Genomic DNA, 144,179 nt, shown 5'->3' with positions numbered 1-144,179 from the left:
CTGCCATGTGATAGTCAAATGTGAGATTATCAGCCTGAATACTCTCACCACAGATTGTGTACTTAGGGGGCTGCTGTTGATGTGGTAATCAGTAGGGGCCATGTTTTTGCTGAATGGTATGATAATACATTTTTTTGTGCTTAACTTAAGGCCATGACTTTGGCACCAGTTATCTGTAATTATGAGTCCCTCTTGCAGTATGGTAACATCATCTGGGGAGTCAGTGACAGCACCCAACTTACAGTCATACACAAACTTGGTCAGCCACAGGCCCTCTGTCTTTGCCTGGACCTCTGAGATGTAGATCCCAAAAAACAGGGGTCCCAGGACAGATCCCTGGGGAATACCACTAGTGACAGGTCTGCTGTTGGATGTGGTAGCACCTGTTTTGACCTTGAGGGTCCTATCTCTGAGCCAGTTGTCCACCCATCTGATGAGATGGAGATGAACGCCAAGTTGTGTTAGTTTTTTGATGATGCCCAAGTGAGGGATTGTATCAAAGACATTGGCCAGGTCAAGGTAAGCTATATGTACTGACTTTCCCTCATCCAGGGCCTTGGTGACAGTGTCAAAGAAGTCAACTAGGTTCAATAGGCAAGATCTGCCCCTGACGAATCTGAACTTGGTGGGTTCGAGTGCTTGGAGATTATCTATGTCCTTGTTTATGAGATCCATAATAATAAGTTCCATGGCTTTACAGATCAGACTTGTCAGGCTAATGGGGTAATAGTGCTATTAACTACAAAAATTAGCTCCATAACAACTCAAAGCCTTAATTGTCTGTGCTCAGTGCCAACTGATGCCAGCTATAAAACTGCTGTAGATGATTACAAGAAACATTGACAAAGGGAAAGTTTTAACAACAAAAGTATTCTGAGATATAAGGAAACCGAAAAAGTTGTGATAGGAAATTGTAGTACCAATTCCTTATTTAATAGACCCTCCATATTTAAGGAAATACCTTGGAAGCTGACGTGACCCCAATAATCATCATCTCAACAATATTAAGAAGATGTGTTGATGTAAAGAAATGATGTTAAGGTAATAGAAAACAAGAAATTTTCACAAGCAGATTTATGATGTTCCAGAAAGTTTAAATACATTATCTTAAAAATAGTGAGGAATTTGGACATCTTTGAAATATTTGGAGTGATCTGGAGAAACAATGCAAAAAAGTAAAAAGTGGTAGGGAATACTGAGATAAAAAACATCTCTTAGAATATCTCAGGACTGCTAACAAAACTAGGAGAGCAATATTTTCAATGCCTTCTACAGATCTGTAATATTAAAAAATATATAGAGAAATGTGTAGTAGAAATATACATTTTAGATTTCCAAGACTATTTATGTATTAATTTTGTATTTGTTAACTAGAGCATTGATCCACATGAGCCTATTTCCCTTTCTCAGATTCAGCTCAATAGCATTGTCTGATTACACTTCTCACTCAGAGTCACACAGTGGGTAAATGGAAGCTGTAACATTATGAAATTTGAGAACAGTGGTAAATAAAAGAGCAATATGGGAAAGAGACTCATTGATGAAGCCAAATGAGAAAACTACTTCAGTCAAAATGTTTGACTTAGGGAAAAGTATTACCTGGGAGATTATGAAATGTTCTATGTTAGTGGACAAAAATGGAAATTTATGATATAGCATGTGGTGGTTTATTATCCTGATAAGCATAAATAGTAAACTGAAGCCAAATATTATGGTGACAGTTTGCTGTCAACTGAATTAAGTACAGGACTCGAGACAGTAGAGTTTGGAAATGTGTACATTACTTGAGATGAAAACAAAGGGCAAGCATCTTACAGTTAATTAAATGAATTTGAAAATTTGACTGAAAAACATCCCAAAGTCCTCAGAAAGTGTCAAATTCACTGATCAAAATAGACCACAGCATACCTATAAAAGTATAAAAAGAAAAACTACATTAAAATAAATTAAAATGAACATTGCAGTAAATAAAATAAATGCTGCATGAAGAATATTGAGGTCTGTAACAACGTGATTTAGTTATCGGAGGATCATATGAGGCAAGTTGCAAGCCCATTTTTGCTGTGCCACTACCCACAGTGAGGACTTGCCTCTCATTTTAAGGAGGACTATGTCACTCATGCTAGGGATGAATTTATGAATACCCAACCAGCTGTCCAACTATACAGTTATACTAAATGGTAACAGGGTAAGACAGAAATGATTGGTTGATGCCCCTCACCATTTTAGATAGGGTCAGTAACAGATTACATTATGGTAAAAAAAGGATATGGGGGAAAAGGTGAGTTAATTGTAATAGCAACAGCAAAGAGTGATCAATTTCCCATCTTGTTAAAGTTATAAAGAACATAAAGAGAAAATGTGTTATTTCCTGATTGAGTTGTTAAAGGTAAAAAAACAGAAGACTAGCAGAAAATGAAATTAAATGCTATAGCTTACAAATTGCCAAGAAAGCAAAGATCTTAAAGGCAAGTGCAGGATGTATATATTGATTTGTTCCAATGGTTGCAGAAGGAAATGATGCTAAGAGTTGGGATATATATGGGAAATATTCCTCATAACAAAGAGATGTTAAAAGATATACCCAAGGGTTAAATTATTTGTTTTCAAGAGGAATGTGGTTGAATTAAAAAAACAAAAAAACAAAAGTTGCATCAAGAGATGATTGGCAACCAGAAAATCTAAAGAACTGATGGAAGCACATGAGGTGAGAAGTACTGACAAGCCACAAATACAGAACAAAAAAACTCTGTTTTATAAAATAATAAATTGTAACAGTTAGGAAAAGTGTAAATTATCAAGAGTTTGCGGAAAATGATTGTGAACAACAGAGGACAAATGAACAGCAAGGGAGATAAGTTCATTGACAGGGACTCCTGGGAAACGTACTTCAGTAAGGATGGCTTTGGTTTAGAAATAAACATTCATTTTTCCTTATGGAAATCCCCCGCGTATTATAGACTAACCAATACCTTGGTATAAATTCAGTAGCTGTAATTCAAAGATAGTGTATCAAAGAATGAGAAAGCTCAAATCCCATATAGGATGATCAATAAAATCTTTACATAAGATGTAAAAACCTGGGTCCAAATATGAAATCCATTCATGTCGTCACTGGCTGATCTTGAGATGTGATCTGTCAAGGTTGGAACACTTTTATCACTGGAAGCAGAACCTGGGATGTAGAGACAAACTAGACATTGGAAGGGTTAGGAGGGTGACACCTCTTCCAAAATGAGTTAAGTCTTGTGTTTTTTTTTTTTCAAACATATTATTTACAAATATTATGTCACTTAGATGAGTTTGCAGCAAGGTCAAATTAATCCACGTATAGGTTCAATGGTTTACACTAGGCTAATAAGCACTGGGATCTTTATAAGCCTAGCTGTATAACCCAACCACATTTTGTCCCTGAGTACCTTGGACATCTACATGGTGGGATATGTTAATAAGGAGGTAGCTAAGGGTTATGTGAGGGTTGGGGTATGTTATTTGGGGATTAATTTACTTACTGTTGACCTCTGTCCATCAGAGTCATGGGGGCCAGACCAGGGGTGAATTTGAGATTTGCCATCCAAGGAACAAGGTTTTTTTTAATACGGTTAGGGATGAACTCTGCCTCATGTGGATGGGGAGTTTATTCCATAGTGCAGAGATCCTCTGAGACACATATTGGTCTGTCCATCATGTTCTGTTTATTTTACACACAAAGTTCAGGTCCATGGATCTAGTGTTTCTGGTACTGTTTGTTTGCAGATGTGCAAGGAGTTTCATCAGAGCTGGACTGAAGATGCCTCACATGCCAGGCTTAGATTGCCTCTCAGTAACCTGTGGGTGACTGAATGCAGAGATAGGACCTTAAGATGATCTGTGCAGGATAGGGTATTCATACCCTGCATTATCCTGGTAAGGAACCTTTGAGGGTGTTCAAACTGTTGTGAGTGTCAGCTTAGGTACATGCGAAAGGAGGCATTGTACTCAATTATGAGTCTGATAAGGCTTCTGTAGAAAGGTGCTGTAACTTTTTTGGACCTGGATGCCATACGTTTGCTTTTGAGTTGGACAACACAGAATGCTTTTCTTGCTGTCTTGGATACATGTTGGTTGAAGGCCAGATCACTGTCTACATATGTTCCCAGATCCCTAACTACCAGGTCAGCTCTTAAAGGTGTTTTTTTTACATTTGGAGTAATTATCCTGGGTGAATGATTTACCAAAGGGCACTATAATACATTTATTCATATTGAGTTTTAATCATGGCTTTAGCACCAGTCATTTGCATGTGTTAGACACTCTTGTAGGCTGTCAGTATGATGGGGAAAATTTATGACAGCTCCCAATTTATAACCATCTGCGAACTTGGTGAGCCAGACATCTTTGACACTTCTTGACTATCAAGAAGTAGATGCCAAACAGGAACAGGCCCAACATGGATCCTTGGGGTACTCCACTGGTGACTGGTTTCCTGGTAGAGGTGGTCTCACTAATATTAACTGCAGGGGTCCTATCTGTGAGCCAAACAGCAATCCAGTGAGTTATGTACAGATTTATGTCTAGTTCTAGGAGCTCATGAATAATACCTCAGTGGGGTATTGTATCAAACACCTTGGTCAGGTCAAGGTAGGGGGTGTGCACCATTTTCCCCTCATCCATAGTCTTAGTGACCACTGAGAAGAAGCCTACCAGACTGAGTAGGCAAGACCTTCCCTTAACAAAGCAAAACTGAGCTGGATCCAGTGTTTGTACATTGCCAACATCCTTGTTGATAATTTGCATGATAAGTCACTCCATGGCCTTGCATATTAGACTTGTCAGACTAATAGGTCTATAGTTTCTGGAGTCAGTTGATGATCCACCCTTATGAAGAGAGATGACCATTGCAGACCTACATTCTCCTAGCAGGTAGTTGAAGTGTGCCTCAAATGGTCCTGCTAGGTCAGTGAAGGTTGTGCCATTCACAACCAGTTCTTCATGCTGCTAAGTGTTACCTTTAAGGTTCCTGACATAGTTGAAGAAGGTCTAGCAATTGTCCTTAGCCTGGGAGGCTATCCTGACATTGTAATTGGGCTTGTAGGACTTTATTGGACCTCTTAGTTTCTTGTTTAGTTTAATTAGAGAGCTTTTGTCTATATGAGAGTTCCTTTTTCTGATCTTTGGCCATGACTTTTTTCTTTTCTTATAGACCCTGTTAAGATAAGTATTTCACCAGTGAGGTTTGGCTTTGGTGTTATAGTTGTGAGTACGTCTGATAAGTATGGCAACTTCTATGCAGAATTTACATGTTTGACAAAATATCTCTTAATAGAATGTAGTTTGCTTTAGAATAGTTCCTAACTGTTATGGGTTAGTTGGGTTTTCCATGATGATTTTTATTTCAAAGGAAAATGTATTGTGGTCTGATCTCACCAATGAGCATGTAACACAGGGGAGGGCACAGTACTCTCCCCTGTTGGTGAGTACTAGGTCCAGTATGTTGGATCCTCTGGTTGGAATGTGCACTATCTGGTCCAGAGTGTTTGCATTAATAAAGTTCTGGAAACATTGTGCCCATGAGTTAGGGGCAGTGTACATTTCCCATTCTAAAGAGGCATAATTAAAATCTTCCATGAATAGGGTATTTTATTGGATGGTGAGTGCCTCTATTAGGTATAGGTAAGAGTTGTGAGCTTTGTGGCTTATAGAAGCTGTCCTGTAGCTGGCCACGACATGGTAGGAACGTTGTCTATGGAGACTTGGGTGTGGATGAACTCCAGGGTATCATCCTGTTTAACCAAGCTGGAGTTGTATTTGTTGCTAATATAAATCGAGACACCTCCATCTTTAGCCCTTGTCTGTGTTTCTATTGGCGTAAATGTGTGGAAGGCACTGTAGCCTTGCACTGTCAGAGTACTTTCTGTGGCTTTAAATTAAATCTCTGTAACAGCACACATGTCCACATTCTCCAGAGTGAGGAGAGGTTATATGGGGTGGAGTTTCTTGTTTACATTCCTAGCATTGATCCTTAAGGTGCTTTAAGTTTTTATTTTTTTCTGTGTTGGTAGTGCTGCTGTTTTGCCATTGTCTGAAAAATATTCTAAGGGGTAGATAAAGTTTTAGGCAATATCCGAAAGCCCAGGCAGACAGGTGTTGAACATCCTTTGCTAAGTAACTTGGTCTGTTAGACATGTCCTCTCATGCTGATAGATATTGGCTCCCCCTAGAGTGACACCAGAAACTAAGTCAATTATTAAAATCAATAATTTAATATGCATAATGTGGTATCATCCTTGGTGATGGTAGAATGCTGCTTAATGCCAAGGCACGTCCTTGACTGTTGCACATATTCAGAGAGATCCATTATTTAGCTGGATTACACTGTTCCCCAAGCTGATGTGACATCAGAGGTGGTTATATTTATAAATGCTGTGTAGGAGGCTTGTACCCTGCATGGGTAGGGATAAGTTCTGTCTCCTACTCTAGTATAGTCTTTTTAATTAGTTTTTGTTTAATAGTTTCTCAGAACTTTTCTGTTGATGAAATAAAAGTCAAATCAATCAAACTTAACTGTTTTTTATGCAAGTTGTTTTATTATTGAATTTAATGTGTCCTTTTAGAAAATATGGTAGTAAGTACTTTCACATGTTACAACAACCATGATTAATGAAAAATAAATAAATAAACTGAAACTGACTATAAGTAGGTCACACCCAGATCACACTGATATGCTCGCCCGGTGCAGTTTTTACTGTGACCCATGCCATATTTTCCTCTCCACCTTTTCTAATGGTTTGGTCTGTTGCTTTGATATCTTCTTATATGTGAAGACCTACCTCTGTAGGCATAAATAAGTGTGTGTGTGTGTGTGTGTGTGTGTGTGTGTGTGTGTGTGTGTGTGTGTGTGTGTGTGTGTGTGTGTGTGTGTGTGTGTGTGTGTGTGTGTGTGTGGTACAGAAGAACAACTGTGGCAGGGCTAGCTACCCGGCGGTGTAAATATTGACTCTTCATGATTGTCACTCTTTATATTATTTCCTATAGCTTTTATAGAAGATTATATAGAGTCTTCAAATATGAATACAATGTTGAGCTAAAGAAATAAAAATGTATATATTTTTGAATTAGGTATTAAACTAAACAAAAAATCCATACTTTAGAATATTTAATAAAAATATGATTTTGACTCAAATATTTGGCTTACGATACAAACTAACAGACATTATTTAATATCTAAAATAGGATGTATAACAGATTCTAATAAAAATACTTTCTAAGTCTCATTGAATATTTAATACAATGTAGAAATCATTTAAATAATAATAAAGGGTGGAAATACGTTATATATAAATTAATAAAACCATACATGTCAAATATCAAAAACAATTATTGGGTCCTTTTTGTCAATTAAATAATAATAATATTTCAGATTATGATAAAAAGATGATTTTAAAGTCAATTGGAACTACTTCAACATGTTTAACATAAAAGATATGTCTGTGGAAATGTTTACATAAATGTTTTATTATCCCACATAAAATTTTAATTATGTACAAGAAACAAAATATTATGTGCGGGAGATATAATTCTAGTCTAAAAGCTGATTTGCAACATATGAATTCTGAAGTATTAAAACCTTTCTGGAGGTAATATAAATATATCTATGCAAGCATTATGGTCTGACCATTTTAAGTTAACTAAATCTTTAGTAATTTGTAATGCTCCAATTCCTCAGGTTATTCCTAAATCACAACATCATCTTGTTTGGAATATTTTAGCAATAGCTGGAAAAGTAGTCACAAAAAATTGGAAGAATTCCAATACTCAGTCAATGGTTGAATTTATAAATATTGCAACGACTGTTTGTTATAATGAATTACATGTTATTAAGATGAGAGGTAATAATAATAATAATTCTATGTGAAACAGTTGGTTGAAAGTAGAAAGTCTACTAGAAAAATGTTAATTGAATGTTGATTCTTCTCTTTATCTAAAAATATATAATTTTCTTTATATATGTTAAAATTATTGAATATGGACTGTTGTAAATAGTTATTTTGGGTGAAATTTATATCTTATGTTTCTTTATTGTAATTAAATAACATTTTAAAATTCTAAAATTAAAAATAAAAAAAAAACTAAGCATTTGAGATTTGGAAGACATAGATTGAAAGTTGAATATACAATGCAGTACACAGTGATTGAAACTGTAGACTCATTTAAGGACCTGGGTACATGGGTAGATCCAGCTCTGAATTTTTCTAATCATATCAACCAATTGGTTAATGATAGTTATAGAACTATAGCTTGTGTAAACAGATTTATGAAGTCTAGAAAATCAGAAATGATGAAGTCATTGCTTGTTAGTTACATTAGATCCAAACTTGAGAATGAAATAACAATATGGAAACCCTATAAGAAAATAAGTATGAGTAAACTGGAACAGCGGAAATACACCATGGGTGTCCATGGATGTGAAAATTTAAGTTATTTTGAAAGACTAAAATATCTGAACTTGTACAACATCTCATATAGATATTTAAGATGAGACCAAATTCAAGTACATAGAACATTTAGAGACAACTACCTCTGGGAATGTTTGAAGTTATCAAAAAGTAGTAAATAATCATGAGACAACCTATTCATAAGTTTCTATAGAAATAATTAGTGTATTTACTGGTTCTCTGAGAGAGCAGCTGATGCATGGAATAGACTACCAAATCACATTAAAGCAAGGACTAGCTTAGATATTTTTAAGAATAGCCTAGACATTTATTATAAGACTAACTGTTCTGGTATATTAACAAGCTAGAACAGCATTAATGCCCGTGCTTGACATATTTGTTTGTATGTAATTAAAACCAGCTAAATAAAATGTATAATACAGAAGAAGGATGTGCAAATGATGCTGTGTCTTTTTCAAACATTTTCTTTCAGAGATAATGGTCTGATTGTCTGTGCTCTTGGTTATAACAGTAGTTGTATCCTTTACAGTTTGATATTTCATAAGCTACTAATACACTTCTGAGAAATTTACCATGCAATCATCCTTTTTATAAGAGATGTCTTAGAAATATGTCAGCACATGCTAGATCAGCAAATTTCTGAATCTACCATTGTCTGGCAACCTCTACAGAGAAAGGTCTGGGTAAACAGATTTTTAATAAAAATGTAAGAACATTTACCGACTTCCTAATTATTGAACTTTTTCATATTATTTATAACAGTTGTATGAAAGAGGATTACCCCTCAGATTTAATTTACTCTTTACTTTAGTTTACAGAGGTAATGTTGTAGTCTTTTCCATGTCAATGCATTTATCAATGTCAACCGACTGCAATATCACAAACTGTAATGCCAGATTTAGGAAAGCAGCCAGTACAGGTGGGGAACCAAAGCTCTTGATTACAAATAAATGTATTCTGGAACACTACAGAATATAATTATAGAAATAATTACAAAATATTTTGACTCTCTTTTTAGTATAATGCTACTGGCATAAGGGCATCAGGAGTTCTTTAGGTCACATGTGACTATCAATTGGCAGAGTGGATGCAGTAAATAATAATTTATAACAATTCAGGGTTAGGAACATCTGCATAAGTGCAGTGTATTTATAAAAGCAATACCAACGTTTTTCTGCATTTGCAACAGTTCTACTGGAGAAATGCTGTCATACCTGAACAATATGTAGAATGATTCATCAGACTATAGGTCAATAAAGCATGTCTAAGGATTTATTATTATTCAATACAACAAGCAGTTTCTGTATTTAGGTGTAAACATTTTATTACACTTCTGATTGATAAGAAAAATGCATGTTTCGTTATTAGCAAGTGGTTTCTTATTAATGCTGGATGCATTTACAACATGTAAATGTTGACATAACTAGCTCACACTTTTCCTTCCACTTACAGAAATAGATTTTTTTGATTGATTTACTCTACATGTCATCTTTGACTTTAACATTTAAGCACAAATTGCAAGGCAGCAATGTCTGACTAGGCTCTCCTTAAAACTGTACTTACCTTAAATCAAACAGCATCTTCGCTAACATCTATTACAATTTACAAATGCAATGTTGCAGGATCCCTGAGAGCTTATGCATGGTACTATAGCCTGTTTTGATTATTTATTTATTTTATTTATTGACATTTGTTTACCAGGAAAGTCCACTGGGCCAAAAAAGCCCATTTTCAGTGGAGGCCAGGGGAGAAAAGTTCCGCAAGTAAAGTTAGTATGATGGTATATAAAAACTCAAGACAATTATTAAATACATATTATTATAACAATAACAGAGGTAATTATACAGACACAAAATAGGATGCATGTTAACATATGTATATACAGAGTATTATACAAAGGCATAAGGTAGTAGACAATAATCAGTATTGTACAAAGCACTGTAGAAAGATGAAAGGTAGTGTACAATAATCAATATATGATGGATGAGTACTTGTGATATGTTGAGTTAATATAGTTTGGGCTACACACTTAATAGGAAATAATGATTTTGTTTTTTTTTTTCAAAAATTTTTTTATTAATTATATGAATAGTAAGACAATTAAAAGATTATACATAACAAGAAGGCATAAATGAACATATAACAATTCATCTAGTGATAACAACCTTCATGAGATTTTGATAAGTTATTTAGAAATAAAACATACACCATATGTACACTATATACAAGTTAGGCAACCTGAGAGAAAAAAAAAAATATATTTAACATTAACTATTTAATATGTTTAGAACCTTTTCTAACACAACCTTTCTAATAGCTTTTTTTTTTGGACTTCCACCTAAGTATCTTTGAGCATCAATAAATTTAAAAGCCATTTTCTGGAAAGTAATCCATTTTAATTTAGAACGATCAATCCAATTTTGTATTATATAAAGTTTTAGTAATGAGCAAATAAAAATGATAACATGAATATCAACTTTTGAAAGATGAGTCAATGGAATATGTAGAATAGCAAATTCCCACGTCAACGTGGATTTTTGATATCCCATTTTCTGCAGTCTGACTTTCAAAGATGTCCACAATCTGTGAGAAAAATGACAATACCATAGAATATGAAGGAGGTCTGCTTGGGGATGAGAACAGCATGAACACGAAGGGGACTTATTTTGGTTAAATTTGTTTAATTTGATTGGGGTAAAGTAGGCATCATTATTAATTATTAATTGTGTGTATGCTAATTTTTTAAAAGGGATAAATTCCTTAGTGTGTCTAATAGCCAGGACTTTCTGAGATTCTGACAATTGGGAATTATAATTCAACCAAACATTAGATAAAAGACAGTTGTGGTCCATCATTAAAGAATTAATTAATTTATATGAGTTTGAGAGCATTTTATCAGATGATGAAAGTATTTTGATAATCGTGTTAAGGTTTTTCAATTGTGAGTCTATGGGGACCAGAGATACAAATTTGTTTTTAATTATTGCTCTTAGTTGTGTAAGAATTGGTGAGTAATTCCAGTTTACTTTCAATAACTTATGCCAGTCAGATAAAGGCAAGTCAAGATATTTCAAAACATCTCCTACTTTTAGATTTTTAATTAAAGGATAGTTTGTTAAGTTCAAAAGTTTATTGTCCAATAATATATTTGGGTTTAGATGAATTGGCTGAACATGGTGCGAGATCTTTTCTAGTTTACACATTTTGAGTAAGGTTTGGAAATCTCTAATCTTTTGTTTAAATACTGTAGATATATTTTAATAAATAAACTATCCAGAGAGATAAAGGAATAGCTTCAGGATTTAAATTATTAGAAATGACATAATTATACCATAATTTTATCCATAAAGAGTGATTTGGATAAGAAGTGTTATTGAATTTAGAGATAGTAAGAAGTTTATTGGATGAGACAATCAAATAATCGAGATAAAGATTAGGTAAACCCAAACCTCCCTTGTCCTTCGAAAATGCCAATCTAGAATAGGAAATTCTAACAGATTTAGGGAACCATATGAATTTTGCCAAAGCTTTATTTACAGACTCAAAAAATGTTTTGAAATTATCTGATCAGATGATGAGAATTGGTAAAGAAATTTAGGCAGAATATTCATTTTAATAATGGCCACCCTTGAAAGAAATGAAAGGTTTAGATGCTTCCATCTGTCCATATCAGACAATATAGAGTTCCATAATTTATTAATATTATTTTGAAAGGAAGATTTATTATTGTGTTCTAAATTGATTCCTAAATATTTTATATTATAAGTAAACTGAAAATGATCGTCTGGAAACAAAAAGGATTTGTGTGCTAAATGATTTAAGGGAAAAATATGAGTTTTTGTAGAATTTAAAAGATAGTTGGAAACCAAAGAAAAATAATCAATAGAATTCATTATTTTTCTGTAATCAGATAATGGAGTTTGAAAGTAGATTACTAAATCATCCATAAAAGCAGAGAAATGAATATTAGTATTAAGAATTCTAGGGATGTTATGAAAAGTATTTTGAGTAATAAACAATAGCAAAGGTTCTAAGTAAATGTTGAAAAGAAAAGGGGACAATGGACAACCCTGTCTTGTTCCTTTAGTGATCTTTATTGGAGCAGAAAATTGACCATTAATGTATAGTCTAGTAAACATATTCTTGTATAAAACTTTTAAAAATTTATAAAGAATAAGGGAATATTAAAACATAACATAGTTTGAAATAGAAAGTTCCAACATACTCTGTCAAAGGCATTTGATGCATCTATAATCAAAGCATATATAGGGTTTGGATTTTTCTTAATGAGATGAAGTATAGTCTCTAAAGATAGAGTATTATCCCAAGCATGTCTCTGAGACATAAAACCTGATTGATCTGACGAGATAATTGAGGGTAAAATCCGTTTCAATCTGTTAGCCAGAATAGATGACAGAATCTTAATATCCATGTTAATTAAAGAAATGGGTCTATAATTTACTGGGTCAGATTTATCTTTATTATTTTTTAGAATTAGAATGGTTTTGGATGTGTTCCAATGAATATCTGAGATATCATTAACTCTTATATGATTGTAAACTTTAAATAGAAAGGGAAGAACTACCAATTTGAAAGTTTTGAAAAATTCTGGAGTAAAACCATCAGATCCCGGAGATTTACCCAATTTAAGATTATCTATTGAATCCGAGATTGCTTGTACCGATATAGGGGTAGAAAGTAGTTTTTGCTGATTATCATTAAGTTTAGGGAACTGCAAAGAGTCTAAAAAGAGTTTTGAGTGATTATCTTTAACAGAATTAGAAGAACCTGAATATAACTCAGTGTAAAGAGAGGTGAAAAGTTGAATAATCTCTTCATCAGTATTATATAATCTGTTATTATAAGATAAAGATGTAATATTTGGATTTCTGAAGTTAACTTTAATAATTCTCGCTAACAATTTAGATGGAACCTGGGCCCACTCTGAATATGAAGCAAGTAGCTTTTGTTCAGCTAAGGAGAGGTTATTTTGGTGAAGCAGAATTAAATCTTTCTGACAATCAAAAATTTGTTTTTCTAAAGTAGCATCATAGTTCAGACTAAGATGATTTTCCAACGAAGAAATTCTTGATTTTAAGAATTCCTCTTTCTTAAAGTATTGTTTTTGAAAAAGCAGCTTTACTAATAAATAAACCTCTTAATCTTGCTTTACATGCAGCCCATTGTATGTCATAAGGAATGTCTGATGATTCAAGACCATTCACCATTTCATTTAGGATTTCTGAAGCTTGTTTGCAAATATCTTCATTTGACAATAAATTATTATTTAAGGTCCACTTATTAAACATAGTTTTATTTTTGATATTGGGTTTTATGTTCAATTTTAGTGAAATTCTTGAGTGATCCGAAAAGAATCTGGGTTCTGTAGTAAAGTCCACAATATATTTTGAAATATAATCTGAAATTAGAAAGAAGTCTAATCTGGACCACGAATGATAGCACTTAGAATAATAAGTATATATATCATTCTTGTTTATATTTTTAACAGTGTGGAGGGGGTCTATTAAATTATATTCTGTCATCAAATCATTTAGAGCCAGAGTAGATTGAAGATTATAGGTGACAGTGGAGCGGGAACGATCAATTACAGGGTTTATAACTGCATTCCAGTCACCACCCACTATAATATGATGATTCTTATAGGATGCAAGAATATTGTAAATTTTTAAAATGAACAAATGTTGTGAATTACATGGGCCATATAGATTTAAAATTAATAAGGGTTTGTCCAAACCAGCAATAGAAGCGGTAAATAAGCACCACCTCCCCTCATCATCAAATTTCTCATCAATAATATTCCCAATTAATTTTTGTTTAATGATTATAGCTACACCTCTGGAGTTAGATGAGTCACCTGAAGCTATAATCTTTTGATCCATTTTTTAACTCTTTATTCCAATCAATACGTGAAATATGGGTCTCTTGAATAAAACAAATGTTAGCCTGTGATTTAAAGATCATATGAAATAATAGTGACTTTTTCACTTTATCTTGAATGCCTCTAACATTCCAAGAATCTAAAATTATGTCAACAGGCATATTCTACAAGTATAATCATTATTGATGCTATAAAAGTGAACTCAAGGTGCAAATCCAACACAACATTAAAAAGAAGCAGAAAAAATAAAAGAAAAACAGTCTTTAAGTATTCAAGCAAGTCATCAAATAACATTTGTTGAAAAAAAAAAGAAAAAGTTTTTAAGAACCATGAAATGTATAATAATAACCTTTATCCTAACCCTAGTGCCTACCCACCAATCCCCTGTGATAAAAGAAGAGCAGAAGAACATGAAAAAACATTGTAATTATAGATAATAATAACCTCAAGTTAGAATACAAATTACTCAAAGGAAGCCTAACATAACATAAAGTCCGAGTAATACTACTAAAAATATATACAAAATTAACTAATTTCAAGACGTCCAACATGCTTAATCCCTACTTCTAATACTAATCTAAAGCTCCTATCCTTAAATTGAAATTTATAGTGATTAAATGTATTTCCTCAAGTATTTCAAGAGAAAGAGAAACAAGTAAATAATAAATAAATCACACTCTGCTTAACTAGAACACTCTATCATAAGAAGTAATACAATTAAAACTGAAAGATATGTAAGATAACATATATAAGTATAATAAAACCAACTGGTAACATTATAATATAAGTAAATAAGCATAGCATTACTGAACTAAAGATAATAGTCATGCACTATCTACTGAACCTTCTTTAGTACTTTAGTGATAATTTCATTAATCAACATGACCATTAGTATGATAAAAGCACTAATACCTGTAGAATGAGTATTTAGTTATAGTTCAAATAAAGCAAAAACAACTACCAAGCAACCATATCTCAAAATGAAAAACAATTCAGTCTGGAGATGCATCTATTAACTAGATAATAATAGTACAGGAACTATTCAAAATGAAATATTATAAGCTGTAAGGTTTTAACACTAGTTAATATACATGAATAAAGTATAATTATATTATTAAATAGTAACGTAAACAGCATCATATATATTGGACTGAATGTACAACAATGTGCATACATATAATTTTAAATCTACTTTTGAATATTTTACTAATGACTCTGTTAGGTTATGTAGCCATACTATTCTTCTAAGCCATAGATGTAACATAGCAAAACAGCATGAAAAGACAAGGCTTTTAAAGTAAACATTTTGAACATCTAATTAAAACAGAAACAAGCAAGCTAAATGCAGTAAATCTAAGGGCTTAAATATATATATGTAGATTCAGCTAATCATATTAAAGATAGTTATTTCAAACCTTTCAAATAAGTAAAGGCTTTCTTAAACATAAACTACTAATCATAAATATCACATCCAGCCTCTGAGAAGAGAGAGAGCAGAGAATAGAAAGAACATGAAACTTTCATATGAACAGGTATACTTTGTAACATTTGTCAAATTAAACACTTCAGTATAATATAAAATATTGTATGAAAAATATTCTGAATAGGAAAATATGTTCATTTCTTTACACATCCTTTAGAATTTTAATATATAAAACTAACCTGTTCATTTGTTTCCAGAAACATTTTCACTCTGCTTTATGAAAGTAGCAGCTTGCTTTGAAGTCATGCAGACACACTAAAAGTCACTGAATATATTATGTGACATGAATCTGTTTAAATTTAAAAAGCAACCTTCATTTATGAAGAGAAAACACTTTAAATAATAGCCAGATCTATTAAAAAGTTAGTGCTATTGAATACTTGTTGAAAACAAGCAGACTTGTGTATTTGAAACTGTCCTTCTTTCCTCACAAATGATGACATCACCATCCATCTCAGAGAGACTGTAGTGTGCATGTTCATGCAGAGCATCAGCTGGAACAGTGAGGGAAGATTTTCTTGCTAGAATGTTGAGATGGAATGTTTTTCTCTCCAAAAATCATTTAGCTTACACAGAAGGCTGTAACTCCAAAGCTTGTAGTAAAATTAACATATTATCTATTTACACAGCAAGCATATGTGAGAGAAAGAGAAAAGAGTAAATACAGGAATTTAAATGCTTCTATTAATCCACACAAATCTAACAAGCATATATCCTGTCACTGCACACTGTCACACCAAATCCATCATGTGTAAATTACATGACAAGTTCTTAAGGTAATATAATTATGTCACACCAGAATTACAAATCATGTAACACAAATACTGTCAGATTAAAGAAAAGAAAAGATCAAACCTTATTGTAGTTCTTTAACAGTAGAATATTAAGATACAGTGTCAGGAAGCTTTTTAAATGTTTTAAGAAAAATGTCTTTTGCATCTTTAGGATCTGAACATACAAATCTTTTGTCATTAGCTGTGAAAGACAAGGTATTAGGATATGCCATTCGAAATATAATCCCTCTTTTTATCAAGTCAGCACAATAGGGGGCTAGTTTTTGTCTATTTAATTTGATCTGTGCAGGAAGATCTTGGGAAAATGATAGTTTGTGAGACTTCCATATGAATTGTTTCTTTGTTTTAGCAGTTTCTAGGATCTGGAAAGTGTCTTGAAAGTTTAGTAACTTAGTATAAATTAACCTTGGTGTAGAAGAATCTTGCTTTGTATGCAGTGCTCTGTGTGCTCTCTCTACAATTATAGATTTTGAAGAAGCTTCACAATTTAACAGTGTTTCAAAGATATTTTAGTCACAGATAACAAGTTTTTATTGTCATAAGATTCAGGTAAACCACGAATAATGATGTTATTTCTTCGACTCATGGCTTCCAGATCCAATATTTTAGCTTATAAATCTGAAATAGTTTTATCTCTAGATTTAAAGTCACTTTCCAATAAGTCTGTTTTAACTTCCAAAGCTAAGATTTTATTTTCAATAGTAACAATACTATCGTTTATTTGCTTTAAAGATTTACTAAAGTCAGCAAACTGTTCTGAAAAGTTTTGTATAGCACTTTGGATTGGTTTTAATGCTATTTTTAGTTCTTCTAAAAGGAAATTTGAGCCATTTAAATCTTTATTACTTACATTAATAGTTTCTGTAGGTTGTCTAGATGATTTCAGTCTTTTTGAACCTGAATCTTTTTCAGGAGAGAGCATTGAAGTATATTTGGCCTTTGTAGGCTGAGTCTCCATGGAGTCAGAGTTTGTAGCCATGCCCAGAAATGGAATGCAGTCAACAGGATACCAGGAACCAGGAACAGACTGGAGCAGTAGGAGTCCCAGCAGCAGAGAGACCAAGAATGTTCTGAGGTAAAATAAATCCCAGGATAATAATTCCAGAAGAAAAAATAATCCAAATGCGTAGAAAAAGATTTATAAAATATTTTAGTATAAAAACTTGAGGAAAAAGGTTGATGTAAAGTTGTAAAAAAACCCAAAAGTTAAATAGCTGTGAGGAGCTCAGAGAGTAAGGACTAGACTAGTTGGCGGCCATCTTGGAATTCCGGAAATAATGATTTTGTGAGTTGGTGGTGATAAAGCAGTCATACAGAGGTGTTTACAGGGTCCAGTAGGAACAATAGTGTGAGTCAGTGTGAGTAAATTACACTAAATATGAGATAGAGAGGAATAGTTAGATGGAGAAGAAGTGAAAAAGTAGTGATAAGGAAGAGTGGAAGGGGTGGAGAAAGCAGCGGGGGTGAATATGTCTTAGGGAGTGAGGAATCAGGTTATGGAGGGTTGAGAACTGAGGCAGTTGCATTACCATTGGGTGAAGAGGTGTTGCTGCAGAGATTTTTTAAAGAAGGAAATTTTGCTAGAGGTTCTGATAGATATTGGGAGAAAATTCCACAGCTTAGCGATAGAGAAGGAATAGAGCATGTTACCTGCTGAAAGTTTTGGTTTGTCTACTTGCAAGAGAAGTTGATTTTTGGATCTGAGCAGCCTGTTTGGATGATAGTGGATTAAGATAGAAGAGAGGGCTGGGCAGTCCATGGGTATATAAATAATTCTGTGTGCAGTGAGTAGTTGTAGGTAGGTTAGATAATGTGGAAGTTCAAGCCAGTTAAGCTGTTGTAGGGAGATACAGTGATCATTGGAGTGTTTTGCACTGGTTGTAAATTCGGTGACCTTGTTGCAACAGGATGCAAGATTAGCTTTTAGGTAAGAGTTGATGCTGGTGAGAAGAGGAGCACCATACAGGAGGGAAGGTAAGAGAAAGGTTGAGGCAAGGATACGCTTTGTAGAGAAACTGAGGAAGTGTTTATGTCTGTAGAGGGTGCCCACTTTTTGGTATTTTTTATATTATTGTGGATTTGGAGGTGGAATGTCAGGTTTTCATCTAGAATAACATTGAGTAATTATGTGTGGGAGACAACTTCTGTAGTGCTATTATTTTGAGAGTGAATGATGAAAATCTGTCTTGTTAATAGAGAGATTTTTCTTAAGAGTAAATAGTTATTTAGTTTTGTTTGGGTTTAGGGCTGGATGATTATTGGCCATCCAAGTTTCCATACCAGTAAAGGCATCCTGGGTTAATTGTAGTAGTTCTGTTGTATATTTAGCTGAACAAATAATGATTGAATTGTCTGCATATTGCACAACAGATCCAGTTTTTAGAGTGGAGTGGAAGTAAATAAAAATACTGAAAAGAAGGGGTCCTAAGATGGAGCCCTGTGGAACATCTGTAGGAAACACAAGAAATGGAGAGAAATAATTAAGCCATTTAGTAGATTGTTGTCTATTGTTTAAGTAGTTGGCAAACCAGTTAAGTGCTGGGGTGGAGATACCTAGATTAGAAAGTTTACTGAAGAGAAGAGAGTGGGAAACTGTATCAAAAGCTTTTGAGAGGGAGAGAAAGAGTGAGGATACAATTTTACCATTGTTTCTGGCTTGAGTGACTGTGTCCATAAAGGAAATAAGAGCTGTAGTTGTGCTGTGGTATGGCCTAAACCCATGTTGAGTTTGAGAGAGGAGTTGGTTTTGCAGTAGAGTTAAGAAGTTGATAGTGGATACATTTTTCAAGGATTTTAGAGAGGGGGATAGGCAATAGTGATGGGTCAGAAGTTAGAAATGTCAGTGTTTCTGCCACCTTTGTGGAGAGAAAGTGTATATGCTTGTTCCCAATGATAGGGACATGGGACTCTTGGAGAAATCTGTTGAGAGGTATGGTGATAGGATAGCAATGGCTCTTTCTGACATTTGGAGGTATTTGGGGGGTAGGTTATCTGGGGCAGTGGAGCCAGTTTAAGTTTTAGGAGGAGTTTAGTAAGTTATAGGGGAGAAGGAAGGGGTTAAAGTATCCTGTGAAGGAGATGATAGTGGATGGGAGTTGCCATTGGTGTTATCTTGGGGAAAGGTGGTGGTAAGTTTAGTTATAGTTTCAGTGAAATGTGAGTTGAAGAGAGTTGCTATTTCTCTTGTTTTTTTTTTGTCTGGGAATGGGCAGGGGTTGTTTTTGGTACCAGGATTAATTAGGAATGAGATAGAGTTCCAAACTTTCTTTGGATTTTGTTTGCTGTAGACACTTTGTTTGATTACAGAACTGTCTAAATTCTTGGAGATTGTGGGGATATTTGTACTTTAGCCACTTTTTCCAGATTTTGTCCCTGGTGGTCATAGTTTGCTTGGTAGTTCTGGAGAACCATATGGCGTGCTTGGTTTTTACTCTTTTTTGTCTAAGTGGAGCTAGTCTGTTTAAGGTGTTGAGGAATGTAGAGTTAAAGAGTTCAACAGCCTCAACAAGGAGAAGTATTTTTAGTGGGCTCCTATTGATTTTTCTCAGAATTTCATTGAGAGTTGTAGGACTAAAGTTATTTAGATTTCTTTTTTGTTTGAAATGGTGTTGGGAAGGTATTTGGTTGGTTTTACATAATGTCTAGGCTGGTAGATGGTCACTAATGCAACAAGGAAGCATGCCTGCTGTTGAAAGTTTATTTGGGTCAGAGACTAGTATCCAGTCCAGAATAGTTCCACTGTTTTTATTTTTCTATTAAGTCTAGTTACATCTGTTATTAGCTGTGTGAAACTGAAAAGGTTGATGTTTGATGGTGGGGAGTGACCTGTGAAATCTAGCCAGTTTATGTTTATATTGCCAAGGATAATTGTCTCATTGTTTATAGTGGTAGATATCCAGGCAAAAATATCTTCAAAAAGTAGAATACTGTTGCCTGGGGGGATGTAGATGTCTATGATGTAGAGATACTTGGAATTGTTGAGTTCGAGCAGAGATATACAGTACGTATCTCGGCTGCAGGGAACTAAGGTAATGTAATTTGGTCTTAAAAATATGTATACCAGTAGCTATGATTCAGCAAAATGTTGAGCGTTAATATTCACAACTCAAGCAAGGGAAGTCAAAGCTCATCTACAGCCACTTATTGGTGCATTTTAAGCAAAAAGAAGCAACGTTTAAGTGATAGGGAGAAATTTGTGTTGCCCAAATAAATTGTTGGTGGCTGCAGGTTAAAAGACATGTGCACAAATACATTGCCACTTACAAGGGAAAGGATACAGGAAAGATGCTTGAGACCAAGAAAAAATAGGGAATGGAAGAGTAAAGAAAAGGAAGAGAACTAGCTATGGAAAGAGGCTTGGAGTACCTATGAGATTAACTGAAAGTTACATACCTAGTATATGACCTGCAAATGTGATTGTTACACATGTCATAAAGTAGTCCATATTGGATGAAAAAAAAGTGTTGGATAAATTAGATATTAAAACAAGAAGGATGCTCCATGCTCACCAAATGATCTGTAAAAATCAGTGTATACCAAGATTGTATATTCCCCATTCTGAAGGAGAATAAGCCTCCTTGAAATTGATTACATGTATAGATCTGCAGTCGTGGGACTCCACACATATCTACTGACCTCACAAGGTGAATCAGTCTCCAGAGCCATGGACAAGGGTAAGGTGGTCCACACAGCCTATCTAGACCTTGCCAAGGCCTTTGACACCATCCCCCACTCTGGAATCATAGATAAACTTACTAAGTTGGGCATTAATCCCTATGTCACCCAATGGGTTGCTAAATGGCTTACTGATAGAACCCACACTGTAAAAGTAGCCATCTCCAAATCCAGCTCCAGACAAGTGACAAGTGGAGTACCTCAGGGTTCAGTCCTGGGGCCGCTCTTGTTTGGCATCTACTTCTCTGAAGTACAGGTCAACACTAAGGGACTCTGGCTAACAAAGTTTGCAGATGACTACAAACTGGGAGCCATTATTGAATCCCCAAATTATGTGGATACTCTACAAAAGGGCCTTACAGAAACAGATGCTTGGTGCCAGAGCCATGGGCTCAAGCTCAATGCCAAGAAATGTATTGTTATCCCCTTTGGGAAAAAACATGTATCCATGAATTACCATATAGGTGGCAGTACACTAAACACAGAAAGTGTGATAAGAGACTTAGGGACACAGGTGGACAGTGGTCTCACCTTCGATAACCACATCGCCACAACAGTCAGGAAATCCTTCTATGTGGCACACCTCATCACGAAGGGCTTTTCATCCAGAAAAAAGGAGGTCATTGTCCCACTGTACTCATCCCTCATTAGACCCATTATAGAATACAATGCCCCATTTGGTATGTACCTCTCAAGACATCTGCAACACCTGGAAAGGCCTCAGAAATACCTCACTAAAAGAATCACAGGCCTAAAGCAGATGCCCTATGCTGACCGCCTTAAAAACTCCAGCTATACTCTGTCACATATCGTCTACTTAGAGGCGATCTCTGCTTAACATACAAGGCCATGTCAAACCCAGAGCTGTTGGACATGCTACACTTAAAGAAATCCCAATCCCTCAGAGCTACACGCTCCAGGGATCTAAACCTTGTCATCACAATAAACAAAACATGCTGGAGGGATAGGTTCCTGACCCAGAGACTCGCCAGACTCTGGAATAAATTGCCCATACATGTCAAGCAGAGTGCCTCTTTGGACCTCTTCAAGAGGAACCTTGACGATTGGATGGGAGAAAGGAAATTCACCCCAGGGATCACGTCAGTCGCCCTGCTAGACAGGGGTCCAGGAAAGTAAATAATGTGGGAATAAATAGCCAGGGAATTGTTATGGCTAGGCTTGTATAGGCCCTAGGGCTGATAGCCTAGTACCAAACTATGAACCTATGAACCTATGAACCTATATAGTGGTCCAAAAAAAGAAGACAAAAGTAGCAGTGATTATTGAAATTGCCACACTAAGTGACTACAGTGTCTTGTGTACAGAGAGACACAAAGTCATAAAATAGCAGGATCTGTAGGCAGAAACAAGAGCAATGTGGAAGAATGATACCCAACAGTTCCAACAGTAGTAGGAGCAATGGGTCTTATAAAAAGAATGGACAGTCATATTTAGATATGTTACCAATCCATGTAACCACGTATGAATTGCAGAAGGAGTCATTACTCAGCACATTGCAGGTGCTGTGAAGAGCACTTTTGGCTGACATCAAGGATTGAAACAATACTAATTTCATTAACGTTAATCGTACTTTGACTTAGGAATGGGGTCCACTCCCATCATGGTATTAGAAACCCAAAAGATTTGGAGAAATTAAAAAAAAGATGAAAAAGGAGGAATTTCTACAGATAATAGTTGAGGGAGGTATGACTGATAATGCAGATTATCCTTCTTACGTGGTTGGAATGTGGAATGTGGAGCATGGACAGTTTGTGAAAGTGTGTGGTAGAAGTATAGAGGGAAGTCTGTGCAATGTATTCTGACTGTTATTGGCATTTCAGACTATTCTGGTTGCCTAAAGTAGGTGTGGGATATAGTCTAGGAGAGGAAAAAACTATGTGTTTCATGTTTATGTCAAGATGGCTGAAGTGAAAAATTGAAAAGCATAGAAAAACAGTGGGAGTCAAAAGATTGAAGGGCAACATGAATACTTTGCTAATGTTGTCAGTGAGTAAAAGGCCTTTGATTAAGAAGTACAAAATGGGCCAAATCCAATAATTGTGAATGCAACATTGAACAGGCATGTGTCTGAAGTTTAACCAACATTTACTGAGCATTGCCAGCAGGGTGCATTTTGAGGCTGTAAGTGTTGTCATAAGTGATGGGTAATCAAGAGCTGTGCTTATTAAGGAACTGTTGAGGACATTATAATTTAAACTGGTATAATGAAAATGTATGAGGTGCCTTGGTTATTCTGTAACTCGGGCTACATTATGATGTGCACACGTTTTATTATGAGTCCTTTCACTGTATAAACCAGATAAAAAGATTTAGGAAAAAGTAAACCTTCATCCATAAAACTGAAGTAATATAGTTAGCTCAGTCAGACATGTAGGTATAACATGAGAATAACATGGCATCCTATTGTAATTCTAAGACTTTTAATTACGAGTCCTGAAATTATGAAAAAAAACAGTGAAACTATAGAAGAATATGAAATTATGACAATCACTGTTCTCCTTTAAAGTTATTTTTTGCAGGAGGGCAAGCCCACTCCACTATCCCAGTCAAGGAGATTGTAGCCCCCACATCCCTGTTACTTATACATACTTACTCCTGGATTACTAGACCTCATAGAAAGTACTCTGAAACACAGCAATCTTGGACTTAGTGCACGGACATCCCCATTTTCACATATCCATTCTCACTATTCTAGAACTTATGCTTATGAACTTTGGAATTTAAAATTGCTATCAAATAACATTCAGAAAAACTTTTAAGTAACACATCACTACTTTTGAGTATGTGGAACTTAATGAGTTTTGCTGTAGAAATCACTCTGTAGGATTTATATATATTCTTTCCAGTACTGTGCATTTAAAATATCGATTAACTTTTGACTTTTGTCAATTAACACTTATGCCAAGTACATTATTGAATAAACTAGTTGTTTTAACCACTCATTTTATATAAATACACTGTGTGTAGAAATATAGATCACTTCCACAGAAACTTACACTCCAGTCGTTTTGTATATATTGTTTATACCCTTTCTACCCAGTACTACTATAACTTTGTTTTTCATGGGTCTGTTTGTTCTTCCATAAAACTATAATTGCAGGATACGTAGAGAAAAGGTGTACGGCCTCACTCTGGTGTGCTAACCTTAATCCAAACCCCACTCTTGCCCAAAAAAGTTAGTAAGAATGCTTTCCCTAACAGCAGATTTTTGTATAATGTTCACATTTTTGACTCATGCTTTTCATCTGTTCTTCATAAAATTTGTAGTTTTCTAACAAAGCATTAAGAACTGAAGTCAATAAATAATGATATATTATTGAGTCTGAGACTTCATATTCTCTAGAAAATGCATGCTAATGCAAAACATGTTATTCTAGCAGCTATCTAAGTTTATAAAATCAGTTTTTTAAATTTGTCCCTAATTCGGGGCCTTTGTGCTCCCATTATGTTTGACTTTCTCCAGATTTTTTTACACTAAGAGGAGATACACAGACATACTAGTACCCAAGTATACCAAAACATCTATCCTTTTCCCTAGACCTTAATCTATCTCTAACCTACAAACGCTAGCACATGCACACTCAGTCCAAGTTATGAAACATTTGGTATATTCAAAAGTTTAGATATTAGTACCCATTTCCACTTAACAAATTTTGCATCCCAAACATAATGACTCAGAAAGCAACATTCAGTGTTGCAAGATTTGCTTCTTCCTGTACTCACAAAGTAGTGCATTTAGCCAGTTTTGACAACAGAAATACATTTACAACCTTTGTTCTTGATTAACAGTATGGTACCCACTACGCTAATCTTAACCTAGCCAATGCTTTCACATATTTGTACTGTTCAGCTAAAGTACATACAGTTTTCATACAGCAGAGCATAGTACTGGACCTTCCTTCAAATGGAGCATCTGCAAGTAGGACATCCTTCTCAGCTTGGGGTGAGTTACTCAGTTTCTACTGCTTACTCCCAATCTCCACATCTAGGTCTTCTAGTGTCTGGGATACTAGTTATACCAAAAGAAGAAAACCATTGGAGTAGCACTCAGTGAAAATTAGTGATCATAAAAGAGTGCTAAGGAAACGGGTGAAACACCTAGATGCTTCCTACACAATCTTTAATTGCACCAACAGTATAAAAACAAGTAATATGATCAACTAATGCCAAACATTAAGCATTTTTATCCCTCATAGGAGACTTCATCAAAATGATAGTCAATTACATATCACTTCCTTAAACAAAGTTCCCCACCTAAACGTTTAAAAGACCATTACATCATTAAATTAAGACTAACATTAAAATTAAATTATAATACAATAAATCCAATTTATGTAATTTAAAACAATGGAATTCAAAGTAAAACAATCATTAAACCTAAGCTATTCAAACTTGAGCACTGTAATTATCAGATTAAAAATAATATTTAAGACACTATTAAAGCATGAATTATAAATTATAATTTAGCTGCTCTTAATTTAAAAACCAAATGCATGCATATATTTTCATTTAAACCAACGGGTGTTGCAGCATTTAATCTAAGCTGCCATAACAATTCCCTGTATTTTAAAAAATTCTCCCACTCACCCCCCCCCCCAGATTTTTTTCCTATAATCTCAATAATTCAAAACAAAACCTATTGTATTCCGTATATACACCTGCATGATTAGCAAGGGCATTATTAAAATTCTGCTTAGAAACACAGTAATGGTACTCATATATTCTCTTTCTTAAAGTTCCTTCTGTCTTCCCAATATAAAAGCTGTCACATCCTCAACACTTTGCTAAATATACTAGTCCAGATTGTCCACAATTTCTACCCTTAAAATAAACTTTAGAATGCATCATATTCCCTTAAAATAATAGAACTTTAATTTAAAATAAATGGGCACTGCCTCCAATATCCAATTTTGATGTAGATACGTTCTTTTCTCCCTCTCCATTACTTGTCTTTAGTCCCTCTAATAATGTCTTAAAATTCAGTAAAGTCGAATTAATAAAGATGAGTTCATTACCCAGAATTCTATATATCTCCTCATGTCCCTTAAAGAGCTTCCATTTCTCTGTATTATATTTTTTACATCATTAGAGCATTCATTAAATGCCAATATACAGGCGCTTCCAATTAACCAATATCACAAATATACATTGGAGGTTCTTTCTCCATCCCTATGGATCCTATCCCTAATAGGCATTTCAGTGTTATCTCCCATAAACCTTTAACTTCATTAATGATATCTGCCACACTAATCTTCAGCTAACTCATTTCAATAAACATTAATTCCAATTTATCCATTTTTTCATCCAAATTTTCACCTGTGGTGGTCATTTTTGCCACTCTAATACTCTGACCTTTCACCAAATTTATCTTAAATGAAAAGGGATGGAAACAAGTATAGTGCAAATAGGGAGTTGCTGAATGTGGGTTTTCTATAAATCCTTGGTTTAAAACATGTTTTCGTATGTTCTATATTAACATAATTAAATATAAACAAAATAAATCGAATTGTATAGAATTATGTAAAAAAAATGAACTCATTAATCTTGCCATCCTTTCCATTACATAATATAAATATATCATATAAAAATCTCAAATAAAATTTAATATATAAAAATTTTTGAAAGTAAAAATCTTACTTTTCTCTCATGCTAAAATAACTAAATTAGCACAAATTGGTACATAAGCAGTGCCCTTAGCAACTAATTTCACTTGCTTAAAAAGTTCCCCTTCAAAATAAATAAAATTGTTTTCTAAAACTATGGTGGAAAAATCCAACAAAATTCTAATATTTTCCCCATTTTAAAAAACTCATATTCAATCAATAAATCTTGAAATATAGAAACCCCTTCCTCCGTCGGGATGGAGTTAAAAAGATCCACTGCATCTATAATTAAGAACCCCAAACCAGATTCCCATAATTCGGGGGTTAATCTTCCCAAGAAATCTCATGAATCTTTAAGCGAATGGAATTCTTGAAGGAAAATAGGCTTCAATAACTTATCAATGTATAAAGCAAATGGATGGGTCTTAGAACCATGAGCTGAAACAATAAGCCAATATGGTGGGGCCAAAATATTTTTATGTACCTTAGGGATACCACAAAATGGCTGGAATAATAGGTTTCCCCACTTTTAAAAATTTATAAAGATCTACTGTAATCTTATTATCCAACAAAAGTTCTTCTAATAAGATGTATAGTCTCTGATAAGCTATGTTGACCTCATTCCTTGATACCTGAATTTAAGATTCAGAATTATACAAAATATTAAACATACTACTTATGTAATCAATGGTATCACAAATAACTACCCCCCAAAACCATCTGGTTTCATGACCCTAATAGATATTTCACTAAAGAATCCAACAGTTCATACTTGTCTTTGTTTAAATTATAATGATACCATCTGTTTTTCCTATCAGTTAATTTATATATGTCCTCAGAGCATGCCTTTTCAAAGGCAGCGAAAATTGGATGTGCCAGTGGATAAACACACTCTTTTTTTTCAAAACATTTACTGTTCTATCTCCTTGTAAATTAAAAATTTCATCATTAAAATGATCGGCTAAATTCAATGTTCTAACATATAATTTCAATAATAATAATATATCTGTAAGGTCAATATGCTTCACTGTTATAAACTTCAACCCTTTTTCAAACAAAAAAAATAAATTTGAGTAAGAGCCAGGTGGCTATAATTAAAAATATTAAACCCATTGCAAATTAATATCACCCCCTCAAAATTGTCTTTAATACCATCATTAAATTTTTCCTCTCTCTTTCTTGCCATTGATGAAACTGTTCTTCCCTTTCCCTCTCTTCCCCCACTTCCGCCCTTGGAATAAAATGTGTGGTGATCCTCTGGGAATTCTCCACAGTCACAAGTACTGAACTAAGAATGTATGAACCTGGGAGGATGTCAATTGGAAGCTTATTGAGTGTGCCTTATACTTCTGCCACCTTAATGGTTTTGAAATTGAAAACAAGTTTTAATTTGGTTGTCAACTTGGGTGGAGAGGTGGAACATTGGGGCTGAGGCAGTTAGCTGAATTCTTTCTAGAATTGCTCAGGAGTAAAGGAAACTTGGGGTTTACTGGTAGATATGGAATGTATAAAATTGTCTTTTTCGGCCTTCCCATGATTTGATTACTTTTGCTGTTTAAGGAGAGGTGTTTGGTAGTTTTGAAAATATTGTGCTTTGTGTCTTCTAATGCTCATTTTTGTAAGGTAGCAAAGTATTTTTAAAATGTCTGTTTTCTGGAGTATCAGATGTTTTACATGATTTCCAGATGTTGGCCCGTACTTAAAACATTGTTTTTCTTATAGGTTCATAGGTTCATAAGTTGGTACTAGGCTATTGGCCCTAGGGCCTATACAAGCCTAGCCATAACAATTCCCTGGATATTTCTTCCCACAATATTTATTTCTCTGGACTCCTGTCTAGCAGGGTGACTGACATGATCCCCGGAGTGAATTTCCTATCTCCCATCCAATCATCAAGGTTCCTTTTGAAGAGGGCCAAGGAGGTGCTCTGCTTGACATGTATGGGCAGTCTATTCCAGAGTATGGGGAGTCTCTGGGTCAGGAACCTATCACTCCAACATGTTTTGTTCATTGTGTTGACAAGGTTTAGATCCCTGGAGCGTGTGGCTCTGAGGGATTGGGATTTCTTTAAGTGGAGCATGTCCAACAGCTCAGGGTTTGACATGGCCTTGTATGTTAAGCAGAGATCACCTCTGAGTAGACTATATGCCACAGAGTATAGCTGGAGTTTTTTTAGATGGTCAGCATATGGCATCTGCTTTAGGCCTGTGATTCTTTTAGTGAGGTATTTCTGTGGCCTTTCCAGCTGTTGCAGATGTCTTGTGAGGTACATACCAAATGGGGCATTATACTCTATAATGGGTCTAACGAAGGATGAGTACAGTGGGACAATGACCTCCTTTTTTCTGGATGTAAAGCCCTTAGTGATGAGGTGTGCCACATAGAAGGAATTCCTGACTGTTCTGGCGATGTGGTTATCGAAAGTGAAACCAATGTCCACCTGTGTCCCTAAGTCTCTTATCACACTTTCGATGTTTAGTGTACTGCCACCTATGTGATAATTCATGGGTACATGTTTTTTTCCAAAGGGGATAACTATACATTTCTTGGCATTAAGCTTGAGCCCGTGGCTCTAGCACCAGGCATCTGTTTCTGTAAGGCCCTTTTGTAGAATATCCACATCATTTGGGGATTCAATAATGGCTCCCAGTTTGCAGTCATCTGCAAATTTTGTTAGCCAGAGTCCCTTAATGTTGGTCTGTACTTCAGAGAAGTAGATGCCAAACAAGAGTGGTCCCAGGACTGAACTCTGAGGTACTCCACTTGTCACTTGTCTGGAGCTGAATTTGGAGTCGGCTACTTTTACAGTCTGGGTTCTGTCAGTAAGCCAGTTGGCAACCCATCGAGTGATGTAGGGATTTATGCCCAGCTTAGTAAGTTTATCTTATGATTCCAGAGTGGGGGATGGTGTTGAAGGCCTTGGCAAGGTCCAGATAGGCTGTGTGGACCAACTTACCCTCATCCACAGCTCTGGAGACAGATTTGATGAAGTCAGTCAGATTCAGGAGACAAGATTGGCACTTCACAAACCCAAACTGGGTGGGGTCCAGTGTTTGAAGGTTGCCAATGTCTTTGTTTATAAGTTCCATGATAATGTGTTCCATGCCCTTACAGATCAGGCTTGTCAGACTGATGGGAGGGTAGTTCCTGGGATTCAAGGCGGATCCCCCCTTGTGGAGTGGGATAACTGTAACTGTGTGCCACTCCGTGGGCATGAAGTCTGAGGTGAGGCTATGATTAAATATGACAGTTAGGTGAGGTGTCAGTTCATGTAGTACACAGCCTGGGATGTCATCTGGTCCCATGGATGCTGTATTCTTAGCTTTGGATAGTGCGGTTTCTACCTGTGTGGCTGTGATTACCGGAATTTGGCAATCTTTTGGTATTAAGATAGGCCCTTTAGGGGGTGAGAGGGGGTTGAAGTTGGCACTAAATCAATCTGCCAGGATATTGGCAAAATCCTTGGGATCAGTATATTTAATGCCATTCTGTTGTAGCTCAGAGCAGATCTGAGCATTGCCATTTAGATTCTTGATATAACTATAGAATGCCTTGTGGTTGTCTTTGGAATCTTTGGCAATTTTATTTTTGTAACTAGCTCTTGAGGATTTTATGAGGGATCTCAGCTTCTTACTGAGGCTGGTGTGGGTGTTTTTTGCATCCTGGGATTTTCCTCTTTTCTGCAACAGTTTCTTCCTTCTGTTGTATAGTTTGTTTATAGCAGGGGACCACCAAATTGGCTTCCTTTTTTTGGAGAAAAGTATATTGGTTCTATTTGGGATGTCAAGATTCATGCACAAGTGGATGTGCTCGTACAGTGCCTTAGTGTAGGGTTCTGCAGTCGAACTTTCAGATCCCGTCTGCATGGGTGTCATGAAGTTTGTCACTTCTGACTTCAATAGCATGAAGTTGGCTTTGGAGAAGTTTTTTTTAAGGAGGTTTCCTTACTGGGGGGTGGGGGTGGGATGTGGATGTCATGGGTGATTTGCTTATGGTCAGACCTGACCAATGAGGGTGTGACCACTGGTGTGGAGCATCTATCTCCCATGTTGGTAATGACCAGGTCTAGGATATTGGAGCCCCTGGTGGGACAATGGATTAGTTGATCCAGGGCGTTGGAATTTATGAATTCCAAGAACCGTTGGGAAAAGGAGTTGGTACCTAAGTAGTTTTCCCAGTTAATGACAGGGTAGTTGAAATCATATTAGGATGTTTGGTTGTATCTGAATATTTTTCAGTATGTTTAGAAAGGTGTAGTGAGAATCTTGGGGCATGGTGGGAGATCTGTAGCAAGCTACAATTTGGATTGCAGTCTTACCTAGTGTTAGTTGCACCTAGTTGCTCTAGTTCTTCAGTCAGCCTTCCATTTTGATTTTGTTTCTGGAGGTAACTGGTAACTGTGAAGAGTTTATTTTGTACTGATACTAGCATAATGGTTAGTATATTGGCTGTAATTTCATAATAATTACAGGATAGAATAGGTGTACACTCAGTTTGGAATATATGTTTTCTAAGTCAGAGGCAGATAATGGGACAGCAGTCACTAAATGTGGAAAAGAGAGTAGCTATGTTGGTAATTTTGTTATGACCTAAAAATGAATCATCTGTAGTTTTTTTTTAACTTAGTCTGGTGACATTAGTGATGATTTGCAGGAGTCTAAGTTCAGCACCATGTCTTAAAGCTGTTATTGTTTTTGTCAAGATGTTTTATGTTGAAATCTCCCATTGTTACAACTCACTTGCTCATGTGGACTAATGTAGAGTTTGTGCCAGGAAGTTTTATCTTTTATTTGGGAGATGGGGGTGGAAGGTAAGCTGAGACAATGTTAATGTCCTGCAAAAGCCGCAGTGGTAGTAAGCAGAGCAGTGCAGACCAGACTTTTATCCCATAGCATCAGCAACAATTTCCAGTTTATCCTGTAGGTTTCCCAGACATTCAGTTGTAGGCTAAGAGATTCAACCTCTCTAACATGCTGTGAATTTGCCTAAATTCTCCTGGGAGTAGGTTATATCTGCTAAGCCTCCCAAGGGAAACTCTCAGGAAGCAACTTCACAATGTGCACAACTGAAATGACTCCTGTCCACATGAAGGAGTAGTGACTAGATTGTGTGATCATCAAGGATAGCTAAGTTATTCACTTTGTGACAAAGAGTGAGCTTAGCTATCTTGCAAACAAATTTTATTTTTGTATTTTGCATGTTTGGTATCATCCTTTAAGTCATTAAGCAAAGTTCATGACCATAGGTGAGCATGGAAACATGGACTGACCAATAAACTGAGAGCTTTGTTCAGCTATGAAATTCTTGTTTGACCACTACAACTTAAACTACTGCTAACACTGCCCCCACCTGTTGATCTATCTCTAGATCTTTACTACTACCAAGACTCCCAAAATATTTAAACTGCTCTACTTGAGATGCCTGTTCATAAGTTCATAGGTTCATAGGTAAGTACTAGCCAAATGGTACCCTGGCTTTTGCCACCCAAGAAAATTATTTTCCTGTGCCCCTGTCAAGCAGAGCCACAGAGGTGATCCCCAGGGTGAATTTCCTATCTCCCATCCAATCATCAAGATTTTTCTAAAAGAGTGCTAATGAGGAGGCTTGTTTGATATAGATAGGTAGTTTGTTCCAGAGTATGGGAAGTCTCTGAGACAGGAATCTATCCCTCCAGCATGTTCTGTTTATTGTGGTGACAAGGTTTAGGTCCCTAGAGCGTGTAGCTCTGAGGGATTGGGATTTCTTTACATGGAGCATGTCCAACAGCTCTGGGTTTGACATAGCTTTGTATGTTAGGCAGAGATCGCCTCTGAGTAGGCGATATGCAACAGAGTAAAGCTGGAGTTTTTTAAGACGGTCTGCTTAGGGCATCTGTTTGAGGCCGGTAATCCTCTTTGTGAGGTATTTCTGTGGCCTTTCCAGTTGTTGTAGATGTCTTGTGAGGTACATACCAAAAGGGGCGTTGTACTCTATAATGGGTCTAATGAGTGACAAGTAGAGGGGAATAATGACCTCTTTTTTTCCTGGATGAACAAACCACTCCTCATGGAGAAAACTGTAACTCCAAATTTGCAGGTGCTGACTTTAATCCCAGACAGTTCAAACTTAGCAGTTAGTCACTCAAATGCATTGCAAAGCTCACAGTCAGGACAAGATGACAACATCATCTGGAAACAGCAATGATACAACTCTTTCATCCTTACACTGGATGATCTGCCTAGAGCCATTTCTTGATGTCATGCTCATGAATATCACAAACAGGTGAGATGATACAATGCAGCCTTGGTAGAGTCGTACACCCACCTTGAGTGTGTTCAGCTCAACACTGAGGATACAGACACAAGTCTCACTCCTCTCATACAGGGACTTAGTGAAATGCAGCAGTGACCCTAGATCCCTAGACTGTTCAGCAGTGGCCATAAGTCCCTAGACTGTTGTAGCACTTCCTATAAGACATTTTAGGGTATGCAGTCACATGCCTTTTCCAAGTTCATAAAACATGTATAAATGAGTAATTCAAAGTATGATGGTCTGACAATACTCTCAGAGGATTAATACTATAAGCCATTAACAAGATACTACTTCTGTGACTGTGAAAAGTCTTTTAGTCAGACAGCGCTCCTATGCTGAGTCTGAAAAAAGTCTATGTGCATCAGTTGTCCACCTGGCTGACAAATACAAATACAAATGCAGTTACTAATACAAATAAATAAATGTCCAAGTAGATAAAATAAAGTAACTGCTGCTATGACACAGACAGTATAACATAATAGCACTATTACTGTGGTCAGATTCCATCCTTAAAAAGCATGTAGTGATACAGTGTAATAATATTAACAGCAGCTGAGAACATTTTTCTGACTGATCATTTTGAAAGTGCTTAATTAATGTCAGTTTTCTCTTCCTTTTTCCTAAATATTGACTTGTCATGACAAAATATTTTTCTTTCTTTTATTATAATGTCTTCTACCATCACTTTCATTTTCAGACTTTCAAACTTTTTATAATGTGATAGTGTGTCAATGATTGCTTGACAGAAAATTTAATTAGTCCTATATTATCATTTTAATAAATGCTTTCTGACTACTTCATGATGGAATGATTGTCACATTGTCTTACTTTTCTGTGAAGAGATGTGGAAAATTCAAGTATTTTATTTTATTGTTTGTCTTTAATATTTTATTCATTTTAAATTGCAGTAAAAATTATATAAATAGTTTCATAATTGTTTAATGCCCATCTCCATTTGTTTAGTAGGTAAGAAGGAGAAACCAGAGCATCAGATCATATTTTTCTAGTAGTTGTATCATGTTTTAACCCCACCCAACAAATGCACAAATAAAATGCTTCATGCTATAGCTGTCCCTTGATACATTGCTGTCAGGGTAATGTATTTCTGTAATTCTTCCACTGAGGTTTAATGGCTCAGTTTGTTTGATTGTCTTGATGTTTGCACCTTTCAAGTGAAGTCTTCAGTTGGCAAGATTTTTTTCCTCAGCAGAGCAAATTGAAGTTTCACTTCCTTTAAACTTTTGTGTAAATTCATGTGTGTGAAGTCACGATAGAGTAACTGATATAACAGATATGCCAAAACAAAATGCAGTAACCTCTAGTGGAAAAATAAGTGACTTTTTCCAGTCCTTAATTGTTCGTTTTAGAGAATGCCACTGTAAACATGACAGCTTATGCTAGCACAGTTTAGTGGTAAATACTGCATGCAGAATTCATTGTCATTCCCTGTTAGTCTCAAGTCATTTCAGCATGAGTCAAAACATTTTAATTCTTCATGACGTGTGTAGCAATTTCCAGTTTCAGAATTTGAATAATTAATACTCCAGTGGGTAAAGGCATTAAAAAATAAACATTTTCAGCAAATTAGTTTATAATTGTAAAGTATTTTTCAAAAGAATTGCTTAACATGATTTATGACACATTGTTTTGTGAAAAAATATGCTCAAGACATCATGATAGAAGTAATGCAGACACAATGTGCAAGATTATGTAGCAAAAAATATTTACCACCTAAAACTGTTGCCACCTTTTACTACATAACTCTTTTTGTTTGGTTTACTGGATAAGAATATACAGAACAAATACAGTGTTATAATGTCATGGGTATTTATTTATTTATTGGCTGTGCATAATGCGGTACTGGACAAGAAGCAAATCCACAGTTAGCAGAAAACCACAGAGAATGAACAAGTGAACCAACTCCATAAATATACAAGTTTGCATTTATTACAGAACATGCAATCATGCCAGTATAAAATAAAATGTAAGATTTTAAAATCAAGTTTATGTAGTATGACATGGCTTGGAATTACACTGGTTTACAATTACTGTGTTACTTATTTTTATAACTGCATGGAATTAACATTAGTTCCTAAAATTGCAAATACTGGAAGAAGGCAGAGGAACAGGTAATATCTTTATCAGGAATACTGGCTTACATGGTCATTTGTTTAAAAAAATTGTGACGTCTAAGACTGAAGAAAAAAAAAATAGAGAAGACAACATTGAATCTTGCTGGAAAAATAGTGTTTTTAGTATTTCTGCATATGTCTGTGTGTGTGTGTGTGTGTGTGTGTGTGTGTGTGTGTGTGTGTGTGTGTGTGTGTGTGTGTCTGTGTGTGTGTGTGTTAGAAAGAGAGAAACACAGAGAGAAAAAACTAAAAGACATAGTGCATCATAAGGACAGCTATAGGAAAAATTTATAATATTTCAGGCATCGTTTGTCAAAAATTATACACGTTTTCTCATTCTGTCGTTGATTATAGGCTCCAGTTGCAGACTCATTCTGTAAACTTGCCTGCAATGTAGGATTGTCTAGTGCTTGTAAAGAATGTTAAAAAAACAATAAGGACACCATATAATAAACAATTAAGTATGAAATGCTTCCTCCTAAACAGGAAGTCTGTGGTGCAGCGTCTACCCTGTATCATTCTGCAGCTGTGAGATTCAACTCCAGACACTGCACTCCTTATGTTGAAATGTTAATGTCACATACCCTCCAACAGATGGCAATCAAGCTGCAAGAGTGCAAAGTTCTCCGGCTATGGGGAGAGTGATGTTTCTGGGAGCCCTTGACATATCAGATCTGTTCAGGGATTTCATACAGCTGGAGAAAAGTATGGACAGTTTGCTTCACCCCCACAGACTCCTTGATCTCGACTGTTTTGAAACTACAATGACCAATTCTTACTTAACAGAAAAATGTTACATTTCAGTAAAGGTTCTACGTTTTGCTTACTTCTAAGACATTCATCTAGAAAGTGAAACTCAATGGACATGTCCCACAAAGCTTTCTTAATAGTGCTATAGATTTTAATTTTCTCAATATTAATGTATGGCACATCTGGTTTTCTAATACCAATGCCTGCTGCTAAATAAAGATGCCATACAGATAAAGATTAACATGCTAGTGAGGTCCTTTTGTGCAGAAAGCCATTTCCTCATTATACAAACCTGTCTGTATTTGTAATGTAAGTCAGAAGTAGGCATGCTGTAAGTCATCATTAAGTAATATACAATGTTAGCATGCTTGGGTATGCTGTACGGTGAAACAAGCTATTCAAAAGTCACCTGCACCATATTAATCATAATGTGTTAAGATTCCAAAAACTGATTTTGCCCATTTTATTATCTTCATACATGTCATTTATGTATTCAGACAACTTTTGAGCTGCACTAACTATGTCTTTTAGTTTTTTTTTTCTTTTAAGCAGGTTACATGTCCATACTACCGCAATCACCATTAAGCTGACTATCCAATGAGAATGGAGTAAACTACTACTGACATCGGACTCTACTTGACTGCCACAAAGGTGTGGTTGCGATAATACTTAAGTACCCAAGAAATCGTTTGCATAGAATCTTTCTAAATCTTATGGCCTCATCACAGCCTAGAATCAATTCCTTTCAGCTTTTGTGATAGGGTAGCATTGGGAAGTGTTAGGAATATTTCACTGCTCCACTGTAACATCATACCAGGGGGGTTTCACTGTCAGGCATACCTCTCTAGTGTCTTTGATTTTTCAGAGATGTCACTGGTATTGCCTCTAAATTTTGCTCTGGACCTCAGAATATTTGTGACTTTCATTAGAGGTTAAAGTCCTTATATCAATCCAAAGAGATTAGAAACTCCTTGTTCAACATGATGCATAGTAATATAAATTCTTTGTACCTAATTATTTTTCACTGTGTCCCTAATTTTAAAGGAAAGAAGATACAAGCTATGCTATCAGGTCAGTGTTGCAAGAAGGTAATGGAAAACTACAATATTACCTGACCCTTTTAGAACTGCACAGATAGTTTCAGGCCTGTAACCCATCATTTTCTTTACTGCATTTAGTTAAGTATCCTAGTTTATCCCAGGTTTTTAGCCAGTAATAAAAGTGAGCAGGAGTGCACAAGAACAGAGGTCTTCCACCTCATTTGAAGCAGCAATGGAGATATTGCATTTGTTCTACTAGTATTTAAAATTAAGTTCTTAAATCAACAAGTTACAAACTACCTCTATAACAACTCTCGAATGTAGCAAAAATAGTAAGATTATTAGAGTTATACAGTGACTCAAGAAATTCGGAAATGGGGAAAATTCTGTGGTTCAAGAAATTCAAAAACTGATAAATGCAGAAAAACTGCCAATATACTCTAGGAAATAAGAAGTAGTGCAAAGATGGAGCAACATAAAGAAAGAATAAGATAAGAAAACAAGATTAATGAAGTTGTCATGTGCGTGAGCTTGACTAATTAACAGTAAAAATGATGCCTGACTTCACAGAGTAACTGCTGGAACCTAGCAGCATATATGAGCAGGAAGCAGGAGGAGATGAAAGGACTTGTGCATCTGATGTATAGCTTGGCATGGCTGGAGATAAGAAATGCACTGGGTAGATGTGTAATACACTAAGTCAGAGCATGCCATCGGTTATCATTCCATTTAAGGCAGAATGATGTTAGCCTGACTAAGCCAGAGCTAACAGAGGAATAAATGGATGGCAGTGCTGCCTTAGAAGCGATTGCTGCTGGTGTATATTAGATCAGCAAAATGGCATTACAGCAAATGCCGTTTTGTTGACACATGTAAACCGAAATCCAAAAATAACAAAGGCTCAAGTCAGTGATTTTTTTTTTTTCCCCAGGAAAAAAAATCACTTGAACTGAACCATGACATTGCCCTTCACCCCATTGTAGTGCAGAGGTGGTATATTTAGTTGGTGGGGTGTGGGGGCAAAGCCCTCCACTTTGTTATGTTTGAAATTGTGTGTACGTGTTTTTAGTGCTAACGATTTCTTTCCCAAGGAAAGAAATTACTGTTTTGAACGTTTGCGGTTTAGTGTGGTCGTTGATTACGTGTCGATGAAGAGGCATTTGATGTAATGCCTCTGAGCATTTAATATAGACCCATTGCTGCATGTGACAGATGGACCTTTCAGCAACTGGACAGACTGGCTAACCATCTTTCTAGAGACCAAAGTTGCAGCAGGAGCATTCTGCATACTAGCTACATGTGTCTCCCAGAGAATTACAGGTGATACTCTATGCAATACATATGTCCCTACATCAAGGATGTTATTCACAATACACACAGGCATTCTGCAGCTTGTGGGGAAGTACATAGCCACCCTCATATTTCAATTAGCAAGAAGCCATCATGCAAGCATTCCACAGGATAACATGTCTGTCAGCAGTACTTCACTCAAAAGACTCCATCCTTATAGCAGTCCATGATTCTTCAAAATGCTGAAAGGCTGAACAGAAAGGATAGTTCTCATCTGCAAGCTTGTGTCTAGCATTTATTTCATCACCATGACTTTGTGCTCAAAAAACATGATCTCTTGACAGGCATTCTCTCTGGGATGCACATATATACCCCCCCCCCCCACACACACACACACACATACACACACAGATGCAAGCCATAGGTATATATGAGGATAAAGTGCAATATTGTCTGTACCTACCAATGGCATATCAGCTGTATGTTCTTGCAGAAAATTACTGACTCTTACACTGTGTGTTTTATGTATCCCACAGATTATGCAGTTTAGCCACTATAACCATTAATGATGACAACTATTCACCATCCCTCCCCAGATGCTGAGAAAGATGTAGATAGGCTTTCAGACAAATATGCACATTACTGGAGGGAGTGTCATATATCATGAAGAGGTGGTATATGTGCAGGGATACCTCAAGGGATGAGCCGCACCATATACAGCAAATGGTAGCATAGGTGCTCCTCATATCTGCTGTGCTGTGCAACACAGTATGTGGCTGCAGCACTGGCCAAAACCAGATTAACTGTGGTCTGCATGGCAGAGAAATTGCTTAATGGTGGCACACAGCAGGATACCAAAAGAACAAGCTGCATTATAACTGGCATAGGTTGCATGAACAACAATGCATGTACAAACTACACCCTGTAACAGACATGACTACAGCATATGTGTTTTCAGTGTTCCCAATATCTCTACAAGTAATGCACACTAAATAAAGTAATTTACATTATGTGATCTGTAAAATAGTGTAATTTGTGTAACACACATACTATGTGTACTGCAAATCAAACAGGCCACATATTTAGATAAATCTAGGGTAACAGTTATGTTATTGTGTTTGTAACTCACAGTTCACATAACTGCTTATGCACACATACTACCAGAACATCATTTATACATATGGCAGTTGGTACACATTATGACATTATATAAGGGAATGTTGTGGCTTCTGCCACAGACTCTTCCAACTAGTGTGGAGGCACCAACATGACTGGCTGGTACTATAGTGATGCAGCCTGGGATCAATGTGCATGGTAGAGCAATTTACCAGCACATAGGTGCTCACAACCTGCCACCCAGTCTAACACCAGCAGCAGACATACATCAAACAGCATGCTGGACATAGGTCATGTTACTCATGACCACTGTCACTGCCTGTATGTGCTGGATATCTGTAGTCTATACAGTGTGCATGAGCTCTACATTCCTAAGAATTTGTGTGTAAGGCCACCAGTGACTCCACAGTGGAGTCATTTTAATCCATGCAGCATCATGCATCAATGCAACAGTCCTGTCTAAGGTGCATATGCATGCAGTAAAGCACCATTAAGGACAACTAAATCCAACATTTGTGGTACAGATGAGTGCTGTGCTTCTGTATAACCTGGACACAAGCACAGCCCCCCTGCAAGCAGCCTGTATATATGGTGCAGGCAGGTCCACAGCAGTGAATGTGCTGACCATGTTGGCATGTGGAGGTTGACATCATGGTTAAGGTGCTTACCTTACAGACACAGGTGCAGGGTTTGATTTTCACATGGAGTAATTGGCTAGGCTTAAAATGACCCAGAGAGGCAGTTAGCCTAGTACTAATCTAGGAACCTAAGAACCTAGAATGACTATATGCAACAGTAGCACATGCTGATCATGTTGGCATGTATAGAATGGCTATGTGCAGCAGTAGCACATGCTGATCATGTTGGCATGTATAGAATGACTATGTGCAGCAGTAGCACATGCTGACCATGTTGGTATGTATAAAATGACTATGTGTAGCAGTAGCACATGCTGACCATGTTGGCATGTATAGAATGACAATGTGCAGCAGTAGCAAGTGCTGACCATGTTGGCATGTATAGAATGACAATGTGCAGCAGTAGCAAATGCTGACCATGTTGGCATGTATAGAATGACAATGTGCAGCAGTAGCACATGCTGACCATGTTGGCATGTATAAAATGACTATGTGCAGCAGTAGCATATGCTGACCATGTTGGCATATATAGAATGACTATGTGCAGCAGTAGCACATGCTGACCATGTTGGCATGTGTAGAAGGACTATGTGCAGCAGTAGCATGTGCCTGTGTAAATGTGCTGTGACACAAGAGTAGTCAGTGAGTCAACAGCCCTGCATCTTTGGTGTACTGTGGTTCTTTGGTTCTCTTTGTAATTGAGCTAGTAGCTGTATGCAGTACTGGTCAGCAATACTGGTTGCCATTTCAATCTTCAGCATATGCTAGATGAGTTATGTATGGTATTACTATTAATCCAAACATGTTCACTAGTGCTTTTGTTAGCTGCCATCTAGGAAAATCAGGGCAGTACTGGGTTATATGTCAGCTGCTGTTGTGGTCTCATTACCCATCATGCTGGCATTCATAGCCTTCTTGTCTATGGACACAGCATCAGTCCCAAAGAATTAGTGGACAGACATCTGTCAGTATTTACACATGGCATATACTGACCATTATACTGACTATTATAAGTACTTATCACACAACTCACAAATCAACACATGTGTACCATAACAGATGATACACCAAGGTACAGTTGGCACCATGTCAGAGATGTGGTTGTGGTGGCTGTCAGACATAACTGTAGCAGCAACTATGAAAAAAGGTCAGAATTAATTAGCATAAAACCACATGATGCCAGATGTTTTACTACATATGTGTCTTACTATGTATCTACAGACATTCATCTATAGACTGAATGATGACAGGTTTAGTGTGGATGACAATTATAGTAAATGAACTTTGGAGATATCAGCATTTCTGTTCAGTGTGATACTCTTGGAGCAAATTAACTCTTTGGGCTTTTACTTTTTATTTATTTATTTAGTTATTTATTTATTGTTGTTGTTGTTCTCCCCACTGCTGTCTGTCTTTAGAGATGGTGTGCAGTCCCATCTTGATAATGTACTCCACCTTTACTGACACCTGTATGACTTACCCCTTTGGACATTGGCACTTAATGAGGAAGTTATTATTGTAATCATTTAGTGGAAGTGTGCAAAAAAGGAGGTTAGAGTATCAAGGTACAATGCCATACTGACAGCTGCTGACTTTTATTCTTATTATTATTATGATGATGATGATGAGGGTGATGATGATGATGCAACACTCACCCACTGTCCCATCCCATTTCCTAATGTGCATTATATATGCACATTCCTCTGGGCTAATGTTACTACTCCTCTTTTGTAGACCCTCCCCCAGAGTATGTGACCTATCAAAATGTTGCTCTGCCTTCTTAACCTGTCCAAGTCCTCAGGGATCAACCATTTAGGCATTCCATATGACAAAGAACTGTTCAGTTTAGACCACCTTACCATGCACAACATTTTTAGATCAACGCAATATGAAGAACTGCTATTTTTTCCACTGATAAGATGTTGACATTATGCTGCTGGAGAAGAGGTGGTATTAGAAAGAGGAAGCTTTTAGGAGAAAGAGGAAATGAGATGTGGGCAGGGTTTTTTATAGTACATATCATGAAGATTTATTCTATAAGCTTCATGGAATTTGCTTAGCTGAATTCACCTTGTAAGATCCAAAAATGTCATGATAGTAGACACCAGGTTATTGCCTGTCTTAATGAGCTGGTAACCCTAGGCTGACTATACTGCTGGTTTCTTGCATGGTGCCCCTGTTTCCTTTGATTTCTTAAATTCTGTAGACTTTGCCATGCCCCAGGATTTCACCACCTTCTTTGAAAGAATCTTTGGTGTCAAGAGACCTTCTCTGGAGATGAACAGTTTTACAACCTATTGTCCTATATTTTATCATCTTTTCTTCAGAGTGATTACCAATGCAGATGTGTATTTGCTACTGTAGTTCTTTCTGTCATCTTATGGCCTTTCAGATCCCCTTCCACCTGGGTTCATGTACTGCTAGAGTACTAAAACTGCACTATTGAGGGTGATTGCTCATCTTCTATTTGCAATACAGCTGTGTATTAGGTTTTGGTCTGCCCTGATCTAATATGTTTAACATAATGAACCACATCATATTTTTATATCAATTCAGTCTCCTTCAAGAGCGTACAGACACAGTCTTTAACTGGTCCTGACTGTTTCACTTGTTTATCCAGTGGAATGGTTTGGGGAATTACTTCTTCATGCACATTTCCATTATCTGTGGTGTACCTCACAAGTTTAAACTAGCCCAGTTGCTATCCATCATGTACATGATAACTCCAAGAGATGTCATTAAGGGCTATTACATGGATGAAACCCAATTCTCTTCTCATTTGAGCCTAGCTACTAAGCTGGACTTCATACCCTGGAAAGTTATATGAAATTAGTTCACTAATAGAATTGGTATTAAACTGTTGTATCTCAGACATTCACAGACATACATTTCTGCCATCCATTTCACCACTCGGTTATTCTTAGTAACTCACATCTCCAAAATGTTAACAGCAAATAGGAAACTGAACATTTTGGGGGGTACAAACACTAATCAATTTTATTTTCTTTGAATGTAGCCTGTGCTAAAATGGTTAAGACTATATTCAGAATAATAAACAGTCAACATTTAAAATATGATTTTACATGGCAGCTAACCCCCTGCATTTCCCTGCATAAGATAGTTAATATTGAGGCCACTTCTTGTTGTTGGCAGAATAGGGAAAAACCCAACTTTGCAGTTTACAGACTGGTTTGTGACTTCACCTTCTTGCAATTAGTCCCTACAGAATATACTGCCTCATATTTATTAAACTGATGTAATCCTTGCTGATGGCTTATCATATCACTGAAGGAGCACATGGAAAGTATAGTTAAATCTTTGTCCCTTCATTTATGAATTGTTACCAGGAACAAGCAAGTTGAAATAGCAGTGGAGATTTATGTACAGATTACTCTGAACCTTGATTAATCTGCTGCCTTTCACCTGGGAATACCCTCTGTAGATCTTCATTGATTTCATCTATGGAAGAATTCTGTGGCCAGGGTACTATTACTGTTGGCATTTCTTATAGTGCCCATATTGTCTGTCCTGCAAAGCCTGTATAATTGTCTGTTTGGTGAGGAATCCCTTATACAAAGATTCTTGTGATGTATTTAGTCCTACATGGCCTTTGTCTTTACTACATTAAAGACCTGATTTGTCTTTATTGCCTGGCTAGGAACCTGTGCTGACCTGCATTTTTAGTGCTACCTACTATGCATTTAAGTTCTTCTAAAATGTATTGATCGCATTTATGGCACCTAGCCCACAGAATTCCCTATCTTGTTGGTTAAGAAAGTGTGCATATCTTTGCCTTATAAATTTAACTTAAAGACATTTTTCTTCATAAGGAATTTATTTAAATTAAATCATGCTGGATATATCTGTCTTTCCTGGTTAAGTTTAAGCACTTTATGAAACTTGCTTTGACTTTGATTACACTCAGACATATTCAGCAAGGACTCACATACTAACCCTTCTAAACAGGCTTTGCCATGGACCTTGACTGCCTATAAAGAGGAAAACTATTTTTTCATTACTGAAGTTCTGTCAAGCTCAGTCAGACACTTTGTAAAGGCTGGGTAGAGGGATCACTAGAATGCTACGACATGCATGCTGTACCGGTAATAAAATAATGCTTTGCACTTCAGGTTGTAATGCACAGGTAGAAAATGTGACTGTGATAGCAGTGGAGTAGTGCATGCAGACTTGTGTGGAATACCTACACAACAAAGGCTTGATTACCCAATATTCACTAATATTCTACTAGACACATCAAAAGAATATTGTTTAATAAAATACCATCACATACTATAAAGTTGAATGCTAGGTACTATGCATATTCATGGCATGCATCTTTGACACACCACTTTATGTATACTAATTGGGAAGTGCAGTGGTTAGTGTAGTTGCCTCACGGCAAGACGTTCTCTGGTTTGATTCTCAGCTGGGGTACCTTCTGTATGGCATCTGCATATCCTCCTGTGCTTGTGTTGGTTTCCTCCTACATTCCAAAGACATGTCTGATGCATTTCTCCCTGGGTCTCTGCTGAAAATGGGCTCTGTCCCAGTAAACAAATGTTAAATAAATAATTATGGCTGTCAACTCATGAATGTTATTGAATCAGACACAATTTCTTCTGATGTAATTCTGTGCAAAATACACATTCAGTAAAGCACTTCAAAGTTTCACACCTCTACATATTTTCCATATTATAGGATATTCTTTAAATAGTTGAAGTAGCAGATACACAAACATTGGAACCAGTTACCTCCATTTTAGGGGATTGCTATGTGAGGATTGTAACAGAAATGCTGTTAAAGGAAGATAAATATGGAAGACACATAGATGTTTTTATACATGCTACAGGAATCAAGGAAGTGGGAAGTGGTGTAAACATTTATGTGTCAGGGGAAATTAAAGAACACCTGCCTACTGTTCTACCCTTAATAAAGATAACAATGGCTATCTCTCCTCTGCTACTTTCCTAGACCTATCTAAAGCATTTGGCATGGTCCCACAAAAACATCCCATCTCTGTCCTCAATAACCTATCCTTCTCTCAATCAGTCACAAACTGGTTTCAGAGTTACCTGTCTGACTGCCAACAATCCGTTGTATGGCAGAATGACATATCTCCCTAACTACCTGTCTCTATAGGGGTTCCCCAAAAATCCATCCTTGGACCCCTACTCTTCTCTATTTTCACCAATAATCTAGTTTCTGCCACCAAATATGGCACACTCATACAATACACAGATGACTCAACCATCATCTGCTCAGCCCAGTCCATACCCAAACTGCAAATAGTCACACAGGAAGCCTTTTCATCTGTTGAAACTTGGTTATCCGATGCCCAATTAATACTCAACCCAAACAAAACTAAACTACTCATCTTTCAACCCACCAAACATACTCAAAACAACTCTCACTTTAACATCACAGCAAAAGACAACACCACTATACACCCAACAGAACACACCAAATTGCTAGGGGTGGAAATGGACAATAAACTTAAATTTGACATTCACATATCCATGACCATAAAAAAAAGTCCACAAAAAACTAGGAACATTATATAGAAATAAGCAAATTCTCACCAAAGCAGCAAATATTTCAGTAGCAAATTCCCACCTTATCTCCACCCTACTTTATGCCTCTCCAATATATACCAACCTAAGGCAATGCGATCTAAACAAGCTATAGACCTGCTACAACAAAATTGCCAAATTTGCCACAGGGGCATCCTACTGTAGTCACCACTGCCTCTCACTTGCTGAACTGGGCTGGCTTGAACTCCCTCACCTCCTTCAATGGTATCAACTCACACTCGCCCACAAACTAGTAAACCAGCCACCAAAAGTCCCATCCCTCCAGAATCTACTCCAACCCTATCGCACCACTAGACCACTAAGATCCAGCAACAAAAATCACTTACAGGTCACTAAAGCCAATAACTCTACTGGCGAAGCACTATTCTCTTGTGCCATAGCCAAATTATGGAACTCCCTCCTACCCACAATTACCTCCATACCATCATGCACCCACTTCCAAACTTTACTAAAAGCGCACCTAAAAACATGCTGGCTATGCCCTTGCAACTCCCCCTCTAATATCACCCACCCCATCCACCCATTACCTTTCTTTCTACCCCACTAACTACCTTGCTTATAGCAAGCTTAGATGCTCATAAGCCTAACTACTCATTATACAGGAGGAACTTTTTATTGTAACAATTGTTAATGTCTGTTATGTACTTCGTAGATGATAAAGATTCTAGTTGTCTACTGATGTACTATGTTCTTCATCTGTAACTATGTTTGTAATTGTTATTTGCTACATTGATCAAATTGTTCATTGCTATGTAAATCCAATGTAACTACTGTCTGTATATTTTAATTGTGGAGCTTTTCTCCCCGGCCTCCACTGAAAATGGACCTACGCCCAGTCGGACACTCCTGGTCAACAAATGTAAATAAATAAATAAATAAATAACTTTATATCACCACTGTATCTATTAATATAATTATGCATAGCAGCACATTTCATTACATACTTCCTACCAGACACCAAGTTTATGCTTCAGTGATTACCCACAACTTACTGATCTCTTATCTGAATACCCCTTGACCAACAAAACTGTTCTGATTGATGACCTAATCAAGTCTAATATAACCTGGAAGTCTTTCCAACATCCACTGCTAAAATATATGTAATATTGTTGTGGTGGATAACAAAATTGCTCTAATGGGTGTTCTGGGGGTGGTGAATGATATCTTCGACATTACTTTTCTGAACAGAGACCTGACTAACTATAATTGGGAGCTAGAAACTCCACTTGCAAAAAATGATCACTCTGCACTAAACATGGATGAAACAAAAATCAGGAAAGAAGTTGCAATACAAATGCAATTTGCCTTCCTCAGCCCAAGAACTTTCAGCTTAAATATTATAATTTGGTCAGGGATGGAATTGTCAAAATGAATGTCAGTTGAAAATCTGTGGAGGATAAGTGTGGATATCTTTGAAGACTAAAGTGAAGTTAAGAAGCATCACAAGACAAGGAAGGAGTAGTACAGAAGTTAGTTACTATGTAGCATTAAAATATCAATTTTAAAAATATAAAGTAGCTTTGCTATGGAATTCCAGAATGCAGTCTTCAACATCAGAAACCTAGCTGGAGAAATTAAAACTATGAAAAGGACATTCCCAGTAAATCATTACTTCCATCTGACAAAAAACAATAAAATGTTTTTAGGTATTGTAAGGCTACACCTTATAGAACCACTGACATATCAGCCATAACTAAAAGTGGTCAGTCCTCGCAAGAAAACATATTAGCTACTTTTGTGGAACATTTTGCCCAAACAGCAGTCATATGCTGCTTATGGATCGACAATGTTGGAACAGCATGGTATATTGTTAAGAGCCATTGTTTTGAGGCTCAGTTACTATGACAATTTGTAAAGCTATGTGTACCGGTGTTATGTACTACTAGCACCACTGAATACAGCATCTGTTTGCCTGACACATAGCTGAACTATTTATTGACACAGGTGATAATTAACATGTTTCTAATACCTGGTACATGGAGAATTATGCATCCCCTGTTTCTATTGTTCAAAGTCTTTGTGTTTCGGCTGCTTGCGTTTCATACTTCTGTCCTACATATGGAGTGGGCATGTTATCTTGTACAGCCTCTTTTCACATCAACCCTGCTGTTCTGAGTGGATGTCTATGCTAACATTGCTGCTAAGTTGTACTAGCTCACCTTCTGCTGGCTGCTATCCCAGTTCTATAGTCAGTTTGCACTGCATGATAAAATGCTTCATCTATGACCAGATTTGCCCTCCTTCATTTGATGAAATAATGTATGTCAAAACTTCTAGTTTCCATATGCCTACTGTGGTTTCCTTTTCATTTGCATTGGATCACTTGTGTGCTAAGTGGATCATTCATTTTGGCATATGTTGCAGGACTTTTTCCATTTGTTAAATTTATTATACTGTATATCCTTGTGACATCACTATACCATTTCCTTGCCCATTAATGTTGCTTCACACTCTCTTTCTCTCCCATTTCTTTACTTTGTGGTGTGTTGCATTTTACCATAGTACAACGTCAGCTGTGACACAGTGCAGTATTGCATGCAACATACTTGCTTGCCTATTTGGTATGATAACAAATTGTATAGTTTCTGTTATGAATATTCATTTTGCTCTAATATTTAATTATTCTTGCTTTTTGCCACCCAGCACCTTTGTGTATCACTGTATTTGGTTGATTTGAGCAATTTTTCAGTGTAGTAGTTGACAAGTTCTAATAATTTTCAAATGCTTATGAAGCCCAGTCACTGTGTGCTTCTTCATCTTCAAATCAGAATTCGGAACTCATAATATACTGGGACAAATATGGCTCCACAACATATAAGAATGAAATGGGTTTGCACAATCAGAGAATGGCCATTTATTCTCTATGCTGATGTGTATACCTCCTTCCACTCCTCTTGCAATAATTCTACAAAATTTGACAAGATGTAGTGTTAAAGAACACAACAAACATTTTGATACACCTTCATTATTAATTAAATTATCTTTAAAAATGTTAAAGATTAAAATGGCTTGAGCAAACCAGGTTCTGATCTGTAACAATGACAGCAATGTCTTCAGCACTATCTCATCAATGTTAACCTGTTGACTGGGTCACATTCTCATTACCAGCTTGTCAGATGGGCAGTAAGTTGAGAAAATATTCAATACCCAGCCAACAAATGAGAAAATAAAATGCATATTTTTGCAGTGTAAGCCCCCCAGAACCATAGTATGGGCGACTGCATCTGCCATGCCCCTGTTACTTAATTTGCTAACTCCAAGATCACACTATCATGAAGAAAAGGGCACACTTTTGTCCCCATAAATAGAGCTCTGATCTCCATACAGGGAACTGTTCCCACTTACCCATGAAATGGTCAATGAAATGGGACCTGGCAGGCCTGCCAAGTCAAACAGAGAGATACTCCTAGCAGTCTATGCTAGGAGTCGCAACAAGAAACTGCAATCCCTGGAAGCTGTCCTCACCTTGGAGAATGCTAACGTCTGTACAGTTACTGAAACATGGTTCAAATCCATGGAAAGCACTCCGGCAGTCCATGGCTAGAATGCCTTTCATACATTTCAACCACCCACTGAACATGAAAGAGCAAGGTGAAGGTGTATCTATCTATATAAAGAATAAGCACATCTCAAGGCTGATCAAACAATATGACATGCTTGAGCTACTCCATGCCCACATAACCCTAGGAAAAATCCATTACCTTGTTCTTGCTAGCAGCAGGTCCTACACCATAAACCAGGAAACCCATGTATCATACCCAAAGTTACTAGAATCACTCACTATCCAGCCCAATACCATACTCAATGGTGATATTACCTGCCCCTCCATTAATTGGGAGGTATACATGACCACTAACATGCAGGCCCAAAGATTTCTTAACTTTGTAAAGTCAAATGCCCTGGAGTAGCTAGTCTGCAGACCTATAGGAGAACAAGTACCACAGATCTGGTACTCACAAATATGGAAGAGTACTTCACCTCCCCAGCCGACACCCCCCCAACCCCGTGTGATATCCTCACTGATAAGATCAAATCACAAATTGGTCTCTGCTAAAATAAAGGTAAAACTAGTCCCCCCACCTAACCTCAAAAACTTTAAGAACTTCTCAGACTAGCTGAGATGGCTTAGTGGTAACTTGCTGTGGCTATGATGTGCAGAGTCCTGGGTTCAAGATTTGCTAGGGCTGATTGTTTGGGTGGGAGGTTGGAGTGATGGTTAAGGTGTTTAGCTTATAGACACAAGGTACAGGGTTTGATTCTCAGATGTGATAATTGGCCAGGCTTAAAATGACTCACAAGAGCATTTAGTCTAGTACCAATCTATGAACCTATGAACCTATGAACCTAAGGTAAATTGCCTCCTACTAAGGGACAGCATGGTTAGTTTCCAAGCTCCCCCAAATCAAGGAAAACCTATGCTGAGGTGTATACAAAAGCCCTGTACAACCATATAAACAACTGCATAAAAACAGCAGTACCAGACCAAAATAAACCAAGGTCAAATTGCAAAAACAAGCCACCCTGGTATAGCCCTGGTATTAATAGGTTGTACAACAAAAGAAGAAAACCCTGTCAAGAAGTAAGAGGGAATGTGCACAACAAAGCAAAATGTTCCTTATTAGTCTAAACAAGTGAAGGGAGAGCCAGTCAAGTCTCAGAAAGCAGACTTTGAGGTAAAAACATTTTCCAATGCTAAGGATAACCATAAAGCATTTTTCAGTTATGTCCCAATCGTAAGGTCAACACCCAACAATATGCTGAATTAGTTGTGGGTGGCATCTGTGATGATTGGGGAGAGATGGGTGAAGGCTGCCAGCCTAGTCAAATAGAATTTGATATATAATTCTGGCATTTGCAAATAAATGTGAAATACAGGCATGTTTTCTTGAGGGCGTAAACAACATGTCCTACTGGCCCAGTGAAGCATGTAGTGACACTTTCATGTTAGAATTTCACTCCAGTGTGGCTGGATGAAGGTTTCATGCCCATTGTTTTAAGGCTAAAGTTTATGACCAGAATTTACATGTGGAAGGTGCTTTATTGCTCTGGTTTCTGCTAGTGTGTATATGTGAAATGCCTTGTATTGTTGTAAGTCTCAGACCAGGTGTTAAGATGATGCAATATGAATACTGGGAAACCTAAGTGTCAAAAATGATGTAATTTGGGAGGGCCTTAGAGACATGTTTGTTAGTAATGTTTAAATACTATTTCTCACAAGAGACTGAGAGCATTTTGACTTTGGACATCTAACTCAGCACTCTGCCTTATGCTCACATGTAAGTTTTAGCACTGTGATTTCTTGTAGGAATAGTTAAAGCTAGTAAAGATTAATTAGGTATTTTTCTTTGAAATCAGACCTGTCCTACTGCATTATTTTAAGTTTCTGTGTAATTTCTGAACTCTTAGACATCTCTGAGGTATAGTAGTTTTGTCTTGTGTTTTAATTATTTATTATTAAATATTTTTAAAACCTTCTACCTGTGGCTGGTTTGTGCAGAGATAAGCTCTAGAGTATATTGCATATTTATAGAGTTTATTGTAATAGGCCATTCTAAAAATCCTTAGACTGTATAGTCACATTACCATTGGATAATAATATTGCACAGTAATAATTGGACACCCTTTTAAGGGCCTTTCAGTAGCTGATATTATTAGCTGGGTGGTGGCAGGGATTACTACCATATGGTCTGAGTAAAGGGGCACAGCTGGAGAATCTGTGTCAGCCTTTCCCAGGAGACTCTGTGAAGTTGTATAAATACTTATCTCAAAGTGTGTGTGTGTGTTGTATCAGCTACTTGGCAGGGACACAAAGCACTGGTTGGACAGAGAGGGTACTGGAGGTTTTAGCTTTCCCAGCTAGGCTGAGACCTGGACCATATTCCTGTGCTAGTGGAGAATCTTATTGAGGACCTGGTGAGCAAGGGAGCAACCAGACCCAGACTGACTGTGATCTCTGTGTGCACTTAAGGGAAATTGTACTTTACTGTGTGTATTAGTTATTCTTTCCTCTCTTCTAGGAGACAACCTCCCTGGTGTTAGCGGTGAGGACTGAGGCTCCTTGATTGCTGGGCCAGGGCACGGTCATCACAGCATCACCTAACAAAGTCTGCTGAAGACTGCAAGCTGGGAGTAATCAATGAATTCCCCAATGATGTAAATATCCTTCAGGAATGTCTAGATCCTGCAAATGATTAGCGCAAGAACCATGGCCTAAAATTAAATGCAAAAAAAAAAGCATTATCGTACCCTTTAGGACGTCGAATGTTCCTGAAAATTACAACATTAATAGCACACTCCAAGGAGTAGATTCAGAAGTGAGAGATCTAGGTTATCAGATAGTAGCCTGAACTTTGACTGATATGTGTCCACAGTGGTGAGGAAGTCCTTCTATGTGGCACAAGTTATAAGTAAATTTATGGCATCCACAGACAAGAAAATTTTAGTGACACTGTACTCAGCCTTCATTAGATCAATAATTCAGTACAATGCGCCATTTGGCATGTACATGAATAGGCACTTACAACAGCTGGAGTGACCTCAGAGGTTCGTCACAAAGAAAATACAGGGCGTAAACAACATGTCCTATGTGGATAGACTAAATGCCTTATCCCTTTACTCTGTCCACTACTGGATATTAAGGGTTGATCTATGCCTGAATTACAAGGCACTCACAAATCCTGCCCTGAGGGAACTGCTGCACATCCACACATCAGTCAGCACAAGGGTCATCTAACCTATGGATCTAAACTTAGTCAGAGACTCAAATAAAACATGCTGGAGAGACATATATGTGTATCAGAGATTGCCCCTTCTTTGAAACATGCTTCCTATTCACATTAAGCAGAGCCCTTTCATGGCCCCCTTCAAACACGGTTTGGATCAAATGTTGGGGAATTGCAAATTCACATATGTGGCAGTGCTAATATCCCTTATAGACAAGGCCAATCTGTATGATACTCAAGGCCTAGGTACAAATCCATGCCATCCTCTTGCCCCTAGAGGCCATATATTGGGTAAATTGGGTTATATATGCTAAACTTGTAAGAGCTCTTAAGTCATTAGCCTAATAATCTCTTATAAATCTATGAAAATACAAACCTATATTCAATGACAGAAATTGAGTGAAGAAGCTCTTGGTGAGATGTTGTTTTATAAAATAGACTACACCCAAAAAATCCATACAGTTTTAAAGAATGCATTATTATATAAATGTACAAATAATTCTGATTTATAGAAATGCAGCAAAAAATAAGAAAGGATATTATACATTTTATTTAAGTGTTTTGTTTCTGGTAAGTGGGTATGTAAATTAGGCAGTAAGTCACCTATCTTGATGCAAGATTGTTGTTCCAGAAAACACTCATTTAGAAATGCCATTGCAAAATAAGCAAACAATAGTAATAACTGACATTATCCTACCACTGTACTCTTACCTTATCAGATCCACGACTGAATAAAGTGTCCCCTTTGGTATGTACACATCCATGCATATTACTCAAATGGAAAAGCCACAAGGACTTCTAACCATGAAAACTGCATATCTTTAATCCTTCATCTACTCTGATAGATTAATACAATTCTCCTTATAGTCAGTAGCGACTCATACCTCTCAACTGTACAGATTTCCACAGAATGTCCAGATTTTTGCCTTATATTTTTGTTTGTTTCTTCATAAAAAATGTGTTTTTTGACAAATCACTGGGATGATCTAAGGATTAGAGTCACTAAATAATGACATGTATTTGAGTTTTAGACTTCATATCCTTCAGAAAATGCATGACAACACAAGTCTTGTTATGCTAGCAACTTTCTCAGTTTATAACAGCAATATTTAAAATGTGTCCCTATTTTTAGGCCTTTGTCCCCCCATTATGTCAGGCTTTGCCCAGATTTCTTGCACTAAGAGGCTGAGAGGTATGAGTAGCGTGCAGGTTGTTATGAGGTAGCCTGTGTTTTGCTTTTCATGCCATGAAACACCTAGTGCTATTAAATCTATTATTTCTTCTCAAAACCAGTGGCTCTACAAACACCCACAGTAAGGCCTTAAATCTACTCTAACAAATAAACAAGACTCACTGGAGAGATAGGTTCCTAATTCAATGCAGTCCAAGCCTATGGAATAAGTTGCCACTACAGGTCAGGCTAAGTATTACTTTAGCTACCTTTAAGGCTAGTCTTGAGGACTAGATGGGCAGAAATTTTCACCAGGATATCATGTACTGTCCTACTCAGTTTCAGAGGTGAGCACTACTAAGTGCTTGAAAAAGTTGGCAAGAATTTTTAAGTTTGCCTTCTTAAAATTGTATATGGCTGTGCATCTTATCATCCCTGTGATTGCTTGCTGAGTAAGTTCCAATGTTCCTATGTAACACAGCCTGGACAACACATTAGATAAGAAAAACAACCAAATACAGGAATATTTATCTATTTTTTTATACATACATTTATTTATCCTTTGCTCACCAGGTTAGTCCCACTCAGGAGAGACCTGGCATTTATACTACTAGGGTATATTTGGCCTCAGCGAGCTTCCCCTAGTCTTTTTCAGTAAGTGCTGTAGGATCTTTTACATACACCTGAGCTACCACCAACTCTAACAGATTGGACTTTTGTTTAACATCTCATCCAAAGGATGGCATACACACAGGAGCACCTTTAATGCTATACTGCAGCATCATGTAGCCAATGACTTAAAACAGGAATAGAACCCATTGCCTTTTGGTTGTCTAGCACCAAAGGCCAGCATGTTACCTGTTGAGCCACTGACACTCCACAAATCTGGTGTATACATACATACTTATATGCATACATACAATCTTCCTAGCCAAATTTAATCTCACTAAAGTTATTCTTTTACATGAGGACCAGGACAGGCATGATACCTAAAGGAGGAGAAAGGGAGGACATCAGAAATTAAAGGCATTTATCAAAATTTTGGCAAAGATATTGGCAGGAAGACCAGATGTAATACTGCCAAAAATAATACAAGCAGGGCAAAATGGCTTCATGAAGGGAAGAAAGGCGGAACAAAGTGGTGGGACCTGCTGGATTTTAGAAAAGAAGCATGAAGGGAAAGGTAGGATTCTGCTCTTTGACTCTTCACTGCTCTTTGACGTGAAGGAGGCTTTTGGTGTATTAAGGCAGGTAAGAAAAAAGATCATACATTCAAAACAGGCCATATACAAAGACCCAGAAACTGAAATACTCATAAGTGGAGGAGTACCTAAGGAGACAAGGATAGAGATTAGAGATGAGGGGACAAGACAGGGGTGCCCACCCTCCACCTGATGGAGCTGACAGTGGAAGTCAGACACAATTTAACAATACTGGATGAAAAAGAGGGGATTAAATTAAAAGTCAACGCTAAGAGTTTAAACATGAAACTGTACTCATTGCAAGCATTCTCAACTCTGGAAGATGATGACATTTGCTCAGTCACAGAAACTTGGCTCAAAGCTGCAAAGAGCACCCCAGCCTTACTGGGTTACTCATCCTATCATACATTCAGACCCCAAAGCCAAACATGGTGGAGTTTCAATATATATTAAAAACATACAAACCTCCAGGCTGGTCTGTCAGCATGATGCACATGAGACACTCCAGGTGCAGTTAAACATTAACAAGACCCCTATTCAAATCACAGCTAGATACAGGCCCCCAAATTAACTCAAGATGCCCACTCTTCCTATCTGGACCTCTTTGAATCTATCAAGATTCAACCCTTTAGCCTGATCCTGGACGACTTTAACTACCCAAGCATAGATTGGAATGACAGTTTGCTGATCTCTGGGCTTTGGCTTGGTTCCTGTGCTATTCCATATCCTTATTTGGATAAAGGGAAGCTTCTTTGTTCACTAGTGGGAGTGGGGAGCACTGAGCAGCCTATTTGTCCCTAGAGCAGTGGTTCCAGCCAGAAACTTGTAGTCTATTGGCCATTTTAGGTCAATTCCTAGCTCTTTTCAACCCCCTGCTATAAAGCCCGCTTTAGCGCGCTTTTGCGTGATTTAGCACGGAGTTGTCCATAGAGCACCATCGGGCAGCACCGGTTAAACAAGGTTAAACTATTTCTGGCTCCGTAAAGTCTGCTTTTCAATTTTTCTCTTAGAACTTCTCTACTTGCAATCTAAACAGTCTATTCTCTATCTCAAAAGCTCAGCACTTGCTCCTAAAGCATTTTTATATAGGTAAAGCTCAGCACTTGCTCCTAAAGCATTTTTATATAGGTAAAGTACTTGTATACTAAACAAAGTACTACATTAGCCTAGACTCCCCTTGAGTACCCATTTCCCTATAGGTCCCTTCTGACTCAGTTACACAGCAAACTTTTTCACTTTTTCTAGCATGTCGAAGGGTCAGTTGCTAGTGTCCTCTCCTGTTCAGCTGGTGAATCTGGGCATCTTGAGGCAATGTTACAATTGCCTCATGTACACAGACAACCCACTCCTTCTCCCACAAAACACAAATACATGTGAGAGATGCAACTATATAGCCAAACTGGAGGCTGAGCTCTCTCAACTCAGGACTGGCAAGACCAGACAGGAGGAGAAGGAAACCATGCACACCACAAACCCAGTTTCACATAGAACTATCACAACTGCAAAACAAACACATAAACACACAAAGACATACTTGGAGGCACTGATCAAAAATCTACCAAAACTACAGAGGCCTCCAAAGCAGACACCCAAGCAACTGCCACCTCAAGACATAAGACATGCAACACATAGTTCTCAAAGTCAGTGTGCTAAACAGTCACAGCCCTTAAGGCCAAACACAATGCCAGACACACTTGTTATAGGTGACTCCATGTCCCACTCACCAGACTGAACAAGGAAAAGATCACAGTAAGCTGCCTGTCAGGCGCTAGAATCTGCCACATAACACAAGCACTCAGGTCACTCCACAGCAAGTACAAGTATGACTCAGTCATTGTCCATGCCGGTGTGAACGACCTCAGACGTACCTCCCTGGACTACATGAAAAGAGACATAGAGGAGCTCTCAGATTATGTAGCCCAGGCTGGTATGACCCTGACCCTGAGCAGTATCCTACCCTCACCAAGAATGATGCCACAATACAGAGACAAAATGATCAGCTTTAATAATTGGCTTAATTACTGGTGTCATTCTAAGGGGATCCAATGTCTGTCTGCCTGGGATGACATGCTTGACAAGCCACACTGCTTCGCAAGGGATGGCTTGCACCTGTCACCCCTGGGCTTCCGGATATTGGCAAAAGCTCTTGCCACCCCCATAGTGCCTTTTTTAGGCAGGGCTCAAATGATAAACCTACCGCCCTAGAAAACAAAAATGGAGAAAAACTAAGGGTAATACTGCTCAATGCCAGAAGTCTAAACCTCAAGATGCACGCCCTCGAAGCCCTCCTCAGTATGGAGAACATTGATGTCTGTGCTGTGACTGAAACCTGGTTCAAGGCTCCTGAGAGCACCCCAGCACTATCAGGTTATACCTCATATCATGCGTTCCGGCCCGAAAATCCAGACCGAACCACAAAAGGAGGGGGAGTATCCATATTCATAAAGGATACCCACACCTCCAGGTTAGTGGCAATGCACGAAGCATCGGAGACCATCCAGGTGCAATTAACCATAGGTAAAACTGCCCTACAGTTTGTAACATGCTACAGACCACCTTCTCAAACTCAGGAAACCCACACAGCCTTCCTGAAGACACTGGAGAGTATGAATGTCTCTCCAAACACCATCATATTGGGTGACTTCAACTACCCAAACATAGACTGGGAACATTACTCAAGCCCCAACACCCTAGCCCAATGGTTCCTTGAGTTCATAAACTCAAATGCTATGGAACAACTAGTCACCATTCCCACAAGAGGAGAAAATATACTAGACCTGATCATCACAAACATGGGGACAAAATGCTCCACACAGGAAGTATATCCCTCATTGGTGAGATCAGACCATAAATTAATCTCACTGGAGATCCACATCCCGCCCCCACCCCCAGCAAAAAAGACCACAGTGAAGAACTTCTCAAAAGCAAACTTCACACTTCTTAAGACTGGAGTGGTATCCTTCAAGGCCCCCGAGCCAGTGGAAACCACAACCCACGCTGCTGAAACCCTTACAAATGCCTTCTACGAGCACCTCCAGGAATGTATGGATCAAGCAATCCCTAATAAAATCAAGACCCTTTCCACCAAAGGCAGGCACCCAGTCTGGTGGACTCCAGCTATAAACAAACTCTACAACAAGAGGAGAAAGCTACTACATGACAGAGCAAAATCCCTAAATGGGAAGGCATCTCTGATCAATACTAGCAAAAAACTACGATCACTCATAAAATCATCCAAGGCCAACATTGAGAGAAAAATCGCTAATGACACAAAAGACAATCATAAAGCCTTCTTTAGCTATGTTAGAAACCTGGGTGGAAACTCCCAGATATGCTCAGAATTAGTCCAAAATGATAAAAAAATCACTGAACCCACAGACATTGCCAACATACTGGCAGACAGGTTCAGTGCAAATTTCTCCCTCCCCCCCCAAAAGGAGAAATATCTATCCCACCAGAGTCTAGCCTCCCAAACATCTCAGATGCCCAGGTGAGAGCTGCTCTCTCTAAAGCAAAAAACACAGCATCAATGGGACCGGATGGTGTCCCTGGCTGTGTGCTACACGAACTCAATGAGGAACTAAACCCACACATAAGGCTGCTGTTTAATCTTAGCCTTACTACAGGATACGTACCCAAAGAATGGCATATGGCAACTGTGGTCCCACTCCACAAAGGCGGTGCTTCTACGGACCCTGGAAATTACCGCCCCATAAGCTTGACGAGCCTTGTCTGCAAAGCTATGGAGAGGATCATAATGGAACTCATAAATAAAGATATTGGGGACCTACAGACACTGGATCCTACCCAATTTGGCTTTGTCAAGGGCAGATCCTGCCTCTTGAACTTGGTCGACTTTTTCAAAACAGTCACTAAGGCCATTGATGAGGGTAAGGCAGTTCACACAGCCTACCTTGACCTAGCAAAAGCGTCGACACAATACCCCACTCGGGCATCATAGAAAAGCTCACCAGCTTAGATGTAAACCCATATGTCACAAGATGGGTTGCAAACTGGCTCAAGGACAGAACACACAGGGTTAGAGTTGCTGGTGCCATGTTAGACTCTAAGCCGGTCACGAGCGGTGTCCCACAGGGCTCAGTCCTGGGCCCCCTCTTGTTCGGCATTTATTTTTCTGAAGTGCAGGCAAACATAGGGGGATTGTGGCTGACAAAATTTGCAGATGACTGCAAACTGGGCACCATAATTGACACTCCATCAGACACAGACATCCTCCAGAAAGGTCTCATAGAAATGGATAACTGGTGCCAGTTGAGTACAACGCCCCATTCAGAATGTACCTTACCCGACACCTGCAGCAGTTGGAAAGACCCCAAAAGTTCCTCACCAAAAGGATAAAGGGGCTCAAACATATGTCATATGATGCCCAACTGAAGAAACTCCAGCTCTATTCAGTCGCATACCGTCTGCTCAGAGGTGATCTGTGCCTGACATACAAGGCCATGTCCAACCCGGAATTAATGGACATGCTCCACCTCAAAAAATCCAAATCCACCAGAGCCACGAGAGCAAGAGACTTAAACCTCAACACGGATATAAATAGGACATGCTGGAGGGACAGATTCATCACCCAGAGACTCCCTACACTATGGAACAGAATCCCAGTCCATGTGAGGCAGAGCCCCTCACTGACTCTGTTCAAGAGAAATCTTGACGAGTGGATGGGAGATCGTAGGTTTACCCCGGGAATCATCTCTGTATCACTGCTGGACAGAGGCACAGCAAACTAATGGGTATAGTATTCTCATCCTAAGGGGTGGTGAAAGCCACACACACTCTGGCTAGGCTTATAAATGCCCTAGGGCAGATAGCCTAGTATGAACCTATGAACCTATGAACCTATACCAGAACACAAATGCATAGAGATTCCCCGATTTTGTCAATGCAAATGCCTTGCAACAGCTAGTTGATGCCCCCACAAAAGGTGATAATATCTTGGACTTGGTATTAACCAACATAAGTAACCACTGCAGCATCCCTACAATATCATCCTCTCTGGTAAGATCTGGCCATAAAGCGGTCACTTTCAAAGTTACCATCTCCCCTGACACCCCTCTAGCTAGGGTCAAGCAAAAAAAAGTTCTCCAAAGTAGATTCTAACCTCCTGAGGGATGGTATAAACAGCTTCACAGCCCCCTCCCTCTCTGTAGGAACTGGCATCAATGTCCAAACCTACACCAAAGTACTATACAAGCATTTATATAGATGCATGGAATCAGGAATACCTGACAGGATGAAATCATAGTCCACAAGGAAGAGTAAACCTGTCTGGTGGACATCTGTAATAAATAAACTCTATAACAAAAGGAAAAAATTGCTGTCCAGGAACAAGAAAGATCAAGTGCCCAATTGGAAGCAATCTCTCCATAGCCTGAACAAGCAAATAAAAGCACTACTGAAATTCTCCAAAGCAAACTTTAGGTTCAAATTGGCCACATCTACAGGAGGCAGTCATAAGGCCTTCTTCACAGTCTCAAAGGAAGCACCCAGATCTGCTTGGAAATGGTTGTCAAGGACACCACATACACAAATTCTGTAGATATAGCCAACTTGCTGCATGACAAATTCAGTGAAAACTTCACCCCACTGCCCCCCCATCAGTAAATCTGGACATCCTCAGTACCTGCCCCCCTCCCCTTATCACTAGTGAACAGGTCATCACTGCCCTCTCAAAGGCAAAAAATACAGCCTCCATGGGACCCAATAACATCCGAGGTTGCATCCTACATGAACTCAGGCAGGAACTTGCAGCACCATTAGGCACCCTATTAAACCAAAGCCTGAATACCGGCTTCATCCCAGCTGAATGGAGGACAACCACTGTCATCCCTCTGCACAAAGGTCCACCGATCTGGGAAATTATAGACCCATCAGCCTAACTAACCTGATCTGCAAGGCTGTGGAATGGATTATCATGGACTTCATTAACAAGGATATTGGCAACCACTCGATCCCACACAGTTTGGTTTCATCCAGGGGAATGCATGTCTGTTAAATTTGATTGACTTCTTTGAGACAGTCATCGAAGCTATGGAGAAGGGGAAAATGGTGCACACCGTCTACCTTGACCTGGCCAAAGCCGTCGACACTATTCTATACTCAGGCATAATAGATAAACTCTCTCAACTATCAGTATCAGTCTATATGTTACCAGATGTGTAGCAAACTAGCTCATTGATAGAACCCACCTAGTCAAAATTGGGGAAGCTACTTCAAGTATTAGACCTGTAATGAGCAGCATACCCCAGGGATTGGTCTTGGGGGCCTCTGTTATTTGGGATATACTTTTCTGAGGTGCAGGCCAAAACCCATGGGCTATGGCTGACCACTTTTGCACATGATTGCAAGCTGGATACTGTCATCAATTCCCCTAGTGATCTGGACATCCTCCAAAAGGGTCTCACCCAGACAAATTATTGGTGCCAGAAATATGGCCTCAAGCTGAATACCAAAAAATGCATCATCATCCCCTTTGGGGAAAGTGAAGTCCACACAAATTACCACATTAATAACAACATATTAAGCAAGCAATCAGTCGTGAGGGATTTGGGTACCCAGGTTGATAGCAAACTGACTTTTGACCACCATGTTGCTTCTGTTGTACAGAAAGCTTTCTACATGGCCCACCTTATAAGTAAGGGTATCTCATCCAGGGGCAAGGAGGTCATAATATCCCTGTATTTTTCCCTTATAAAGCCCATTATTGAGTACAATGCCACTTTCAACATGTACCTCGCAAAGCACATGCAGCAGCTGTAGAGATCACAGAGGTTCCTCACAAGGAGAATCCAGGGCCTAAAACATCTATCCCACACTGACAGGGTAAAAGCCCTGTCCCTCTTTTCAGTTTCATACAGACTCCTTAGAGGTGACCTTGTTTGCCATACAAAGCAATCTCAGACCCCACCTTGATGAGACTGCTGCATATCTGCAAGTAAAGCTGCACTCAAGTAACCTGCATGCATGATCTCAACCTGGTCTGTGACATCAATAGGATTTGTTGGCAGGATAGATTTGCATCCCAGACAATCCCCCATCTGTGGAATAGACTCCCTCTCCACATCAAGCAGAGTACCCCATTATCCCTTTTTAACTGCAACCTGGATAACTGGATGGGAAACAGAAAATAGCCCCCTGGGATTCCACCTGTGTCCCCGCTGGACTGGGGCATTGAGTGCTGACTTGGCTAAAAATGGGCTAAACTCTTGACTAGGCATATAAGGGCCTCAGGACCAATAGCCTAGTAAGTTCCTAAGATCCTATGATCCTATGGATACACCCATATGACTGCATGTTAATATCAAAGGATGTGGCTGCAGCAATGGAAGCTATAAGAAAACATGCAAGAAGTTTAGGGAAGTTACAGAGCCCAGGTGCAGCAATAAAAAGACAATGACAGCAAGATTAGGAAAGGGGAAAGGAAAAGAGGAAATAAGTAAGATAAAAGAAGTGGTGCTCCCCAAGTACCTAGGGCTCTATTTTGGGAACAAAGTGTGAGAGAGACAATCAGGGAAATAGACTAGAGGAAGTTGGAAAAAAGGAGAGATATTTATGCATTGCTTGAGGGAAGAATGCAGCAAGGCTGATGATACTGCCAATAATCCTCCATCTACTCAACAACATACAAATAGATCCTATCTACAAAAGGCTATAACAATTGCAAAACAACAGTGGATTAAGTCAATAAAGGTAAGGGGAGGAGAGTGAACAAGCTAAAAATAAGAATGAATCAGAAAGAGAGTGGGGTTCCCACATATCCCATCATATGCGCTATGTAACATAATTCATTGGATAGAAACAGATGAGAAGGAGGTGAAGCAACTGAGAATGCAGGAGAGAGAGAGACATGAAAAAAGCATACCAAAGGATGTTGAATGCAGCAACACTAAAAGAACAGGGATGTGTGAAATGGAGGTGAAAATAATCTCAAAAAAAACATGGGGAACCAAAGGGTGGCTGGCAAAGATAAGGAAGAAAAAGTAAGAACTCTGGAGGAGAAGTGGAAAAGCTCAAGAGGAGGATTTGGTATGCAGAGAAAAAAGATGCCAGGGAAAGATGTAAAACAATGGAGGAGTTAATATTGAAATATAAAATACCAAAGGCCCTGTGGTGCAACTACTCAGCACTCAGGGAGTCTAGCAAAAAGAATACAAAGTGGGTAACAGGATAAAGGAGGAGCCAGGGAAAGAAGGCAAAAAGAGAGAGAATGCCACCCTAGAGGAAATGGAAGAGGTAGGGAAGTAAAAGACCTATGAAGCATTAAGGGTAAGAAGGGCATAAGTTAAAGATGAGAGGATAAGAAAGAATTAGAGAAGGGAGGAAGAATGGAAGAAAGTTGCAGGGTACTGGAAAAGACAATTTATGTAGTTAAGCATGTGCAAAAGTATGCAGAGTAGGAAATCAAAGCCTGAGATTACCACAAATTGTAACTAACTCCATGAAATTACTAAAGGAATGCAGAAAGGAGGATAGTAGCTGCTGGATTTCTGAATTTAAAGGAGGAAGAGGTAGGAATAGTACATATGTCCTAGGACTGTAGGTGTGCACAAGAAGACTAGAAGTAAAAAAAAAAAATAGAAAAAAAGAAGAAGTCTAGACGTAGGCAGAGATGATGTGGGCAGACATATTTCAAAAAGAATCAGACCATAATTTAGAATTTTGCATATGGGGCATAAAGAAAGAGGATAGCATCTGGTAAGACAGAGAAAAGAACGTTATCAGACTGGTGAGCACTGAAGTTAAAACTAGTAGCACTCAAACCTGAATGGGACAGGGGCATGGCCAGGATGACACTAGGATAGCAGTACTTTTCTTCTGTTCTGCTACTACATATATTTCTGACAGGAAATATTATTTCTAAATAATTCTAAACAACTCAGTTAAGTGAATTATGATAAACTTTGGTGTTCTAAAGCAGTATATGAAACATTTTACTTAAAATTCAACTATTTTCCTGTCAACATCTGTGAGAAAGAATGTCTTTACTGTATCCTGCGGCACTATGAGTTATACAAAGGCAGCATCTCAAGTCTCTGTGTTCAAAAAATAGCTTCAGTCATTACTAATATTTAAGAATTGTCTTTGAAAGTAGATAGACTGGACAGCAAAATAGATGACTTTAAGAAAAGCTTTTTCAAACAAATGGAATAAATTAATGAAACTCTGCAGTTACAGAAAAAGCAGATTTCTGGCATTAAAGATTCCTTGAATGATATGGAAGGAAGGCTAAGTGAAGAGAACAATACTGAATTCCTAATAAAACAGAACAACTCTTTACCAGCCAAAATAGATGACCTTGAAAACAGGTCCTGTAGGAACAACATTTATATATTTGGTCTACCAGAAGAAACATAAGGTAACAATATGGTTAATTTATTGTCTCCCTGGCTCACTAAAACATTAAATTTGCCTGAAGCTCTCTCTTTTGGTATAGAGAGTGTTCACAGATCTCTGGTTAATCCTGTATCAAACTCTAGTACTTCGTCGAGGTCCATCATGGTTAAAATTATTTCATCTCAGGATAAAGAACTGGTACTTAAAACTCCCTTGGTTAAGTCACTACTTAAAGCAGAAGGAAATATTATTCATTTTGATAATGACTGTTTAGCAACAGTGATGTTTAAAAGCAAACAATTCCTTCCCTTTATAAGAGAAGTTAAGAAAACAGATAAAAATACATTCCCGGCCAGGCTGGAGATTTTCCTTTCTAATGGGGTTACATTTTTCAAAGATCATGACCTTGCATTGTCATATCTACAAACTAACAACATTTTTGAACAAACAGAGGATATGGACTGGTCCATTATATCCTTAAAAAGACAAATGAAAATAAGACAAATGAGAAAAAGAAGAAATTAGGGGGGAAATAGTTTTCTTTTCCCATTTTCTTTACTTACAAAGGTAATAGCAAGATGTCAACGATTTTTTTTTCTTTTTATGTAAACAGGGTTAGTTTTTCTTCTTTATATATCTTTACCAGCACAACATGAAATGACAACATGCTCAACTATAACATAAATAGGAATCAGAAAATCAAAAACAGTCTACTAATGTAAGGTAACTGAACTCCTTTTTTTCTGTCTTATGCCTATCTAATTTACAGATAACTAAGAATCATTTTAATACATCGTGAAAAAATATTATTAATTTCCCTTTAATCTTTAATAAAACATAGCATTTATACTAGTATATGATCTAAAGGGTTGGTTACAGAATTGCTTACTCAGGAACTAATGCATATTTTATATTTGAAGTAGAAAATAGCTGCAGTATTACACATAGCTGAATTTAAAGTTGTTTAATTCATATCAACTACACTTACCTACTAAAGGGAAAACACACTGGGCCAGATTCACGAAGGCTTGCACGGAGTCTAAGTGTAGAGTAAGACTCCAGACAGCCAATATGTCTGCCGTGTGATCCAGGAACAGCCAGCAGGGGCATGCATGAGAGCTCCTAAAACTACGCTTGCACGGACGGTGTTATATTATGCAAATTACCTCATTTGCTGCTGAAAGCTATGCAAATGAGGTAAATTTGCAATCCAGGAAACACTAACCTGTCTGAGTAAGAGTAGAGTTACTTGCAGAAATGTACTCCGTTCTGCAAATAGCAAAATGGAGCTATGACAGCTCCAAATAAAGGATGCATCCAGTTGAGGAAGCATGTCAATGGCCAAATATAAGGCCATTGGCAGTTTTATCTGTTGCAAAATAATTAAAAAAAATGTTTTCCCTGATCTCCAGTGTTTAAGTGTAGTGCAGCGCTCTAAAAACCAGAAAATAAAAACAAAAAAGCCAAAAATAGGCATTTTATTAAAAATATTCTTCTGCCATGCAGGTGAATGGTAGGCTGAAGACGACATGGCTACTGAGTAGTGGTTGCTAAGGGGGGAAGCTCAGTTTGAGAGATGTAACCAAGCATTAGTAGGCAATTCTATGCAAATGAGGATATGGATAGTGAATCCCAATTTTCCCTGCCATGTGAACCATGTCCCTAAAGTGTAAGTGTAGGATTAGGGGAGTAGTAGAGTAGGAAATATGTGACATCATGAGGGGGTATGTATCAAAGACTGTAAGCTTTTTGTAGCAGAGTGGCATGTGTTTGCTGTGAGTTACTCAGGACAGGAAGAGGCATGTCTACAGTTATCTTAACTGAAACCCAGAAACCAAAGGTGTAAGCCGTGGCTATCACTAAAGTTTCTTGCAAAGATGCTTACACTATGTGCGCGCGTGTGCGCACCTATAAACCCATCTAAGCCTGTGTGCGCACCCGTGTAAGCCTGTGTAAGGCCGTATAAGCCTGTGTGCATGGATGTGCACCTGCCTAAGCCTGTGTGCATGTGTGTGCACTCGTGTGCGCATGTTTGCGCTTGTTTGCACGTCGCTGCCCCCTGTGGAAACAGAAAGGGAAAAGGAAGGAAAAGAAGTAGTAGGAAGTTAACCAAGGAGAACTAGCAGAGCTGCCTGGTGAAATCAGTCAGAATCAGCCAATTACACAGGCAGTACACTAGCCCAGCCTAGCACTTAAAACTCTGCAAACAACATTCCCCCATGTTTTTCTCAGAAACACTGCAACACTGCAGTATACAAAGAGAAGTGACAACTTAAAAAGCTTAACTGAGACAAAAAAAGTTAGGGGCTGCCATTGCTATTATAAGGCAACATGTGCAAGATGCTGAGGGTGGTGCCATTGTGAATGCTGCTGAGAAACCCACAGTGAAGAGACGGAGAAGAGTGTACAGACCCAAGGTAACCTACCAGGGGCTACATGAGCTGGAGATAGTGGAGCACTATAGAGTGGACAGAGACCTCCTGCAGCAAATTGTTGAGCTGTGCAGGCCATGCCTCACACACAGAACCAACAGAGGAGAATCCATCCCAGTGGAAGTCAAGATACGTGTTGGCCTAAGAATACTAGAAACAGGTACCTTCCAGAGGCCAATTGGTGATATGATGGGGATTTCACAGGCATCAGCATCCAGGGTACTGCACCAGTTCCTGAATGCCATGTCAGCACATGTCGGTGATCATGTATATTTCCCCAATTCCCGTGAGGTATTGGCCAGCAATATGCATCTCTTCCAGCAAATAGCGGAATACCCTGAGGTAGTGGGTGCAATTGACTGCACACACACATCAAAGCACCAGCCTGTGAGCGGGGTAAGGCCTACATCAACCGCAAGAGCTTCCACTCCATCAACTGCCAGATCATGTACGATGCCCAGGGCATAATACTGAATGTGTCTGCTGGCTGCCCTGGAAGCTACCATGATTCCCATATCTGGCATCTGACGCAGCTCTACCAGACATTTGCCACTGGGGACATCCCTGACGGTCACCTAGTGGGGGATGCTGGATACGCACTGGAGCCGTGGCTGATGACACCCATCAGAAATGCACACACACCTGAGCAAGAACTCCATAATGAGGCACACGCACAAACATGAAATGTAATCGAGCATGTGTTTGGGATGCTCAAGTCATGGTTCCGGTGCCTGGACACATCTGGTGGAGCCTTGCAGTACTCACCAACTACATGTACCCAAACTGTCATGGTATGTGTCATGCTACACAATATGATCCTGCAAAAACAGCTGCAGCAGGAACAGCATGGGGCAGGGCCAAACAGCCCCCCACCATTGCCAAGGCCTGCACAGGCACAACGTGACTCGGTGGAGGAACAACCTGAGCCTGCCCCAGTAGGCAGAAGGAGGCATGCCCAGTATGCCTTGGCCTTGGCAAAGAGGCAATGCATAACACATACACTGGTTCAGTAGAAACCCTGGAAATTATACCTCTCTCTGTCTCGCACATAAAATAAAAGGGATGCCTAACTTGATGCTACCTGTTTTCAAACATGTATAGGGAGTGTACTATGTGCATCTGACATAGGCAGCCCTGCAGCACCACCTGAGGCATGATTGCCATGTTTTAAGCAATATAAAGCAGTGCTAGGCAGCTTTTACCACTAATTAGTATATGTAAACAAAATATCCCGCGCCAACTAGCGCAACGTCGGGCAACGTTGAGTAATGTTGGGCAAGGTCGGGCAAAGTCGGGCAAAGTTAGGTAAACATGCTCATATCTGCTTTACTGTTCCTTAAGCAGTCTGGTCTGCCCATCATGAAAATAAAAAGCAGTGACAGGGCTCAAACTCAGTATACTGTGCACTATAGGCACAGTACTCAACCACTAAGCCATGACAACATTTCACTGACACAGACACAGCAGGACAATTGTACACTAATGCAAACACAAAGAAATGCTGTAGCATGCCCCTAAAGAGGCATATGGGTAACCTCCCCCACAGGCCTATGCAGACAGAGAACAGCAGGCCAGGCGGTGTGATGTGGTTGGGTAGGCTATGAAGTCGCAATCTAATATACGTGACAGTGGTGGCCAAGATTTGTAGTACAGTAGTATGCCTCAAGCCAGTACGATAGGCAACAGTACAGACTGAAATGGAGTACCTTACATAGCAGTGCAGGCCTAGCAAATGTGTATAAGTGTCAGGTGAACCCCTCATCCTATGTACACCCACAGTAACAATCAGGTGCGCCCCCGGATACAAATGTACAAAGAATAGCTGTCCCCCCTGTATGTAGAAATGTTGATAAGTCTATGCAAAGTGTCACATGGAAGCCCTGCAGGCACAGCATGATCCCTGTTGATTTATGACACAAAGGTGAGCCCTGCTGTAAAAATACAACGTGATTTTCCACACACATTTAGTATAAATGTCTATAGCGGGCATGCTCAAACACTTCAACAAATGTAGTGGATTTCATTCAGCATCACACTGAAAGGTCATACTGGGCATGCTCACACACACAGGCTAAATATGGAGATGATAATAAGGGATCTATGGACAAATGTGGTTAGTCATCTCTACTTCCAGAAACACATTCACAAAGTGGTCAGAAAATTATGTTATGTGTTCACACAACCTGCCAAGGTCTGTGCATGCAGGTCAAAGGAGGTTCCCTCTACTCATCAGTCATCAGACCCATCAGAGACTACCACAACACACCTGCGATGAATCTGACTAGGCACCGTCAGCAGCTGGAAAGACCACTGAAGTACCTCAACAAGAGGATTACTGGCCTCAAACAGTTGCCCCATGCAACAAGACTGAATTTAACCCAATCTGTACTCTGTTGCATACTGTCTACTCAGGAGATCTCTGCACAACAGACAGGTCCATGTCATGGCAACACTCAGATCTGTTCTGAGTTACAGCTCAATGGCACTAAATATACAGACCCAACTGATATTGCCAACATCCTGGCAGATAGGATCAGTGTTAACTTTACCCCCCTCTCACCCTTGAAAGAGCACATCACTATAATGGAAGACTGCAAAGTTGCTGTCATCACAGCTGCACAGGTAAAAAAACACTCTCCAGAGCCAGTATCACAGCAGCCATGGGACCAGATAACTTTCCAGGCTGTGTTCTACACAAACCACAGAACAAACAGACACCACACCGACGTACAATGTTCAGTCATAGCCACACCTCAGGCTTTGTGCCAGCTGAATGGTGCACAGCGACGGTTATCCCACTACACAAGGGTGGAGACACCACGGACCCCAGGAACTAACGCCCCATTAGCCTGATGAGCCTGCCCTTCAAGGCCATGGAATGTATCATCATACAACTTATAAAAAAATACAGTTGTAATCTCCAAACCCTGGACCACAACCATGTTGGGTTTGTAAAATGCAGATCATGTCTCCTAAACCTGGTAGATGACATTGAAGCAGTTACCAGAACCATAGACAAGGGTAAGGTGGTTCGCACAGCCTATGTAGTTCCTGCCAAGGCTTACAACACCACCCCACACTCTGTCAATACAGATAAACCCACTAAAGGAGGTATAAATTGCTATGTCACAAGATGGGTTGCCAACAGGCTTACTGACAGAACACACACTGTGAAAGTAGCAGACTCCATGTATGACTTTGGACCAGTGGCGAGTGCAGTACCACAGGCTCCAGTCCAGGCTCTTGTCCTGTTTAGTATCTACTTCCCTGAAGTAAACTTTAACATGGAAGGTCTGTGGCTACTGAAGTTTTCAGATGACTGCAAACTAGGAGCCATAATTGTAAACACTAAAGATGTGGACATCCTACAAAAGGGCCTCACTGAGACAGATGGCTGTTGTCAAAGCCATGGGTTCAAGCTCAATGCCAAAAAGTGCATTCTCATCCCCTTTGTTAAAAACTCTGTAGACATGAACAACAACATAGGCAGTAGTATACTTAACACTGAAAGTGTGACAAGAGACCTCGGGTCACAGGTGGACAGTGGACACAACTGTGATAATCACATCCCCACAGTAGTCAGGAAATCCTCCTATGTGGCACACCTCATCACAAAAGGTGTCTCATGCAGAATAGAAGAGGACATTGTTCCCCTCTACTCATCACTCACTAGAACCATAATAGAGTACAACACCCCTTTTGCTATGTACCTCACAAGACAACTACAACAACTGGAAAGCCTGCAGCAATACCTCACAAAGAGCATTAGCGGCCTTAAATACATACCATACACAGACCATCTCAAAATGCTCCAGCCGTACTCCCTTGCATATCGCCAACTCAGAGGTGTTCTCTGCCTAACATACAAAGCTATGTCAAACACAGAGCTGTTGGACATGCTCCACGTAAAACACTCACATTCCCTCTGATCTTCGGACCCAAAACCACGAGTGAAATATTAAAGGAAGGGGTGTATCCATTTATCTTATGGGTACCCACACCTTCAGGTTAGTTGCACAGCATGAGGCCTTGGAGACCATGCTTATCAGATTGTAGCCTGCTACAGATCACCAACCTTGTCTCAGGAACCTCACTCAGTATTCCTGAGAACAGTGGAAAATACAAAGGTCCTATCAAACACCATTATATGAGGAGATTACAACTAGCCAGACATTGAGTGGGAGAATTACTCATGTACAATGTCCTTTGCCCAATGTTTCCTAGAGTTTAAAAACTCTAACACCCTGGAACAGCTGGTCATCATGCCCACTAGAGGTGACAACATACTGGACCAGATCATCACCAACAAGGGGTACCAGTGTACCACAACAGAGATAAACCCCTCGCTGGTAATATCAGATTATAAAGTAATCACACTGGACATCCACATCCCTCCCCCCCCCCAGTCAATGAAACCACTGTGAAGACATTTTCAAAAGCAAACTGCACACTTCCCAAGACCAAAGTGGAAAGTTCCAAAACCCCCTTGCTATAGGCTAATGCTATACAATCTGCCGAATCATTAACAAGTGCATCCTATGAGCATCTACAAGGATGCAGTGATTGAGACATCCCAAATAAAACCAAGATACACTCTTCCAAAAATAAGAAACCAATCTGGTGGTCATCGCCCATACATAAGCTAGACAACAGCAGGAGGAAATGAACACATGATAGAGCAAACTTCACAAAAGGAAAGGCATCACTGATCATTATTAGGAAGAAACAATGATCGATCATAAAATAATCTAAAGCCAGTTTCTAAAGACAAATTGCCAAGGAATGTGAGAATAACAACCACAAAGCCTTCGTTAGCTATACCAAACATGTAGGTGGCAACGTCCAAATATGCTGTCAGCAACTGAAAAATGGCAAGAAATACACTGAACCAACTTACATTGCCCACATCCTGGGGGACAGGTTCAGTGCAAACCCCCCAATCACCCCCAAAAAGGCCTGTGTCCATCCCAGAAGAATGCAGAACCCCAGACTTCATGGACATGCAGGTAAAGACAGCCCTCTCCAAAGCTAAGAACACAACATCAATGGGACTGGATGGTGTCTCAGGCTGCGTCTTACACCAGCCCCAAAAGGAACTACACCCTCACCTGCATTCACTGTCCAGACTCAATCGTACCACAGGCTGTGTACCCAAAGAATAGCATACACCAACAAGTCATCCAGCTCCACAAAGGGGGTGCCACAACAGAACCTGGAAGCCATTGCTCTATAGGTCTACTCAGCCTGGTCTGCAAAGCTATGGAGCAAATTATCATGGAACCCATAAACAAAGATATTGGGGACCTCCAGACACTGGACTCTACCCAACTTGGCCTTGTTAAAGGCAGATCCTGCCTCCTAAACCTAGTTGACTTATTTGAAACAGTTACCAAGGACATAGATGGATGTGAAAGTAGTCACCACAGCCCACCTAGACCTTTCTAAGGACTTTCTACACCATTCCCCACTCTGTCATCATGGACAAGCTTACCAGCTTGAACATTAACAGCTATGTCACAGGATGGGTGGCCAAGTGGCTCACAGATCAAACACACATGTTCAGGGTTGTGGGTGCCATGTCCAACTCTAAACCAGTCACAAATGGCATCACACAGGTCTTGGTCCTGGGAACCTACCTGTTCAGTAGATACTGCTCAGAGGTACAGGCAAGCATGGGAGGAGTATGGCTGAACAAGTTTGCAAATGACTGCTAACTGTGGTCCATAATCGACTCTACGGCTGACAAAAGACATCCTCCAGAAGGGTCTTACAGAGACAGATACCTGGTGTCAAAACAATGCCCTCAAGCAGAATGCCAAAGAATGCATAGTCATCCCCTTTGGATAAAACAAACTGCACACAAATTACCACATAGGTGGTGATCCATTATGTACAGAGAAAGTCATTATGGCCCTGGGGACACAGGTAGATAGTAAACTCTCCTTTGATGATCACACGGCCAAAGTGTTTAGACATTCCTTCTATGTAGCCCATCTAATGTCACTTAATGTAACCCACTTTGTCTAGTCTGATGATATCACCATCCTACAAATATACCTGTGGAAAGGAGAACTCACAGTAATGTGTGTAGTGCATTGTGTAAATGCGTATTCCTGTAATATCATAAAGTAGTTAGGTAGGGGTTTGAATCCTGCACTTGACAAGTGTGTGTGTTTGTGTGTGATCTCCTTGGAGAGGAGCAACCTTTTTGGAGACTAGTAAAACACCTTAAAAGTGGTGTACTAATCTTTGTCAAGTCTGATGATGTCACCATCCTACAAATACACCTGTGGAAAAAAAGCTCCGAGTAATGTGGATAGCGTGTTGTGTTAATGTGTACTCCTGTAGTATAATAAAGTAGTTAGGTAGGGGTTTGAATCCTCCACTTGACAACTGTGTGTGTTTGTGTGTAATCACCTTAGAGAGGAGCTACCTTTTTGGAGAGTAGTAGAACACCTTAAAAGTGGTATACTTATCTTTGTCAAGTCTGATGATGTCACCATCCTACAAATATACCTGTGTAAAAGAAACCTCCCCGCAATGTATAGTGCGTCATGTTAATGCGTACTCCTCTAGTATCATGAAGTTGTTAGGTAGGGGTTAGAATCCTGCACTTGACAACTGTGTGTGTTTGTGTTTGATCACCTTGGAGAGAAGCAACCTTTTTTGAGAGTAGTAGAACACCTTAAAAGTGGTATACTAATCTTTGTCAAGTCTGATGATGTCACCATCCTACAAATATACCTGTGGAAAAGAGAACTCCCAGTAATGTATATAGTGTGTTGTGTTAATGCATACTCCTCTAGTATCATGAAATAGTTAGGTAGGGGTTTGAATCCTGCATTTGGTGTGTTTGTGCTCTATGTGTGTGATACTGTTGGTCAATGTGTTGTGGGTTTTGCTTTTACTACTGCATGACATATCAGTATGACAACAGTATGTGTATTGCACATGTCAGGTAGCAGTGTGGCAAATACATATACGTATATGTGACCTCAATTATTTCATAGGTGGGAACCCTGCTTTCTCCATGAACACATCTGTCATCTTTGCCAGAGTGTGCTGCCGCTTTCCAGAGCTTAGGTCACATCTGTATGCTTGTGACAAGGCCAGCCACTACAGAGATCCCTGGCCTAGGTCATCCGTGTCACACACACTCATTACAGTTTCTATTGAATTGTGTGAGTGAGGGTTTATCACTGAGGTATATTACAGATCTGTTCAAACGCAGCAAAGTCTGTCAATGATGGCTATTCATTATAGGTGTACAACAACCTTTGTGGATATGCATGCAGACCTCTTATTGCTTATGTGATCCAGCGAGGTATTTTTAAATACCTTTGGAAATGTGATTACCAAAGTAGATTTGACGTAACACTTGGCTGCATGTACACATCAGTACCTGTTCAACATGTTGGTGGCTACTACCTATGTGGTACTGTGGGGATACTATGTTTCGTAAAGGTGGATGACTATGCTCTGGTTGGCTTATAGCTTTACAGCATGGGTTTGACAACAGGTATCTGTCTGTATGATACCCTTGTGGAGGATGTGTGTGTCATCTGGAGAATGCATTATAGGCCACAGTATGCATTTCCAGACGTGGACGGACATATGCCTACTGTGATTGCTTGTACCTAAGAGAGCTATATGGCAAACAGGAGTGGTCTCAGGAATGGGTGCAGGTGAATACCACTGGTTACTGGCATAGTATAGTACCTGAAGGATCTAAATGTTACTGTGTGTCCTACATCTGTGTGTCAGTTGTCAAGACATCATCTAACAATTGTTTATGGTCAGGCTGTTGAGGTTATGTATACTACCAGAATGCAAAACAAAGACAGATAGTAACAGTATCACCCACAGCACAGTGTCAAACCATGTCATACACACATGTGTACTCAAGTTTCAAAATGTGTGTAGTACAATGCATACTGGCCACCAATAGAAACTATGGAGTGTTACTGTGTAACACAGGGCATGTCACCCTGCCCATGTGTCCACTATGCACGTACATGCAGACAGTGCACCTCCACCATGTTCACAAATGTACACCTGCAAATCTGTGCTACACACATCCCACACGTACTGTCCATTCTCTAACACATGCTGCCAATACTACACACATCAGCCAAGTGGCACGTGGGCGGACAATACACTAATGGAACTAACACTGGTATAAACAACACTACATTGACATTCATAGCTTTAATGCATCATGCCTGCTCATCTACACCTTCAAGGATATCATTACACTCTACTGCTGACAACATGCTAACATTGCTATACTGCTGTAAAGTCACCCTGTGCATCAGCACCATGGTAGCCTGTTCCTGCATCAATGTTACAGATGACAGGAGGTGGCACAGGTTTCATCATATGCACAGGGTGTGTTGTTGATTTGCCAGAGGCCTACATTGATCCATACAATCAACATGTATGTGTGTGTGTGTGTGTGTGTGTGTGTGTGTGTGTGTGTGTGTGTGTGTGTGTGTGTGTGTGTGTGTGTGTGTGTGTGTGGGCCAAGAGTACTGCTATGGCCCAATGTTGATGTAATGTGTGTGGGTATGTGTTAGCCCTAGGTGTCTATTTTATGTGTGTGTGTGTCTGCATGCACACAGTTCCACCATGTGGCTGCCATATACAGGGATTTCTGGGACAGCCACAGACTGTACCTGCCAGGCTTTACAGATCACCATCTCTGGCCACAGACATGGTACCTGTGTCTGGCAGGTGTGCTACTGACAGTATCAGGTACTAAGCCAGACTGGGTACTATCCTCAGAGGTGGACAAATGTACACTGGACCCAGGATCCTGCTGGGACTGTCCAGAGCCCCATGCACGTGGTCTTCTAGGACGGTCTATGGACAGCCCACCCCCAACATTGCTGGGGCTGGTACTGGCACTACGGGAGAGGCTGTGGCTTGAGGGACATCTGCGGTGACTGCCAGCTGCTGATGCTGCTGGTATATGTCCACGTCGACGTCTCAACCATCCCGCACTGTCCTGACACATGGACATGACATTGCGGAGGACATCTAATGTCTCACCCCAATGTCTATCAATGACCTCAGTGTAATTACAGATGGCACCTGCTAGGTCATGGATACTGTCAATTACAGCGGTGTTATGTGCCCACTGTGACCTTAGTCCCTGTCTGGTGTACCATTCCATACATGCCTGTGCCTCCATAACAGCCTGGAACATGCGTGAGGTTGTATGACCTGTGGCACATCTGCCAGGGGCATGATGAGCAGCAGTGCTCCGATGAGAACCCCTGGACATCTGCCTATGTGGTACCCTTCCAGACATCTGGGTATGGCTGCTGTGTCGGGATGCATGTGCCGTAGATACCACACTGTCCTGGCCAATGCTGACTGTACACTGTCCCTCAGCTAAAGGCATTGTTGATGGATGTATTGGCAGTATGACTGTGTGCATGGATGGGGTGGAAACTTGTGTTCTGTCGATTGGTGGCCCAACGACAGACCCTGGCAAACATGCCTACATCTCAACACACCTATCCTCATCATCACTAATTTGCTCAGTGACATCAGGTTCCCTGCTGCAGTGAACCAGCCCAACCTCAGCACCTGTGAGAGGAAGACAGGAAACACACTTTACATGATGTCAGAACACATACACACATGCACACATGCACACATGAACACATGAACACATGCACACATGATCACATGAACACATGAACACATGCACACATGCACACATGCACACATGCGCACATGGACACATGGACACATGGACACATGCACACATGAACACATGCACACATGCACACATGCACACAAATACACTCCTCACTTAAACAGACACACACACACACACACACACACACACACACACACACACACACACACACACACACACACACACACACACACCACCAGCAATCCAGAACATACTCAATAGCGGTTGATGGTGGGGTAAAGTATCACAAGCCAAACAGTCATATCACACATGTCAGCATGCAGGACGTGTGTTGCTCAACAGCATGCAGTGCGGGTGTAGACAGCCCTAGCTAATAACAGTATAGATGGCTCTGATGCATGTGTGTTGTTGTTCAGTGATTGGCCTCATCCTGAAACGCAATGTGTACATGGACACAACATTGCTGTGCAAGTATTGAAAGCTCTGCAATGTCCTGTGCACCATCACACACAGGTATACATACCATGGCTGCATGTGTATCTGTGTGTCACATAGATATCCATTTCTGATTAGAGCATCTGCATCTTTAGCAGATAATTGTGGACACAGGTTTAGCACATGCATGCTATGTATACACACAGGATGAGTGGTGCATGTATATCTGATGGAATACCATTGCTCAACATAGCCATTGTACAGTGGTTATGGTGAGTGTAGGACATATTGTGTACATGCCAGTGCCAGCCATGACATGGCATGCTACAACACAACTGCAACATTAAACTTCACACATACCCAATGTGTGTCATGTGACCTATACACTCCATAGCATTACAAGAGATATATGTGTCACTTTGTACAAATGGTGATTGCTATGCATATTGTGTCTAGGTGCATATGTTTGCACACACACAACAGTGAGGTGTATAGCAATGAATGCTATGTGTAGTACTGTGGTTACTGTAACTGGATGGGGTGTAGTACCATGAGCCATCATCATGCAGCATCATGTGGTCACTCAAGGCTACTAATGTGTGCCAGACCGGCACCTAGCATGCTGTACCTGAACTGCAGTACCATGGCTACATTCACCATTTCACAACCAGTTGTTACATGGGTTTATAACGTGCCCAATAGGGAGCATTGCCTAACATGAATGTGTTATGTGTTGCAGAGTGTCGCACAGACCCATGATAGGACCCTACCCCTCAGGTATATTATGTGTGCTGTGTGTATGACATTTGGGATACTGGAGTGTGTCCTTACAGCGGGTGTCTGAATATGCCATGTGTAGCATATTAAAGTGTACTGCGTATGACAATGTTGTGTATGTTGTGTGCATGTGTATCGACTCAGCCTATCCAATGTCCACTACAGGTTTGCCACAATTGTATGGGATGCTCTGTGTATTGCATGTGTTTGAGGCAGCTACACATGTTACTGGGATGTGCATAGTCTCACAGCAAACATGCACAGCATGCATTATGCGTAGGTGTGTTACGTGTACATGTCCTACACCTCACCTATGACATGCACATACATCATGCAATATTAAATGTAGAACACACTCACCAGCATGGGTCTGCTGCCTTGCTGTCACACCAGAGGGACCTACAAGGATAGGAGACAGTTTGTCAGTGGCAACAACTGTGGCATTGCTACTGTGGATTTGCAATCTTACAGTAGTACGGTTGACAGTCACAGGTCTACAGATTATGTTCAAAATTATCAGTATTGCACAACACCAGGCTCCACATCTTCTAACTACACAGTACATATCTCACATATGCATGATCTACCAATAGAGGTAACAGTAGTCTACATATATACCATGTTACCTGCACGCTCCGTGTCAACTCGCTGGGTGGCTCCAACCTCCATGATGATACATGTTTGCGATTGTTGTTGTTGGCCAGGAGCCACCAGGCTGAGGAGCAGCTCCTCCACTCTGGTGAGGGGGGATGGATGGCTACCCCACCACCTGTGGCAAGCTGTTGTCTACGGACATCAGGCACACACTGACGGACATATCTAAGTAAATCACTGCAGTGATGGTGTACCTACTCATATGTCCGGTTATGCATGCCTATGTCATTTACCCGACGGACAACATCTTGCCACAGTGCAGTCCGCTCATGCTGGTCTTGGCTGGTTCTTGAGAACAGCAGAGCGTAGTGCTGAACCAGGCTGGTTGTGATCTGCTCATCCTCGTCTGGGCTATATGTTGGATTGTGATGGTGAGCCATGACCCTGGAAGACAATGAAACAATATGTGTGAGTAAGTCATGTGGCACACTTAACATTCTAAAGTACAGATATCACTGAACTGCCATATATAGCAACCAATTGGCTGTCAGAGGATACACACTTTCAATACCACATATCAGTGCTCATACCACAACTGCCTGACAGTGCCTGGCATGCTCTATATATCAAACCATGTTCTGCACAGCAACAAAGGGAAACCAATATGTAAGACTATACAACAGTACATATCACACTGTATGCGACACAATGTACCACCTGGCCACAGGAGGTATATATCAAGCTAATGCATAAAGAAATATGTCATCCATTGCAATGACTGCAAAGTCCAGTTACAGTATTACCAGTATACCACACTAGTTGTTGGTGGCAAACCCCTGCCTAACATATGTGCACATTCATTAGTATAGGTGGCATACTGCTGTACTAGACTATACATGTTGCTAGATACGCACTTATATCCTGTAACACAAATATGACCGAGGGCATGTTACAGACATATCCACACACACACATCACACATACATACAAGACACAAAGGTATGGCAACCCAGATGAGCTTTACCTGTGTACCATACAGTACTGTGTGTCAGTACTTACAAAACATTATGCCTGAGGTATGTAATCTGTGAGGACTACAGGGAACACACATAACAGTGTTTCTAAGCAATGTGGACATACACCATACTGTGTTGTTTAGGCATACAGCTTCAGGTAGTACTATAGTTCATACAGGATTTGGATTCACCAGCATTACCAATCAATAAGCATACATGTACTGCTTTAGCCTACAATGGCACACCCCAGTCCACACCAAGGGACTACATCAGACCGTATGCCATACTGCTTTTTCTGCCTAGCAATAGCATACACATCTTTTGCTGGGATCAGAGCTAGGACACAAAATAGCATGACGGAAACAGTTTCCCACTAAGCTATCACACATTTACAGAACCTCGACATATTCACCATCACACTCAGTCAACCTCACATAGCAATTATTGCAACAAGTACATGTGGGTGTGTATCGGTTCATAGGTAGGTAATAGGCTATTGGCCCTAGGGCCTATAGAAGCCTAGCCATACGGTACCCTGGCCTTTGACACACATGTAATCTAATTTCATGTGCCCCTGTCCAGTAGCCCCACAGAGTTGATTCCCGGTGTGTATTTCCTATCTCCCATATAATCATCAGGATTATTCATGACGACTGCTAATGAGGAGCTTGGTTTGCTATTGATAGGTGGTTTGTTCCAGAGTATGGGATGTCTCTGAGATAGGAATCTATCCCTCCAGCATGTTCTGTCTATTGAGGTGACAAGGTTTAGGTCCCTAGAGCATGTAGCTCGTAGGGATTGTGATCTGTTTACGTGGAGCATGTCCAACAGCTCTGGGTTTGACATAGCTTGGTATGTTAGGCAGAGGTCACCTCTGGGTAGGCGGTATGCAACACAGCCTAGCTGTGGTTTTGTGAGATGGTCTGCATAGGGCATCTGTTTGAGGCCAGTATTACTCTTTGTGAGGTATGTCTTTGGCCTTTCTGGTTGCTGCAGATGTCTTGTGAGGTCCATACCACATGGGGCATTGTACTCTATAATGGGTTTTATGTGTGATGGGTAGAGGGGAACACTGACCTATATTTCCCTGGGTGACACACCTTTTGTGATGAGGTGTGCCACATAGACAGATTACATGACTAGTGTGGCACTGTGATTATCAAAGGGGAGACTACTGTCCACCTGTGTCCCATGGTCTCTTATCACACTTTCGGTGTTAAGTAGACTACCACCTATGTGGTAGTTCATGGGTATGGAGTTTTTGCCAGAAGGGATGCCAATGCAGTTTCAACATTGAGCTTGAGTCCATGGCTTTCTCTCTCTCTCTCTCTCTCTATATATATATATATATATATATATATATATATACACACACACACACACACACACATACATATAAACATCCATTGGTATACATATAGATATACATATAGGCACATATACAGTCCACCTTTCATGGTGGGAATATCAATTATGCGAAGGTTGTGAGGTATACTGCTATGTAATAATATTGCACAGTGTTGTGCAGAATGCATTGAAGGTGTTCTCAGCCCATGTAGCTTTAGCAGGCCTCACTGGCTGCAACACTGCAAACCTGACAAATCATACCCACAGCGTTTAACCATCACATGTCATATATCAGCACTGTATGCTGTCTTGTTTGCCACACACTACAACCTACATAGAAATATCACATAACAACCTTCACCAACATATATATGTCCACCCTTCACAAACAGTTGCAGTATGTCCCTTGCTCTATGCACATGTGCAGATGCTAATATATCTGACACAGACAGATCTCTCCATATGTGTGTGCCATACACACACAAGGTCCACACTGTTGTAAGTCCGTGGACCTCACGGCTGACCTGTTGGGCCTTGCTGCAACATGAACAGGTGTCACATGTGAGCACACAGTAATATTAGAGAGTGTATATATAACTGCAAATGCTAGATTAGCATACTAGCCTGGTACAGCTGTTGCCAATGCTAAGCTACAAGTTAATATGACTATCATGCATTTGTTAATCTGTCACATCCATGTTTATATAACTGTATGCGCTACTCCCCCAGACAGCCATTGTACACCCTACTGTACAGAACACAGATAACATGGATCAGATGTTTGACATTTAATGCTGAACTACATATGTCACAGTCATATCCCACTGCACACAGCTACAGACTGATTTCTCCATGGCAGTAGTTATACAGGGCATCTGTGCATAGATACGTACTGCTACCACATATGGATGATTCAAAGTACTCTTCATAAACATCTACTACATGCCAGTAAATACATATATGTTACATACCTTTCCTTTGTATGCATTTATATTTGTCAGTTCCATGTGTTTTGTATTTTTTTTTTTTTATATCTCTTTTTTTTTTTTTTGGCTGTTGCTGTTGCTGTTGTTGGTGTCTGTCTGTCTGTGTCTCTGTGTGTGTCTCTCTCTCTCACTCTGTCTCTCTCTCTCCATGGCTGCAATGAAATGATTGCATGTGTGGACAGCAAGTACAGCCTGCTTTTATAGGTATCTGCACATGTGCATGTGATGGCCTCTGCACCAATTGCTGGCCACCATTTGGTAATTGCATGCAGCCTGCTGTGTGGTAATTGCAGTACTCACTGTCATAGCAACCCAATGCTATAAATTGCTAGGTCAGGTAGGCATAGACCTTTCAGCTTTCCAAAGTGGGTTCCATGCTTGTTTGCTGTGGATACTGTTGTGTAAGTCAGAAGGTTGGTATACTTCTTATATCTGAAGCTAGGGGTGTAGCCAGTGATTTGAATGTTGTACTCAGACCTGAATGTTGCCACTTCCAGTACACAGTTGTCAGTGTAGAATTGTACTCACCTCTACAAATGCTAACACAAGATACATGGGAGTATGTAGTTTCTTTTCTACTTATACATTTAGCTGCCATACATACGTAGTTATTGAGATGTATTCATTTGGCACATGAACTGTTTGTGAACTGCTATACTGTGAATATTAATGTACTCACTTCTGCACAGTTGCTGCTTTTTTATTGTTGACATTAGCACAGGATGCTCATAAAAACTGGACAATGCCTACCTACATCCTTTCTGGACCCTAAACACACAGGTATTTTGTACGTTTGGGTGGGGATTGTCCTGCTATGATACTGTGTGGGGGTTGTAAAGTGCTGCTGTAACATTATTTACTGCTAGACTGTCTGGTTCTGTTATCACAGTCATGTAATGCAATTCCACAACAACTGCTTGTAAAGTTCCATAGAACAGGGTTTGTGTTATGGCATTCCTATCTTTCATTTACATTCACTTATTCTGATGCATGATATATATATTTCAGCAACAACTTGCTCTATATCTACTGTGACTTAGTGGTACTTCATGTAGTCTAGTGTGTCCAAGGACCGGGGTTCAAGACTGACAGTGGTGTTTTATTTTGCTCCTGAGCAGAACAAGGACCCTCACATGCAGGGTGACTAAGGCACTTTTAAGCAGTTGTAAGCGGGTTTGCATGGGTTTGCGTGAAGCTTAGCAATACTTAGCTAAGCGCACACAAGTGCACACTCGCGCAAACCCGCTAACTACTGCTTAAAAGTGCTTACTTCCACTAACCCTCGTGCTCATTTCTTTGAAAGAAAAGAAAATGAGGAGATAGGAAAGTGGTGAAAAAGGGGCACAAAGAGGGAAAGATAGTAGGGAAAACAGCTTGGGATGTGCAGGAGGGGTGTAGGGAAGGTCCATAGCTGCCCATTTCTTTAACAGCAACAGCTGTGCATATGCTAGAAATTTGGAGGGAAATTTGAAACCTTCCACCGCTGAGAGAGGGGTGAGGACAACAAAGTATCTTGTACTGCTAATTAAATATCAGTTTATGTGTCCAGTGGACATGTGTGCAAAATGGGCAGCTATGTATGGGGCGTAATTTTTTTGTGGGAGCAGATTGCCCTTTTTTTTTTCATATGAGAGTGGAATGTGGGGTAGGGGAAGTAGGTATATTTGGGGAGGTAGGTTGGGAAGGTAAACAGACAAGACAAACAAGACACATACAGGGGCAGAATATGACACGCGGTGGGTGAACACCATTGACGGGGAAGGATGTTTGGAAATCGCAAGCCCATGAGCCCACAGATGGGAACAGAGTTACTGAGATCCCCACATATGGGCAGTCACCACTGCACCTATACAGCCCAGAGGGTGGCTGTGCTGGGGGCTGCATAAGAGGGGCAGGCTCACCCTTGAGTCGTGCCATACGTGCCTCAAGCTGGAGTAGAGGATCAGCGACTGAATGCTCGATCTCCCTACGCACCACAGCCTGGACCGTTCGGAGGGTGATAGGTGGCCCTCCTCCGGCCATGCTTTTAGGGAGGGGATGAGCCTCATCCCCTGCAGCGCTTCCACCCGAAAGTGGCACAGGGCCAATGGAGGAGGAGGTCCTGGGCTGGGCACCGGACCTGCTGGTGCCAGGTGCCATCGCCAGCTGAGGTGGGACAGGTGGGTCCGCTGGGACCAGCCTTCCCATACGTTCTATGTTTAGGAGGATTTAATGACAATATGGGTTGGTAACAGCCAACAGCATTCCAAATTAGTTATAACGGCATGCAGTAATATTCTCATTAACCCAACACACCAGAGTTCCAACAGTTGAACAGCAAGCATAACACATGCATATATAGAACAACAGTGGACATTCCAACAGCATGCAGGATTGATTGGTGGCAACAGGCCACCAAGATTGTGGTGTTTGAACAGGGCACATGCATCAAAGTAAATGCAAATATTTATAAACCAATAGGACATATGTCCCAACAAATGTTTTGATATTAGACATACCCATTGAGGTGTGGAATTGCATTGTTTATGCACATACAGTAGGGTGTAAAAAGATACCTCCATTAACAACTTATATGTACTTATAGTTTACACTACATTCCTATTGACTGCAGGTATATATCCCCTACATGTATTATTACACTAGGCAATGTCCATTAAGCTGTGAAATAGGTTTTGCTAGTTCCTTTTATACCTGACCTGTATCTGACATACAAACTGTCCAGGATGCAGATGTTACTGCTATGTATTTATATATTTTATTTATATTTATATATCTACATATCTGGATGTATCCAGGTGACATTATCAGTTATATTTTAACAGCCCCCTACATTTCTAGCAGCACACTGACATTTCTGGGGAACACAATAACAAGCTACTCATGTGCCAGATTTACCTATACATGCCAGCCACGAAACAACAGTTGAGGACTGTATATATGCTTAACAGCTACTGGCACTCCCTTCATCCACTTTCTATGGGCCTACCCAAGTGTGGGTTGACAGCACTTAATACAACACTACTATTTCTATACTGCAAGAGTACAACAACATTTCGAAGAAAGTGACACGGACACACTCCTAGAGTTATACCTTTATTAATTACATTACATACTTTTCTAGAGGCTCTCTCATTTATTTGATATTACAGTGCATGCAGACGACTTATTCAAGACATATTATACCTTTATTTATGGGTTACAACACTCTTTTTCAGGCTCTCTCACTTATTTTATATAACAATACACGCAGAGAAATTATTCAGGATTTATACCTTTATTAATGGGTTACAACACTCTTTTTCAGGCTCTCTCACTTATTTTACATAACAGTACATGCAGAGAGGTTATTCAAGACTTATTATACCTTTATTATTGGGCTACAACACTTTTTGTCAGGCACTGTCACTTATTTTATATAACAATACATGCAGAATAATTACTAACCTGCCTGGTGGAGCAGCCTTAGCAGCCTATCTGCATAGGCTTGCTGATATGCAGCATGGACACCTGCAGCTGTGAAGTAAATGAAGTGATATTGAGACATATACCTATTCATAATATCGACTACAATAGCAATTCTTACATACTTCATTCAGTGGCTACCTACACAGTAGTGGGGCATTTTGCATCCCATGGGCCTCCTGTATCCACTGGTTCAGTTGGTCCTGCTTGCGTCTCTTCAGGTCTGCGTGGTGGTGTCTGACCTGCTCCTCAGTCCGAGGGACACTTGTGGCACTGGTGAGATCATGTGCGAGACAGTTCCAGGCTTCCACTTTGTATTCAGTGCCCTGGAGCAGGAGTCTGGCATCATGATTATGGATGAGATGCCAAACCATCACTTTTGACTCCTCAATGCCCCACCATTGAGCTCGAAAGCGAGAGCCCTCTCCAACACCAGCCATGCTGCCTGCTGATGGGAGCTCCAACCAGTTATGGCAAGTATTCCCACCTATGGAGCTTAAATATGCCTCATTTCCCACACTTATTTGTGACTGGCCGGATTTGAAAATTCTCAGCTGAGTGCACACCTGCTTAGCACTGGGTAAACTTTTATTAATATGTATATGTGTGTTGACAGTGCATGAACATCAAATGCTGTCATGGCTTAGTGGTTCAGTACTGTGATTATGGTGCACATTATCCTGGGTTCGAGGCCTGTCATTGCTTTTTATTTTACTACTGGCCTGACTGGCTAGGAGGTGTGGCTGTGTTTAGCCGACTTTGGAAAACTTTGCCCAACGTTGCTCTACGTTGCCTGACATTGCCTGACGTTGCGCTAGTTAGCGCGGTGCACAGCTTCGTGCAAACATGTTTTGTTTGTGCTAGTTGGTGCGATGCGTAACTCCATGCAAAGCTATTGCGCTAGTTAAAGCAGTGCTAAGCTATGAGCAATTATACTTAAATGTGCTTAATACTGGTAAACTTTGCTTAGCAGTGCTTCACATTGCTTAAGATACGTTACTTATGCATTCATCAGTATGCAAAACCAATTCATCTTCTTATATATGTATAAAATATCGTTCACTACTACATTATTTATTTATTTTATTTATTTTACATTTGTTAACCGGGAAATTCTGACTGGACCAGGTCCATTTTCAGCGGAGGCCTGGGGAGAAAAGCTCCAACATCAATTTATACAAATACAGTACATCCAGCATAATACACAAAACAGGTTACATAATGTATGCTGAGCATAGTACTATAACAAGAATTAATAAAAACACTCCAGGTAAAATAAGATATAGAACATGGGTAAAAAGACAATGTCAGTCATACATTGGTAAGAAAAGAAAATATATCAAGTTAGATTTTACAGTTAAAAGTACCCTTTCAGATGACCAAGCCTATTTCAATGCTTTTTACTAAATTTTAAAAGATAAATGTCAGGAATTATTTTTCTATACAGAAAATAGAAAGGGGAGTGGAGGGACTCGAACCACAAATGCCTCCTCTTTGTGCGAATGCTCTACCACTAGGCTATTGCTATTTGGCTTAATTTGCATATACATATCTTATTATCCTCTTCGATGTCTAAACTGCTAACTGTAGCTAAGCAATGGGCAAACCCGCGCAATACAGGCAGCTATATCGGGAATAATAAAAAAATATATAACAGTTTTACATTTTATAATTGTACAGGGGTTTAGAATGTGGGGGAGTGTAATGTTGTGTATATACACTTTTGAGCGGGCTCGCTCATGTCATTTACATTTGACGATTGTGGGACTTGCAGGGGCGTTTATTTTTAGACTGCTCGGCAGTCTGACATGCCCCCTGCACTTGTGCATGCTCCGTGTTAGCCTTAGAGTTGAGTCAGTGCGCCCTCATGAATATGCATATTAGTCTGCAGTTTCCATGTAAGACTTATTTAGTCTTACATGGAGGATTAGTGAATCCCGGGGACTATCAACTGCACTTACCTACTAAAGGGAAAATACACTATAAGTGACATTTCATACTTTCTTGTTATAAAAAGGAAAAGACATTAACAGTGTTAAATAAAAACTGCTAGTTAAATGGTATAATAAAAGAAATGACAGATAACCATCTTCACCTAAGTGTGGAAGCAACTTAATGTAATCATTAACTACAGTAACATTAGAAAATCTAATAGTAAAACCTAAAAGCTGTCTGTCTTCCTAGTGAATAGATTTAGATAATATTTTTTTGATGTGCTGGATTGGGGAGGGGGTGATTGCAGTTGCTATGGATGTGTATTTTGATGTTGTTTAACAGTGGAGAAATTGTGAAAGCTATGGAAATTGTTGTGACTGATGGGTTGTCCCTATGTGAGGTGCGTCTGTAGATATGAAGCCCCTCTTACTGTAGCTTGAGTTGTTTTACTTAATTTAGAACACATGAAGATTTCTCTTTTAAATAGCTAAAGTTCAGTTGGAATTCCTGCCTAAACAAGAGAACAGAGCTGTTCGTGTTCAGAGACTCTGACTAACAGGCAGCTTTAGAAGGTTAATTTGAATAAAAGGCACAACCTTTTAAATATACATTAGCTCAAATTTTACTGTAACTATAGTTAAACATAGAAACCAGCATTGAAGAAGGGAACCAATTATAATGTTGCACATACTGTGAAATACCTTTGAATACATTTATAAGTAAATATAGTTGAAAGCAAGCATTTGAATTTTGATAGTAGTTGTCAATGAATGGTGAAATTAATATATATATATATATATATATATATATATATATATATATATATATATATATATATATATAAAATGCTTAGAGCTTCATCATTAGAGGCTTGACATATATGATATGAATATGTTGTCAATACACAAACATTTTGATACATAAAGCAAAAGATCAATAAACTGTGTATTTGACAGAAATAACATACAAGGATTTAATTTACAGTAATAAACCATTGTATATAAACAAATAATAAAATATTGTTTAAACATTGTAGAACAACTATTCATTTACTTTAATATAATCTTATAAAGGGAAAATAGAAGGGTCTGAAAGTACATCAGTCTTATGTTGTTCAGCAATCTTTCATATTTTATGCTATTAGTTGATGAATTTCAAAAATATACATAGACAAGGAACTATAATAAGATATGTAAGCATACCTTACTTTAACATCTTAATGAGCACATAAAACTGGAGAATGTATATATTAAATAACAAGTTAAGATGTGAAATAATTGTTCTACTAGTATAGATTAATAATGCTTTAAAGGATACAGGTGCATCTCTATTTTACTGTTAATGGCATCATATTTGATTGTAGCAGAGTACACTGTTTTCTGGGGGGGTTGTTTGTTTTGTTTTTGTTTTGTTTTTTTGTCAGAGTATTGGATGCATGTGTTTGCTTGGATATTTTGACTATTCAAGCAAGAAGTGTTAGACTCCATGGGGGGTAAGAGTGATTTTAAAAGCAAATGTTTAATGCTAATTATCTTTTTTAGCTTTATTTGAGTGTCCACAATAGTAACTATTTTATGTCTAATCAAACCTTCAAATGTTAATGTTCACATGATGATTACTAAGCAGTTCTTTACTAACAGAGTGTCACTATCTATGAGAAGTACATGTATACTTTTGATCAGTAGAATAAATGGCATTTCTTACCTGTATTTCAATAAATGTCAATGGATTAAGTAATGGATGCAAGAGGAATAGATTAAACAGCTATTCAAAGTTGTTTAATTCTCAAGTTATTTTTTACAGGAAACACATATATTAACAGAATACTAAAAACGACACTATATTATCCAATTCACAATATAATCAAAAAAGGTGGATTGCTATATTATGGAGAAATTCACTGCCTATTCCTGTGGCTATAGAAACATATTAAGATGATAAATGAATGCTTTGTACTGTAACTATAAAGTATAATAAGAGGATATTAACTCTTATTAATTTCTATTGGATTCCTCGAATAGAAATTAAAACAGTTGACCAACATCTAGAACAAGTAATTCAAAACTTGAAAGGCAATATCATTCTAGCAGGAGACTTTAATTGTATATTGTCACCAAAACTAAAACAATAGGCAAAAGGAGAATACAGGCATCTGCAAAAGCATTCTTAAAATTTACTGAACTGTTTCATCTTAGAGACATAAATGAATTTTCAGAACTGAATTCATTGTTTTTTACCCATCAGTCCCATAGACACAGAACACAGTCTCTAATGATCTGACTGATACACTAGGCAAAGTCAAAACGGTAACCTGATAAGTTAAAATTAGAAAATCAGACAAATAAAATAATACTACAGAAGAGATTAATAAGCTAAACAACAAATACTTGGAAATCTTAAACCATAAAACTAATATCAACCTTGAGAAGTTTAAGATGATTAACTTCTCTATTAACCCAAAATCTATGCATAATTTAGCCACAAAAACAAAATTACTCAGTAACTCCAACCACATAAAACAAGTCTACTCACATAGAAAGAAAAGTAACAGAAATATATGATATTCTAAAGGAATTCAGAGATTATTAGAATAAAACCAATCAAAATAATATATTAATAGATTCAGAAAAAATAATTAAAATATGTATTAAAGAAATATAAAACTAAACTATCTGATGACCATATATAATTAATTGAAAAAACTGATCTCTATATCTAAACTTTAAACTCAAATTTCTAAGCTGAAACCTAATAAAGCACCAGGTAATGATGGTATTATATCTAAACTTTATAAGCTGTTACCCAAAGAAGCCTTAGACATATGTCACACTTTTTTTCTATAATCAAGGACCTACCTAAAGTTCCTCATTACTGGAAAAATACCCTTATCTGTCCAATTTTAAAAACTGACAACGATCCTTCTGAAGGTTCTTCATACAGGCCAATTTCACTTTTAAATGTAGATTTTAAATTGTTCATGGTAATTCATGCTAATAGATTAAATATATATTCTACCCTCCATGATCGATGAAGATCAAACTGGCTTTAACTTAAAAATTATGATAATATTAAAAGAATAATCACAATAATTGACTATGATAAAACAAAAGAGAGCTTAACATTAATGAGTCTTGATATTAATAGTGTTTTTGACTCAGTAGACTGGAAATATCTCTTGCTGGTTTTAGAAGAATTTAATTTTTCAAGTAACTTCACACATCGTAGTGATCTTCTTTATAATGATTGTTTTGTATATGTTAAAATAGTTACTTTTACTTCTGATTCTATACACATTTTGAAAGGAACAAATTAGGATGTCTTCTTTCACCTCTGATTTTTACCCTAATTATGGAACCATTTGCTAATTTTCTCAGGTCAAATATGGATATAAAAGGTACTAACATAAATGAGAATTTAAACTCTAAAATTCAACTATTTGCTGATGACATTCTACTGATATTAAATGGTAAAGATAATTTTCTTGCTGCAGTTTTATTAACAATGGATGTATTTCAAAGAAAATCTAGTTTAGCATTTAATGATGACAAAACAAAAATCCTACCTATAAATACAGATAAGAATAAAATCAAAACTAAATTCATTAAATATTTTGTCAAAGAGAAGAAAAAGAATTATTTAGGAATAATTATAACAGATAACATTAAAGATATAATAAATTATAATTATATTAATAGTATAAACAATATAAAGAATCTAAGAGACAATTGAAAAAAATTGTCTTCACAATGGAAGAGAGGTTATGTATAATCAAAATGAATCTCTTACCAAAAATCTTATATATTATACAAACAATGACATTGCCCTCACCAAAAGTTGTATTAAAGAATTTCACACTTTCATTTTGCAATTTCTCTGGTATCCCAATAAACCAAAAATAGATTTAAACTATCGCATCAGAGATTGGGCAGCAGGAGGGATAGGGTTACCAGATCTAGAATTATATTCATTATCATCAATTATAAAAACAATGTATTTTTAGATTAATAATACGTATACAGCTAGGTAGAAAGAGTTTTTAGGAAATCTTTTTATAAACTCTAAACATAATAGATATTCTAATAATTATATCATACTAAATAACAGTCTACAATGGTTATTAAAGGATTAACTTATAGGAAAAAGTCACCAAAAGTGAATCCTATTTCATTTCTACTATATTAAACACATTTTAAAATTGTATATATAGAAACCTGGCATACAAAGCATAGATCTTCCTTATATTTCCTATGGCATATACCCAAAATAACATCTCCACCTCAAAATTAGAAACAATGATCACATTTAAAGAGAAACATCTGCTATATTGGTTTCAATTAATGAAAGATGAAAAGTTATATTCTGTTGATTATATTAAGAACAAATATAATTTAGATAAAGACATGTGACTAGATGTACAATCTGCAGACAACATGTAGAAGGGCAAATTAAGTTAATGTAGCCAGGGATAAGAGCTCATATCCCAAAACTAATTGAATATCTAATATTCGTAATGCAACAAAATACATTGGGACAGGTTCTCTTATCTAAATTATATAAAGTTGTAAGGACAGAAACAAAAAGTTGTAATGACAAATTAATAACAGACCTCTGAGTGAAGAAGATAAAAATTAATTCTAATATCTTCTAAACATAAAACTTCATCTCTTAGATGGAATCGCTTTACTTGGAAATTTTTGCATAGATCTTTCTTCACACCATATAAAATTGAATTAATTTTCAAGCAGATACAAGTTTGTTGGAGATGAGCAAGAATTTAAAGTGGATTGGCAACACATGTTTTTGACTTTAATGTCTTAACACCTTATTGGAATAACATTAATCTCTTTTTACAGGCTTTTTTGGAGATAAATTTGTTTAATCTAAGCAGTAATCCTTTTTAACACTCCTATGCCTCTATGTATTAAAAAAAAAAACTATTGCATTTTGTGGTCTATACTATCTATAGCTAGAAAGGTTATAACTCAGAATTGGAAAAATTAATCTATGCCCTCCTTCAGAGAATTTATAAATATTGCAACTGGTCTGTCACCTGGAAATCATTACAGTTAAGTCAAGAACAACCAGGATTAGCTCTTGCTACAATGTATGGACAAAACTTAGAAATCTGTTTGACAAACAAAAATAACTGCATTTTAGATTTAATGTAATGTATAACTTGAATGACTTGATGGCTAATGGACACTCCTGTAAATAGTTGTTTCTTTTTTTCTTTTGTGTGTGAGGTTTAGCTGAAATGTTTTCATTTATTATGTTCACAAATCTCTGACTGTAAATATTGTTGTGATTATTTTACAAACTGAAAATCCAATAAAAACTTTTAAAAATGAAGGGGATAGAAAACAAAGTGAGAAAATAATTACACAAGAGGTTCTTGGGGGGGTTAAGATGGCAGAAAATAAATAGCATGAGAAAAGGATGTGAGGGAAAATGAAAAAGCAAAGGGAAGAAGTACTAAAATACTTCAAGAGTGAAAAAATGTGAAAATCTGACCAGGTGGAAAGATAGGATGGATTCAAAGGGAAACCAAGTAAGTGGGTAGGGGCTGGGAAGAATATGGATGTGGTAGGAAATGAAGCAGCCACCTGTTGGTGAAATATGGGGCAGCATGCATGAAGATTGCATGTGAATGTAATATACTGTATGGAGTTAAATTGTCAAATGTAAACACCAGCTTTGGGCAGTGACTGGTGGAAATGATAAGATGGATGACACTTATGGATATAAACAAAAATGTACCGGCCATTATTGGTAACAAAATTCAGGACTGCACTACAGTGCTGATACAGAAATGTTTTTTGTGCAATAAAGTTTGATTGCATTAAACAAAAAATAAATGAAAGGGAAAAGAGAATATACATAATAGATAAATAACATGTTTTGAGGTTAAAGTATTACAAACAAAATGTAGAAGTAGAGAGTAAGAGAAGCAGGGTAGCAAAACATGGAGATACATGTATAACAGGAAATATGAAATTGTGAATGGAAGAAAAATTAGGTAAAAGGAAAGACAGGAATGTTAAACACAGGGAGGGTGCCAATGGTTGGCTTCAGAAAATATGTTGGAGGCAAATGTAAAATGAGAACTGGATAAGACCTTTTTGGAGTGGGGTATTAAAGGACTTCAGTGACAGAGAGTCAAAAAAGTTGAAAGAGGGGACATGGCCAGGATGCTGACAGGCTCGCATCACAGTTTTCTTTCTCTGCTACTCTATTTCTTTTTCTGACAAGAAAGTTTTTATTTTTATAATATCCTAAACCAATTTTTAACAGAATCAGTTACCTGATACTACATAGAAGGATATTATTTAAAAATTGTAAGTACATGAATTTTTTTCCTGTCAAATTATTCATTTGAAAGGTCTGCACCAGTAGCTATAAAATTAGTCATTCAAAGACAATATCTCAGGACTTGCCATTAAAAAAGAACTCCAATCTGTTCCTTTTAACATAGAAGAACTTCCTTTAAAAATGAACAGAATGGATAACACATTTGACAGCTTTAAAGAAAAACATACCAAACAGATGGAACAGATGCACAAGATGTTAAAAGAATAGAAACTCAGATATCTGGAATGGAAGATGCCCTTAATGACATAGAAGGCAGAGTATCCAAAGATGAAAACAACAATGAATTTCTACTGCAACACAATACCTTATTGCTAAACAGAATTGAATGCCTGGAGAACAGATCAAGGAGAAATAACATTCATATTTTGGACTGTCTGAAAAAAATAGAAGGAGAAAATATGGTCAACTGTTTTACTGCCCGGCTTCCTAAGACTGAATTTATCTGAAGCTATGTCGTATGGTATAGAAAGAGCACACAGGTCTTTAGTTTCTACTTCATCAAAACTAACTTCACCAAAATCAGTTATTGTTAAGTTCTTCTCATCTCAAGATAAGGAGCTAATATTTAAAAAAGTCTGGTCCAAATTTCCTATTAAACTGGATGGCAAACTAATAAGATTTGATAATGACTATTTCAATGTTGTAATGACCACAAGGAAAAGTGTTTTGTCTCTTATAAAAGAACTTAAGAAAATACTGTTTAAAGTGCATTTGCTCTTTGCTGCCAGGCTCAAAATATTCCTTCTGGATGAAATTAGACACTTTGAAGATCTAGATTCTGCACTATCATTTTCAAAAACAAAAAAAAAAAATCTAGATCAAACTGAAGATATGGACTAAAACAATAGTACTTTGAAGAGACAAACAGAAGTAAATACTGGGAAATCCAATGAGAAGAAAAATAAATTAAATGACTTTGAAACCTGCTAGTTATTCTCTTGTTCTCCCCTCCCCTGCTAGGATAGATATAAAAAAAGAGAAAAGAAAGAGAGAGAGAGAGAGAGAGAGAGTACCAAACCATTATAATAAAAAAATAAAATGATAACAAGAAGTGTTAGACATAGGTTCTTAAATAGCAGGGAGAAGGTTGGTTTAACCACTTATACAGCCTTCTTTCTGAGTTTAACATGAATGAAAGTTGTTTACTGACAGTGGTATTTCACTCGTACAGAGCAGGTTCTAGTAGAATGTTTCTTTCCTGCCCTTTTCTCTCAGGAGACAATGTATACATAATTATTTGTGTGTGTGTGTGTGTGTGTGTGTGTGTGTGTGTGTGTGTGTGTGTGTGTGTGTGTGTGTGTGTGTGTGTGTATGCGTGCATGTGTGTGCGTGTGTGTGCGTGTGTGTGTATGTGTGTGTGCATTTCTCTCTTTAAGTTATATAATACATTTTATAGTACTGTGACACCATACATAATATAGAATTAATTTCTTCAAATCAACTTTTATCTTAAGATTTTATCTTATTCAAATTACATTTTCTTCTATTAATTTAAAGAAGGGGGGTGATCTTGGCTATGTCTGTTGATGTCAGCCCCTTGCTTGGTTGATTTTGTTCTGCATATGTGGGCAATAGATATGTATGTGTTTATGACAATGGTTGTGGTGATGATCTGTGTTGGTTTCTGTGTGGATGTGCTTTTTGAGAAGGAAGTGAGGAGCTCAAATACATGGCAATATTAGAAGCTTATGCTCTGAAAGTTAATTGAAAGTCTGACACACAGTAAATGAGGGACTAATGTGAAAGTAATAGCATGTTTTCCATAAAGTCAGACAAAATTACACAGTAATTTTGATAAGATGGGAATTTATGTGTGTCTTAAAAAGACTGTAGTGGGTATGTTGCCAACCACGTTATCCCTCAGTACAAATATAATTCTGGAAAAATATTGTTAGTTATTGTAGACATCACAGTTACACGTTTGCTATTTTGTATCTCATAGTATGTTCTAGCGAATATGATAGCCTATTTACAGAAGAGACATTTTGAAAGGTAATTGTATATGCAAGGCCTCACAAACAGACAAAGATTTTTTTAGAGAAGTTCATTTGTTCTTTCAGATATCATATGTGTCTGCCATAATATCCAAGCATGTACAGTCTTGTAGTCAGAACTGAGTTTAAATAGTTAACTAGATAGTCACATTATCAATAATAGCATATTAGTAATATAACATGATTGTTATAAACAATGTATAATGGGAAAAGCTGAAAGATGAAGAAGAAGAAGAAGAAGAAGATATATATTGCCTTTTATAGGGTCATAGGATCATAGGAAGTTACTAGGCTAATGGCCCTAGGGCTCTTACAAACCTAGCCAAGTTCTACCCTTATTTCCATGATCAGCACCTATTGCCACTGTCCAAGAGGGACACAGATGAAACCCCCAGGGTGACTTTACTGTTACCCATCCAATCATCCAGATTGCATTTGAAGACAGTCAGTGAGGTGCTCTGTTTGACATAAAGTGGGAGTCTGTTCCAAAGGTGTGGTAACTTCTGGGAGACAAAAATGTCCCTCCAGCAGGTTCTATTAATGTCACATACCAGGTTAAGGTCTTCAGAGAGAATAATATGTGTACCATTTGACTTACAGATATGCATCATTTCCAATAAAGCAGGGTCAGAGATTGCCTTGTATGCAAGTCAGAGATTGCCTCTGAGTAGTCTGTATGAAACAGAATAAAGTGACATGATCCACATAGGACAGATTCTGAAGACCTGGAAATTTAATTTTGAGGAACCTTTGTGGTCTCTTTAATTGCTGCAGTTGCTAGGAAAGGTACATTAAAAAAGGGGCATTATACTCACTTATTGGCCTTATAAGGGAAGAGTACAGGGAGGTTATAACTTCTTTTTTTTTTTTTTGGAGACAATGCCCTTACGTACAAGATGAGCAATATAGAATGCCCTTCTTACCACTGTGGAGACATGATGGTCAAAGATAAGGTTGCTGTCAACTTGTGTGCCCAAGTCTCTCACCACTGAGTGCATACCTAAGGTGTTGCTATTGATGTGGTAGTTAGCAGGAACATCACTCTTACCGACAGCCCATGACTTTGGCACAATGGTGCATTACAGCAAACAGGCTCACATGCGGGGCTTAAATAAAATGAGAAATAACCCTTTTAACTCAAACTAGCCAATAAGGATGCTCTCTCTGAGCTCTAGTTCAATCACCCTCAACCTAGTACAGTATATAGTAAAATGTGACAAAAAACAGTTCAGGCAATTCAAACAGACAGTAGAATGCAAATACAAATTAAAAGTGCAATATAAGGGCAAAACAAGCACTTATAGTTAGTTGAAAGCAACGGATGACTCAGATCTTTTAGTGTCTCAATGAAGATCTGGTTTTAGTACTCAAGTGATACCTAACAGTCTAGATTCAACAAGCCTAAACCTAGCCTATGCTATGAAATGCAAAAGTACTAGAAATTCAAAGTATATAAAATCACAGTCACAATGGCAAAAAAAAAAAAAAACAGTTTAAATAAAGCAACAATTCACCAGCAATTCCCAGCTCAGAAGGATGTAGGCCACACTCTCCCACCACAGGAATCTAGACCACAAACCTTCCTGATATAAAACAACTGGTTTTGGAGCCCAAGTGCTTAATCCAGAACTAAGACACTTTAGAATAACAGACACAATAGGCCTTCAACCAGCAATTTCCAGCTTAGAAGAGTGTTGGCTATCCTCTCCTGCCACAAGAGTTTGGACCACAAATCCTCTTAATGTAAATTAATTTGTTTGGAACCCAAGTGCTTAAACCAGAATAAAGACACTTACATTAACAGTCACAATTAGCCTTCACTAGCAATTCCCAGCTTAGAAGGGTGTAGGCCACACTCTCCAGCCACAAGAGTCTAGACCACAACCCTCCTAATGTAAAATAACTGGATTGGAGCCCAAGTTCTTAAACCAGAACTAAAAACCAAGAAACAAGCATAACAGTGTGTAAAAAAAAAAACAGAACACTTAATAAGAAACACTCATCAGTTTAGAAGTGTCTATTTTTGGATAGATTGTCCTGTGCCTATTTTGGGATTTTTGTCTTCTGGATGACCAATGACTAGATTGCTGTTTGTTTTTATCATATTTTAAGGTTTAAAACATTTTTGGACTACTGGCTGCTGGCTGTGTTTAACTTTTGGGTAACTTGTTTCAGATCGAGGAGTGTTTCTTATTAAGTATTAAGTAAACCAGGACTAAGACACTTTCAAAATAACAGACACAATGAGCGTTTAACCATCAGTTCCCAGCTTAAAAGTGTGTAGCCTATCATCTCCTGCTACAAGAGTTTAGACCACAAATCTTCCTAATGTAAAATAACTGGTTTGGAACCTAAGTCCTAAAACTGGAACAAAGACACTTAGAACAACAAGCACAATAACCCTTCACCTAAAAATTCCCAGCTTAGGAGGGCAGTGGCTACCCTCTCCTCCCACAAGAGTGTAGACCACAAACCTTCTTAATGTAAAATAACTGGCCTGAAGCACAAGTCCTCAAACCAAAACTGAGAAGCTTAGAATAACAATTACAATGTAATCAGGCTACTAACAAGCAGTAATAGTTGCAGCAGAATAAATGCAATTGAACACTTTTAAGAACTAGCAGCAACAACAAAATAAAGTGCTAAAGTAGGAAGACACACAAATACAGTAAATGCAGCTGAATAAAGTGTATTTTTAATCAGGCTACTAACAAGCAGTAACAAATGCAGCAGAATCAATGCAATTGAACACTATTATGAACAAGCAGCAAAAGCAAAATAAAGTAATGAAGTAGGAAGAGACACACACAAATACAGTAAAAGCAGCTGAATAAAGTATACTTTTTTAATTAAGTAGAAAGGGAGGAAACAGAAGATAACTCAAGGTTAAGAAACTAAGGGGTTGGGCCTTCCCAAATGATCTCACTGTACTCAATGAAATGAAATGATGCAATGGGACTGGGAGGATTGTCCAATATCAAATTTACAGTAGAGGTGTGTAACTCAAAAGCCACCAAGTTTTAAGAATGCAACAGTTCATTTCTTTTTTTCTCAGAACCAAAAGAAATTATTGGATTTATTATAATACTATATAGGCTCTTATAAATAGAATAGAAGCAAATGACTACAAGATCTGCTATACTTTACAGTTCATAAGTTTTATAGCAATAAAATGGGTGTTTATAATCTGAATATTATGTATATATACTAACTCCTTTTCATTTTATTAAATAAGTTAGACTTTTCATATATCATAATTTTAGAAGTAGTAAAGTTATGCTAGATACTTGTTTGTGAGTAGGTGGTAGTGTTTGATTAAGATTGCTATTCAAACCAGGAGTTTTAACTTCCATGGGGGAATATGGGAAAGAAGAGTGCTTACAAATTAATTCTTTTTTTTGGTATCTACTATTCTTGATAGAAAGTTTACAGTTAACAATCTTAGTTATCTTATAGCTATGACTAAGCAATTCACTAGATATAATAACAGTTTTTCAGTACTATATTATTTATAAATATATGAGGGTATTGTGTGTAATACTTATTTAATTTTTAGTACGGCCAACTTGAAATGCATATAAATTAATATCAATGGCTAAATGAGTTGTTTATACCATTTTTTTAATTATTTTATTCCCAAGTTATCTTTTTACAAGAAACACATTTAATAAAAGAAGATTTGGACAGACAATACTAAACACTATTCTGTATTAACTATCTCTCATTATGAACAAAAGAGAAGAGGGGTGACTATTCTGTGGAAAAAAATCACTCTACCTACAATCCTGAATACATTTAGTGATAAAAAGGTATGTTTTATTCAGTTACTTTAGAGATTCAAAGGAAACTATTCACTTTTATAAATGTCTATTGAATACCTAGATTGGGAATGCAAACAGTTAAAGAACAGTTGGGGGACATCATATGAATATCAAAGGGAAACATTATTTTTGCAGGTGACTTTAATTGTATTTTATCTGACAAAGATACCAACACTAGCTGTAAAAGGAAGAAACCTGCCTCAGTAAAGGTTTTGATGGAGTTGACTATCCTATATAATATGAGAGATATAAATGAGTTTTCATTATCAGACTCACTCTTCTTTACACATTTCTCACAAAGGCATGGGACACAATCACAAATAGATAGAGTATATGTTTTAAATGAGATCACTAGTACAATCGATAATGTTAAAGCAGTCTCTTGTCCACTGTCAGATCAGAACAAGATAACATTTAAAGATATATTGAATTCTAGTAATAACATCACAATTAAAAGGATTCCTGCATATATAACAATATGAAAGACTTTAAGGGTTTACTTAATAAATAAATTCAAACTTTTATTTCAATTAATCATACAGGTACCATCTCAGAGATTTTTGTATGGGACTCTTTAAAAACATAAATTTTTGGCAAAATTACAAGTTGGTATGCACAAAAAAAAGAAACAACTGAACAAAGAATTGACAGATTTACAGGAGAGAATTGATAATTTAAGGGAAGAAATAAATAGCTTAAAGAGTAAATATTTAAACATTTTATAACACAAAACTATGATAAATTTAGAAAAGATGAATATAACTAATTATGCCATAAATCCTAAATCTGTGTCTAGATTAGCTACTAGAACAAAAATGATTGTTAAATCTAACCACATCAAAGAATTATACCCTTCTAGTAGTAAAAAGAAGGTTACTGAAATAAAAGATATTCTGGATGTTTTAGATCTCATTTTAATAAGATTAATCAGAACAAATCAAAAATGCATACACAAGATCTAATTAAAACATTTATAAAAAAATACTGAAAATAGAGGATCAAATAAAAATAATTGACAAACCTATATCAATGTGTGAACTTCAAATTAAAATTAATAAATTAAAACCCAAAAAGGCACCAGAAAATGATGGTATAATAGCTAAACTATACAAAATGATGACTAAGGATGCTTTGAGTATTTTACTAGAGGTATGTTCAATAGTTAAAGGGCTTACAAAGGTACCACCATCCTAAAAATATACCCTAATATCCCCAATTTAAAACTGACAAGGACTCAACACAATGTTCTTCATATAGACCACTTTCATTATTAAATGTTGATTATAAAATATTTATGGCAATTTATGCCTCTAGAATAAAACAATTACTTCCAATGTGGATAAACAATGATCAGACTGGTTCTATAATGAACAGGAGCACCTATGACAATATCAAGACAATACTATCAATAATTGATTATACTAATAATTCAGAAAAAGAACTAACTTTGGTTAGTCTGGATATCAATAGTGAATTTAATTAAGTTAATTGAGAGTACTTATTATTAGCACTGGAGGAATGCAATTTTTCAAACAATTTCTTATAATTAAACAAACTTTTCTATGAAAACTCCTTTGCATACATTAAGATAAGCTCATATACTTCCCAATCAATCATGATTAATAAAGGTACTAAACAGGGTTGTCCATTGTTCCCACTGTTTTTGCTCTAGTTATGGAATCTTTTGTAAATTATATAAGATCAAATAAAAACTTCAAAGGCATACTAATAAATAATGATTTAATCCTTAAAATACAATTATTTGCAGATGATATCATATTAACTTTGACTGATTCATTTCTTTTCTTATTGCAGCATTCCAAGCAATAGAATTATCCCAGAAGAAATTAGGACTCAGTTTTAATGAGAATAATACTAAAATAATATGTGTTAATTATAATATTAATAAAATAGATAAGAAATTACATAAATACATTGTGATATATGGTAAAACCACTTACTTAGGGATACTGTTGTCTAATAATATTAAAGATATAATAATCCTTAATTACAATAATAACTTAAATTCCATAAAACAAACTCTTAATAAATAGAATATTTTTTCACTATGGAAGAGAAACTCGCCTTAATTATAATGATTATCCTTCCTAAAATTCTAAGTATAATGCAATATTTATCCCTCCCACTCCCAAAAAATATGAAAGAGTATAATTCTTTGTTTCTGAGATTTTTATGGTTTCCTAATAAGCCTAGATTGGCTTTAAACCATCACATTAGAGATTGGACATCAGGTGGTATTGGTTTTCCAGATTTAAATCTTATCCTCAATTGTTAAGACAATAATGCTTTGGCTAAATAACAATTATAATGCCAAATTGAAAGATGTGCAGGGAGGAAGTTGGTATAAATCCAATAATTTAACAAAACTGTATCATAGTAAAATAGCTTCTAATAAATGTCATTGACTAGTAAAAGACTATTTTACAGAAAACAAAAACAAACCAGTTAACTCTTATTATATTAATATGATAATAACTTCCTTTAAAAAATGTCATTTTCAGGACTCCTGAATATAAAGCATGGATTTTCTTTGTATTTCCAAATGTCTATACTAAAAATAGTATTAATACATTTAATTTATCAGCAATGACAACATTGAAAGACAAAAATCTGTTATACTGGTATCAATTACTAGATAATGGGAAGTTACAAAATGTTGACCATATCATTAATAAGTTTGAGTTAAGCAAAGATATGTGGTTAGAAATTCAACATTGTAGACAATTAGTTGAACATAAGATGAATCTAATACAATCAATAGTTAGAATTTTTTCCTCACATTCATTGATTTACTCATTATTCTAATTCACAAGAATATAATTTGAAATGGACTTCTATCTAAAATAAATAAGGTACTTAAGAAATCAACAGTATGTCACAGAGAAAGCTACTGGGATTATTTTAGACTTGTTAATAATAACTCCCCAAGTGAAGATGATAAAAAACTAATACTCCAGTCTTCAAAACAAACCACTTCATCACAAAGGTAGAGGATATTCTCTTGGAAGTTCTTACATAGAAGCTTTATCACAACACATAAAGTTGAACTCATGTATAATAAAGAAGTAGGATGCTGGAAAGGTAAACTAAATGTTAAAGCTGACTGTTACATAAAACTTAAAATGTATTGGCATAATATGAATTATTTCGTACATTCTGTTTTTAATGATAAATTTATGCTGAGCAAATCTCTTATTTTATTTAATACACCTATCCCCACTTGTATCATGAAAATAAAATACCATCTTTTATGGAGTATCTTAACATTAGCAAGAAGCCATCACCAAAATCTGGAAGAATGAGACGACTCCTACTATGAAGGAATTTGTACACTTGGCAACTGAAGTTTGTCATCTTGAACTTATCATGATCAATAAAAAAACATCAAGAATTATCTCTTCATATAATATATTTTTGAAATTTAAAGAACTGCTGGATAAATAGACATTAATAATTAACAACTACGCTTATCACATTTCTTTTTCTGTTTAAAAAGTTTTGTTTTACAGTAGTCAACATTGTAAATAGTTATTTTAGTTACTGTTTATTAATCTTTTAGATAAGATTGTTTTATAATATTTGTATTATCATATATTAATGTTTTATTGTTAAAATTTTCAATAAAAAACAATTGAGAAAAAAGAAAGTTGAAAGAGATAATGTGAAAACTGAGAAATGAATGTAGTGAGGGGCCTATATGAAGAGAAAGAAAGGACCACTGAAAAACTTTGAAGCACTAATTTAGTAAATGGAGACCCCCATTGACATGTTTGTGGAATTCAAAAGGTACAAAATACAAAACTGCATTGGTAAGAAAAACAGAAAATGAATGCGTGTGTTGATGGGAATAAAGTCTCATTCAGGTGTGAATTTAAAGAATGAAGCTGACAAAATGGAGCAGAGTTTAAAGGTGAGGACTTACAGATCTTCGGAAATTGCCTTATTGTTAATGGGATTTACTAAGTTAAGAAGCTACTGGATCCAAGAAGTGGAAAGTTGGATATCAGAACAAAATATGGGAAGGTGTGTGGTAGCTATGCTGTGTTATTAGTTGTCTATGGTCTGACCAAGTCCAATACCTGCAGCTAGTAGTGGAAGCAGGGTGTGTGCTGCTGGAGAGGTGAGGAAGAAATGGCAGGGGACATCCAGATATGATGAGTCTGCTCAGATGTCTGAGGAGATCTGAGAGCACTTGAAAGTTTATTTCAAAGGATATGTAATAAAAAATTCTTCAAGTTAGATAGTTTTTCTGAGTGATGAAGTGGAGATAGCATAAGGTAGATAGAAGTAGTAGTACAGAGATGAAGTTCTGATAATAAGGAGGCTGGTATACATGAAGCATTAAATAATGCATAAAGATATCTGTCTTTGGGGATGTTCAAAGTTGGACTGGCATACATTCAGTTACTAGGTAAAGCTATGCAAGTGATTCAATCTCACTCAGTGCACAGGTTAAGATGGAAGCACTGGACCAAATGGTTAGGACAGAATCAAGTGGATCCAAATAAAACATTAGCTAGGAAGATTGTTGAGGTGTTGAGTTAAGTGGGGAGGAGAAGCATTTGGTAACAACTCAACTGTGGGTTTCTGGGCCTCTTTGTTTTATTTTATGCATTGCATGCTTGTTGTGAATGAAAGAGTACAGTGTGTCTGTGGGATTAAGGGAAACAAAGGGCCACTGTCCAAAGCTCACAATTTGTTCTTTTCCGTTATATATTAGTGTAGGATGTTTCCTAAAATGTATGGAAGGGAATATATTCATTACCAATGTACTTGTTAGTTCCATTTTAGTAAGAGAAGTAGCTGTCGTTAATAACTGTCTTTAATGCTGAACATGCAAATATATTATTAATTCATAGTTAAAACATGTTTTGATTTGCTATGTTTGTATTCTGAAACCATAATGCTATCTTTTTCATTTTCTTTATTGGTACTCTATTGTTCTCTATTGTTCTTTATATTTCTGTACAATGTTTCTTTTTTAGGTTTCTTTGCCTGCAGTATCATGATGTGCTGAAATCAATCAAAACCAATAAAAAGCAAACATTATGACTGGCTAGGTCTCTTGCCAGCCCTATAGTACCTTTTTAGGTGGTGTTCTAAAGACCATATTACCACCATAACAGCTATAAATAAATGCAATCTGAGGATCATGCTGCTCAACGCTAGATGTCTAAATCTCAAGATGCACTCACTTAAAGCACTCCTCAAAATGGAAAACATCGACATTTATGCTGTTATAGAGACCCCTGCTCTACCACGTTATAACTCATTCCACACGTTTTGGCCCCAAAACATGGTCCAAAACTCCAGGCGGTGGTGTCTCCATATTCATAGGTTCATAGGTAGGTACTAGGCTATTGGCCCTAGGGCCTATATAAGCCTAGCCAAATGGTACCCTGGCTTTTGCCACCAAGAAAATTATTTTTCTGTGTCCCTGTCAAGCAGAGCCGCAGAAATGATCCCCGGGGTGAACTTCCTATCTGCCATCCAATCATCAAGATTTTTCTTGAAGAGTGCTAATGAGGAGCTTTTATTGATATAGATAGGTAGTTTGTTCCAGAGTATGGGAAGTCTCTGGGACAGGAATCTATCCCTCCAGCATGTTCTGTTTATTATAGTGACAAGGTTTAGGTCCATAGAGCAGGTAGCTCAGAGGGATTGGGATTGCTTTATGTGGAGCATGTCCAACAGCTCTGGGTTTGACATAGCTTTCTATGTTAGGCAGAGATCGCCTCTGAGTAGGCAATATGCAACAGAGTAAAGCTGGAGTTTTTTGAGACAGTCTGCATAGGGCATCTGTTTGAGGCCGGTAATCCTCTTTGTGAGCTATTTCTTTGGCCTTTCCAGTTGTTGTAGATGTCTTGTGAGGTACATACCAAAAGGGGCATTGTACTCTATAATGGGTCTAATGAGTGATAAGTAGAGGGGAACAATGACATCTTTTTTCCTGGATGAGAAACCTTTTTTGATGAGGTGTGTCATGTAGAAGGATTTCCTGGCTACTGTGGTGATGTGATTATCAAAGGAGAGACTACTGTCCACCTGGGTCCCAAGGTCTCTTATCACACTTTCAGTGTTATGTAGACTACCGCCTATGTGGTAGTTCATGGGTACAGAGTTTTTACCAAAAGAGATGACAATGCACTTTTTGGCATTGTGCTTGAGGCCATGGCTTTGACACCAGGCATCTGTCTTAGTGAGGCTCTTTTGTAGGATGTCCACACCGTTAGGAGTTTGGATTACGGCTCCTAGTTTGCAGTCATTTGCAAACTTTGTTAGCCAAAGACCTTCTGTGTTAGCCTGTACTTCAGAGACGTAGATACCAAACAGGAGAGGACCTAGGACTAAACCCTGTGGTACTTCACTTGTCACTATTGTGAAGTTGGATTTAGAGTCTGCTACTTTCACAGTGTGGGTTCTGCCAGTGAGCCAGTTGGCAACCCATCTTGTGACATAGGGATTTATACCTAGTTTAGTGAGTTTGTCTATACTTCCAGAGTGGGGGATGGTGTCGAAAGCCTTGGTGAGATCTAGATAGGCTGTGTGAACCACCTTACCCTCATCTGCGGATATGGTGACCGCTTCAAAGACGTCTTTCGGGTTTAGGAGACATGATCTGCCTTTTACAAACCTGAAATGGGTAGGGTCCAGAGTTTGGAGATTACCAATGTTATTGTTTATAAGTTCCATGATGATACGCTCCATAGCTTTGCAGACCAGGCTCATCAGGCTAATGGGGTAGTAGTTCCCGGGGTCCATGGCGGCTCCTCCTTTGTGGAGTGGGATAACCGTTGCTGTGTGCCATTCAGTGGGCACAAAGCCTGAGGTGAGGCTATGATTGAACATAGTATTTAAGAGGGGTGCCAATTTGTTCTGTAGTTCATGTAGAACGCAGCCTGGGATGCTGTGTTCTTGGCTTTGGAGATTGTGTTTTTTACCTGTGCAGCCGTGATTACAGGTACTTTGCATTCTTCTGGTATAGAGATGGGTCCTTTAGGGGATGAGAGAGGATAAAGTTAGCACTGAACCTATCTGCCAGGAAGTTGGCAATATCAGTTGGTTCTGTATATTTAGTGCCATTGTGCTGTAACTCAGAGCAGATCTGAGTGTTGCCATTGAGATTCTTGACAAAGCTATAGAATGCTTTGTGGTTGTCTTTAGAATCTGTGGCGATTTTGTTTTCGTAACTAGCTTTGGAGGATTTTATGAGGGATCTCAGCCTCTTACTGAGGCTGACCATGGAGTTCCTCCAATCATGGGATTTTACTCTTTTTTTGCAACAGTTTCTTTCTTCTGTTGTAGAGTTTGTTTATAGCAGGGGACCGCCAGACTGGCTTCTTTTTTTTTGGAGGATAGCATCTTGGTTCTGTTAGGGATTGCACGATCCATGCACTCATGTAAGTGCTTAAAAAGTGCAATTATATAGGATTCAACAGTCGTATCTCTATTGTCCATCAGCATGGGTGTTGTGAAGTTTGCCACTTTTGTCTTAAGAAGCATGAAGTTGGCTTTGAAGAAATTTTTTATGGTGGTTTCCCTAATGGGTGGTGGGATGTGAATGTCTAGGGTGGTTTGCTTGTGGTCGGATCTGACCAACGAGGAATTGACCTCTGGTGTGGAACACCGGTTGCCCATGTTGGTAATGACCAGGTCTAGGATATTGCTGCCCCTGGTGGGGGTGTGGATATGTTGATCCAAGGCATTGGAATTTATGAATTCCAGAAAACATTGAGCTCAAGAGTTGGTACATAAGTAGTTTTCCCAGATAATGGTGGGGTAATTGAAATCGCCCATTATTAGGGTGTTAGGTTGTACCCTAATATTTTCCAGTGTATCAAGAAATGAGGAGTGAGAATCCTGGGGCATGATGGGGGATCTGTAGCAAGCTACAATTTGCATTGCAGTCTTGCCCAGAGTTAGTTGCACTTGGATAATCTCAGATGCATTATGCTGAGCAACTAGCCTGGAGGCATGGATATCCTTAATGAATATGGACACGTCTCCACATTTAGTGCTTCAGTCCAGGTTAGATGGCCGAAAGGTGTGGCATGAATTATAGCCTGGTAATGCAGGGGTGCTCTCTGGAGCCTTGAACCAGGTCTCTGTCACCACACAGATGTCGATGTTCTCTGCTTTAAGGAGTACTTCGAGTGAGTGCATTTTGAGGTTTAGACTTCTAGCATTAAGTAGCATTACCCTCAGATTTTTCTTGCTTGCACCTGTTACAGTGGTGAATTTGTCATTTGAATCTTGCCTAAAAAAGATACTATGAGGTGGCAAGAGCCTTAGCCAGTATCCGGAATCCCAAGGGAGACAGGTGCAGGCCATCTTTGGCAAAGCATTGTGGTTTACCGATCATGTCATCCCAGGTAGACAGATGCTGGATCCCCTTAGAATGACACCAGAAGCTTAGCCAATTGTTGAAGTCAATCATTTTGTCCTTGTACTGTGGTATCATTCTGGGTGATGGCAGGATGCTACTCAGGACTAGGGTCATACCTGCCTGGGCTACAAGATCAGAAAGCTCCTCCATGTCTCTTTTCATGTAGTCCAGGGAGGTATGTCTCAGGTCATTCACACCAACATGGACAATGACAAAGTCATATTTGTACTTGTTGTGGAGTGATCTGAGTGCATGTGTTATGTGGCGGATCCTGGCACCCAACGGGCAGCTGACAGTAACTTTCTCCTTGTTTAGCCTGGTGAGTGGAACATCAGTGTGCTTGATTATAGAGTCACCTATGACTAGAGTGTTGGGTACGTTGTTATGCCTTATGGGCTGTGGTTGAGTGGCACACTGAGTTTGTGGGCTATGTGTCATTTGGGTTGTGTTGGGGGGGTGGAGGTTGCTTGTGTTTCTGCTTTGCAGGTCCCTGTTGCTTGGGTAGATTTTTTTGAGACCCTCCACAAATGTAGGTGTGTGTTTTGTGTTTCTATGTGTGTATTTTGGTGGTGTAGATTTTGAGGGACTATGTGGTGAGTGTGGAGTGGTGCAAGTGTTTACCTTCTCCTTTTGACTGTCTAGTCCAGTCTTGGGTGAAGAAAGCTTTGCTTCCAGTTTGGTTATATAAGTGCATCTCTCACAGGTTGTAATGTTGGGTGGTAGGAGGAGAAGGTTGTCTGTGTACATGAGGCAATTGCTGCATTGCCCCAAGATGCCGAGATTCATCAGGTAGACAGGAGAAAACACTGGGAACTGACCCTTAGACATGCCTGGATAGGTGCTTATTTATTAAGTACTAAAAACTGTTTTCCTCTAGACAAGTGAGGAAAGTTGAGTGTTGTAGTAATTTATAGCTTATTTAGTGCTTACAATGAGTTCTGAACAAGTGCTGAGCTCAAAGAAACAGATTTGAGTACTGAAACTAGAAAACTGGCTAGTGCTAAGAAACAAAATTAAGCTAGAAATCTTCCCTCCAACACAGAAAGGACTGGGGCCTCAGAAGCTGACAAACAGTCCTGGATACAGCAAATTTGTATCTGGACTAGACAACTTATAGGAAAGGCAGGAAACAAGCTTAGAAAACATTTTTTTTTTGTAAAGTGGAAAGTGGAAAGGAGGAGCAGAAGCTAAATGGGGTGGCTTTCTCAAATGTTCTCCCTGGAATAGGTAGAATGAGGTAATGACACTAGACAGGGAGGAGTGTCCCAGATCAAATTTACCATAGGGGCGGGCAACTGCAAAGCCACCAAGTACAACAACAGGATACCAAGAGGGAGGGAGGGTGGGAAACAAAAATCAGAACAAACAAACCCAACCAGATGCTTAACAATTGTAGAAAATTCTACTTAATACCTTACACACAGTGAGTAAAATAAAAGTGCTATAAATAATTCAGAAATAAGCAAAAACAGGATACTTAATGTTATATATCACAGATTAGTTAGCTCAGAGCCCTTCCTCCGACTTCTTCCGATTAGCTCAGTGTGAAATGGCAGAAACAGTCACAAGTTAACTTCTTAAGTAACAAAGTTGAAGCCTGAAACAACTTTTAAAAAAGTTTGAAAGAACCAGTGAGGTGCTTACTCCAAGGCGTAGTCCAGGCAACCCCAGTCAGCCAATGACCACAAACAGTTCACTCTCACTGAAATGCTATACTGGCCTTGGCTAAGCTGTGATGGCCTGGGACATGTGCTCAGACACACAGCCTCTACTAACAAACAACCAGGCCCAAAACACAAGCCTGAATATGGACAATGCTACACTATCAACACTACTTAGGTAGAAAAAACTGCAGAAATGTTAAAACAAAAAAAGGATCACGGAGACACTAGAGAATGCTTTTAAATGCAAACAAGTTATTTAATACATTCCTAGCAGGAAATCAGAACAAACAAACCCAACCAGATGCTTAACAATTGTAGAAAATTCTACTTAATACCTCACACACAGTGAATAAAATAAAAATGCTATAAATAACTCAGAAATAAGCAAAAAACAGGATACTTAATGTTATATATCACAGATTAGTTAGCTCAGAGCCCTTCCTCCGACTTCTTCCGATTAGCTCAGTGTGAAATGGCAGAAACAGTCACAAGTCAACTTCTTAAGTAACAAAGTTGAAACCTGAAACAACTTAAAAAAAAGCTTGAAAGAACCAATGAGGTGCTTACTCCAAGATGTAGTCCAGACAACCCCAGTCAACCAATGACCACAAACAATTCACTCTCACTGAAATTCTATACTGGCCTTGGCTAAGCTATGATGGCCTGGGGCATGTGCTCAGACACACAGCCTCTACTAACAAACAACTAGGCCCAAAACACAAGCCTGAATATGGACAATGCTACACTACCAACACTACTTAGGTAGAAAAAACTGCAGAAATGTTTAAACATATAAAGGATCAGGAAGACTCTAGAGAATGCTTTTAAATGCAAACACGTTATATGATACACTCCTAGCAGGAAATCAGAACAAACAAACCCAACCAGATGCTTATCAATTATAGAAAATTCTACTTAATACCTCACACACAGTGAGTAAAATAAAAGTGCTATAAATAACTCAGAAATAAGCAAAAAAACAGGATACTTAATGTTATATATCACAGATTAGTTAGCTCAGAGCCCTTCCTCTGACTTCCTCCGATTAGCTCATGATATGCACATGTCCAGACTAGTAGCCCAGCATAATGCATCTGAGATACTCCAGGTACAACTAACATTGAATAAGATGGAGATTCAGGTCGTAGCCTGCTATAGGACCCCATTCATTTCCCAAGACTCTCACTCCACATTCCTAAGCACCCTGGAGAATATTAAGATCCAACCCAATGTTCTCATACTAGGTGACTTCAACTACCCCTCCATCAACTGCGAAAACTACTCATGCACCAATGCACTGGCCCAGCACTTCCTGGAATTCATCAATTCCAATGCCCTGGACCAGCTCATTCTTACCCCCGCTAGAGAAAGCAACATCCTTGACCTGGTTATTACTAACGTGGGCAACCATCGCTCTACACCAATAGTCAATTCCTCCCTGGTTAGATCCGAACACAAACTAATCACCATGGAAATCCACATCTCACCCACACTCCCTGTAAAGGTATCCACCATGAAAAACTTCTCCAAAGCTGACTTTGGACTCCTAAAAACAGAGGTGTCTCACTTCACAGCACCCATGCCAATGAAAATAGATGCATGACTGCTGAATAATACACCAATGCACTGTACAAACGCATACATAAATGCATGTAACTAGCCATACCCAACAGAACCAAGACGCTCTCCTCTAAAAAAATGAAGCCAATCTGGTGGTCCCCTCCCTGCCATTAATAAGCTCTACAACAGAAGGAAGAAGCTGTTGCAGAAAAAGGTGAAGTCCCAAGACTGGAAAAATACCCTTATCAAGCCTCAACAAAAAGCTGGGATCCCTCATCAAAATCTCCAAAGTCAGCTATGAAGGCAGAATTGCGGCAGACACTAAAAACAACCACAAAGCCTTCTATAGTTATATCAAAAATTTCCATGGCAATACCCAGATTTGCTCTGAGTTACTGCACAATGGTACCTCCTATACTGAGCCAACAGATATTGCCAACATACTGGCCGACAGATTCAGTGCCAACTTTACCCCTTTCTCCCCCACAAAGGACCAATCTCAATAATGGAAGAATGCCAGGCACCCAGCATTACTGCAGCACATGTTAAAGCTACATTGTCCAAGGCCATGAATACAGCTTCCATGGGAACCAACAATATCCAGGGCTGTGTTCTACATGAATTACAAAGTGAACTGGCACCACACCTGTGTGCCCCTTTCACTCACAGCCTCACCTCAAGCTTTGTCCCTACTGAATGGCCCACTGCTACAGTCATCCCTCTCCATAAAGGAAGAGCAACTACAGACCCTGGAAATTATCGCCCCATTAGCCTGATGAGTCTGATTTGTAAGGCTAAGGAGCACATCATCATGGACCTAATTAACAAAGATATAGGGACTCTCCAAATTCTAGATCCTATCCAATTTGGTTTTGTGAAGGGTATATCTTTCCTGGTCAAACTGGTTGACTTCTTTGAGTCAGTCACCAGAGCTGTGGATGAAGGTAAAGCAGTTCATAAGCCTACCTCTATCTGGCTAAGGTCTTTGATACCATTCCTCACTCAGGAATTATTGAGAAACTCACCAAACTAAGCATCAACCCCTATATCGTTAGGTGGGTTGCAGATTGGCTCACAGAAACCACAGTGTGAAAGTGGCAGACTCCAAGTCAGACTGCTGACCAGTCATGAGTGGAGTCCCACAGGGATTGGTCCTGGGTCCCCTCCTGTTTGGCATCTACTTCAAAGAATTCCAGGCCAAAATGGCGGGACAATGGCTGACCACGTTTACAGACAACTGTAAGCTGGGAGCCATTATTAACTCCATACTAGTAATGCACAGAACAAACCAATAACAAATGTGAACAAAGGTGAACCAGTAATTGAGCTCCAAGAAGTAACCAGAACAACACTGAACCACACGAGTTTACCTAGGTTTCGTCTTTAATCCGACTTCATCAGAACACATAATGAGTATGATAAAATTCCTTATATACACCTTAAAAATGACATCATCACCAATCCATTAAAAAAGGTTAACATCCCTCAATAGAAATTGAAATTTAAAAGGACAGCATACAGCAGAAGGAACATAACCGAATACTATTGCACACAATGTTACAAACACCATTATATCTAATTTCACAAATTCCAATGTAATATATATACAAACCCATTTTATTACCACTGGACAATTCAATAAAAAAACAGGTATTATATTACCCCAATATACTTTTTAACTTTAAAATAGGCATTATAGTAATGCAGTCATTGATTCCAGGAGCTTCCTGTGCATTGGTTAACAGCTGCCATCTCATCTCAGCTATATCTAAATGTACATCTAATTTCCTACCTAATTTATCCATCATTATCTGTTGTAAGACACTAAACATAAATCTATGCCCACTGTTACTATCTATGTGTCTATACAATGCATTGGTCTTCTTGCCAAGCCTTATGTCTGACTGATGTTCAATAATACGATCCCTTAATGCCCTGCAGGTCTTTCCTATATAGAAAGCAGGACATTGTGTACATGTAGCCACATAAACCACATTTGTGGAGTAACAGTCAAAGTGGGCCTCTACTTTGACATTTATTCAACCAATGTGAATCGATCCCCGTAACTTTGATTAAGTGACATACACTACATCTACCGCATCTATAATTGCCTTTTTCCTATCAGTAAATGTTTGTGTACTATCACATTTCTCCAGTAGTTGTTTAAAGGAAACTCCTTTCCTATATACACACTTAGGGCTCCCCTAACTTCGACTAACTGCATGGTCTAGTCTCAGCATTTTCCAATTGTTGACAATAAAGTCTACTACGAAGGTAGCATCAAATGAAAAAGTAGTTATAAAATATAATGCTTGCTCACTATCAGATGGTTGTTCATTCGCATCATTGCCTAGACTAATTTCTCGCATGGTTACTGTAGTAACCCTAACATTATGTTGTTCCAATCCCTGCTTTTTACCTAAAAGGGCCCAATATATACCATTAGTCCTTTTTAGTTTGACTTCATTAGCTACACTATCACATAATGCTAATGGATATCCTCTCCTTATAAACATAGATTTAATTAATTCTAGTTCCTTGATAAAATCATCCTCCAGAGTTGTCATTCTCGCAGCCCTGACCATCTGCCCTTTAACTATTGCCTTTTTCTGATGGTCAGGGTGGTTACTTGTATAACTCAAGTATGAGTTGGAGAACGTACTTTTTCTATGTATAGTTGATACCAGGGTCAAATCTATTGGATTCAGAACCAAGTGCACATCCAAATAATCGATTTCTGTCCTACTCATATTATGAGTGAATTTGAGGAAACCTACAGATCCATTGATAAATTCAATCAGTTCTATAAAATTATCACTCCCGCCTTCCCACAGAATAAACAAATCATCCAGGAAGCGGGTGTAAAAAGTTATATTAGTCATAAATCTACTAGTAAAAAGAAATTCCTGCTCCCAAAACGCCATTACATAATTGGCGTATGCGGGGGCACACGCTGCCCCCATCGCTACTCCAGTTTTTTGCTTATAATAGACCCCATCAAATTGAATAAAATTGTTGGATAAAACTATTTCCATAAGCACCACCATCAAATTTATTCTGTCCTGATCAAATAAACCAGTCTTTAATAGTTGCTTCTCCAACCATTCTAGTCCTATTTCTGTAGGAATCACAGAAAACAAATTTATTACATCTATAGTTACCATGATGGTGTCTTTCTTAAGTTTGACACTATTTAATCTTTCCAAAAAGGACCAGGAATCCTTAGTAATATAACTAAATACTTTTAAACCTTTTTGTAATTCAGAATCCAGGAATTTACTTATAAAATAAGTCTTACTACGTTTACCATCGACTATTGGTCTAAATGACAAATTATTCAATCCCTTATGAATCTTTGGTACCCCAAATATCCGACTCACAACCGGATAATCATTAACCAGGTACCTGAACTCTTCCTCATTGATATGCCCCTGCCATAGAAGATCCTCGATATTCAAAGTGACTTTCCTAGAAGCCACATTTAACTCATTGAGACTAACTTCTTCATATGTATCCGTGGCTAACGTCCACTTAATACTATTTATATAATCCATCCTATCAATCAGCACCAATCCATTACCTTTATCAGGCTTCATTATTCTTATTAAAGGGTCATTTATTAAGCTATCCAATAGGTCATGCTCATTAGCGGTCAAATTATCGTTTGAGTTAAATATTTTTCTAGATTGGGAATTTGCTGCCAGCCTATAATGTTCCCTAATGTCCCATTCGCATATTTTCTCATATGCATTAGTTACACTATTAGCCGGGGGCACATACCTACTTGGCTTTTTCAAAGGCAAGCCACCCTGATTATGCCTTACCCTTTCAAACATTAATCTTAAATTCATCTTTCTTACCAGCATTTTTAAATCAACCAAAGTATTAATTAGACTCCCCCGAGCTAATGGAACAAATGTTAAGCCCTTTGCCAGTAAATCAGCATGCTGCTCACCAATAACTTTAGTGGAATAATTGTATATTTTAAAGTCTTTATAGGTGTTTACTATAATATCAGGGTTACTAGGTCCCTTATGCATCATTAATGCAGGATTATCTTGTAAAACTTGAACTAAATCTTCAATTGCACAATCCATACTATTTTCACATGTGCTGTATGAAGATGTAACCTTGTCCTGCCCATTTGAACATTCATCTATATGTATATATTTACTAACTTCCCCAAAAAAAGTTGGGAATGTATGCAAGCTTATATTACTAAGGGAAACACTCTCTGCTTCCATGATAGATGATGCATTATCCACTATGCTATCTGTATCAAATTTGTTAGTTTGATTTGCTCTTTCATAGGTCTGCTCAAATTCACATTGCTCAAGATGGAGAGCACTCAAACTCGAATTAGTTGCGACAGACTTATCTAAAATGGGTATGCTATCATACTTATCCCCTATTAGTACCCCTGCAGTACCAATGTTAGCATTAACGTTTTCTAACCTCCTATCAGAACCTACTTGTCCCATAACATCATTACCCATTTCCTCAAATATTAAATTAAAGTTTGTACCAAACAAGTCAGTGAAAGTGTCATCACTTGTGCTTACAGTATTGTTATATATGCATTGTGTACAAAATTCACACTTACAAGCTTCAACAACTTTCTCATTAACCAGTGAACAATTTTCGTCATAATCTAAATGACCAGGAACACAAACAGTTTTTTGACGAACCAAATATTCACCTATATCATTAATAGCCGTTGGGTAAAAGTCCAAAGATGCACCCGCCCTTGGATAACAATGTTTTTTGGAGGAATCACTATCCTCTCCGAAATCTGGGGCCACTGGTGTAAAGTGTACTATTGGCGTTGTAGCTTGTACAAAAATAGGAAACAGAAATAGGACTAGAATGGTTGGAGAAGCAACTATTAAAGACTGGTTTATTTGATCAGGACAGAATAAATTTGATGGTGGTGCTTATGGAATAGTTTTATCCAACAATTTTATTCAATTTGATGGGGTCTATTATAAGCAAAAAACTGGAGTAGCGATGGGGGCAGCGTGTGCCCCTGCATACGCCAATTATGTAATGGCGTTTTGGGAGCAGGAATTTTTTTTTACTAGTAGATTTATGACTAATATAACTTTTTACACCCGCTTCCTGGATGATTTGTTTATTCTGTGGGAAGGTGGGAGTGATAATTTTATAGAACTGATTGAATTTATCAATGGATCTGTAGGTTTCCTCAAATTCACTCATAATATGAGTAGGACAGAAATCGATTATTTGGATGTGCACTTGGTTCTGAATCCAATAGATTTGACCCTGGTATCAACTATACATAGAAAAAGTACGTTCTCCAACTCATACTTGAGTTATACAAGTAACCACCCTGACCATCAGAAAAAGGCAATAGTTAAAGGGCAGATGGTCAGGGCTGCGAGAATGACAACTCTGGAGGATGATTTTATCAAGGAACTAGAATTAATTAAATCTATGTTTATAAGGAGAGGATATCCATTAGCATTATGTGATAGTGTAGCTAATGAAGTCAAACTAAAAAGGACTAATGGTATATATTGGGCCCTTTTAGGTAAAAAGCAGGGATTGGAACAACATAATGTTAGGGTTACTACAGTAACCATGCGAGAAATTAGTCTAGGCAATGATGCGAATGAACAACCATCTGATAGTGAGCAAGCATTATATTTTATAACTACTTTTTCATTTGATGCTCCCTTCGTAGTTGACATTATTGTCAACAATTGGAAAATGCTGAGAATAGACCATGCAGTTAGTCGTAAGTTAGGGGGAGCCCCTAAGTGTGTATATAGGAAAGGAGTTTCCTTTAAACAACTACTGGAGAAATGTGATAGTACACAAACATTTACTGATAGGAAAAAAGGCAATTATAGATGCGGTAGATGTAGTGTATGTCACTTAATCAAAGTTACGGGGGATCGATTCACATTGGCTGGAATAAATGTCAAAGTGGAGGCCCACTTTGACTGTTACTCCACAAATGTGGTTTATGTGGCTACATGTACACAATGTCCTGCTTTCTATATAGGAAAGACCTGCAGGGCATTAAGGGATCGTATTATTGAACATCAGTCAGATATAAGGCTTGGCAAGAAGACCGATGCATTGTATAGACACATAGATAGTAATAGTGGGCATAGATTTATGTTTAGTGTCTTACAACAGATAATGATGGATAAATTAGGTAGGAAATTAGATGTACATTTAGATATAGCTGAGATGAGATGGCAGCTGTTAACCAATGCACAGGAAGCTCCTGGAATCAATGACTGCATTACTATAATGCCTATTTTAAAGTTAAAAAGTATATTGGGGTAATATAATACCTGTTTTTTATTGCATTGTCCAGTGGTAATAAAATGGGTTTGTATATATATTACATTGGAATTTGTGAAATTAGATATAATGGTGTTTGTAACATTGTGTGCAATAGTATTCGGTTATGTTCCTTCTGCTGTATGCTGTCCTTTTAAATTTCAATTTCTATTGCGGGGTGTTAACCTTTTTTAATGGATTGGTGATGATGTCATTTTTAAGGTGTATATAAGGAATTTTATCATACTCATTATGTGTTCTGATGAAGTCGGATTAAAGACGAAACCTAGGTAAACTCGTGTGGTTCAGTGTTGTTCTGGTTACTTCTTGGAGCTCAATTACTGGTTCACCTTTGTTCACATTAGCCATTATTAACTCCCCAAGTGATGCAGACATCCTACAGAAAGGCCTCACTGTGACCAATGACTGGTGTCGAAACCATGGCCTTAAGCTTAATGTAAAAAAATGCGTCATCATCCCCTTTGGAAAAAACTCAGTTCCCACTAATTACCACATCGATAGGAGCCCACTGAAAACTGAAGGCGTTATAAGAGATCTGGGGACACAGGTTGACAGCAACCTCTCCTTCAACCCCACTTTGCCACTGTGGTCAGAAAGTCCTTCTATGTGGCACATCTCATAACAAGGGTGTTGCATCCAGAAAGAAAGAGGTCATAATTTCTCTCTACTCTTCCCCCATTAGACCAATCATAGAGTATAATGCCCCATTTGGCATGTACCTCACTAGACACCTGCAACAGCTGGAGAGGCCACAAAAGTACCTCACGAAGAGGATCCTAGGCCTTAAACACATGTTGTATATGGACAGACTCAAAAAAACTCCAGCTATTCTCTGTCTCATATCATCTACTAAGAGGCCATCTCTGCTTGACTTACAAAGCCATGTCTGACCCAGCTCTGTTAGAAATGGTACATCTAAAGAAATCCCAATCCGTCCCCACCACATGCTCCAGAGACCTCAACCTCATTACCACAATCAACAGAACATGCTGGAGGGGCAGGTTCATAACTCAGGGACTGCCCATGCTCTGGAATAGTTCCCATACATTACAAGCAGAGCACCTCACTGGCCCTCTTCAAGAGAAATCTTAATGAGTGGATGGGAAATAGAAAGATCACCCCGGGGATCACTCCAGTGGCGCTACTTGATAAAGGCACTGGGAACTAACGTTGGGCAACACAATGGCAGGGCACTTCTATGGGCTAGGCTTGTAAAAGCTCCAGGGCCATTAGCCTCGTATACACCTATGAACCTATGAAGTGTGGCATTAATTCCAAGAAACTTCTGAATGAAATTTAACCAAAATGTGGTTTTAGAGGTTTGTAAATGATATTTAAAATACTTTTTTGCATACTTTTTTATGTACTTACTAGCATGAAACAATCATTTTTTTAGTGCAGCTTGCAATGAATGCCGTTTTGGCCTCCTACATCTGGCTCAACCACTGCCATCACTCTGAGCTTCCTCTGCCCCCAATGCATCTACAGACACGTATGCACTCTCATGTACACACACACGCACACACACACACATATGTTAATGTCCTACAACTGCAGCTGTGTCTTAAATCATTCTTTCGATGATCTCCCTTTCTCATTAACATTTGACACTTGATTTTTCTCACCACCAGTGAAATTGAGCAGAAGTAGACAAAAATGTTTCATTTCCTTATGCACTTGATTTGGAACATAAATAATTATACTTCCTTCTATTTACCTGAAAAGCACCTGTTTTAGATTTATATGACAAACACTACCAAAGGGAAATTTTAAAAATGTTCTGTTTATTTCAGGTTTTTGTTTAATTCTGAAGTATCAGCATATTACCAAAAATTTCTACTTGCCATTCTCTGCATCTCTGACATTGTAAATATATTACTACCATTCAGCTTTCAAGATTTGGTCATTTTTTTTTGCATTATCAGGCTATTAATATAACATGTTTTTAAAGCATGAACCTTTCTTCTGCCAAAACCAAGAAAAGGGAATGGTCTAGCTGTTAAACTCACTTATTATTTTCAGTAAAAGGCTAACCTTTAATCAAAGAAAAACAGCAGCTGTCAAGAATAATGTCCTTCCTATTACTGCATACTGTTCTGGATGGAAGTAGTTAACCTGCAGCTCGTTACACTAACCTTAGCCTGTTTCCTCTGTCTAAATATATCTTGTTTTTCTTATAATGAAACAGGACCCACTAAGCAGAAGCTCTTGGTTTAAGGATGACAGTGATGAATAGGTTGGTTAAGTAACGGGCTCAAGTAGAGTTTCAGGGAAGATACTAGCATGTGCTATTGCTAATATGTTTCACTGCATCATTATATGAGTGAATGTCTTATTGTAAGAGACAGATGGTAATGAAATGCATATTAAACTGTAATAGCCATGACAACTTTATATATATATATATATATATATATATATATATATATATATATATATATATATATATATATATATGCATCTGTGATAGACATTCAAAGTATCAGCATTTCAAATGCCTGTCATAACGCTAAAGGGGTTTGAATCACAAAAAATTATATATACTAAAAATCAAATCAAACAGATTTGAAAAAACAAAATCAATTTTTTGTACCCTCTACACCCCCTAATAATTATACATACCAACACCAAGATTGCACTACAGCGTGAAAAGGGTACAGTCCACGATCTCCAGTGTACCATGATCAAACACAATGTTTTTTTCAATCAGCTGTATCAGCTTTTCTTTTCACTCAAATAGTTGCTGCTTCGAAGGGTTAAAGGTAACACACACACACACACACACACACACACACACACACACACACACATATATATATATATATATATATATATATATATATATATATATATAAATACAGCTAGATAGCTAGAGATAGACATATGTATATATGTATATATATATATATATATATATATATATATATATATAATTTATATATAGAGAGAGTGAGTTTATTCATATATATCTATATATATATATATATATATATATATATAGATATATATATAATCCATATAGTATGTGCTATAGATCAGTAGTAATTCTGATATTGCAGCTTTGGCAATGGTATGACAAAGAATTGCTTTAGTGTAAGTACTGCTTAAGCATTGTTTCTTTTATACGCTAATAAACTGGACAATGCTGGTTTGTAATAGTTATTGAATGAGTTATTTAATGTGTCTTATGCGCACACACACACACACACACACACACACACACACACACACACACACACAAATTCATATGTTCCGAGCACTCAAAGACCACAGCCTCACAGTATGGGAGTTTACAAACATCCGGTAGCTCATACAAGCTACCATTTACACTTGAAGTCAAACATGAGTTCAGGCAAGCAGCTGACACATCTTACCAAAAACATATTATTCATGTTTGAGAGAGATAAGCATGGCTAGCCATAGGGCAGCCATAAGGAGAGAGTGGGAGGGGAGTGTAGATTAGTGTTTCAGGCAGTGATCTGGATGGGGATTTAGGTTTAGGGAGGGGGAGGAGAGTTTTAGGATTAGGGAGTGAGAGGGGAGTTTACTGTTAGGGAGCAGCAGGAGAGGTTTGGCTTTAAGTGGCAGGGGAGTTCAGGGTTAGGGATGGGAAGTGACGTTTTAGGTTTAGGATGCAGCAGGGGATTTTAGCTTTACAGCAGAGGAGTAGATTTTTAGAGATGAGGAATGAGGACTTGGGTTAGGAGGTGAGTGGGAGTTTTAGGGTTAGAGAGCAAAGACTCAGGTTAAGCAACGGGTAGGAGTTTTAGGGTTAGAGTTAGGGGTCTTGTGGGGCTATACAACTTAATAGGGTTGGGTGTTGGGAGTTCTTAGTAGTTAAGTAAGATCAGGTTTTTGTGAATTAAGAGTATGTGCGTTTCCATGCAATAAGTGGCAAGTGGCAGTGAACAAGTCAGTCATAAGCTACAAACAAGCGAGCACCATAGAAGACTCATAAATAGATGTAATTATTTATCAAATTCTTTGGTCAGAAGAACATATTGACTTTCAGGAATGAATGGGCATAAAGCAAATAAGTGAAAGAAGGATGCTAGTATTTCAACTGTCTAATGCAACTTTTCTTCCCAAAAAGCCTTGCAACATGGACAAAACTTCCTAAAGCACTTAAATTATCAATAATTAAGTCACACAGGGCACTTAGTGCCAAGGTGGAGCTAATGCCCAAGGATAACAAATCAAGGATGGGGTTGCTTCATTTTTGGGTTAAAACTTTCCATGAACCTTACCAGTATTAGCATAAGCATTAACTCTTCATAAATTGAGATAAATAGTGTCCTAAACAAAAAAGATTATAACACACCCTTTGTTCCTTGTTATACTTGGTGAAATCAGTATCAGGTTTGGAGCAGTATTTCTAAATACATGGAAAACATTTTAATGAACAGCCTAGGAAAATGATATAATAATTAAAGTTGCATGCTGTTTCTCTGAAGAACACATTTTAAAAGTTGTCAAATGCACTTAGTTGAAATGCACTAAATTCAAATTACAATTGCTTGAAAACTTGTTACAGTAAAATTCCTTAAAAACACAAACATAAGAATAGCTGTAAGGACAATGCTTGTGAGGCACACATCCCCACATTGTTGATACAGGGCATAACACTAAATATAATTCTCACCTAACCCAATCCCAGACTCAAATCTAATGACAATCCATTCCCTAATTCTAATGCTTAAACTATTAACTTGTACAATTACAACATAAATGCAGTTAATTAACTGGCCTTTCATTCAGTGACACTTCACCAAACTAAGTCTGGTGAAATGGTTCCAGTGAAAGGACCTTTCATTACACTTCCCTGATCCGTTATCCAGATATCACCAATCAATCTTTTTCAGCAGCTGGAATTTAAATGTTTAATCTATAATATGTCCAGCTCAATTTACTTATCTTTTATCCATTCATTTAACTGGGTAGGTGGATTGGCCCCATCCAGAACCCAAAAGGAAAAAAATAAAGTTCAGCCTTAAAGCAAATGGAATTGTACATACACAGCTTCTGGCAGACAATCCAGAATATAACTATAGAGTATCTTTGCTACAATGTGACTTTTCTTTTTTTCTATGTAAATATACATTTTTTCACAAGCACAGAGTGTTTGTGTGAAGAGTACTAAGGCTTACTGATGCTTACTGAATAGTAAAATGTGTCTCCTTACTTCCTAACTTCTTGAATTGTCCTGCTACATGACAACTAATGTATAGTCTGGCTTTGTATAGATGTGCTGGACTTTCTTGGTTCAAGAGATCCTCTACCTTGATGCTTCTCAAACAAGAACTGGTATCCATCTAAGGAAAAATTAAAAAGGCACAGAAAAGAGTGCCCATAATGACCCCACTCTTTCCTCACTGACAAGAGTTTCATTTACAGATTGCTGGCTAAAGCATCATTCATGAGTGTAACATTCTTTCATGAGTTAACATGATAGAGAGAATTGACAAACCCCTTCTTCAAAGATTCTGAGAAAATGATACTCCTCTTTGAGAATCTCTTGTTACTAATCCAAGACATAGAAGCTATTCCATGCAGCAACAGCAAAAAATACAGAATACAGTAAGTCATTCAGCCAGTTCATGAACACATCACTGGAAACTTGGGTGCTACCAACCAACATTAATTAACTTTAGAGAAAGAACTTAAAAAGAGAAGGGCATTAGAAGATCAAATTCCGGTATTGTCAATTAAAACTGATGATTTAGAGAACAGCTCAGGTGGCACAGTGGCACAGTGGCACAACTGTTTTGTCACCTCACAGCAAGAGGTTCCCCAGTTAGATTCTAGGCTGGGGTACCTTCTGTACAGAGTCGTCATATGCTCACTGTTTTTGCATGGGTTTCGTCCAGGTACTCCAGTTTAGCCCACATTCCAAAGACATGCAATAGGTGGACTGAACACTCTATATTGGCTATAGCCATGAGTGTTCATGTGAGTGTGCAGTGTGGAAGAAATACTGTGGCAGGGCTAGTCACCCAGTGGTGTAAATTTTGGCTCTAGATGATTGTCAGTGATGAAGTGACACCCCAACCTAATGTGCAAAAATGGGAAAAAGTGGTTGTGGATGGATGAATGGATTTAGAAATAGCTCAAGATATTGCAATTTGCAAATAGTTGGCCATCCTGAATCTATTGAACTAGATCATTTAAAGAACATTTACTCTTACCAGATGATTTGAATCTAGAAATAGCACAAATTCACACAGGGTAGGGTAATATATCTCAAAGTCCACAATTCCCTGGCATAGCCTAATGACACTCACATCTTTCTACACAAAAGAATGGATAATATATACCACCAGGAAGAGAAGAGTAATTGCATGGTAATAGGTAACTGAAATGTGTAGAAGACTGCTTGCTCATACTTATAAGAAAAGGAAATGGGCTGAGTATCTCAAAAATAAGTTGGCTGCAAAGAGTTCGCCAACGACAGTGCCAAGTTATTAATAATCACATAAAGCAGAATACAAATGTTTATGGATATAACAAATGCCAGGCAATTTTTGAACTGGAAACAGGAAGAAAACATTAGATACACTGGTAAAGGGTAGATAATAGTGTATATTTGAAAGAAATGGAGTAGGAAACAAATAAAGAAGTTTTTATAGAGAATGAAAAGGACCAATTACCTGGCTAGAAAAGAGTACAGACCAGCCCACATAATAAGTGATGGCATTTCCATTGAGCCAGAAAATGGAGAAGGAGTCATAGCAGACTGGAAATGCAATGACACTAACTATGCAGGCATTAGGCTGAAACGATTAAACTCTAGACATGGCCAGCCAGTTGAGGGAGAGAACATTAGATGAGAAAGTGAAAGAAAGGAAGTGCCAGACACAATAGTAGAACTAACTAACGAAAAGTGACCCAAGGAAAGAAATATCCAGTAATGGAGAGAGGAGTGAAACATAGACTCAGACTCCCAGGATAAGCATATGTTGTTACAAAAGAGGTATCTGGAGGCTAGATTATAGTATCCATTCATCAGGATCTTCTTCCTGAAGAAGCCTACTCAACCAAAATGTTATTAGAGATCTGGACAACTCAGTTTACTAGCAACAGGGGAGTAATTTAGTGAGACAAATTAACAGATGGGGTTAAGGGATATAAAGAAATAAAATATAGTATATATATATATATATTATATATCCATTTTTAAATGCCGAAATCTCGAGTTTTAAAAAAACAAACCCAAAACATTGAGAGTTCGGTATCGCAATGTTTAAAAGTGGGGGAAAAAAGACAGACACCTAAAATAAAGTGTTTGCAGGGGGGAAAGCCCCTCTGCACCCCCCCTACTTAAATATACCAACTCCGAGATTGCGTTACAGTGAAGAGAACAGTAATGCTCCTGTTGCACTTACCATTCTCTTCACTGTAGCGTGATCTCGGAGTTGATACATTTAAGTAGGGGGGTGTGGGGAGTGCAGGGGGGCTTGCCCCCCCTGCAAACACTTTATTTTAGTTCATTTGGTTTTTTTTTTTCACTTTTAAATGTCGACATAACGAAAGTACGGTGTTTTGGGTTCGTTTTTTTAAAACTCGAGATTTCAGCATTTTGGCATTTAAAAGTGGACCTATATATATATATATATATATATATATATATATATATACCCTATATTTATTTTTTATACACATACACACACACACACACATATATATATATATATATATATATATATATATTTTTTTTTACACACACACACACACACACACACACACACACACACACACATTCAGTCTTACTTATCATTCTTGCTTTCTTTTGCAGACTTCCTAAAGGAGACTTAGTACAGTCGTAACATTTATCGCAAGCCTCAGACAAGTATATCTTAAATGTGGTCCTGCTGGCAGTGCATTGTATGCTAACATTGTCTCTGCATGATAGACTGGCATGCGTATATCCCTCCACAAGACATGTTTTGCTGAAGTGGAATCTCTGTGATTGCTGGTTAAAATGCTGCCACTTTCCTTTTTTTTTTACATGTTACCCTGCACTAAATGTTTAGAATAAAACATAAAAACAATTATGACTAAATATCCTTTATACTGATTAAGGCTGTACAAGGGAATATGAAAAACTGTTTGGAAAGAAACATGAATGTACTGTTAATGCAGGTAGGGGTTGAATTTATTTCTAACAGCAACAATTAGCATTATACAAAAGCATGACACATTGTGATCTACTGTTTTTTTCTGTCTGTCTCACCTCTCCTCACTTGACTCGTAACTTAAGGCAATTGAGACATCTACAAACTTGTGGATCTACAAGTGCGTGAAGACTTCACTAAACTGCAATTCATAATGTCAGGCACACATCGATTCACATAGCTCTATGGGTTAACATGGGCTGTACCTGTTAATAACGTAACTCTAACAGAGGTTCAATAGGCCATGTTAGGTTGTTTTTAACAATGTTCTTCTTGTTGTAGCTACATTTGTAACACTTTGAAAGTTCAATGCAGTTCAATGAAGCTATCTGTCAATAATATTGGTTGGTATGACTGTGTTTAGTTGGGGGAGGGAGGTTTGACCTGTTATTCTGTAGATTTCAACTTAGAAAAATAGCCAATAGATCTTCCACAAACTTGATATATGTAAATCATTTATTTTACAGTTATAATGCCAAATACGGTTTTCTTCTAACCTAGAGTGGAAGCTTTAAACAGTAAGGAGAGGGAATGGGGAGGGGATATCTAGGCTTCACATCAGGTAATTGAACATTCAAGGGATAGTAACAATATTGCAGGAAAAGAAATACAAATAACTACTTGGAATGTGAGAGGCTGTTTTCACCCTATAAAACATAAAACAAATTTTCAAAGTGTCAAAATGACAACAGCACAAATTCTACTTCTAAAGGAAATCAAGTTAAAAAGTAAAGACTCACAGAAACTAAGACAATGGGGATTAATAAGTACATTTTGTGACCACAATGTCAGAGGATGTAAAAGAAGTGTTTTACTATTCCACAAAAGTACTCATAGAGAAATTAAGGACCAACTGTCTAGGAATGTGGATGATATATAGGGTGATATGAAGATGGAATTAATTTAAATTGAGTAAATTTGATTAAAATTAAATTGATAATTAAATTGAAAATGCCCCCCCCCCCCCCCGTGCTGAGACATTTTTCAGTGATTTTCTTTTAATAGTCAGGATGGTGTTGTTACATCTGACTATGTACAGATTATAGAAAGAGATGTCAATGCTACCCTAGAAAAAGATGTAGGAAGGTTATTTGGGGGCTAACTGATATCACAAAAAAGTCAAAATAATTTAAAAGAGATCCCATGGTGACAGAAGATTAGCTCATAATTTGAGACATGGAATAGAGTTAGATTTTCAAAGGATGAAGACATACAAGGAATCAGATTAGAATACCTTGTGATACAAAAAAGAGACACTGAACATATTAATCAAACCCAAATAAGGGAATGGTGTATCTCAGTCCTAAAGGAACTAAACATGAAAAATGTGGAGTCTCAAAAGAAGTAAACCACTTAGAAATGGGTGTAGTATAAGTGGGTCACAACAGAAAAGTAAACAGCTATTTGTAAGCTACAAGAACATGCTAAGGAAAAAATGCACTAGGAGTCGTCTGGTTGGGATAGTATCAAAGTGACCACGAAGACACACCTGATGAAAGAAGAAGGGATGCATAGAGTAGAAAGAAAGACAATGACAGCAGCTAGAGAAAATAGATTAGCATAGGTACAATAATGTAAAATAGTGGACACCCGTTATAAATCTTTAGCTATCAGAAAAATTAGTATATAAAAATGGTAGTAAAGGAGACGTCTGGTGGATGTGAATGGAAGGAATGAAAAATACATTGCATGAGCATTTAAGGAAAGGAAAAGAGAACAATCTGTGTTAGGAAATCTAAACAACATGGAGGTAAACTGCAAGATCCAGGACAGTGTTAGAGAAATATTTATAATTACTAGGTGCAAATATATTACATATGGGACTTAAGAAAGAAATTCATGGTTTGATAGGCCAGTGGAAAGGATGACACTATAGACACTTTAGGAGGAAGATGAGAATATCTTTCTTGATAACATCACATCTTAGGAAGCCAGTCTAGTCATCCAGAACATGAAGGGAAGGCAACTATCTGGTCCAGATGGATATCCAATCAAAGTCAAGAGGAAGGGAAGTGATAAAGATGTTAGCATCTGGGAAGATGAGTCTATTCCATTGACTATGCAAAATGCAAAGATTGCGGTCCTTCCTAGGGATAAAGAGCAATGGGACACCGCAACAGATTAAACCAATCTCACTTCTAAACACAAATAAGATGTTGGCAAAAATCTCGTGAAACCGATTGGGCAAAGCTCTTCCCAAATTTATAGGCAATGTGGTTTTGTGAAGGGTATACAAGGAGTGAATAATTGTTAGTTGTAGGTTGAATTCCTGAAAACATACCAAGAACAGTCCAAAAGTGGTGGTACTCCCTGATATCCAGAAAGCCCACAATTTCTGTAGAATGGGATTTATACTTATATTTAAGACATATATGACCAGTGTTATAGGTTAAGCATTTCTTAGATGGATGCACATACAGTGCCAGGACCCAAACATTGATGTTCTATTCAGTGGAGAGATCCCTTCCCAGGAAATGATTCAGAAGCGAACAAGGCAAAGTTGTCCAGATACACAGGCCTTTTTTTACTGATAATGGAAAGATTTGCCCTCATAGTAAATTGTTTACTTAACTCTGTTGGCATTAAAGCAAGGAAGGCAGTCTTCAGGCTTTGTGTGGACTATTGCATCCTACTTGTAGAAGATAAGGATTACAAATTATCTAAAGTTTTATGAGTCATTCGGAAGTTTGGAGAAACTTGTGAGTTGGTATTAAATGTCAAAAACAAAAATAGTTCTTGTCGGAAAACAGGAGGGTAAGTGATCCTGTCCAGTCAGTGATTTTCAGAAAAGTATTACCTCACATTTTTGTGCCTAGAAGTGCATTTCATTTATGAAGGGACAGTCTTGAGGGACACTGATCATCTTTACAATATTTTAGGGCTATTTTAGAAAGGAGATTGCAAGCTAAGCTCCATTGCAATAAAAGTTAATGCTGTAAACATAATGATAGCTCCACATATAGTACATCTCCTGAGATATATCCCAGTCCATCCACTCTGCCCAGTCTGTTGTGTGTCCAACAAGCAACGCAAGAACATGTAAGAGGTAAACAAGGATAATGGGTAGCTAAATACAGGATAATAGCAATAAGTCAGGGAGTGGGGTCTGGAAGCTGACTGACTTACCTGCATAAGTGCCAGCTTTTAATTTTCTACAGTGATCACAACAATCCCTATGGAGGTAGGGAGTGAAATAATAGAAGTATTGGCAGCATTTTTAGAGCAACTATGGGATGAGATAAGTTGCAACAATGAATGAAACCATGGGCTTGACTTATTTGGAGCTATATAGACTACACAAACATATGAAAGATGAATCCAATTAAAATGAACATTTTGCAATAAGTGAATGAATGGTATGGATGAGTATTAGAGAGTGAAATCAATTTGTATCCAATCTGGGGTGACATAATCTTAGGATGGGAGGTTTGTATAATGGTTAAGGCATTTACCTTACAGACACAAGGTGCTGGGTTTGATTCTTACATGGGATAATTGGCTAGGCTTAAAATGGCTCACAAAGGCAGTTAGCCTAGTACTAATTATGAACCTATTTCATATGGTAGGAAAAAGCTATAAGAATGAAAGTGACTAATCCATTTACCACAATTTACAGCCAGACTCACAATGGTATACCTATCATACACTTAAAAATATGTATAAGTATCTTATGAAATAGTGGAAAGTTCCAGAGAATAGAGAGGCATCCTGAGGAAAAGGTAACGTATAATAAAAGGAAGATGTAGAAGCATGTATAAGCTACTCAGACAAATATTTAGTCTGATGGCAAGGATCATCTATAGACATGTTGGAAATCATCAGAGAGAGTATTGTTGAACAGCACATAGTGAGGAATAGTGTGGGAGGAAATGGGTGGGCTGCAGAAGTGGCTTTTTGTATGGCAAAAACAAACGAGGATGATCCTTTTCTGAAACCTAATCTCTCACGCAAACAGAAATCTAACATCTGCAAAATGCTAAAGATGAGGGAAAGAGGTGGCATGAATCATTCATATGTACTGGGAATGCTCAAGAAAACAGAATAGGTAGAGTCAATGCATCCAAAGTTGGTTACACATTTTTTTCATAAACCAATCAATTGACATGGGAACCCATGGATTAGGTATAGAACAGGATGAAGATAAATGGTCAAAAGAAGAGGTACAGTTTAAGTTATTGATTTTGTCCCTAAATCAATTATCACAGGAGAATAGAAAACTCCATAAAAAGACAAAAATAGGAAGGGAGTACCAGGAATATGTAAAACTATTTCATTGCACAGAGAGGTATTTCAAATGAAATACCAGTATTCAGAATCAAAGATCTAGGAACAAATTTACAATTACATTTGTACTTCTGGAGTTACTAAACATTTGAGAGATATATCACTTGACAAACTTGGATATTTATAGATAATTAAGTTGTGACTTTCAAAGAAAATGTCCAAATACCATTTGGATTTCAAATCTATTAGATATATGCAAAAAAATGAAAATGTATTTAGTGGGACACTTGAATGGTTAACATGTCAGATAATGAGTTTGGGCTTTTGTAAACAAAACAATGCTGTTCATGTTGTTCATTGAACATATAATGTCAATGTGGTATTAATATTCAATAGGATACATAAAAGCTCCCCTGGATAACAGACTCAAAGAAAGAAAGAATGAACTTATGGTAAACTGGAAATTATGTCAGTCATAACTTAAAAGAAGGAACCTTGTCACATGGAATAGGGTATCTCAGCTATTTAAGAAAGTCAAATAAGGCCTAAATCTGTGTTTTATGTTTCAAATAAATAAATAAATATATGAAACAACGGTGACATTTCACAAGGTACACATTTCTTGATTGGAAGAAATAGTTATTCCAAAGTGAGTGCTTAGAAAATGGAAGGCTTCCAGGAAGGGAATAACCCTATCCAGTAGTTAATTGATAAGTGTAAAACTACTTCTGTATTGAGATTCCTTGCAAAATAGCATTAGGTATATATATTAATATATATATGGTTTACTATGGCAATGTCAAAGCAGACTCGGTAGAATAATGGTATCATCGACCCACATCCACGAAAGTCACAATGTTGAATTCCGACATTGTCGAATTATGTCTCAAATTAAACCTCGTAACAAGTGCTAACATGGGTTGAGATAGGGGTGAGAGTTGTACTTTGACAATGTCAGGTTCAACATTGTCACCGTTCGCCCTCCTGACTTCATTGAAATGGATTTGATCGAATCCAGTTCAACACTGTGATTGTAAACATATATATATATATATATATATATATATATATATATATATATACACACACACACACACACACACACACACACACACACACACACACACACACACACATGGGTCTACCTGAAAACGCCGAAATCGCAGAATGCCGACAACGAGAACACCGACACCAGAAGATCGACAACGGAGAAGACCGATAGCTGAGAATCCCGATGCTGAGAACACCGACATGTTAAGGTAAGTGTGCAACAGGGACGGACGTTAGTGTCAGGGTGTGGGTAAGGTAAGTGTGTGATAGAGACAGATGTTAGGGTAGGGTGCGGGTCAGGTAAGTGTCCGATAGTGACGGAGTTCAGGTTTAAGGGTGGGTTAAGTCAGTTAGGGTTAGGGTGTGGGTAAGGTAAGTGTGCGATAGTGACGGACTTGAGGGTTAGGGGCAGATGAAGTGAGTTAGGGTTAGGGTGCAGGTAAGGTAAGTGTGCGATAGTGATGGACCTTAGGGTTAGGGTTTGGGTTAAGGTTAATGCATAGATAGTTGTGTATGTAAGTTTTAGTGTAGGTTTGTAAGGATTTTGGTGTGCTTGTGTTGTGTGTGTGTTTTTCGGGAAAGGTATTTGTTTTGTTGATTGTCGGGATTTTGGTTTGTCGTGCATGTGAAGTTTTGCGTTTTTGAACTTTTTTTTTTTCGTTGTTTTCGTGTCGGTTATTTCGTTGTCGGTGTTTTGGCATGTTGGTGTTAACAGGTAGACCCACACACACACACACACACACACACACACACACACACACACACACATATATATATATATATATATATATATATATATATATATATATATATATAGGTTTACCATGATAAGGTCAAATGCACTAACATCAAATGAGCATTCGACCAAAAAATAACATATAAACCTAAAGCATCAAAAGAGAGGAATGTTGATTGTAAACCTATATATACATACATATATATATATATATATATATATATATATATATATATATATATATATATATATATATATATATATATATATATATATATAAAATGGCAGTTAGCTCACCTCTACTAATTTGTGGGCTCTGCACCCCACCCCCTCCTACTTAAATATACCAACTCCGAGATTGCACTACAGTGAAGAAATGGGCTACTTCCCTATTCCTCACTGAAGCACGACCTCCCTCCACAGTCTCTGTATGTCACTTTTCCAACTAACATCTTAACTCTCAACTAACCTCATTCGACCACTTGTCATTCGATTTCCTGCCCCTTAGGAACCGTGAGTTCTCACATCAGCCATTTGATGTCCTGCAGTTCGGATAAGTGATATCAACTCATATATAGAGATAATATATATATATATATATATATAAATATATATATATATATATATATATATATATATATATATATATATATATATATGTGTGTGTGTGTGTGTGTGTGTGTGTGTGTGTGTGTGCGTGTGTGTGTGTGTGTGTGTGTGTGTGTGTGTGTGTGTGTGTGTGTGTGTGTGTGTGTGTGTATGTGTGTGTATGTATATATATAGATAGATACCACACATGTATATGTGCACATATATGTGTGTCATTCAGCTTTTTGAAGAAATTTCAGTATAAGTGAGTTTAAATTTATGTGATCACGTATATCAAACACTAACAGACACATTTCCCTTTAACAATCTCAAATTTTAAACTCAGAGATATTTCTTTATATTTGTCTTTAGTCAGAGAAGGGATTTTGCCCAGAAAGATGTTGCTTGATAAGGTTATTTAATATTAATAGGTATATTAGCCTGACACATCGTGCCCTTTAGGCATGAGTAAGTATGTGTTCACTAAAATGTCATCAGATTTTGTTGTTCTTCTTCCTGAGATTGTTTTTTAATGATTAATTTTAGCCTTGTCCAAATCTTAGACTTTTCATCTCTCAAGGAGACAGTTTTATGACATATCATCCGGGAAGATGAAAGGTCAGCAAATCTGTAGCTTACTGAGCCCGTCAGCACTATGAAGACAGCAATAACAAGAAGTTACACTGAAAATATTGTCATTAGTGTCAGTTTGTGAACAGGGATAATTTCCTTAAATCACTCATCTTTAAACATTATTCTTTACTAAAATGTAGAACAAAATGTTAATGGAATGTCCCTGCCCTCCTACAGTTAATTGGTAATAATTGCTGTTATCAAAAGTTTTTATGCCCCACTGCCTAAGCCATGAAGTTCCTACCTTGCTCTTTGATGTATTTATTTCCTAGACTGGCTGGTCTTTATAATGTTGCCAGGCATTATGCAAAGTTGGTGCGCATGTTTGATAAACCATGCAATCACCAAAAGGTCTATGAGTCCTTATAGGAGGTAGTACAATCCATTCCCAAGTTTTCTGTGAGTTGAGCTGTATGATGTGCTCCACCAGCTGTGCTGTGGGGTGTTTGTAGTCTGTACCTTCTGATATATGTAGTACTTATCCACCTGCATCTGTAGCTCCAGTGGAGACTTACAGTTTCTGTATGATGTGCTCCACCATCTGGGCTGTGTGGAGTTTGTGGGCTGTGCCTGCTGATATACCCAGTAATACTGAATCTTCAGCCCAGTGGAAGCTCACTTTGTGTCTGCTGGTATGCCTAGTAATACTGCATCTTCAGCCCAGTGGAGGCTCACTGTGCCTGCTGGTATGTGCAGTACCATGCCAGTTACATCATGCAGCCATACTAGAAGCACACAGCTCCCAAGACAATCATATCTGTTTCCTTCATGAGCATCCTGTTTGTATTTTCAGCTCACCTGAACTCTGAACTATGACACACATTATGATCAAGTGGTTGTCTTCTCTGGAAGAGTACCTTTTCTAGGTGATAAAATAGTCTGTGCTTGTCCACACTACACCTCCTGTACTGAATATGATATTATTGGGACCCCACTGCATAATCTTACAGATCATCTTCAACTGTTGTGCCACATTGTATTTGAAGGGGCTCCTGCAGGATTGCCACTGCCTAGATGTGCTATTACTCTCTGTTGTCAACCAGCACGCAGCTAATAATGATATGTTCCTCTCTAGTTTTGATGACTGTGTTAAGAGTATATTGCATTCCTCTACTGGAGGTATTAAAGCACCCAAAGTATATTTTCAGCTGCCCATAGACATGATGGACCATGGATCTCATTTGTCAACGTATCTTTTTATATCTGCCCTTATCTACTATTCATGTGTGTCAACTTTATGTCACCAAACAAAGCAGAATACAGCCAGTATCATCTGCATGAAAACAGATGGACATAGTAATCAATAGCACATCACACACACACACACACACACACACACACACACACGCGCGTGTGTGTGTGTCTGTGTGTGTGTGTGTGTGTGTGTGTGTGTGTGTGTGTGTGTGTGTGTGTGTGTGTGTGTGTGTGTGTGTGTGTGTGTGTGTGTGTGTGTGTGTGTGTGTGTGTGTGTGTGTGTGTGTGTGTGTTCCATATTATATATGTATTATATTGTTTATCATTAGGTGAGTTTGGCATGATGGTTAAGGTGTTCACCTCATATACACAAAGCGCAGAGTTTGATTATGATTTTTGCTTATTGGCTAGGCTTAAAATGGGGCTTCATGGCAGTTTGCTTAGTATTTACCTTTTGGGTTGGAAGGTTGGCATAATAGTTAAGGTGTTTATCTTACAGACACAAGGTGCAAGATTGGATTCTCATGTGGGGTAATTGCCTACAATTCAAATGGCCCACAAGGACAGTTAGCTTAGTAGTGATCTATAAACCTGTGAATCAATGGATCAAACACAATACATGAGTTTCAATACCTGTCAAATGTCGATAATGCTGAATCATACCTAATTACAAAATAAAACCCTGAGGGTTATGAGCATTATTAGGGCTATGAGGGTTGTGATCATAATTCTATGTAGTATATGGAGCTTTATATGCTCGATGCATACCTCTCAAATACTTAGTAAAAGAAATCTGGGCAAAGTCAAAAATAATGTGTGGGAGATCCAAAAATAGGGACATATTTTAAATATTACTCATAAACCTAGAACGTTGCTAGAATAACAATAGTATGCATTTTCTGAAGGATATTAAGTCTGAAACTCAAATGTACGTCACTATTTAGTAAAGTTAATACTCAGTGATTTGCTAGAAAACCACAATTTTTTGAGGTACGCACCAAACATATGAGGCAAACATCTGGACATTCTGTGAAAATCTGTACAGTTGACTTATGGCTCCATGTACTAGCAGTTATGGCAAAAAAAAAAAAAAAAAAGAGTAGGAACTCAAAGTGTTTTACTGGCCTTCAAAAGATTTGAAAGCCAGTAAAACACTTAGTGCTGCCAAATAGACAGAGGGCAGAAACAAAGTGTCTCTTTAAAGAATTTATGGCTTTAAAAGTTATTAAATATTTTGTTCTGCCCTACTTTTTGTTTATAGCTGAGGCATAGTGAAGTATATAACAGCTTTTAATGTTGTGTTACCTTCTAATGCTGTTCTCTGCTTGCCAGTACAATCCACATTTAATCCATGCTGCAACACCTGAGCTAAATAGGGCTTCGAGGTACATAACCAAAGTTTGTTAATCATCTTTCAGATATCAGAAATGTGCCTGATAAGCTTGTCTTTTTAATTTTGGAACATAATTGCAGTTTTCCATGTAGTATAAATAGCAATAGCACACTAATATTTCTCTGACCAGTGGGCTCCCTGTTCCTTGTAACACAGCAAATACAAATACATCTGATTAAACAACATAGGTTTCCTTTTACAGTTATTACAGTTTACCATCTCCTACCTACTCCTCTCATTTTTACTGAAGCTCACATTTTTCTAACCTCATTATAATATCAATTCCATCCATGCCCAACCCCATTTATCCTATGGTGTCAGGGTATCACTTTAACAGTGACAATAATCTAGAACCAAGGTTTACACCACTGCCGGGTGGCTAGACCTGCTGCAGTAGTTCATCTGCACCACATACCTGCAAGCAAACTCACACCTATAGCCAATTCAGAGTGTCCAATTCACCTACTGCATTTATTTATTTATTTTATTTATTTAACATTTGTTTACCAGGATTGTCCGACTGGACACCAGGTGTCCTTTTTCAGTGGAGTCCTGGGGAGAAAAGTTCCGTAAGGTTATAGAGTAATTTAGTAAAAAATTGTTCTTAGTAAAAAATAGTTAACAAAGTTTAACAATGTTTATCAATAGTTTAAAACATTAACAATAGGTTAAGTTTGACAAGTTGTTTAGCAGAAAATTGATCTCAAAAACATTTATAAGTGAGCCCACCTAATCATGAAGGGATTCACATCTAGATCGGGGGAGGTCATCGTGCCTCTTTACTCATCCCTCATCAGGCCCATAATTGAGTATAATGCCCCTTTTGGGATGTACCTTACCAGACACCTGCAGCAACTGGAAAGAGCCCAAAAGTACCTCACCAAGAGGATCAAAGGGCTCAAACAGATGCCATATGCTACCCGGTTAAAGAAACTCCAGCTCTACTCAGTGGCATACCACCTGCTCAAAGGCGATCTGTGCCTGACGTATAAAGCCATGTCCAACCCAGAATTAATGGACATGTTGCACCTCAGAAAATCCAAATCCCATCGAGCTACATGCTCGAGAGACTTGAACCTCAGCACTGAAATAAATAGGACATGCTGGAGGGACAGATTCATAACCCAGAGGCTCCCTTCACTCTGGAATAAAATCCCAGTCCAGGTTAGGCAGAGTCCCACATTGACACAGGAGAGTGGATGGGAGATCGTAGGTTTACCCCGGCTATCACTTCTGTGTCACTGTTAGACAGATGCACAGTATACTAACCTCAAAAAAAGGCATAGCAAAATTAATTTAAAATGGGTGGCAAAAGCCAAACACACTCTGGCTAGTCTTATAAATGCCCTAGGGCAGATAGCCTAGTATGAACCTATGAACCTATGACTATGGGTAATAGGCTGGAAGAGGTGGGTTCGGGCAGGGTCATTGCAGTTAACATAGATAGTTTTCATAAAGGTGTGATTTAAGATGTTTTTTGAATGTGGTAGAGTGGTTTTGTAACAACTTCGTAAGGGAAAAGAGATTCTCCTGAGCTGTTTTTACATGGTATGACTTCTACTAGGGCTTTGTTACTGGATCGTAGTTCCCTATTGATACTATGGAAGTTTAGTAGCCTGTTAGGGCAGGGGTTTTGTCAGGGTGGTACAGTATTTGATGGGCTAAGTTGAGTTGGTGGTAACGAAGTAGGTTAGGAAATTCTAACCAGTGTAGCTTAGCAGAGAATGGCAGTGGTGACAGCATGATTTTGCATTGGTTGCAAACCTGGCTATTTTGTTGTAACATGTTGAAAGTTTGTTAAGGTTGGTATTATTTAGATGTTTAATACTGGGGATTAGTATTTGTTAAAGCAGATGTTCCTTTAAAAAAGAAACAAAATAACAAACATAACAAATATGTGGCCTCTGGACCTCACGACCCTCAAAAAGAGTGGGAGGATTTTAGTCAGGGGATGTTCAATTCCCTTATGGCCCTGAATCCCCAACAAGGGGTGTCTGTCCCCTTTTCTGCTCCATGGTATTCCATCCCTTCTAAAAGGTTTGGGGATTCTCAATCTCCTGATGAAGATTTGGATTCTGGTGAAGAGTCTTTGGCATACTCTTCCCAGATCCACTCTCATCTCCCTTTGGGGTCTGATGAAGAAGATTCACTATTTCCTGATTCTCCTTTTCAATAAGTATCTTTTGAGGATACAGTGGTCAGGATGATGGAACACTTTAAGTAGGACTGTTCTCAGGATTCTGATGTTCATAAGAGATACTATGAACTCTTGCAAATGGACTCACCTAGGCCTTTTACAATCTGTCCTTCTGGATACATTTTCTACAGCTTCTCAGTATCCTGACTCAATTTTCAGCCCCTAAGAAGCCAAACAGATTTTATAAAGTCCATGAGGATCTCAAGTTTTTGTACAAAAGTCTTTCATTGGATCTTGCTGTTGTTTACATGTCCACAGATGAGCCATCCAAGCTGCTATCCTCTTCCAAGCTTTTACGTTCTGACAAGGACAGTCATGTTATGCAGAGATATGGGGAAAAAGTGTATGCTTCTGTAACTTTGGCCTTCAGGGCCATTAATTACCAAACCCACATGACTAGATATTTTCTGGCTCTTTTCTCCCTTCTTGAGGGGGATTTTGACTGATATGCCTGATTCAGACAGTAAGACTTCCGCCCTTTCTCTTTTGAGTTCTGCATCTCAGGTGGTGCAGCATTCCATTAAATGCAGTTATGATGCTGCTGATACATCTTCTAGGGCTACTTCATCTGGGCCTGTCATGAGGGGATCTTCTTGGTAGTGCCTCCAAGCCTTACCTGAAGATATTAAGGCCAAACTTTTAGATTCCCCAATAGACAACCAAAAATCTATTTGATAATGATACTGCAGAATTGTTTAAAACTCTTCAGGACAAGGGTAAGGTTATGCAGGATCTGAAGCAAATCCAGAGGAATTATCCATCTAAACCGTCTTTTGTCCATAAACAGCCAAGACAGCCTGCTTGGAGTACGACGGATCCTAAGCAAATTTTTCTAGATAAGCCCTCTCAGAGTTCTATGGTCCAAAAAACATATTTTCCTGAGAAATCTACCTCTCTCTGACATCCAGACTCTCTTCTGCCTTAGCCAGATTCCTCTGTCTGTCAGGCTGCTTTCTTTTCCTGTTTGGCAACAGACAACCACAGATGTCTGGGTTCTCCCCATTATCCAAAACATTATTTTATGGCTTGGAAGTCCCATCCTCTATTCTCCAGCCTTCCTCAGCTATATCCTTGCCAGTTCCCTCATTTTTCTTTGGTTTCACAGGATCAGGTGAAACAAGGAACCATCCAACCTCCAACCAACATCAAGAACAGGTTTTTATTCTAGAATGTTTCTGTTTCCAGGAAGGAGAGATTGTGGAGGTTCATTCTAGACCTGTCTTTTCTCAACACCTTTCACAAGGTCCCTTCTTCCAGGATGTTGACTCTTCAGACACTTTTCCCTCTGTTGCGTCTGCAAGCCTTTCTGGTATCTCTGTATTTGAAGGATGCTTACCTCCATATTCCTATTCACCCTCTCTTCAGGAAGTTTTAATATATCTCTGTTTCTTCCTCTCATTATCAGTTCTCTGCTTTACCTTTTGGTCTTTATACAGCTCCAGGGGTCTTTACTGAATATCAGGCCCCTGCGGTAGTCTTCTGCAGAATTCAGGAAATTCAAATATTCCCTTATTTGTATGATATGTTAATTCAGGCCCCCTCTCATCAGCTCCTGCTTTAGAATCCACAGTTCACTTATGCTTCTTCTGCACAGTGTGGGGTTCACCATCAATCTCAAAAAGTTTGTGTTGACTCCCTCTCATGACAAAGTGTTTTTGGGTTGCAGGATTCAAACCATTCCAATATTGGCTTGTCTCTTGCCTCCCAAGATTCTGTCTTTGACTGCTTATTTCCAGTCTCTTCTTCCTCCTCCAGTCCTTCCTGCAAGAGAATTTCTCTGAGATCTGGGGTATATGGCATCCACCATTATCATCTTTCCTTTTGACAAAGTAAATATGAGGCCAAATATGAGGTAAATATGGCTCGGAAGTAATTGATGCCATGGTGACAAGAGGTGACAATAAGTTAGACGGTCCAGCTTTTGTTTTGAAATTTAATGACAAAGCTGATGAGATTTGTGCATGTTTGAGGAGTGTGTAGATCAATGCATTGAGCATTGACACTAAGAAGGTTATTGGGGACAAGCCATTGATTGTTTTTAGTAAAGGAAAAAACGTCAAAACCATTTTGGAAAACGACTGTAGGCAAGTAAAATCTAGGATGACAAAATGTGGGTCCTGTAAATGTTGCAGGTTTATTGCTGAAGGGGCCTATATTTGTGTATTTGGATTTAGAAGAACAATAGCCTGTCCAGGGATTTGCAGTTGTAACACCAAGAATTTAGTTTATGTGGCTTCCTGTATGTCCTGTGATGCTTTCTATGTTGGAATGACTACACGAAAGCTTAAGGACAGGATCATGGAACACACTAGGTCAATTAAGAAAAACGATGTGCACAATGCGTTGTATTTGCACACCAGCCATTGTTCTAATTTTAGTAAGTTTTTGTTTTTTGTAGTTGACAGAGTGCACCATGAGGCAGGGGGCAACATAAAAAACAGGGTTGCCCTTTTGGAGACTGAATGGCAACTGCGATTGAATGCCATGAGATACCCAGGTCTCAATGATAACATTTCACTTAAGCCTGTTTTGAAACACAAGTCAGCCATACTATAGGTGGCTCATTACATACCACAAAAAACAGGAGTTTTTACACATTCAAACAATTTTTAAATGTTTTTATACTTTTTTACTCTCAACAACAGTGTATGTGTAACTTTTTTGCATTAATTGCGGGGGGTAGAAGGTTGTTTTTATATATGTATAATTAACTGGTGGGAGTTTATTAATTTAAATTAATTATGATGTCATGATTAATTGGTGGGGTTGTGTGGGAGAATATATTGTGTAGGTTGTTAGTGATTCAAATGACTCTGATGATGCCATATTAATGGTGAAAGCGCTAAGTCTTGAGCTAACAATAAATTGTTTTTCACAATTGAACTTCGTTGCTTTGGTGACTTGTGGAGCAGTGGTTGTTATACTTTGTTCAATCTTCATGCTTTTTGTTTTTTCTTGGCAAGCAGCATTCTTCTTCTGTTCCTGTTCATCCAACCATGGCAGTGGGCTCTTCTGGTTCTTTTTAAGGGTCTGGATACTAGATCCATATTGAAAGCTGATACTTGGTCTTCTGTTCACACTTTTGCCAGACCTTATAAGCTGGATATCACCTCCAGGGCCAGGGCATGCTTTTCCAGGGCCATCATTCATGAGCTTTTGGAGGGCTCTTTTGTGCCTTCCCCCACCTATCCTTTCCAGTACAATTTATACTCTCCCAAGAGTAACGAATACTCCAACGCTGATACAAAAGGAGATAATATCATTGTATAAGATCTTTCCATAATAGTAGATGCCCTACTTCTCACTGTTGCAGTATTCTGTCCCTCCATCCTGCCCCCCGTCAATATTTCTTACCCTCCTTCTGGCTGAAGGGACTTCTTACATCCTTTTCTCCTTTGTCTTCCCTTCCTGGAAGTACACATGTTATTGCTTTTCTCTGGGGTTGCTCTGGATCTTTTGGAGTATTTCACCTCTGAGGATTAGGCATTCATAGGTTCATAGGTTCATAGGTAGGCACTAGGCTATTAGCCCTAGGGCCTATACAAGCCTAGCCAAAAAGGTACCCTGGCTTTTGCCACCCAAGAAAATTATTTTTCTGTGCCCCTGTCAAGCAGAACCACAGAAGTGATCCCTGGGGTGAATTTCTTATTACCCATCCAATTGTCAAGATTTTTCTTCATACATTTTTTTTCATACATAACTTATGTATCTTGCACCTTACATGTAGGACATGCGTCTGACGTATGATGACTGGAAGGTGTAAAAGTTTTGGTATGCTGTCCAGATGTTCTACTATCCTGAGTAGGATATCCCAAGAGTAAAGAATACTGCAGCAGTGAGAAGTAAGACATCTATCGCTATGGTAAGATCATACACAACTATACTATCTCATAAAGTATGCATTTGTGGCTGATGGCTTCCTTTATGCCATCAGTAGCAATTTCCTGATAATACTATCTATCTTCTTAAAACTTGTAGTCAGTCCCATTGTAAAACACATTTATTATTTACTTGTACCATTCAAAAAGAAAAGCCTACTTATGCCAGTCTGCTTGTATCATTTATATTCACTATCATTGTACACCTTAAAGCCTTGGTCATACCTAAAAATGGTATCCCGTTAACATATGTTAAAATAAATAAATACGGAAGTAAATAATCCAATCTGTTATATTTACAGTCAAAACTCCCAATCCATCAGATGTGCTCCTTTACCACACCTTTAATTCATTGTGTTAATTATAGTGAAAATTAACACAAAAGGCATTCACTTGCTCATCAGATATTTCTCCATTTGAAGCCATAGTACCTTAGAAGCAGCTTTGTAGGAGAGATTAACCATATAGCTGATAAGAAATGTTCTTCACACATCTATTTATGCTACCAGAAAAATCATTTTTCATTTGAAACTGTGCTTAAAACCATGTGTGAAGCAATGTGGTTCACAATTTCTCTGTAGCTTAAATCAGTGGTATGAAGTCACGTTCTGTGTTTGGAAATAACAATGTTTGTACCTGTTTCAGTATCATAATAGCCTTAATATAAAATGATTAAAGAATTAGAAGCATGAAAGCACAATTTAAGAGACTATAAAAAGTACATACAAAGTAAACCACACAGAATAAGAGGTCGGAGAGCTCACAAATAGGTAGGCAAGGTGTAAGATTTGACTCAATGCATAAAATATACTTTGATAAATAAATAAAGGTGCGCCAAATCCATGATTTATGAGCCAGTATAGTAAAGCATCTTATTATAACAAGATACACATTAACATGCATTAGCATACTTAACCAATTTATTCTGCTTTCCTACACCATATTCTACCCTTAACACCTCCAACTTTCACCAGATTCCCTTGTTTTTCCGCCTGGTACTTCTTTTCTCCAAACACAAGTGCACCTAGTTTTTAAAATTGCATCCTTCACTTCTACCATTTCATTTTACTACTCACTTCCTTTTCTTTATCTCTTGAAAGTCAACTTTTTATCTGTGCTTCCTAACACCAAGGCACACCTGCAATTTCCCTCTGCTGACCTTCTATTTTCCTATGACTTTCCCCTTTATCCACTGTTCTTTCCCCTTCATTGCTCACCCACGCATCCATTTCATCCTTTCAGACTGAGTCTCCTAGAATTCTTCTGTACCTGTTCTGTCTCACTGCATCAGTATGCATCCGAGAGTTATGCCACACACTTTCTCCATGTTGTTACCATTAATATTCTGTATCATCCAACAAATAACTAAACTGTTTTCTTCCCACAACAGAAAAAATATTAATCTCATAAACTTATTAACACAATGTTGTCATCTGTCACCCCAGGATCTCTCTCTTCTTAGCACAGTTTCTGTCTGCAACTTATAACTTAGTTTCTCATAGCATCCCCCACTTTACCAACCCAGTATGTCTCTCCTCCCGCCAAGTCTCACCACCTTACTGATGACTTAAGCCCTAGCATCTGCAAATATGTTACTCCTAACTGCAAGTGTAATAAAACTTGCGATTTGTATCACTATTTTTGCCTTCTCACATTATGCATGCCTCGTCTGTTATCATTTTTTTATATTAAAACAAACATTTCATTGAGCTGTATCATATTATTATCCCTGTGACATCCGCTGTGATATCTTTATTACTGAATTATGGTTTTGTTATTAATTAGTGTATTTATTTATTTATTTATGCATTTGTTGGTATGGAATATACTTATATACATTGTATTATTTTGTACTATGAGCTGTTGCATTTAGTGTTCAGTGAAGCTATGTCTCAGTGGGTTTTCTCTGAAAAGATGTCTTGCCTCAGTAAGAATAATCCAGCTACTAAAACAAAATAAACAAGTACTGGTCACTGCTATACACTGACTTCCCTTGATGGTGCACTACAGTAGCAAAGGTATAGGATATGCTGTCACCAAAATAAGGACATCCAATGTAAACTAAAAATGAAGAACGCGGAGAGTCTCCATTTCATCCAGAATGTTATGTTATGCACGATCGATGGTGTGGGCATAATCTATGTTTCCATCTTGATCCACAATTTGATGTCTCTGTACGAATGCAGCTACTGTATCCTAATGATTAGAGCTACATTAGAGTTAGACATTTATGGTGGTATTCATAGTTATTACACAAATGCGTAAAGTCAATCCGTGCTGTTTGTGCTTTTGCACAGCAAAGGCACAATTCATTGAGGCTGATAGAAGCTCTAATATGCAATGGCTCTGAATCAATTTAAGCAAATGAGCAAATAATGAGATGTAAATGAGAAATAATGTAAATCATCATGTGCTAATAAGTCCTTCTCCCACCTGTTTGTGTTTCATATTCATATTTTGATACATTTTCATACTTTGTGAATGTTCATTTTAAAAGGCGGAGTCATACCTTTTCTATCCACTTTGCAACCAGCAAACATATTTCCCTCACCGCTGGCCTTGCTATTTCCCAGAGTGAGCTGCTTTACTTGGGTGAACCAAAACCACTTGCTCTCAATGCTATTTGCCAAACAAGAAGGTGAAGATATAGACAGAGAATAATTCATCATAAGTTGCACTGCCCAGGCTGAACTAGTCTCTCCTTTTTTTTCCACCACCAGCATACTTTGACAATTTTCAGACAGAAGGAATTAGTAAAATCTGTTTCTCTGACAAAGATCAAATATATTTTGCCTAGGCTATATTATCTAGTTATCTCTGTCAAAAGAGTGTACTTAGGGTATTTATTGTCATCTCTATGTAATACTCTATCTGTTGTCAGTGTTCTTTTTCAGCTTGTTATAGCTGTCCAAATATTAGCAGTATATATAGGTTCACACTATATGAGCTGAAGCTGATTTTTTTTATTTAGTTAATATGTCATTCTTCTGTATTAGGCTTTGTTATAACTGCATTTAACTGTAACCATGTTATGTCAATGTGGAAGCTCCACTGAAAATGGGATATTATCCCAGTCAGACTTTTCCAGTAAACAAATGTCAAAT

This window comes from Protopterus annectens, chromosome 2.part2, assembly GCF_019279795.1.
Source record: "Protopterus annectens isolate FY-2018-M chromosome 2.part2, PAN1.0, whole genome shotgun sequence".
Taxonomy (NCBI): Eukaryota; Metazoa; Chordata; order Ceratodontiformes; family Protopteridae; genus Protopterus; species Protopterus annectens.
The sequence above is the reverse complement of the archived record's forward strand: the minus strand, read 5'-3'. Positions refer to the sequence as shown.